Source organism: Hermetia illucens, chromosome 1, assembly GCF_905115235.1.
Source record: "Hermetia illucens chromosome 1, iHerIll2.2.curated.20191125, whole genome shotgun sequence".
Lineage (NCBI taxonomy): Eukaryota > Metazoa > Arthropoda > Insecta > Diptera > Stratiomyidae > Hermetia > Hermetia illucens.
In genome coordinates this window covers 174,089,788-174,233,966 of record NC_051849.1, presented here as the reverse complement: position 1 = coordinate 174,233,966, position 144,179 = coordinate 174,089,788, and the positions used below count along the sequence as shown (strand labels likewise).

Sequence of the window (144,179 nt, the reverse complement as noted above, 5' to 3'; positions counted from 1 at the left end):
AAAGCTTTGGTTTCTAGCCACGAACCTACGTGTTCTCTGGAAAACCGAGATCTTGGCTGCCTAAAAGAAAAGAATGAGGTAGAGGAGACCATCAAACGCGAATATCCGGGGGTAACCAATGTCCGGATTAGTATTACCTCTGCGAACTTTAGAGGCCAAAAACTCGCTCTGGCGCAAGTTGCGAAGCGAACATCTGGGACGAAAATGAAATTTGCGTTATTTGCAAGGACCGTGGTAAGTCTAATGAGAATGTCGCGCACACTGCAAGTTCGAGGCGGTGTCCAGTCATCAGAACAGAACTGGAAAGAGCTAGGATGTGATCAACATGATTCGCATCCTACAAATCAGTTTGCGCCGGAGTGGAACCGCTCTCGGGCTGTTAGCGCAGTCCTTGATGGTCCACGGACTCCTTTTATAAGTTTAACACCCAAGTTTCCAAAATTAAAAGAGGGACGAAGACGACTACAGTTTCTTACCAGGGCAGAGGCAACTCTTCAGGCGCTGCCTCACCTCTGCCTTGGGAGCAGCGTGAACTGTTTTGCTCTGCCCAAGCTTTTGGTCTGAACTTTAGGCGGATTTACGAAGAATATAATTCACAATTTGTCGTGTTTTGAGAATTATAAAAGGGAGCGCATAACATCTGCGAGCCACTTCGGTCATGTTGCTCCCAGGGCAGAGGTGAGGCATCGTCTGAATAGTTGCCTCTGCCCTGGTAAGAAACCGTAGTCGTCTTCGTTCCTCTTTTAATTTTCGCAACTTGGGTGTTAAAAATAAAAAGAGAAATCCGAGGACCATCACGAGTGGAAGCAAGTTACTCTCCATTTGGTCCGGTCCGGCATCAAGTTGATGCGGACTTAGGACTCCTCAATCCGTAAAACAAAGAAATCAGTTATGAACCTGATAACGATGGCCTGCGGAGCTTCCTTGCCCAGGAGGCATCGAGACTTGGTAAATTTTCTATGTATTTGGACGGTAGAAATGATCACAGTGTCACAGATCCCGCCACTTGACACAGCTTCTAAACGACCGAGAAGAAGCATGTACCATAATGACAGAGTACAGATCAGCCAAAAGGACACTCCGCTGTACAATAAACAGAAGCAAAGTTCACTGGTGACCGAATCTGATCGATGAGATGAATGCTTACAGACTGCTAACCCGAAAATCGGGCATCTTCGGAAACCCCGTTCACTTAAGGCCAAGCATGGGATGATGACGTCGGTGCGGAGAGCGCCGAGAACTATCCACTTTGTTCTATAAAAGAGTTGGAAGAGGCAGTCCCTTCCACGGAAAACAAGAAGGTGTCAGGACCCGATGGTATTCAAGCAGAGGTATACGAACTGGTGTTTCAAGATCGGTCAGATCTACTGCTCCTTGCATTCAACGCTTGCTTGAAAGAGGGCATTTTCCCTTCTCGTTGGGAAAGCTCACTTTGTATGCTTGACACTGCTGCGAAAGAGCTCGAAAAGCTCATCAGAAGTAGGCACGTTGAAGCGATACGCGCTGCCGGAGACTTATCCCCATCGCAGTTTGGTTTTAGAGCAGGGAATCAACAGTTGATGATCTCATGCAAGTTGTGAATGCCGTCCGTCAAGCGGAGGCAAATAGCCGCCGAGGTCGACTGTGGCGCTCCTTATAACGCTTGACGACAGAAACGCCTTTAATTCCGTAAGATGGAAAGACATTCTAGATACACTAGACAATACTTTTCACGTGCCGAACTATCTCTTACGGGTATTGAGGAACCGCTTCCTACTCTAGGAAACGCTAGAAGATCAAAGAAGGATGGAGGTCACATCGTCCATCCTGGGGTTGGACCTCTGGAAGGCTTCATATGATGGTCCACTTACACTCGACATGCCAGAATTGCACCTGATCGGTTAGGTAGATAATGTCGCGGCTCTTGTTACTGCACGTACTGTCGAACAGGCGCAAAGCAGACTTAGCTCATGGTTACAACCTTGCACTGGAAAAAAACAAACTAATCATCTTGACTGAAAAGGGAATTCCGACCCTGTGTCCCCTATCGTTCGATGAGTTGATAATCGGTATTTTACCGATTGGATTGATTCTTGACTAAAAGGGCTTTCTTGAGCAATTAAAGCAGTGGCGAATAGGCCTGAAACTGGAAGTTCAGCCTTAAGTCGACCAATGGCAAATATTGGGGATCCTACGCCTAGCAAGCGACGGCTTCTGATCAGTTCAACGCAGTTTGTCCTGCTCTCCAGTGCAGAGATATGGGCTAATGCTCTTGATAAGGAGGTATATCGTAAACGTTTCGCGCAAGTACAGAGACGGTCATGATGGTGATCGCAGGAGTGATCTCCGTTACTCTTCTTACTAAGGAGCGTAAAGCCATATACAAGCGCAAGGAAAAGGAGCCATGGGTTGCTCGTCAAGAACTGCAACTTGGTAAAATGAGACAAGAGGCAGATAGGCTGCGCGGCTCATTAGCAACTTAGGTGCGTGGCTGAATCAGAAGCATTGTCAGACTGACTATTTCCTTACCCAGCTCTTAAGTGGGCATTGAAGTTTTCAGTCTTATCTGTACAAGATTGGAAAGGCACGATCTATGGATTGTGCGTTTCGCAATGGAGTTGCCAATCATACCTTCTTTCCTTGTGGAAGGTGGGATGGGATTCGCCAGCTGCTCCATTTATAGTCAGGAGATCTTTCTCCACACAACATTGTCGAGGAGGTCCTGAGGAGCGCTGAAAGGTGGAGCCTTGTTGTGCGTTACATTCGGGTTCTTTTCGTTGCAAAGAAGATAGAGCTCGATCGATGGAGGGACCGGATGGCAGAGGGTTCCTTGAACTAAAAGTTCACTCCACCTCTCCCCCCCACCCCTTCCTGCAGGTGAAAGGAATTTCCTGATTTGAAAATTCCAAAAACCGGGAAACTTCGGGGACTAGCCGGAAATAATGTGACAAGTGGTTCCAGGCTAGCTCGCTGACGATGGCGAGGTGTCTAGTTGATATTCCGACGACGTACCTTTGGGGGTTTACAACACTCTGTGCGTAAATGCATTCATTTACCCTATCCACATTGAATCAAGGACGCGATATTTCTGCAATTTTCTCTGGCGACTCCTTTTGAGATCATTTTTGATTTCCGGTGAGTTCATGTAACCTACAATAAGCCCCTCGGAATACCTCTTATCTATGTACTGGCTCTTAATTATATGCAAAAGAAAATGTGGAGCACGTCGCATAGTTGATGTTACCATACCAAAAATATAAGATAAATAAAATAAAACCGCTCCCATTTCCTACCATCAAGCAACTGCGACTTCAGCATGACCATTCGAAATCTATGTTTGCCTTCTTATCATCGTACCTGCGACGAACGACTGTCTGTTTTCAGTTTCACTGCCCACATATCCAGGTTATTTACCTACCAGAAATGTGCGCACAAAATACAAGCGTGAAAAATTATATAATGATTTGATGAATCTAATGCGTGTAGTCAGATTGGCTCACACGACCTTGAGTACAGTCTACCGCGTAGCCCGGTTGTCCAATCTAGTAACGATCAAAATCAATGGCATGTATACAAAGTGATTCCACATGCACTCGGTCAATCAAATGGTTCATAATTATTTAAAAATTTGCCTTGGAAAACGCATTTAATTTTTTATGAACAGTAAATCTAAAAAGTTAGATAACATCTTGTGGGTTCTTTGAACTATAAAAAATCGGGAAATTCGTCGAAAACTTGGGCTTGGACAATTGTGAGGCACAAATGAATAAGGTGTGCATATATGAGTAAAGATACAACTTATATGACTGATGATATGTTGAATATGAATTTAAGTTCTTGATTAAATAAGACTGATATGATGAAGATAATTAATTACCACAAGCCACAAACATAAACAAGGTGAACTCTGTTAACCTAGGTCATATTAGAATGGTTTCAAATTTTTCTCTTATAAATATTTGGGCTGTAAATGAATCATGACATTGTACGAATTGACCAGATAACTACGTTACTATGTTATCTCTACCACATGTGCGACTAATTCATGTTGTGAAAAAAATACGGAGATTGCAGGAAAATTTTTAAAGGAGGTTGTCCGAATTAGACGCCGAATCATGTTAAATTATTTATAAAGGATGAGTTTAAATTACTAAAAAAAATATTCCAGGGTTACGCTCTGTTGTTTATTCAAAAATGATTACTTACCATACCATGGTATAGACTGATCTTAATATTCTATTTGTAGCTTCGATTACAATCTGCTTAAGGGGGAAACTGGAAGGCTTTTTTTGGATTTCTTTTTAGTTGGAAGAATTAAATGGATATATAGTTTTGTATGGAATCATACCTCCAAATTTCATAAGGATCGGTTTATTACTTTTTGGGTTAGAATTGCCGCAAATACAGTAAAAGTAATTTTGGGACAAACGGGTTGGAAAGAAATTTTTTTTTTAATAATGGCATATATTTTAGTTAGCAAACAAGTACTTTATTTTAAAAAGATGCTTACACTAAAAGCGCCAAAAGGTTGTTGTTTTACTCACTTGTAAACTACGATTTACATGTTTACTTTTATGTAAATAAAGATACTTAAAACTTTTCCGTAAGCGGTCGGACATTACAGTAACTTGTGCTTATCCTTTAGATACCACAACCACTTTAGGAATGAAAAAGAGGGAACGGATAGAAGAGTTTAGGTTGTTCTAATTGGCAGGGCCTGAGAAATATAGTTAAAGTGGATGTGCTGCCCTGTAGATAGAATTAGTGGATTTGGGTGGTTTTCCATTTTCTCGAAGAGCCTTTACATCAAATCGGGAATGTACTCTTGAAGTGGTTTCACTTCTGCTGGCTTATATATGTACATACTTTAGCATTTCTTCCGACTTTTCTAGTCGTCAAGTTCTTATGCAGACCTTATATATTAGTATTCGGCATTCAAATCATCATCATCATCAACGGCGCACCTACCGGTGTCCGGTCTAGGCCTGCCTTAATAAGGAACTCCAGACCGGTTTTGAGCCGAGGTCCATCAATTCGATATCCATAAAAGCTGTCTGGCGTCTTGACCTTCGCCATCGCTTCATCTTAGGCAGGGTCTGCCTCGTCTTCTTTTTCTACCATAGATATTACCCTTATAGATTTTCCGGGTGGGATCATCCTCATCCACACGGATTAAGAGACCCGCCCACCGTAACCTATTGAGCCGGATTTTAAACACAACCGGACGGTCATGGTATCGCTCATAGATTTCGCCATTGTGTAGTCTACGAAATCATCCAAGAGTTCGCAATTTTTCTTGCTAAGAACTCAAGTTTCCGAGGAATACATGAGGACTGGCAAGATCATTGTTTTGTACAGTAAGAGTTTTGATCCTGTGGTGAGACGTTTCGAGCGGAAAAGTTTTTGTAAGCTGAAATAAGCTCTGTTGACTGACAACATCATCGTAGCTGTAATCGGTTGTGATTTTCGACCCTAGATAGGAGAAATTGTCAACGGTCTCAAAGTTGAATTCTCCTATCCTTATTCTTCTTCGTGTTTGACCAGTGCGGTTTGATGTTGTTGGTTGATTCGTCTTCGGTGCTGACGTTGCCACCATATATTTTGTCTTGCCTTCATGTGCAGCCCAAGATCTCGCGTCGAACGCCACCTGCTCGATCTGGATGAAGGCAGTTTGTACATCTCGGATGGTTCTTCCCATGATGTCTATATCGTCAGCATAGGCCAGTATTTGGGTGGACTTAAAGAGGATTCTACCGCTTGCCTTTACATCAGCATCACGGATCACTGTCTCGAGGGCCAGGTTAAAGAGGACGCATAATAGGGCATCCCATTGTCGTAGACCGTTGTTGATATGCTTGATGGCGTATGGGGCTATCCGGCCTAGCAAGATAGCGGAGAACATCTTATAGATGGTACTCAGCAACGTGATACCTCTATAATTGCTGCACTGCATGATATCTCCCTTTTTATGTACGAGACAAATAATGCCTCTGCATTCAAATGCTTCGCATTTAGTCATGGCTGCGTTGGGGCAGGTGATCCATGATGATGGTTCATATCAGAGCCTTATAAAGAATCAGTTTGACTTCGGCCTTAAGATCTGTTTTCCTGCCTTGTCGATGGCGAGCTCCAGGTGCGAATTAACATTGAAGAGTCCATGAAATTTAAATCCCAAGTATTTGATTGTTTTTGAAGTGCTCGTTGCTCTGTTTCCAATCTTAATTTTCAAGCGTTTGACATTTTTATGTGTACTTCTACAAAATTACGTTTTCGCCCCATTCATCTTAATGCCCCAATAGCGCAAATACTCCCAGAAAAGTACCGGCTTGTTGGTGCGAAGATTAGAATATCGTCGGCATATTGGATAATGTCAGTGCCGGTGTAAGAAATGGGAACCTGCGGTGAAAGGAATGGGACATATACTTATTTTAAAATAGTAATTTGAAAATTATCAATTTTAAGGTTTGGTGTAAAACAAAGCATTATTAAAATTAATTCACTGTCTGTCTACAACACGCACCTCTCTCAAAAAATGCTAAACTGATCCGAAGGAAATTCACTGGACATATGAAATCCAAACCTCAAAATATGTTCGATTCCGATACCTGCTCAAACGAACTAATAGTATATTACCAAATTTTAGAAATCGAATGGAAAACCTTCCATAAGTTCGAGTTTCATGGAAATCCGCCAATCGTGCCAAAGTTATTCCAATTCAAATTTATAACTTTCGTGCGAATTTGCTGCATCTGAAGCCATGCAAATAAGATGGTGACATCATAATTAATTAGAATAATTGACATTCGGGGGAAATATTAAAGTCCCATATATGAAAAAATTGCGCCTCCGCAGTCATTTTACCCTTTGCTGCTATTTGATGAGCTACCTCTAAGGCTTGGTGTAAATGTGCGGAAATCTTCAAAAGACTCTGGCCTGGACACGCCAAAATGTAGGATTTTTCCCACTAGGTAAGATTATAATTAACCCCCCATGTTGTCTCCCGAACCACTCTTTGATGGCAGGGATCAGCCTATGCCTCCAACGGCCGTCTCCCAAATGGTCTCACCGTTCCTGCCATCTATTTACTGATTTCTCCCTTTCGGTGTCCTTCGTCTTTGAGACAATGGAGAGGTTGACCTCGTTTTGTATAGAGTCGTTATCTCTTCTGCCAAGATGTCAATTGGCATCATTTCGGAGATGACAAATGCAGCCTTATCTGAGACGAATCTCAAGGCAGAATACTCACTTAGGGCATCCAACTATAGACCGCACTGAGTTTGCGAGCATTCCATTATATGCGAAACGCCTTTTCCCAAATAGGGGTGGCATAAGGCGTTATTTCACTTCCGGCACCTGGTGATGAGGACCGATTACGTTTTCCCTCCTTAACAGCATTGATTGCTTCGTAACAGTGTAATTCAGCGTCTTCTAAGCACTTTGCGAGTACACCCAATGCTGTATCATCGGGGTGATCCACCACCGTGACCTCCTTCGGAACCGGAAGATTAAGTGTATAATTGTACATGATGTTCCACAGAAGGCAACGTAATGCTTGGGTCCATCATCGGTGTCATACCAGAGCGTCTTTTCTCAATCAACAATAGTTGCGAGATAAGTGGGAACACCAACCGTCGCCAGGTTCTTCCATATAAGGTATAAGGTAGCTGAATTAAATGCATTTCTTACTTCCAGGCTCACCACCACGCAATATTTGCTGATACAACTCCTACCATGAATTGCATTTTCGGCCAAGCTAGTACCCATTTTAATAATATCAATGGTTGATCTGGTTTTACGCAACCCAAACTGCCGATCTGAAAGATCTTCTTGACTCTCATCAATCGGGAGTAGCCTGTTGTAAATGACCCGCTCCAACATTTTCCCCATAGTATGGGTCTATAAGAGGATGGTTCAACGAAAGGTTTACTAACCTCAGTCAGCAGCATCAGTTTCTGCCGCTTCCATGACGTGGAAAATGTACCCTCCGACATGCACACTTCAAACAACTCCGTGAACATGTCGGGTCTGGAGTTCACATTCCGTATTCCGTCCAGGCCAGGAGTTTTGGTATTACCTATTCTGCTCCAGATCTCCAACAGCTCGTCTGTGGTTACTACAGGAATTGCCATTACATTAAGAAGTCTCTAAAATGTGTTAGTAATCCTCTCTTGCTGCCCTCTCTTGTTGAAAAACATCAACATGTTTTTCAACAAGAGAGTAGGACACTGCGGAGATGACCAGCCTCGTAATCGTACCATCACAATTCCATAGTCGTTCCCCACAGATTTACATTCACTTTCGAGCTGAACTGCTGAACTGCTCTATAGCAAACTTGTGGCTTTTGTGGGTTTCCTTGTAAATTCGCAGCTTTTCTACCTGGTTATTCCTATTAGCCGTTCGTTAGGCTCGGTGTCCGGATGGCTCAAGTGGTTAGAGCGCTGGGCTGTCGTAGCGGAAGGTCGCGGTTCAAATCTCGCTGGGGGCAGAGGAATTTGTTATCGTGATTGGATGTCGGACACCAGTCGACTCAGCTGTGAATGAGTACCTGAGTCAAATCAGGGTAATAATCTCGGGCGGGCGCAATGCTGACCACATTGCCTCCCACAGTGTACTGTGGTGTACCGTTACGGTCTTGAATGAAGTGCTCTAACACACTTCAAGGCCTTGATCCAATATGGATTGTTGTGCCAACGATTATTATTATATTAGGCTCGGTGGAAGGCTGATCGAAGGCTGGCCAATTCACTATTCTACTGGATTACTGAGTGACATGGAGAACTTGCTCCTGCTTAGTATTTAGGCCTAGCCACACTTCCAAGAAGCTTCCCTCGTCCAATGCTTTTCCACCGCTTTAGGCGCCCTTTTTCCGTGGCCTGTTGCTCCCTCTCCAGTTCAAGCGTGAATACCTGGTGTTCGCTGTTGGTATAGTCCTGGCTATCGTACCAAGATATACCACGTGCCAGTGCATGGAAATGTATACGTAGAGCGTCCAACTTTTGGATGAACCACAGCTGGAAACCGTTGGGTTTTTTCTCAAAACAGTTGAATTCCGCTCAACGGAATTATAGCGCATGTCTGAGTATCAAACATCTCCGATACTTCAACATTCCCCTTAACCTACATAAGCCAATTCACATCGAACATTCAACTGAGTCCGACAAAGACAAACTAATCGCTGACGCGTTGTTCTGGATCTCCCAGCCGCAGTCGATTTTTCGGCAATCGCCAGCCCAGCAGGATGATGTAGTTCTTCAGAGCCTACAATCGAACTTCAAATACAAGTTCAAGAAATTCCCTATCTTCGGTTCACATTCTGTTGTTTTCTGCAAGATTTCTGAAAAGGGACCTAGGCCATATATTCCGACCGCTTCTCGTAAGGGAGTGTTTCGCTCGGTACACGTTCTTGCGCATCCTGGCATTCGGACTACGAATCTGTTAATCCTCAGCAAGTATTTTCGGCCGTCCATGACCAAGAACGTGAATTCTTGGGCCTGGGAATGCATCGCATGCCAAATGTGTAAAGTAACTAGACATGCTAAGAAGAAAGTATTTATATTCCCTAGGTCGACAGGACGCTTCCACACTATATACCTCGGCGTTATAGGCCTTTTGCGAGACTCTCATGACTACAAATATCGCTCCACGATAATTGATCGGTTTACGCGGTGGCCTGAGACAACACCTCTGAAGGGCATACCAGCACAGTCATATGATAAGACCGTCTGTCGAAAGTGAATTTCGCGCTTTGGTGTTCCCGCCATCATCATCACAGATCAGGTAATGCAATTTGAATCTACTTTCTTCTTGGAACTCGGAAAGCTCTTGAGATTTAAACATCAGGAGACAACGCCAGTTCAATGGAATGCTAGAAGATTGGCATTGGACGCTGAAGGCAGCCATTATGGCGCGTGACGGGCCGTCCTAATCGCAGGTCTTGCCTTTTGTTCTGCTTGCCCTTTATACAGCCATACCTGAAGAGCTTGCTGCCAGCCCTGCTGTGCTGGTGTTTGGAAGAACTTTCGACTCCCTGACAAACCTGATCCCATACATGCAAAAGATTTCTGCAAGGCCCGAACCTCCAGATGTCTTAATTGTGCTGCCGAAAATTGCTCTATCTGGGGAGGGTTCCCACAGCGCTAGAGATAGGAGATGCCCTAAATGGGTAGAATATATCAAAAATGTAGAAATTGCTTCGATTAGAAATATAACTATTACAGAAGCTGCTCGGGAGTCAAAAAATTATTGTAGCCCACTGCAAGGTTCGGATAGCTATAGTAGGTTTTTCTCATCTCTTCCCATTAAATGGAGTTACAGTGCCAAAAGCACCACTCTGGACTCTAATAGGGTTGCTTGAGGCTCGAGGATTTGGAATAATTGCCCTTGGTAGAAATGATGATGCTTCAGTATAAATTAATTAAAAGCTAAGGAAAAAGTTCGAACATGGAATCTTGTGCTAATAGCAACAACTTCGATATTCTTACTCTGCAATGGATTTATATTATTAACCATTCTTCCTCTTATCATTTATTTTGGGTTTTACTCTAATTGCAAAAGTTTAAGGAAAATAGATATGGTGGCGTAATTTTGGCGTTCCGCGAATCCATCCCATTTCCGCCAAGTCAACTATGTTTCAGATTATGATATTGTCATAGCTGAAACCCTCAACCCTTCTTCTACTTTGCTGATCGTATCAGTCTATCTCCCTCCCAGTATCCCAAACAGGGAATTCAACACGCCTTTGGTAGGCTCCTCAGTTTTTGTTAGAAGTATAACAATGTACTCATCACTGCGGGTTTTAATATTCGATTCAAAAATTTGGGTGACTATCTCAGTAATGGCAGAGGAATAAAATTGGAGCTACTGCCCTCCACTCCTCATTTAAATTTCTTAATAATGGAATGCCTACTTTTTTCAACTCATCGTCTATGCCTCATCAATCGAACTCAGTTCTAAACATAGCTCTTGTTAAATCTGCTAGTCAATGTTGAGAATGGAATTCGGTTATGGATAAAATATATAATAGTTATCACACTCCCATTTACATCTCTACGTAGGTGATAAATGTTTCTCCTAAATCTAAGATTAATTCAAATAGGTTAGAGGCGCAGATCAGCAACTTACTACTCTTATTAACTCTTTGAGAATGAGAATTGTTGACGCAACAAGACTCTGCACTAATGAGCCAGCCAAAGGCGTGTTTGTCACCCGAGCTTCAATTGTACTTTAAAACGAAACAGGGCTAGATTCAGCAACGCAAATTTTCTTTTATTTGGAGAGGCCAAACGTGAGTGGAAGATGGTTGTTGCTGATGCAAAACGGAAGCGTTGGCATGAAATTTGGTCTGACTTATCTAGGTCAAGTCCTTCTGGAAATCCATGAAGGGTTTTTGTGGTTACGTTAACGACAAGTCCCCATGTTGGGATCCTAGGGAAAACCTTGAATATCTTCTGGCTGGTGAGTACCGTCCCCCTTCCCCCTCCCTTCCGGATATCTTTAGATATCTCACTGTTTCTCAGTCCTTCTCTCTGGAGAAGTTGACGCATATATTGCTAAGGCACAAGCGTGCCCCCGCTCCTGGTACGGATAATATCACTTATCAATATGTAAGCTTGTTGACGCCGAAAACATTCTCTGCACTACACTACTACCACCACATCTGGTGGAGGTTGAGTCCTGCGGGTCTATTATTTGGGTGGTACCCACCTCAAAAATACTTAAGGACCCAAAACTTTTGGCCAGTTACCGACCCATTGCTCTCATTAATGCGTCTGCCAAACTGCTTAACTCCATGATCAAGGTTCGTATAAATAATTTCATTGATGAATACGAAGTCCTGCCTGCTAACTGCTATGCCTATTCAATAGGCAAATTTACGTCAGCTTGCATCAACGATATCCTTTTACACATTTCTATAGCAAAAAGTAAAGGTCAGTAGGAGCTGGCTACCCTCAGGTAGATCTGACTACCCTGAGCAACAAATTGTCACATTTCCACTTTCTTGCTGAGATTGTTTTGGATAATGTCCAATCGACGCTTAAAACTAGGACTGGACAGCGTTCAAGTTGGAAATAGCATAGTTTAATGTCTATATAACACATAGCATTGAAATCTTTCAATATGCGACGATTTTCTTATTTTGGCCACTGCTGACAGTTGGTTGTCGAGTTCCAAATATTACCAAAGGCAAGTAAATGAGTTTGCTGATGAATCCCGAAGATTGGGCCTACCAATCAACATAACAGAATCAATAATCTTACCCTTGTCCATCACCCAAGCAGGGAGATAACGAGGCCGAGTTCGGCCAGAAACCACTTGAACGCCATTATTCCTAAAACCGTAAAGGTAGGCAGGTTGATTAATTTTCTTAATAGATCTGTGATAACACCTCTTATAGAGCATGCCACTACGTCCTTTATGAATCCCCCAAATTATTTAGAAAACAAGCTCAACTGAATCTCTGCTTGTATCCCGAGAAGGACCAACAACAACATCAAAGCGAACTGGTCAAACGGGAAGAGTAAAGATAGGAGAATACAACTTTGAGATCGTTGATAATTTCTCCTCCCAAGGGTCCAAAATCACAACCGATAACAGCTACGATTATGAGATCCGCGTACGGGTGTTGGCAGCCAACAAAGCCTATTTCAGCTTACAAAAACTGCACTGCTCGGAACGTTTCACCATAGGGTCAAATCTCTTACTGTACAAGACTATGATCTTGCCAGTCCTCATGTATTCCTCGGAGGCTTGGGTTCTTAACAAGAAGAATTGCGAACTCTTGGCCGCGTTCGAGAGAAGAATTCTCCGAAGAATTTTTGGCCCCTTACTTGTGGATGGACGATTCCATAGCCTACATAACGACGAAAACTATGAGCGATACCATGGCCGTCAGGTGGTGTATAAAATCCGGCTCAATAAGTTACGGTGGGCGGGTCACTTAATCCGTATGGATGAGGATGATGCAGCCTGGAGAGTCTATAAGGGCAATATCTATGGTAGAAAAGGAAGACGAGGCAGACCCTGCCTAAGATGGAGCGGTGGCGTAGGTCAGGACGCCACACAGCTTTTAGGGATATCGAATTGGATGACCTCGGCGCAAAACCAGGATGTCTTAAGTTCCTTATTAAGGCAGGCCTAGACCGGATACCGGTTATTGCGCCGTGTATGATGATGATCCTGTGAAGATGCTTGGGACTGACCAAAACCACCCCATTGCATCAGATTTTTGCTTTGGCCAACGAGCCATCTCCCCATATCAGAAGGCTCCTCATGGCATCAAAAAAATTAAAGGAAAGAAATCCCAAAACCATTTGGTTGTTCCGAACCCGAATGCTGGAAATGGGGTCTTCGCGATCATTAAGTTGTTCCGGAGTTTGTTTGTCACTGTAATTCCCAGTAGTGTTCCTGCAATCTCAAATAAGATTCACGTTATCCTGTCGTTTGATTTGGGGGCCACCTATATTAGAGCCCGGGTAGTTTTTTTTTCGAAGAAAATCATTTTTTATTTTTAAGAAATACGTAACAATAATATATAGATGAAAAATGAACAAAGAAAAACAATCTTTTAAAGTAACAAAAATAACTTAAATCTAATGGCCACTATGGGCTCTCAAAATAACGATTTTAGACAGAAAAGGGAAACAGTAAGAAATAAAAATCTAATTTTACAATAACTTATCGAGAAATGGTAAAAAACCCCGACAGAATTCACTTTGCCTTAGTGGCAAATAAAGAAATGTAATAAAAAATAAATAAAGAAATAATAATAAATGTTTAATCGCGTCAAATTATACTTCTACTGGTAGAATGACAAACTGAACGGCCTTTTACCAGCCTGCCGCTGAGCCAGAAGGGCGGCTCAGAGGCGCTAGGTAGAGTCGATCAGGGGCAAAAAGAGCGCGCTTATAAGGCAGCCCGCAAAACCCTTAACTCGCCATCCAGCGAAGCAAGAGGAAATTCTTTAAGCGGACGTTAACCCATGGGGGAGTGGTTATAGAATCGTGATGGGATGACTCAGAGGCCATTCATCTCCGCAGATCACGTGTCCCACCCTTTTGCTGAAAATCATCCAGGGCGTATTCCCCCAGAAAGAGGCGACCAGCGACACATCCCAACCACCTCTGAATGTAACGGAAATTCCGCCGATCACCAGAGACGAGTGCTGGAGATCTGCAGTAGAATGGCAGACAATAAAGCGCCGGGGCTGGACGGAGTACCGAATAATGCCCTTAAGCTTGTCGTGAAATCCAGGCAAATACAGACACAGAGTTGTCCGAAGCATGCATATACGAAGAATATTTCCAGCGGGATGGAAACGACAGAAGTTGGTACTTCTGCCTAAGCCTGGTAAATCTCCAGGTGAACCATCGTCATACCGACCCATATGTCTTTTGGACACTTTCGGGAAAATTTTAGCGTGGGTACCTTATAATAGATTTAGATTTAGGTTGTTGAGAGCCAAGGCAGCCTTTCAAATTGGCAGTATGGATTCCGTTAAGCCAGATAAACCACTGATGCCATCAAATTGGTTACTGGCTTGACCGAAGATGCAATCCACGAAAAGGGTAGTACCAGCAAATATTGCGTGGTAGTAACCCGGGATGTGAAAAATGCATTCAATTCGGCCAATTGGAATCTGATACGCAAATCCCAGGCGAAGGTTGGTATTCACGCCTATCGCGCTGCTATCGTCGATAGTTACTTAACCGCATGCATGGCAATCAGTACTATTAAAAGTTGGCTAGAGAGCTCTGGTCTGATACTTGCGGAGGAAAAACAGAAGCGGCCTTCATCACTAACCGCTGGAAGAGAAATAACGATTGTATTCGAATTGGGAACCATATCATCACTTCCAAGCCGACCAGCAAACACTGGGGTGTGGTGATAGACAGGAAGCTCAGCTATAAGCAACACGTGCAGCATGTTTGCGATAAATCATAATAGTATGGCTGTTTGATGTTGAGTTTGGAGAGAGGCGTTGCTGATGTCAGTTAATACTAACAGAGTACAGTCTACAGGAGGTCAGCCCTGAGTGTATGTTCTGCCTTCAGGGCTGTCTCAGATGATGCAGTATTCGTCATCTCTGGAATGATGCCCATTGACATTTTGGCAGATGAGATGGCGAATATATACAGTGCAAAGTCAATTTCTCCCTTATCACAGACAAAGAACGCTTATCCATAAAATCCATAAATAGATGGCAGGAGCGGTGGGAACCCTCGGTGGAGTAGTTGGAGAGACGACACGGTGAGATTAATTATAATGTCACCCAGTTTCTCACGAGGCACGGAGGATATCGCCAATAGCTGCACAGGTTTAAATTGGAGACCTCACCCGACTGTTCAAATTGCGATGGAGCCCCAGAGGACCCAGAGCATGTATTCTTCCACTGTCCGGCATTTGTGGAAGAAAGGAGGAGTCTAGAGGAGACTCTAGGAGAGATGCTGGTACCAGAAAATCCGGTGCTAGTACAACAAGAGAATTGAGATTCGTTCAACTCCATGATCGCATCTATCCAAAATAAACTGCGAAAGGCAGAGGAGAGGAGAAAAAACGCGGTCGCGAACGCCGCGTTTAGACGAAAGGTGATTAAGCTAGAACGAGCTGATTCCGCCCCATGATGTAATATCTTAGGGCGGTTCCGCGGGGCAGGGAAGGAGTCGAGAGTGGTTTAGTGGGTACACACACTGGTGTGCCCAGACTAGTGTCTTTTAAAGATTTCCGCCTCTTCAAAAAGAAGACGGACAGATATTGAATCGATTTTAATAAGGTTTTGTCTTACACAAAACCTTTTGTTTTACACAAACCCTTAGAAAGTGTAATAAAAAACTTACGATCCACCATGCCGACATTCGTGTTTATTTCTATAGGTTGGAATGAAAATTGGTTAAAGTAAAAATTAACAAATTAACTAAAAATTAAACCGAAAATTTGCAATATCCAGGATGGACGAGTCAAATTCAAGGGGACGGTAGTAAAATTCTCCGGTGAAGAATAGTAAATACTGCAGGGAAACACTACGGCTGTCCTGACGAACAGCTGACGTTCTCTGAACAATACAGTCACAGTGCTTCTCGAAATTGCGTTCATGCACGCGCAACTCACGGACAGCTCGATTTTCGAACCGAACAATAAGATTCTCGAGTTTTTGAGTGAGCACAGAGTCGCTTAAATATTAAATGCACTAACTACAATCGGCCAATGATACAGTCCAGCCAACATTCCTGCGCGAACGGAATTTCTTGAGAATCGTACAACAATTCACCAAAATCAAAAAGACTTGGAAAAACAATTGGAGCCGAAAACTAGCATAGTGTCTCCTCTACGCCGAACGCAAAATTCTTCCCAAATTATGAGTAATTTGCCAAGTGCACGAAACAATTCATCATCATTAATGGCGCAACAACCGGTACCCGGTCTAGGCCAGTTTTAATAAGGAACTCCAGACATCGCGTTTTGCGCCGAGGTCCACCAATTTGATAACCCTAAATGCTGTCTGGCGTCCTGGCCTACGCCATCGCTCCATCTTAGGGAAGGTCTGCCTCGTCCTCTTTTTCTACCATAGACATTGCCCTTATAGGCTTTCCGGGCTGGATCATCCTCACCCATACGGATTAAGTGACCCACCCACTGTAACCTATTGAGCCGGATTTTATCCATCACCTGACGGTCATGGTATCGCTCATAGATTTCGCCGCTATGTAGGCTACGGAATTGCCCATCCTCAAGTAAGGGGTCAAAAGTTCTCCGGAGAATTCTTCTCTCGAACGCGGCCAAGAGTTCGCAATTCTTTTCGCTAAGAACCCGTTTCGAGCGGAACAGTTTTCGTAAGCTGAAATAGGCTCTGTTGGTTGCCAACAGCCGTGCGCGGGTTTCATCATTGTAGCTGTTATCGGTTGTGATTTTCGACCCTAGATAGGAGAAATTATCAACGGTCTCAAAGTTGTATTCTCCTATCTTTATTCTTCCCGTTAGACCAGTGCGGTTTGATGTTGTTGGTTGGGTGGTTTTTGGTGCTGACGCTGTTCCATATATTTTGTCTTGTCTTCACTGATGTGCGTCCCGAGATTTCGCGCCAATTGCCGCCTGTTCGATCTGGATGAAAGCAGTTTGTACGCCTCGGGTCGTTCTTCCCATGATGTCGATATCGTCAGCATAGGTCATTAGTTGGGTGGACTTAAAGAGGATCGTACCCCTCGCATTTACTTCAGCATTACGGATCACTTTCTCGAGGGCCAGGTTAAAGAGGACGCATGATAGGGCATCTCCTGGTCGTAGACCCCTGTTGATGTCGAATGGTCTTGAGAGTGATCGTGCTGCTTTTATCTGGCCTCGCACATTGGTTAGGGTGAGCCTAGTCAGTCTTATCAACTTCGTCAGGATACCGGATTTGTTTTACGCAAAACCTTAAAAAGGTAAAAAACAACAACAAACCGAAGAGGAACTATAATAGTTCATCCCCTCGGCGAAATGCACATAGGATAGGAAATTGGAGAACCGCATGCTAGAGGAGCCAATAGTAAAGTTTGAACCTTTCCCCTTTCGAACGATAAAAAAGACAGATGAACCGACATACAGACGCTGAATTGAATTTAATGAGTCTTTGTTTAACGCAAAACCTAAGCACAGAACGTAGTGGTTTTATTTGCCTGACAAGGAGTGTATACGCAACTATTAAAGCAAATTGATATGAAATTGTCTTCTACCAGTCCATTTAGTGACAATAAAGTAAATTTTTATAAGAGAACGCAATCTTCACTTTGCTATGTACATACTTTAAAGGCTGATGAGACTAGATGAGTACCGCAAATGTGATATGCAAAGTCAGTTCGTTCTGTTCTTATGGTACTTATTAGTGTTCGTATACAGAGTCGAGAAAAGTAATATTAAGTGCTGCATAGATCGGGAAGGTTCGCGGATCCAACCTAGTTCATAATGGATAACCTAGTGATATTTTTGTCTTTCGTGGTCGGTTTGTTTTCTCTCGTATTGATTTCATTTAAGAGGCGATATGCTTATTGGAAGGATCGTGGGGCAGCATATCTAGAGCCCACCATACCATTTGGCAATTTACCCATGCGACAAGTACACTTCAAAGATACTACGGGCCCGATTTATGAGCAGAGGAAACCTGCAGCTCCCTTCATGGGAGCCTACTTCTTCAGAACTCCTGTCGCTATAGCAACGGATCTTGATTTTATACAAAATGTTCTTGTTAAAGATTTTAGTAATTTTCACGCACGCGGAATGTACGTGAATGAGAAAGATGATCCCCTTTCGGCGCACATGTTTTCCTTAGATGGTGAAAAGTGGAAGTCTTTACGAGCAAAACTGTCACCGACATTCACATCCGGAAAAATGAAATTCATGTTCCCAACTGTAGTGGATGTGGCAGATCGACTCAACTCCACATTATCGGAAATATTGAAAACAGAGCCAGAATTGGAGCTGCGAGATTTATTATCCAGATTTACGACAGATGTTATAGGAACTTGTGCTTTTGGAGTTGAGTGCAGTAGCTTGCAAAATCCAAATTCGGAATTCCGTAATTACGGTTCCAAAATATTTGACCAACCACTTTATGGAGCACTGATGCAATTGCTCATAATACAATATCCAAACCTCGCCAAGAAGCTACATGTTAGGGTTTTTCAGAAAGATGTTGCTGACTTTTTTATGGGATTGGTGCGTGAAACTATCGATTACCGGGAGAAAAATGAAGTGAGACGAAATGATTTTATGGACCTCCTTATTCAGTTAAAAAATGGCGAAGCTTTAGATGAACATTCTCAGAAATTAGGGCAAGTAACTTTTGAAGAGATTGTGGCACAAGCGTTTTTGTTTTTCATCGCCGGTTTCGAAACATCATCAACCACCATGTTATTCAGCTTGTACGAGCTTGCACTGCATCCAGATATTCAAGAAAAAGCACGTCAAGAAATCGAAACTGTTCTTAGTAAATATGAAGGGAAACTTACTTATGAGGCAGTGAAAGACATGGTGTATGTGGATCAAATTATCAGCGGTAAGTAGTCACTTCTTTTACTTTTAGATACCCACGTAGTATCTACGGAGAGACGTTTCAAAATACGAGAATACGATATCTCCATTGTTCTTCATTCATCTCAAATACAGTGCCGGAAACTAGTATTCGCTCTACATCCCATTGCAAAGATATTAGAATTGTTAACTACCTTTTTACTCAAAAACAATTCGCTACGTATATGCATACCAAAAATAATCTAATTTACAGAACAGGATAGTAACATGATAGGAAAACAAAGTAAATGTTTCATTTATTACATAAATTAACGGAGAAAAGGATTCGCTCTCGCCCAAACATAGGCAACAGATAGTCTTTTTCGATCTGTACAGATGTCTGATGGCCAGCAAACGAAAGATTCATTTTTCGAGGAGGTTATGTAGGTAACAAATTTTGACAAATTGTGAAACCAATTTTACATCGGTTAGCGTCAATTAAAAATTTGGAAAAAATAGGCCGTAAAATGGAAGAAACCAGTGCGGAAGAGCGACAGATAGTAATAAATCTTCGCAAAAGTAGAAAACCATTCAATGGAACCGCAAATATAGTTAATTATAGTAAAAGTACAGTGAGAAGTGTTTATAATAGGTTTTGTGATACCCAAAGCGGGGAACGTGGTTCGCGGAGTGGTTGTCCATTGTTTTTTTTAGCGATGAAGCCCATTTTCATTTGTGTGGGTCGGTTAACAAACAAAACATGCGCTACTGGGCACACCTCGAGAATTGCATCAAAAGCCTTTGCATTCACCCAAAGTCACAGTGTGGTGTGCAATTTCCTCAGCTGGAATTATTGGCCCCTGGTTTTTCGAGGAAAATGAGGTTACAGTGACAGTGAATTCGGACCGGTATGTAAACATGCTACAGAATTTTTTTTTTCCACGGCTTAAAAACTTTGGATTTGGGGGACACTTGGTTCCAACAAGACGGTGCAACACCACACACTTCAAGAGCATCGATGGCTGTTTTGAGGGTACACTTTCCAGAGAAGAAGAAGAAATTGCCAACATATCACCTGCTATGCTAACAAGAGTCATGACAAACGCCAGAAATCGGTTTATGCAATGTATGAAGAATGGGGGACGTCACCTAACAGATTTGATCTTCAAAACAATGCAAATAAAAACTTTAGACATGTACCCACATTATAAAAAATAAATAAATATATTCCGATGCATACAATAGTTTTTATTGAGTTTTGAAAAAAGGAAGTTATGCTGCTGCACCCTGCAAAATCAAAGTTAAAAGACTTAATACAAATTACTAAATTTACAATTTTAGTTGTAAATCTACTTTTCTGCGTCAATTTATGAAATAAATTAAAGGCAAGCAAAGTAAAGCTTTTCTGTTGCGTTATTTTATAAATAAAGTTATTTTTGGCAAACATGTTAATAGCGAATCTATCAGTGCACCTCGTAATCAGTTACTGGTTTAAGACGTAGGTCTCTGTTACCCTTTCCCAGTTTTCCCTGCTCTTCCAACATGTTTCAATTTACTCTTCTTCTGAAATCTCGTTGTCATTCTATGCCTTGATTTTAGTAGTTTGGCATACTTCCTAGAAGGGATATCAGTCTTCCTCGGATTTATATAACTCCCCCCTCGCTAATACTTCCGGGCATTCAGAGGATCACCCTTTTTGTCCACATCTGTATGTACAGATTAAGAGTAAATCCTGGAAAGATTTGCAGGACGCCTTTGAATAAGTCCTCATGTGTCTCCTAGAGTAATTTTAAGCCTAATTTAATTCCCAAATGTTTAACATCTGTTTCTAGTTTCGTCTCTATGCCATATAGTTTAACAGTTCGCAGGTGACCAAGCTTCCTTTTCCTAAAGAGTGGTACTATAGTGACCTCTTTGTACCAGGTACTAGTGATCCTTCGTTCAGTTTGGTTTCTAACACACGTATCCTCATATTTGCTTGTATTCCAGTTTTTTGTTAGTTCTCCTAGGAGTTCGTCTACTACCACACTCGGCATTAGCGATGATAGTACCCCGTCCTGTGAACAACTTTGAGTATTATTCATAGCAATAGAATTTATGCCTATCAGCACTTTTATGTGCTTACCATCATGTCCATTCAAAAGGCGAAAGTATTTCCGAGTCCTTTGCGGTCCTTAGATGTTCAAAAACGCAATTTCTTTAGTTTCTATGGTATACTAGTACACCCGTAAGCTGGGATAATTTAGGCTAAAAAGGATCCCCTTCTCCCGCTTTCAGAATAAAGACCACTTCTGTCCGCCTCCAAGCACTTGGTATATGTTACATCCCAAGGCTATGTGGTGCAGCATTACCCATGGGATTGACCCCAAGATAGCTTCTAAGCGTCTTTGAAATAGAACTGGGAAAATGCCAACTAATCAGGGTGATTTCAGTGGTTTTAAGGTTTTCATGCATTCTACTCTAGCTTCCCAACGTACCTTCTGTGCTAAATTCTGAGAAGCAAATGTATCTCCTTATTCTGGATGAATCTACCATCTTCCTTCTTCGGACAAACATAATCGCCCTGTCTTTCGCTTTAATTTTGTACAACCTGGATTTCTTCTCCTTTTCTGTGATTTCTTTTTTCACATAATTCTGTAAAGCTGAAACGTTCTGCTCCCCTGGTTACGTTGCTATACGTTGTCAGTGCATTTTTGTTAGTTTGTTTCAACCGGTTGAAGGATTTTCGGACCTTTGTTTTCATTTTGGCTTGATTTCTGCTCCACCAGGGTACAACCCTTAATAACGTAACTATTTTAGCCGGTGTTGGCCTCAAGTGCGTCATTGAAAGTTCTGTTGAGACCTTCCACTACTGGTCAAAATCTTATTTTGCTCCTGATGTCACCGCCTTGTCGCAGATGCGCCATCTTATAACATAGGTGACTTTCTCAGGGGTACTATTCTCCTTATTCTCGAGTTTGATTATTCTGTGATTCGACATAGCAGGCTTATCCAACACTAGAGTTTTGTCAAGTACCTCTTGCATGGTGCGGGCCACGAATGTTGGCGTGCTGCCTGCATTATATATTTCTATCTTATCGCTAAAGATTAATTCGATTGATGTCGCTGCTAACCCAGACCTGATAATGCCCTTTGGCATCGCAGCCAAGGAGAGGCGGTACCTTCTTTTTTCGCTGAACTTCGGCGGTCTTACGACTAATTCCGGTGAGTTCAGAATGTCGCCAGTCTTAAACCAGTATACCATTTCCTGCGTCTCGAAGTCTACCAAAATAAGTCCTGGTCGAAAGCGCATGCCATTGGATACTGAGTCTCCATTCGATCCCTAGCAAATTTGCATGACGATTTGATCTTCCATGATTTGCTGCTCTTCACAAGCCAGTGCTTGCAACGCAAATTCTTTCACCAGTATGGATACTCTAAATCCCTTCGTCACATTGGCATAACTCATCGTAGGCCTATCTCCTATCTCAGATTTGGTTTTCTTGCCGTTATTGAAGACTAAGGTGTGATAATTCGTAACAGCCTCTTTTGGGCTCAGGCGTTCCTTCAGATTGCACAGATAAAACGTCCTAGCGTCTGATAGCTAACCTCAGACGTACTTTTGCTTGTTTACTTTCTGAGCAAGGACCTTCATCGGTTGCATACCGGTTGAAATGTTTACTTAAATCGCCTTTAAGCAAACATTTCTTCTTGCTACTAAATGGGTAGGCAGATTTTGAGTTTCAAGTTTTTGTTCATGAAAATTCTAATGAACACAATTTTTTCTTGAGGTAAAAAAAAAATTAATTTTATATCACTTAGTCCTGAACTTAAAAGCCATGTTAATAAAGATTGGGCGACAAAATCTTCAGATGCTCGGAACACAGCCGACTGGGTCACAAACTCGTAACTCTCACTAGTCCCCTGCTCTGTTCTTTTATACACGGTACCAGTGTGCGAATCAGCCATAAACATCTTAGAGCATCATGGCATCAAGTTGCATATTAACTTAGCCCTCTTCTAACATGTTCTGCTTGCCCGGATAACATCGTATGTGGCGACATGCGCAATTGTGGGAATGATATCCGCGGATATTTTAGCCGAGGTGGTAAGCCACTTCTTTAAGAAACAGCGAGTTAGCCTCAGTAAACAAACTCAGGCAATGGACTGCGTGGCAAACACCACAGAACTAAGCAATATAAATTTGGAGATTAAACAAAACTAGGTTCTGATTTAACTCAGGACTTGAGCGGACACGATAAATGCAAGAAGTACCTCTATAGGTCTGGTATGGATGAGTCTCCTGATTGCTTTAGGTACGAAGACACAGTTGAAGATGTAAAACACGTTTTGTTCACCCACCCAAAATTTGAAAGCTTAAAAAGAGACCTCGAGACTGAGCCAAAGTCCGGCTGAACAGAGCAAAATCTGGTAAGCTACATTGCCGGATCGGATTCCCTCCAGCCAAAAATGGACAGACTGATTGACGGGCAGATAAGCAGTGAATGGATTTGAATAAGGTTTTTCTGGCAAACTTCATAAAGTAAATTGAATAATGGCGCCCAGTGCGGGGCTCAATAATCCAGTGTGGCACAAAATAATCAGCATTGAGTTGACCAGGAATAGTTTTTTGCTATTCTGCCAGCAAGGCTTTCTTGAGGTCTTCCTTATTCGAAATCTTATACTTCCTTATGTAGTTGTGCAAAATTGTCCAGAAATTCAGGAGACTGTCCCAGTAGTAGCGTTACGTGCAGGCAATTCCAAATCAGACACGTTATCACATTTCCGGACCTGTGTTTCGGATCAATATCTTGGTAGAATCTTCCCGTACGCCCAGTTTTCCGACACTTTGCAATAATTTTTCTTTTATTGTAGTACTTCAACATTCAGGCCCAAACCATACATGACCACTCCCATGTTTCACAGTTTTGAGTTTTTCTTTGTTCAGCTTGGCATTTGCTTTCCGCCAATCACGAGACATTCCATAGGAAATGAAAATGTTAAATTTTATCTTTCCGCAAAAATTACGGTATTTTAAGACCTAGAATCATTATTTATGTGCTGCCTAACAGAGGCAAATCCGCTTTCTTGTTTATGTTGAAATACAAGGCTTCTTTCGAGCTCCACGGCCATTTAAACCATAGCCGCGGAGCACAGATCAGACTGTTTCAGAACTGTACTACTTTTCCGGTTCATCGCGACCCTGGGGAGCTTGGGGTTTACTTTGAATTTTCAGATAATTCAACACCCTTCTGGCTCGCAAAAAATTTTATTTGTAAAACACAAAACCTTGTTAAAATCGGTTTACTGTCTGCCTGTCTGTCTATCCGTTACACGCAGTTTTCTCGGAGACGATTGTAGCGATTGACACGAAACTCGGTAGAAAGATGGGAACTATGAATGCTCATGCATATAATGAGTTTCATCCTTTTACATCGAATTTAAGGGGGGGTTCCCATACATGCAAAAGGGGGTGTACATTTTTTTTTCCACCAAGTATTGTCATGTGGGGTGTCAAATGAAAGGTCTTGGCTTTTCCCATTCTCAGAAACTACTTAACCGAAAAATATGAAAAAAATCAGGAGGCTGCCATTATATGGTGCCTATGCTTCAAAATACCCTCCATACCGATACCTGTTCAAATAATGTTAATAATAGTACACTATCATTTTTAGTAATTGGCAGTAAAACCCCCTTTAAGTTCCTCCTAGAATGATGTAAGATAAAGCATGATCCCACCAAATTCGGTGAAAACCGCACTATTACCAACAAATAATAGCTCAAAGTTGTCGCTTCTGTGCAAATTTAAGACTTTGAATGACAATATCACTTGAAAGTGGATATTTTTACATAACATACGCATATATTACGTGATACATACTAATGGGACAAATGCACACTCAACTCTCTTTATAAAAGAAATACAGAAAACCTTTCGTACCTGAAGCGTCTAGCTTTCAGTGTTTCCCTTATTTTCCAATAAATTTTTTAGCTATAAAAAACTCAACTATGTGCTGGACTGTAGAGGCACTTAAATTGACAATTTCAGGAATTTTGCGGACACTATCCTTTTTTAAAGCGGTAAATAACCAGTGCACGCTGATCCACTGTTGTAAGACGATCCTTTTGAGAAAAACTTAACAACAGCTGTAGGTTCGAAAATTACATAGAAAGTGCCCTGTTATAATGCCCAAATATGGTAAAAAGTGCGCGGTAAACGTAAGATTTTTGGCACTGAAGAAAACTGTATCAAATAAACTGTGGGCCGAAATTCGGCAATCTACGTATAAACATCTATCTTGTCTGTCATAAACAAACATTTTTGGGGTTCCCCTTATTCGAAACTCGTTTATTGAATATACGCATTCGCATTTAAAACTTACCGAAAAATCTCCTAATTTCGATATTACAATGATGTAAATTTAAAAACAGTGACAGTATCAAATAAGCTGGGAGCCACTGTAGCTTGATGGTGAACTGTATTTCTTGTCAATACTTCTATATTCTATGCTTTATTAATGCCTTCCCTATTAAAAAATAAGAAGTAGACTTATTTATTGAACTTCCACCATTTAGGAAGAATTTGGAATTATTAAAAAACCTAACATCCTTAAAAGTATACGTATCTAATTCACCTTTTAAAAAGTCATTATCTATAATCTAATAATCGCCTTCATGCAAGTTAATTTTTTTTGCAGAATCTCTACGAAAATATCCACCAGCTGTCAATCTGGCGCGTCAAGCAGTTCGAGATTATCTTGTACCTGGGACGAAAACAATTATTGAAAAGGGCACAGCAGTTTTCATTCCAGTCTTTAGTGTCCATCGTGACCCGGAGATCTTCTCTAATCCAGACGTCTTCGATCCGGATCGATTTACACCAGACCAGATAAAAGCCCGCCATCCAATGTCATTTTTGGCATTTGGTGAAGGCCCACGTAATTGTGTAGGACTTCGATTTGGACGAATGCAATCGAGAATCGGGTTAATAACACTTTTGAAAAATTATCGATTCAACCCATGCGCAAAAACCTCGATTCCTATGGTTTTTAAAGATGAAAATCCGTCTTTATCACCAAAGTTTGGAATGTATTTGAAAATTGAAAAATTATAAATCAGTTACTAGTCCCATGAGAATACAATGCGATCTTTTTAAATTGTTGTTGACGTTTTTCAATTATAGAATACAATTATTTGTGTGAATTGTTTTTCACAGAAATTTCCATGAAAACCTCAGAAAATTGTGTAAACCTGTAATAAATATATAATAACATTTTTCATTTACTTTTATTTCTGGAAAAAGTTGTTTTGCAACTATATGTATTAGGTTTTTGAAGCAGGCGAACGTAAACCAACTTTCACTTCTTACAGATATGAATATGCTTACCTTTTAGGCCTCGTTAATTTAATTGATGACACCTAACGAAAGCTAAGCAGGCGTGAAAATAATTTTATTCTTTCCAGCCCTACAGCCCATTTCAGGCCTCGACTTCCTTCAATTGTAGTGGTTTGGTGATTGCATCCTTCAATTACTTGTCCTAATAGTATTTAAGCGTCGGCGTCAAATGCATTTCTCAGCTTTCCGACCGGTCCCCTTCCATGAATACCCTTTCGGGTTGTCCGGAGTCATCGTGGTCGTATGCTGGTTAAGACCTTTATTTCCGCTAACCGTTCCCAATATTCTATGTAGGACTTTCCCTCCAAGCACATTCAGTTCGTTATCTGTCTCCCTTTTTCTGCTATATGTGATCTTCCAGCCACTTGTGCTCTTTTCCGTGAAAATTTACTGCAAAGCACTAACGCCTTTGGACCACAGAAAACAATCTGTCACAGCAATCAGAGATTGTCGTCACAATCGGCAATATGGCATTGTCACACACATTGCGATGTCTTGTGACCATTTTGGAGAAAAGTGCGTGTGACAAACAGACAGACAGACATACAGTGAATCGATTTTAATAAAGTCTTTTTTACATAAAATCTTGAAAAGCGGCTTCAGTTTGCAAAAAATGTGCAGGAATCATCCCCTGAGCTTTTGAGAAAATGTCCTCTTCACAGATGAAATCAAATTCAATATACTTAAATGGAATGGTGAAATAAAAACATGGCGGAAGCAAAACTATCAAATAGACAAGAATCTAATCCCTACAGTGAAACACGGAGGAGGGGTACGGGGTTATATGAGCCCTCATGGAGTGAGTGGCTTGCACAATCAATTTTTATGGGAGTAGGGGTCACAAAGCCTGTATTACTATTTCCAAATGACCCGAAACACATAGCGCTAAATACAAGGTATATAATAAGATCAGAAACTCCATCATTGCCTCTAAATTGGAAAAAAAATCAGGGACAGTCGGAACCAGGACGCTTCAGATATGAAAGATTTTGTGTATTTCGTTTATAAAGCCATTTCAGTGTGGATTTGTCCCATTAGTACTTCAAACGTAATATACGGCAATAGTATGTGAGAATATCAACTTTGTCTTGAATTTGCACAGAAACGACAAGTTTGACCTATTATAACTTTGTTAGTGATAGTGCGATTTCCAGCAAACTTGGTAGGATCATGCTCTATATTACAATCTACATTGTGGTTCTAGAATGTATTTAAGGAGGATTTTACGGCCAATTACTAAACCCCCTCGCACTCCCCAACTCTCAAACAAATGACAAAAACAAGACCGGCTTCGGAAAGTACTAACCGAGACCTTTGATTTGATATTCCACATGACTATATTTAATGAAGAAAAATGTACACACTTTCGACAAAGAAGGATGTAGCTCATTGCATGCGTGAGCGTTCACAGTTCCCGCCTTTCTACCACATTTGGTGTCAATTACTATAACCGTCTCTGAGAAAAATGCGTGTGACAGACAGGCAGAAAGGGGGTCTCTCAATCGTAGACTTAACTTTTGGCAGCCCTACTCTGGCGCGTGGTATGTCCTGGTGCATCAGCAAGGACTACGCCCACCGCAATCACCAAGCAATCTGCTTTGGGGTATGGGTGGAGTTACCGAGCAGAATACCATCATGCCGGAAATCGAGAAAGATGTCAGGCTGGTTAGCTAAACCTCTGGATGAGCAAACCTTCATAGTGGTGTGGCATGACCAACCTAATAAAGCAGGCACCTCCACGGAAAAAGCTTTTCATGTGGTCCAATGCATCGTCAAAGCGTGTGACCCGTGCGTGCCTAGGAGGGAAGTAGAAGAACAAACTACTGGTTGAATATTGAACTAGCTAGCCTTCGACCAGCCTGTCAGTGAGCCACCAGAATAACTGAGAGTGTGATTGGCAGAATCGACCAAGGGCAAAAAGAGCGCGCCTATAAGGAAGCCCGCAAAACCCTCAAGCGCGCCATCCAACGGAGTAAGAGAGATTTCTTTAAGGAGTTCTATTCGGAAGCGGACGTAAGCCCGTGGGGAAGACCCTATAGAATCCTGATGGGGCGATTCAGAGGCAGTTCATCTGCACCACAGCAAACCACGTGTCCTTCGCTCTTGTCAAAAATTATCCAGTGCTTATTTCCCTAGCAAGAGGAGGGTACTAACAACTTCCAGCGACTGCTGAATATGACGGCAATACCGCCAATCTTCAGTGACGAGGCGCTGGAAATCTGCGGTAGAATAGGAGATAACAAAGCTGCGAGTCTGGACGGCGTGTTGAATAGGGCCCTTATACTTGCCGTGAAATCCAGACCGGACATGCTCGCTGAGTTCTTCGAAACGTACAAGTCCGGGGGATATCTCCTGCACCATGAAAGTGACAGAAGTCAGTTCTACTGCCAAAGGCTGGTAAACCTTCAGGTGAGTCAACCTCATGTAGACCTATTTGCCATCTGGACACTGTGGGAGAAATGCTAGAGCGAGTAATCTACAATAGATTACCCCCGGTTGTGGAGAGCCAGGGAGGCCTCTCAGATCGAGAGTATGGGTTCCCTAGAGCCTGATCAACCAGTGATGGCGTTAAAATGGTTACCGGTTTGGCCGAAAATGCAATCCACGGGAAGGGTAGTATTAGCAAATATTGTGTGGTGGTAACCCCGGATATGAGAAATTCGTTCAATTCGGCCAATTGGAATCTAATACGGGAATCTCTGACGAAGATTGGTATTCTCGCCTATCTTGCAGCTATTGTCAACAGCTATTTAAAATAGGCTTTAGTATGACACTGATGACCCAGGAGTACGTTATCTCAGCGGGTGTCCCACAGGGCTCCGTACAGGGCCCGCTACTGTGGAACATCATGTACAACGGTGCACTTAATCTTCACTTCCGAATAAAGCCACGGTGGTGGGTTTCGCCGACGATATAGCGCTGGTGATAGTCGCAAAGGATCTCGAAGATGCTGAATGATACTCATGTGAAACGATCAGTGCTGTTAACGGTTGGCTAGAGAGTTCTGATCTGATGCTTGCTATGGAAAAAAAAGGAAGCGGTCCTCATCAAGAAGTGCGATAAAAGAAATTATGCCCGTATTCAAACTGGGAATCATATTATCACTTATAAGCCTGTCATCAAATACTTGAAAGTGATGATAGACGGGAAGCTTAGCGATGAGCCCGTTAGGGTGTGCGTGGCATTCAGCACTGTCTTAGATGATGTAGCATTCGTTATCTCGGGAATGATACCCATTAACATCTTGGCAGATGAGATGACGAACATATACAATGCGAAGTCTATCTCTCCTTTATCGCAGACGAAGAACGCCGAAAGAGAAAGATCTCTAAATATAAATGCAAGATCATTGGGGGTGGGGGAGGAAAAGGCTCGGTGGACACACAGGCTCATCCCTGCCATCGAGGAGTAGTTGGAGAGACGGCACGGTGAGATTAATTATAATCTTACCCAGTACCTGTTCAGGTTTACACTAGATACCTCAACTGCAATGGAATTCCAGAGGAATCAGTTTACGTATTTTTTCACTGTCCAAGATTTTTGGAAGAAAAGAAGAACCTAGATTAGACTCTTGGAGAGATGCTGGTATCAACCCCACGGTCGCATCTATCCAGAGCAAACTGAGAGAGGCAGAGGAGACTAGAAAAGCGACCACGTGCTAATTGAACACCACGAGCTTTCAGCATTGGTGAAAATCAGAACATATGGTGGGGGGGGGGGGGGGGCAATATAGACTCGGACGACTATCTCCTTGGCATGGTGCTTGTTACATAGATGCAATTTTCGTTCCCGCATTCGGAGTTTGAAAATTCAAATTAGGGTCATCGGACTCCGCCCACGGATAAATTTGGTATGGTACCACTGTACTGCTTTTCTGCGCAAAATGGAGGGCGATTTTTCTGGGAAAAAACGGACCGTTAAGATTTTGATTGAGTGATAAAGGCAGGGAAAAGAAGTCCTGAGTGCTTAAGAATTTGGCTTTAATTCGCTTAACAGAATCTTGGTAAACCGTTCCGGCCTAAAGTGTGGAAAAGTATCGGCTTGGAGTTTTGTGCCTTGTAGCTTGTATGTGTCGACTCGACATTCTCGGTTGCTTCCTGTCCGGTGCGAGTTCGGGAAAATTTGCAGATCGTGAGTCTGATCTCGTGGCGCATTGAACGGAAGGACATCCACGAACGCCTTTCTGCCTCGCAGAAAGACGAATGAAAACTTTATCTGGAAAAGGTTGACCCATGGAGACGGCTAAATGGCCGCCATCCCAAAGCGGGGGAAAATGTTTGTGGTGAAAGAAGAAGGTGTATGTTGAACGCGAAGGCACGCTACGAGGGATAGAAAGAAGAAAACAAATTGATACCAGTATCCTGCATTCGGCACTTCAAAGCTTGCAATCAATCACGTCCTGATGCAGATTCAGTCGTTGTGGAGGCAAAATAAGGTCACGTAGGTACAATTTTTCTAACATGTTTCACCGATGGGTGAAAAATTTGGTTACGGCGGGCCCTTCTGCGTTTGGCCACACGGCATGGGCGATATTTGTGTGGGCAGCTTGTGCACTAAATATTCATCTTTGGGCTGCTGATATTTCTTAACAAAAATCGCCATATGACGGAGGCAGATGCATCTGCTTTTGCAAACGAAGGATTGCCTGAAAGTCCAGAGAATTGCAGTCGACCAAGAACCTAATGATCCTCATAGCGCTAAGGAGCTGTTATTACTATCGGTTGCAAAAGATGATCAGACATTACGAGTAAACCGTTTATCACAGCGTATCCCAAAAATATGGATATAATTTGCTTTATCTTCAAATAATAACCACGGTGGAGACGATAGTAAAATTTCACCCGGTCAATCGACTTTTCCCAAATATAAGCCTTAGGCAGTTAATGTAGAAAGATGAACACTCTTCCTGCTAATTCATCATTAAAACGGTGATTATTATCGTCATTAGTTTACCAAATTATCTATAAGATTTGAACAAAAACATCATAGCTTTGTTCCTTGGACGATGATATTTTGTTTTAAATAGGCGTTTCAAAACCAATTCTTTTATTTTGTAATGCATATGGGCTGACCAAATTCTATTTTTGTATCATTATATAAAGCTTAAAAAAATACGTAATCTTGAACTGACTTGAAATTGGTTTCGTTCGACCCCCTTCCACAGGAAAGCGTGAAGCCTCCTGTGTTATTATTATTTTGTTAAGGGAAAGTCGCACCGCGTCCTTGAAGAACTATTGTGTCCCTTTTACTGGTTATAGTGTACCTGTTGATCATAGTATCTCAAGCAGGCCAGTAACCGTTAGGAACTTTAGTATGTTCCCCACTTCCAGAAGTTTCAGCTTCGCATCTGGTATTAAGTGTTCTCCCAGATGTATCGCCCTACTTTGCACAAGTGCTGGACACTGTCCCAGGACGTGCATAGAGGTTTCGTCCTCCTCCTCACAGAACCTGCAGGCAGCGTCCGTAGATATCCCTAGCTTCCCTAGGTGGTAGTTCAGCCGACAATGACCAGTGAGAATTCCCACTATGATTCGGAGGTTCTTTTTGGTGAGGTTTAAGCAATCCTTTGTGCGCATGGGTTCGTATCCCCCAATAAGCACCCTGGACTGCTCCATCCCTGGTAGGCCCGCCCAATATAGTTCCCTCAACCGTTTTTCTTCGTTTCTTAGATTCATAGCCATGAAACCGTTTCCGATTCCACAGAAGGGTTCTGGCCCGTATAAAGGCATCCCTGCTCCCTTCTTGGCTAGTTCATCCGCTGCCTCATTGCCTTCCAACCCAGCATGGCCTGGAACCCAAAGTATCCAGACCTTGTTGGACGAGCCGAGTGTATTCAGTCTCTCAAGGCATTCCCATACCAGTTTAGAGTTCACCTGGTTGGACCTAAGTGCCTTGATCGCTGCTTGGCTATCGGTGAGAATAGCTATGTTCTGCCCCCTGTAGTTCCTTTGCAGATTAAAGGAGGCACATTTGTCTATGGCGTAAATTTCCGCCTGGAATATGCTAGTGTACCTGCCCATTGGCTCAAAGTACATTTTCCTTGGACCAATGACACCGGCACCCGCTCCCTCTGCTGTGAGGGATCCGTCAGTGTACCAAGTAATCAGTTGCTGGTTTAAGCCGTATGTCACAGCCACGCTTTCCCAGTTTGTCTTGTTACTCCAACGTGTTTCAAACTTCTTATCGAAGTGAAACCTCGTTGTCATGTTGTCCCTCGGTATCAGTAATTCGGGATACCGCCTAGAAAGGATATCAATCTTCCTTCGATTTAGGCAGCTCCCCGCCTCACTCATGCTACCGGCCATCCTGAATATTGATCTCCTTGCCTGCATCTGTATGTGCAGATGGAGAGGGGTTAATCCCAGAAGGACCTCCAGGGATGCCGTTGGGCATGTCCTCATTGCCCCACTGATACACACGCAAGCCAGCCTTTGGAGCTTATGTAATTCCCTGGCTTGTGTGCTGAGTTGGGTTCTTTCTGCCCAGATTACCGCTCCATAGGTAATCATTGGTCTTACTATTGCAGTATATATCCAAAGTAGTATCTTCGGGCTACAACCCCATTTTTTTCCTGCTATGGATCTGCAAGTCATCAGAGCCCTCGTGGCTTTCCGACAAGTGTTTCCGACATGTGTCTTCCAGAGTAATTTTTGGTCTAGCGTGATTCCCAAGTATTTGACCTCTGTTTCTCGTTTCAGCTCCATATCATGTAATGTTATGGCTTTCAGGTGATCCAGCTTACGCCTCCTAGTGAATGGTACTATGGTGGTTTTGGTTGGGTTGATCCGCAGTCCCACCTTCCTGCACCAGGCACTAGTAACCCTTAATCCAGTTTGGATTCTATCACATAGGGTATCTTCATATTTGCCCCTACAGATTAGAACAATGTCGTCCGCGTAGCCCTGGACTTGTATTCCAGTATTAGTTAACACGTCCAGGAGTTCATCCACTACCATACTCCACATCAGCGGCGATAGTACTCCGCCCTGTGGACAGCCTTGAGTGGTGTTCATGATAATAGAATTTGTACCTGTTTGTACCTCTATTTGTCTGCTTTCTAGCATTTTGCTCATCCAGAGTGCCAGGGTGTTTCCCACTCCTTTGCGGCTCAGGGCATCTTGTATCTCTGTGTGCGATGTGTTGTCGAATGCTCCTTCGATATCCAAAAACGCGCACAGTGCAATTTCTTTTGTTTCAATGGCGTCCCGTAGTACCTCTGTCAGCTGATACAGAGCAGTTTCAGTTGACCTTCCTGCCCGGTAAGCGTGTTGACAGTGATGTAAGGGATTACGCTTTAGAACGTTAGTTCTAATATAGTTGTCTATGACCTTCTCCACCGTTTTGAGTACGAACGATGTTAGGCAGATTGGTCTGAAAGATTTAGGGTGAAAAGGATCCTTTTTACCCGCCTTCGGAATAAAGACCACTTTTGCCCGTCTCCATGCCCTTGGTATGTAACCCAGTGCTATGCTCCCCCTTACCACCCTCAGAAGAGACTCTAGGATAATTCCTAGGCCCCTCTGGATAAGTGCAGGGAAAATGCCATCTGCTCCGGGAGATTTCATTGGTTGAAAGGTTCCCACTGCCCATCTTAGCCTAGCTTCTGAGCATACCTCTTTTGCTAGTTTCCAGCTCTCTTTCCTTCCCCTTTTATTCGTTGTTGGGGTGTCAGGCAGATTATTGTCGCCTGCCGCCGAGGGGTAGGACCCCGGGAAATGAGTTCTGAGAAGCAGGTGTACCCTGTCCTCCTCATTCTCGGTGAATGTCCCATCTTCCTTTTTCAAGCAGACAGAGGATATTCTCCCGTCTTTGGCTACAGCCTTGTACAGCCTAGTTGCTTCTGTGATCTGTTCAATCCCTTCACAGAATTCCCTAAAGCTGTTCCGTTTCGCTTCCCTGATGGCGTTGCTATACGCAGTCAGTGCATTTTTATACCTCCGCCAGTCCCCGGTTCGTTTTGCCCGGTTAAAGAGTTTTCGTACCTCCGTTCTCATTCTGGCTAAGTTTCTGTTCCACCATGGTACATCCCTTGATGACTTGACTGTCTTGGCCGGACAGCTGGCCTCATATGCGTCAATGACGATTGTGTTGAGGTCTTCCACCACCGTTTCTAATTCTAATTCGCTCCTGATGTCACCGCTCCCTTGAAGGTGGGCAACGTTGTTGCTCAGGTGCATTGTGTAGGATTCCCAATCCGTTCTCTTGGGATTCCTTATTATTCTTTTTATTTCGGAGTTACCCTCAATGTCGAATCTGATTATCCTGTGATCAGACATTGAGGGTTCATCCGACACCCTCCAATTCCTGACCATCCCGTTCATTAGGGTATTTCCTAGAGTTATATCTAGTACCTCTTGTCTGGTGCTGGTCACAAATGTTGGAGTGTTCCCTACGTTGTATATTTCTAACTTATTACTAAGAATAAATTCGAGAAGGTACTCACCTCTACGATTAGTGTCACTGCTTCCCCACACTACGTGGTGGGCGTTGGCATCGCAGCCGAGAAGAAGTGGTAACGCCCTCTCCTCGCAATACTCCGTCAGCTTTGCGACTTGTTCCGGTGGAGCCCGGCTCTCGTCTCCTGGGAAGTATCCCGATGCTACCACTACCTTTCGAGTGCTCCTCCCGGCTTCCAATGAGACTTGGATAGCCACAAGGTCCCCGGTTAAGAACTCTGAAAGACATATGTATTTTAGATTACGTTTGAGAATTATGCAAGCTCTTGGTTTTTCACAAGACGAGTCCCAAATTACCTGCATGTCTCCTCCTTGCAGACCGCGAATCTGCCCCCGGTACACCCAGGGCTCCTGAGCCAGCACTATTCCAATGTTCTCCTTGGAATTTGCCCTTGCAATCACTGCAGATGCAGCTCTCGCATGGTGGAGGTTTATCTGGGCTATCCTAGTGCTGGCCATTGGCTCCGTTATTGTTTGGAGCTCTTCTCCACTGTCGGAGTGTCACCCTCCTCCTCCGACATGGCGCTTTCCTGCGCGTCGCTGTCCACCCCGAGCCCTAGCAGTCCTAGGTCTAGGTCGTCCAGCTTCTGCTCTTCACTGGGCAGCAGGTCTATTTCCCTGGTTGATCCCGTTCTTTCCGCCTCTATGGCTTCCGCGACTTCTTCAGGGACCTCGGTAAGTTTTCCACCCGATGCCTCCTCCGAGGTTTCTTTCCTTGGCTTTTCCTTGTGCACATGCACGGGTATGTTGCCAAATCGGTAGTTGATATGACAACTCCGACGTTTAATTGCCTCTAGGGATCGGTCATCTACCCCGATCGTGAGGAGTTTACCCTTTCCCTCCACCTTGCTTCTGAAGACTCTCCATAGTCGAGTATGGAGATCTTCGTTCTGAGCAATTAGGAGTCTCATGAGGTCTTCTGTTACTATTGCCGCGGCCTTTGGGAGAAAAACTGTCACCATGTGGGCTCCTGGTATATCATCTCCAGCACATGTTGACAGTTCCACCCCTTCCCAGCCTGGCAATCTAGGAATTATGGTTCTGACCCATTCTGCGGTACCTTCCGTCGCGCAGTCCACCAGTATAAGGCCTGGTCGAAAGCGTATCCCGGTGAACACCAGTTTCGACGTCCATCCCTTGATCATCTGCTTGACGACCAGTTCTTCAATGGTTTCTTGTTCCTCCCGAGTGAGTATTTGCTCGGGAAACCTTTTTGGCAGTATGGCCAGCCGAATGCCCTTGACCGCACTAGCATAGCTAATGCCGGGCTTCCTGGGTCCTGCCTTCACTCCTGACCTGCCCGGGTTTTCTCCTCCCGTGGGTTCAGGTCTGGGTTTTTTGGGGGCATTCCCTTCATGCGGGCTGATCTCTGCTGCTCCCCGCTTTCTCGGCTCCGGTAGAGATGGCTTAGGTCTGTCCTGAGCCTTCTTAAGGGCCTCTTCTGGTTTCAGGCCTTCCTTCAGATAGCGCAGGTACCATTTAACCCCGGCGCCACTGAGACCTGTCTCCTTCCTGACGTCTGTTATGTTTATCTCAGACGTGCTTTTGCTGGTGCCTGCTTTTTGAGCAGTGGTGTTCGTTGGCTGTAGTCCATGCAGTATACCAATGCTCACCTTGGATCCACTGCTTGACGTCCCAACTTCTCCCTTCTTGGGTGTAGTCACCTGGCTTTCAGTAATTCGGAGACGTGCCTCCACCTGATTAACCAGTTTTGGTGCGGTACGGGGCCCCGCTTTTTTGGTTTTTGTTTTTTTTTCCAATTTAGTACTCATTTGATTCCCACGAGTATGGGGGTTAAGAGGTCCGCCGTGCCATAGCCCCCCGTAGCACGGTAAGATCTAACTTACTCACTGAGGCGACCAGGTATCAGTGAGGCTCCGTTCGAATACAGTCAGTTACCCCCGACTGCAAACTATCCAATGGGCACGGTTCGCATGACACCCTGGATTGGGGGAGGTGTTTTTCGACTCCCCAGTCTAGATCCGTAGCGTTTTGTTAATAGTAGGGTCACCTCGTACAGGGTGTGGCTATCACCACTCACTAACGGTCTTGGTAGACGAGAGGCTTGGCCCCTGAAAAGGCACACACCGTCCCAGAGGAGAGACAACTCATCCTTAGACAAAGATAGGTTGGCCTCAGGGAGCTATGTTCCGCATCAGTCTATCCTGCAGTACACTGCTTGACCCCAAGCCTCCTGTGTATATAGAGTTCCCCTAATTATGTTTGAAGCGGCAGGGGGTGAACACATGTCATCTGGCCTCCCATGAAGAAGAAAGTAAGACGGGGTTCACTCGTAGCGTAGGTTCCAGAATCGGCTCAGGGCTAGTCCTTCCCCGTCAATTCCGCGCGCGTTTTTGTTTTTTTTGTGATTTTTGTCCCTTCCCTTATAAGGCTGTTTGGCAGCTTAACTCCTTTGGTGAAGAAATTTTCGGTGGTGTCAAACCACCTTGATACTTCATGTTTCAACTAGAGTAGTTTACCCCGGGTGGGTTTAGTTTTAATGACTGTTGAGTCTAGACACGTGAGTAAAATCTCTGCGCCCAGACAGGGAGATAATATTTGAGAACCAAGAACCCTGGCCCTCATCTCGTCGAACTGCTAGCATTCGGGTTACCTCCAGCACATGCCGCCGAATTTCACTATGAGAGATAATATGCACCTTTTAGGGGAGTTTGGTTGGTTGCCAGCCTTGGCGACCGTGTTGGTGCCTATGTAACCCCTGACTTCCATGATAATATGCTTCGAGCTCGAATAACAATACCACCTCGAATTCCATCTAACAATCAGGTGTGAGTGAATGCTGAAGCCACCTATAACAAGATCCTCCGTAACACCTATAAGGGAAAAGTGGATGCCGCAATAATAACAGTCAACATAGATCCTGGCGATGAATCACCAACAAATAATCTTTACAACCACCTGAAGAACGTTATCATTGATACGGCCACAAAGATACTTGGCTCTACGACTGGTTGGAAGTTGAATGTAAGCCAGCTACCGAACGAAAGAATGCTTCATACCAGGCAATGCTACACCCTCAAAGAACGCGGGCACGCGCAGAGGCCTATTATGAACTTCACCGCGTAGACAAGCGTCTTCACGGGTGCAAAAAGGAACCCTGGAAGAACCACAAGTCTGTGAACTCGAAAAGTACAGGGAGCAATCCCATCAGGCGCGGAAGTTTTACCAACAAGTCAGCAGAATGAAGTCTTATACACCTCGATGCTCATCTTGCGGAGACAAAGAGGAAAATCTGATTTCCGACAGAATGGACTGAACTGACTTCGTCCCGTGATGTAATACCTTATGGTGCTTCCACGGGGCGTGCGGGGAGTCGGGGCCGGTTTTAGTGGGTATGAATGCCACTCGCTGGCGTGTCCAAACCAGTGTCTTTTGAAGATTTCTATCTCCTCAAGAAAAAAGACAGACAGACGGACAGACAGTAAACTAATTTTAATAAGGTTTTGTTTATAAAATCGGTAAAGTGTGCTTAGATGAAATCTAGGGCTCAAAATATGTCCCATTCCGATGTCTGCTCAAATAAACGTACCAATAGCTATTACCAACTCTTAGAAATTGACTGAAAAACTCCCCAAAAATTCATCCTAAGAGTACTAAATTTTGCACCCACATAGAGAACAATATCGTGTATTATTGTCAAAGTTATAGCAGTTCAAACTGATCAATTTTGTGCGAATTTACTGCACCCTAAGTCATACAAATAAGATGCTGGCGTCATAATTAACGAGCATAATTGATATTCGAATCAAATATTAAAATTCTGTCCATGTAGAACCTACTCTCCCCAGCCCTTATTAAGGTTTTGTGTGAAACGAAACCTTATTAGAATCGAGTCGATGTCTGTCTGTCTGTGTATCCCACTCGATTTATTCGGAAACCGCTGGATCGATTGTCACGAAAATTAGTGAGAGCGTCTGGTCTGTTGTCCCCTTTACATAGAGTTCCGTAATTTTGTGTAAAGTTTAAGGGTGGTCTCCCCACACATGTGAATGGACTGAGGGCTCAAAATATGACCCACAAAAAGTGTAACAGGTCTCGTTCTCTGAGCCTATCCAACCTAAAAATCTGAAAAAAATCGCAATATTGTATCTAAACGAAATCTAGGCCTCAAAATACATCCCGTTTTGATATCTGCCCAAATTAAGTTGATAATAATATATTAGCATTTTTTGGAAATTTAGCTTAAGATCATGCTAGAACTACAAAATTTGGCACTTGCATAAGGAATACTATAAGGCATGATTTTGAAAAGCTTCAAGGAAATCCTACTATGATAAGCAAAAGTTATAGAAGGTGAAACAGTTACATTTTGTGTGAACTTTGTGCATTCTAGAACGTGTATGACGTCATCATAACATATCAATTCGTCAATACCGCAAAAATGGAGTTCACGTGAATAGGAGGTAGCAGGCAAACGTTTCGTTTTGTTTTTTAATCATTTATATATCAATATCTATTACTCGAGACAGACATATGTATGTGTTTATACGTATATGTAAGTGAAGCTTTGGGCTTTCTTAAAAATAGAGGAAAATGGAATTTTTCACTATGTACATACAGAATTGTCATGTACTCATCGCTCCTCACATAGGGAACACAAAACCTTTTATACCTGAAGCGCCGAGCTTCCGGTTTCGCGACTTGTTTATTTAGTTATAAAAATCCTAAGTTAATCACGGAGAAGGTAAGCAGGTTACTTTATTAACACACTGCAAGTGACTGCCGAAATGGGAATGAAGAAATTGGAAGAAGTGGTGATCTACGGTGAAATAAAAAGTACGAGAGAAAAGCTTCTCTTAGATAATCACGAATTGTTTAATTATGCTCTGGATACGCACCAACTGCTATTTACTACTTTTCACTTTAATCTATATACATTGCCGTATGTTTACATCCGCCCAATTTTTATTATATTATATATTGTATTTTCGTATAGAAGCTAATTCTCCTTATATACATGAATATGTGAATAATATCTGCTGAAGTGATTCGAACGATTGATTTAATCTATACCTACATATTTAGCAGATAAAATCTGAAACTCGGCCAGTGCCCTCTAGCACTACATATGTACATACATGTGTATTATACATGCATCCTCACAATCATGTACTTAATTCAATATTAATAAAGATGTCAAATCATTCGTATTATATGCTATATGTTGAGCATTTACGAATATGCAAACATATGTACGTAGATTCTACTTATTCAGTTGCCGCTTACAATAGTATAAATATTTGGTACAAAGCGCGTAGATTATAATTTTGTAGCTTTCAAGCTTTATCAAATATTATTTAACTTTTTATATCCACTGTTCCTAAAATTATTGTAAACGTTATCAATAATTAAATGTCTAAATGATTAGGTAAGAAATAATAAAATAATTGATTGTGTACATATGTGATTGCGCAGTACATATGGCATTGACAATGATCGCTACTGCCAAGAGATTGTTTTTGTCTGAGGTCTGAGCGAATCGCCTCATTTAGTATATGTGGGAGAACTAATCAAAACATTATATAATTTTCCATGCGTGTGTTACTGCGCATTTATGGTGGAGGTAAATATAAGCAAAAGTAAAAACAGATAACTTTTCGCTGATGAGCATGATGAGGCTTCAATTTTACGGTGATAAAAAGATCGAATGAAGCGAAGATACTTAGATTTTGAATTGTTATGCTGAGACTGCAATAAATTGATGATTGGAAATTCAAGATTGCTTCCTTTTATTTTTCATCAATTTTTGTTATAATGATTGCAAGTTGGGCTTTACTACACCACCAAGTGTGGCAACACCCAGAGAAATCAGACGCAAGGAAGCGGAGCTTTCGGTGGACGGTGGAGACTAGCTGGTAACTCCTGTGAAATCCGCACTGGCCGGTTTTTACATTAGACTGCACTCATATCTGTAAACATAAAAGCTAGTCAAATTAATTTGCAGCATGCCAAAGCCCCAACCTCTATTGTCTACCTGCAGCAAGGGTGGCAATTTTGCAGGACTGCCTTTATATTTTTTGGTATAAGAGTCTTAGGTTAGGTATAACGGGATCAGTTAAGCGGACTAGGATCTTCTTGGATGAGAGATCTTCAAGACGTCAAAATCCTCCAAGTCTACATGGTGATGTCAAAATAGAGGGAACCATACTCAGACAATTCTGTTCCTAGGATCAAGCTTCGGTCAACTTACAATACCGGATTAATGGCACGAGAAGAAATTTTACAGATGTCCCTACTAACTTACCCTATAATTTTTGCGTTCTTCGCAGCCGTAAGAATTTACTAATCTGCGAATGTATATAGAATCAAGTGCTTTTAAACTTTTCATTATCATCACCAACAGCGCAACACCCGGTATCCGGTCTAGGCCTGCCTTAATAAAGAACTCCAGACATTCCGGTTTTGTGCCGAGGTCCACCAATTCGATATACCTGGCGTCCTGGCCTACGCCATCGCTCCATCTCAGGCAGGGTCTGCCTCGTCTTCTTTTTCTACCATAGATATTGCCCTTATAGACTTTCCGGCCTGGATCATCCTTATCAATATGGATTAAGTGACCCGCCCACCGCAACATATTCAGCCGAATTTTATCCACAACCTAGCGGTCATGTCCTCGCTCATGGATTTCGTCGTTATGTAGCATAGGCTATGGAATCTTCCATCCTCATGTAGGCGATCAAAAATTCTTCGGAGGATTCTTCTCTCGAACGCGGCCAAGAGTTCGCAATTCTTCTTGCTAAGAACCCAAGTCTCCGAGGAATATATAAGGACTGGCAAGATCATTGTCTTGTACAGTAAGACCTTTGACCCGATAGTGGGACTTTCCGAGCGAAACAGTTTTTGTAAGCTGAAATCGGCTCTGTTGGCTAACAGCAACCATGCGCGGATTTCATCGTGGAAGCTATTATCGGTTATGATTTTCCACCCTAGATAGGAGAAATTATCAACGGTCTCAAAGTTGTAGTCTCCTATCTTTATTCTTCCCGTTTGGCCAGTGCGCTTTGATGTTGTTGATTGGTTGGTTTTCGATGCTGATGTTGCCACCATATATTTTGTCTTGCCTCCATATGAAGCCCAAAATCTCGCGCCGAATGCTGCCTGCTTGATCTAGATGGAGGTAGTTTGTACATCTCGCGTGGTTCTTCCCATGATATCGATATCGTCAGCATAGGCCAGTAGTTGGGTGGACTTAAAGAGGATCGTACCACTCCCATTTATCTCAGCATCACGGATCACTTTCTCCAGGACCATGCTAAGAGAATGCATGATAGGGCATTATCTTGTCGTAGACCGTTGTTAAGGTCCAATGGTCTTGAGAATGATCCTGCTGCTTTTATCTGGCCTCGCACATTGGTCAGGGCCAGTTTAGTCAGTTTTATCAATTTCGTCGGTGCTATCATAGGTGGCTTTGAAGTTGATGAATAGATGGTGCAACTGATCTCCATATTCCAATAGTTTTTTCATCGCTTGCCGCAGAGAGAAAATCTGATCTGTTACTGATTTGCCTGGAGTGAAGTCTTTGGTATGGGCCAATGATGTTCTGGGCATATAGGGCTATCCGGCCTAGCAAGATAGCGGAAAATATCTTACAGATGGTACTTCTATAATTGCTGCATTGTGTGATATCTCCCTTTATATGTATGAGACAGATAATGCCCCTTTTCCAGCCGTCAGGCATTGATTCGCTGTCCCATATCTTGAACACAAGTTGATGAACCACTTGGTGTAATTGGTTGCCTCCATATTTAACCAATTCGGCTGTAATTTCATCGGTCCCTGGCGACTTATGATTGTTGAGCCGTTGAATTGCACGGACTGTTTCTTCTATACTTGGTGGTGGCAGTATTTGCCCTTCGTCTTCAGTTGGCGGGACCTCCAACTCGCCGATGTTCTGGTTGTTCAGTTGCTCATCAAAATACTCAACCCATCGCTGTAATATGCCCTTTTTGTCGGAAATCAGATATCCCTCTTTATCTTGGCAGGATTAGCATAGAGGTGTATAAGGCTTCATCCTGTTGACTTGCTGGTAAAACTTCCGCGCCGGTTGCTCTCTGTACTTTTCTAGTTCACAGACTTTGTTGGTTTTCGCAGGCTTCCTTTTTCCGTCTGTGAAGTCGGTTCTCCGCTCGCCGCAGTTCTCGGTATGCAGCGTTCTTGCGTTTCGTAGCTAGCTTACATTCATCGTCAAACCAGCCGTTCCGACATTCCTTGCGGCTGGGGCCAAGTATCTTTGTGGCCGTATCAATGATAACGTTCTTCAGGTGGTTGTGAAGATCATTTGTTTATGCTTCATCTGCAGGATCTCTGTTGATTCCGGCTATTGCGGCGTCCATTTCCTTCTCATGGGTGTTGCGCAGGGCTGTGTTGTGGATGGATTCAGTATTCATTCTCACTTGATTGTCAGAGGGGAGTGAATGTGGTGTCGTAATTGGAGCTCGGGGCACTATAACAACGAAATAGTGGTCCGAGTCTATATTGGCCTGAGAGGTAGCGGCGTTCAATCAGTACGTGGTCAATTTGGTTGAAAGTCTTCCCGTCTGGAGAGGCCAACGGTATTTTGTGGGCCGCTTTCCGCGCAAACTAGGGACTTCCAACAACCATTTCGTGCGATATTGCTAACTGAATAATCCGAAGCCTGTTATCATTGGTATCCCCATGGAAGCAATAGGAGCCGATGTTTCGCCTGAATACGGGCTCCATCCCTACTTGACTGTTGAAACCTCCAAGTACGATTTTGATATCATACTTGGAACAGGCTTCGAGGGTCTGCTCAACTGCCTCGCAGAAGGTATCCTTCTCCGATTCTGCAGTCTCCTCTGTAGGGCCGTTAACTTTTATGAGGCTTATATTTCTAAACCTGCCTCGGAAGTGCAGAGTGAATAGCCGTTCGCTTATATTTTCAAAGCCGATAACCTACTCCGAGCACATCGTTTACTGGATGGCCATTATAATATATGGTGTTGCGGTTCTTCTCCAGGAAACCGGTCCCTGTCCATCGCATCTCTTGGAACTCTGTTACATCAGCCTTATATTAGGACAGGGTATCGGTTAGTTGCTCAGTAGCATTCGGTTTGTACAGGGAGCGCACGTTCGGGAGACTCGCCTTCAACTTTCTCCGTTTGGAGGTTTGGTAGTAAAGCTGTTGGTGTTGGTTCAGCAGGTTTTCCCAGGTTTTATGCTCCATCGTGGATACCAATCCGCGTTTCGCCCTGGGACCTGTACTACCCGTTGACCGCTTTTAATAGATTGTTATGCGTGTGCTCAACATACTTATTGGGGGAGTTGCAAATTCAATTCTATATTAGAGAAGCTCTTTGACTTCATAACTTTATCTGGTCTAATGACTGCAAACGTATGGGGAGCCAAGGAGAAGTGAAGTATTAGCCTAATAATCTATACTTCAAATTTGTTGCAGTTGATTAGAGATTGGCAGGTGCTAGATGAAGTCTTACAGTAGGATCACCGTTACTTAGAATTTGATGTGGCTATTGGAGGCGGACGGATAGTAATACAAAGACGAAACTTTAGGAAAATGGATTGGATAAAATTCACTCAACTTCTTTTGCAACAAATCTCAGCTCCCTAGGTGACTAGGACCTCCTTTCGCAGTAGAAACTTGAACTTTGAATCGCACACTTTTCGAGTGTTTTGAAGAGGCTTATTGGACTAAACCTCCACAGATGAGGGCAAAGCCTTTCAACTTTCCGAAAAAATAATTTATCCGGAAGTTATCCGAAACGAGAAGATATTTTGGAATAAGCATGTAGAGGTAAAGATGGAACCAATTTTCATAACCTATTGGCTGTGCAATAATATTGGGTTGGGGAAAAGGAAATGTCGTATTTGTGATCGAAATTTGACGCTTTCTTTAACATACTTAGAATTATCCGATTTAAGTCAAATATGCGCCGTTTTGTTTGCTAACCTGTTGCCATTTCGATCTTTTTCGGTTGAGGTTGTCGTCCGTGATCTACTTTTCATTACCAGTCACCATCCGCTTCAAAAATGGGTCGAATTAATTCCGTTTCAGCAGTGCATCGTAGGCGTTGATTCGGTCCAAGAGATTTTTTGTCGTCAAATCGTGTGGCACCCAAACAGCGAGCTTTTTTTGGAATCCAATCTTCTGCAAATGGTTCCAAACGGTTTTATGATCTATACCCAGTTCCTGGTCAATCGAGCGAATGTTCACATGCCGGTCTACTTGGATGATTTCCACGATTTTATCGGTTTCTACGACGATTGGCCTACCAGTACGGCGTGTATCTTCGACATCCACTACACCAAAACGAAAACGACCGAACCAACGCTGTGCAATGCGAATCGTTACAGTATCGGGCCCATAAACTTCACGAATTTTTTCGGCCGCCTTCGTTGCATTTTTACCTCTCAGTTAGTGAAAACGTAAAATATCACGAATTTCTTGCTTGGTGGACTCCATCTTTGACGCGCTGTTACTTGAGACTGAAACGTACGATCACAACTCTGCTAAAGAGGCATAGATTGTCGTCATCAAATCGCCGTGTAGTATGACCCGATGCGATAAGTACAACACAAGATATGTTTAAGTGTCGCCATCTATTGACAAAATACGACATTTCTTTTCCCCCAACCCAATATATATTATAATGTGGATGTATGAATGTTGCTTATATTAAACCGATTTTGGCTCATCCGTATGGGCTAAGAAAAAACAAATGTACACTACATGCATTTCTTCCTAGCCCTTATAATTATATTGACGTGGCACAGCGCGTCAACCATCGCTCCCGGGTCACTGAAATGCGCTTCAGTTTTCCCCAGAACTTTACATGATACCTGGACTTCTTCCCTACTGTTCAATGCTAAGTCTTGAGAAACTGTGGTGGCCGTGGCTTCGTGACGGTAGCGGGATTTTGTTCGCCTTCTTCGGGATTAATTTGTTCAAATAATACATTCTATAGTTTGCGATTACCTTAAATTTCGAAGCAGTTTGCACATTATTGAACGCATTTGGGCGAATTCATCGAGAGACGGCTGATTGGCAGAGGAAATCATTTTTAAGGTTTTGAGTAAAACAAGTCTTCATTAAAATCGGTTTACTGTCTATTTGCTTGCCTATCCGTCTGTCTGCCTGTCTGTCTGTTCGTCTGTCACACGCATTTTTCTGTGAAGTGGTTGATTGACACCAAATTTGGTAGTAAGATGGGAACTGTGAATGCTCACGCATACAGTGAACTACGTCATTCTAGGTCAAACTTAATGGGGATGCAAATTTTTTTTTTCTCCAAATATTCTCATGGGCATCAAATAAAAAGTCTCGATTAGTACTTTCTGATGCCGGTCTTAGTTTTAACATCTTTTGAAAAGGTGACGGGGGTGGAAGTGATAATTTCTTTAACAGACCCATTCTCAGAAACTGCTGAATCGAAAAATCTGAAAAAATCAGGAGGCTGCCTGCTATATGGTGCCTGGGCTCCAAAATACCTTCCATACCGATATCTGTTCAAATAAAGTTAATACTAGTATATTACTATATTTTTTAGTAATTGACTGCAAAACCCCCCTTATGTTCATCCTAGCACGAAATTGTGCAGTGATGTAGGCTATAATATAGAGCATAATCTTACCAAGTTTGGTGTAAATCGCACTATTACTAACAAAATTATAATACGCTAAAGTCGTTGCTTCTTTGCAAATTCGAGACTGTGGATGTCAATATCACCCAAAAGTGGATACCCTTACATAATATATACATATATTACGTGCTACGTACTAAGAAATACAAAAAAACCTTTCATAGCTGAAGCGTCCAGCTTCCGGTTTCCCGACTTGTTTTATTTTTCAAGTTTAACACGCGTTTCGATTTATTTCGTTAGGTCGTCGCAAATTTCCTTGTTCGTGGAGTTATTTTTATATCCGGTGCGGACCCACGCATTTGTATAGACACTTTCTAAAAATGACCCGTGAGGGATCGAAGCGCTCAAAGGAACCCCCAATCAATCAAGCACTTTAATGGAGCTTCAGTAGGCAGACCTTCACGGTCACTTAGTCAATTTCTTTTAGGTTTTGGGATAACTCTTCCCTCTAGCTCGTCTTTGGCCACTCAGGATGGTAATTTGACCACCCTTACCCAACAAGGTTCATTACAAAGCTATGTTTCATCGCATGGAGTCGCTGCCAATGGAATTTTCACCCCTCTTTAATGTGTGACCTATTTACTGCCAACTATATTTTTCGATCACTTCACCTACGAGTGAATGCCCTGGACGCCGATGATGCGACGCAGATAGAAACCGGCTTGAAGCTGACAGCAAGAATCACTTTCCATGTGTTACTCCCATATAGCACGGATTAGTCTCAACTTGGTTTTTGTGTTGTGATAACTGCATTGCCAAATTTCAGATAAGGCAGCGGACGTGGATCTGGCCTTAATATTTCGTCGAGTAGCATCGATTTCGATACCACCGTTAGCAGATACCACATTTGGTTGATATACAAATTGGCTGACGCTTTCTATACACTGCCATTAATGTATATATAATAGATTGAATGCGACGGCACGTCAGACTGGTGTTGGTGTTTATCTTCTGTCCAACTCTTCTTCCCTCTCTTTCCAAATTCGGAATCATTTGGCTAGGGTCCATGACTCGGCAGAGCAAACTGATGTTACCATCGTAATTGATGTATTGTCCATTGAACTCCTCACATCTTGCGAATAAGGTAGTATGAAGGACTCCATCGACATTTAGAAGAAATAATACCGGTGACTCACCGGTGGCAGTGGGATTTGTATCGTCATTTGACGTCGGATACCAATCGACTCAGCTGTGAATGAGTACCTGAGTCAAATCAGGGTAATAATCTCAGGCGATCTCAATGCTGATCACATTACCCCCTATAGGGTACTATAATCCTATAGTGTACCGTTTCGGTCTTGAATGAAATGCTCTAACATACTTCAAGGCCCTGATCCAATTGCATTGTTTCGCCAACCATTATTATTATATTATTATTAATATCGGTGACTAGATGCAAGCCTACAGGACTCCACTTTGCACCTCAGATTTCTCTGAGATTTTACCACGATGCCATATCCAACGTCGATCTCATTGCTCGATTACTATAAGGTTCCGAATACCTTTCGTGCATAAATCACTTCAAATGCACTCCGTGCTCACACTATTGAATGCTTTCTCGCAATAGATGAATGTTCCAAAATGATTGGTTACGCGTTGATGTGGTCAAAACGATAGGAAAACAGACTGCCTACTGTCGATCGAGTGTTCAGGATGTTCTTGATGTCTTCCAGGATTATTTTAGCTGTTTTGTGTGCGACAGCAGGGATCACGTGGATACCCAATTGTCACATTCAAAACGGGTGCCTTTCTTTGTAATCTTAATGGTCTTCATCTACTTTCAGTCCTTGGGAAAAGTCTCAGATTTCTAAGATTTTCGTATAGATGGAAGCATCAGATCAGTGCTAACTGCAGGTGTAAGGATAAATAACTTCACGGGGAGACCGTCCAGCACAGCGGCTTTACTCTGTTTGAGTGCGTTGGTGGCTGAAATAATTTCTCTTCTTGTCAGAGGAACGGTTCGTATCCGCATATTACAACGAATATCCATTTCATCCACAATAGGCGGAGGTTGACCTGATGTGACAGGGTTGAAAACCGGAGTGAAGTGCTCCTTTCACATTCCTTAATTGCCTCTCACCGTGAATGTGGAGTCAACTGTTAACGCTCCTTTCCGAACTATGAAAATATTTCCAACCAAATTCAAATTCTTTCGCGGTGCAGTATACAGCTCTGAAATCGTTGCGGTCTACGGCACCTTCTCCAAACCAAAATCGGATTCGCGTCTGCTACTATTCTGCTTTCCAGGGGACAAAGGCACATTGCCGGAAGGTGGAGAAGAGTACTTTATTTTAATTCCCTTAGACCAAAAATATCTACCTTATATCTTCGGAATTTCCGCTCGAGGAGACTGCTACTGTAGTCGAGGCATTGCAGAAACCAATCATACTGTGCTTTCGATAGCCGGAGGCCGAGGCGCTCAGTCTCTATCCGAGGCACTTTAGACCTTTTGGTAGCTCTAAAAGCAGGTTGTTAGCCCACAAATTTCTATACCTTTTACGACAAGCGAGAAAGGCATTAAGTGTATTTTTAAGTCCCAACTCAAAGGGCTTGTGAGGTGCGTAAGTAGAAGGAAATAAGTAGCGTCAATTTGTTTGTCTGTCATACCCAGAATCGGTTACTCCAATTAATATGAAATTTAATTCTGCGGAAAGGTGGGAACTGTGAGTCGCCACATATGCAGTGAGTAACATTGTTCTACATTGAGCTCAATGGGGTTCCCATATATGCAAAGGCGGGGTATGACACCGAATATAATCATGTGAGATATCAAAGGAAAGATCTGAACTAGTACTTCCTAAATTAGTTTTGGCATTAGCAGCTCAGGGAAAGAGTACGGGGAATGAAAAAGTTCATAAACCCATTCTAAGAGACTACAGGACCCGTAAATGTGACAAAATTATGGCTGCCCGTGCACATGGTATCTAGGCCTCGAAACCGACTTCGTTATAAAGTGACTGACGATGTCAGGGAGTATGCCTTCACTGCTGGAGGCGGCATGGGTTCCGTAAAGTCAGATTAACCGAAAGCTAGCAAACATTGCATGCTGCCTGGACTTGAGGAAAGCAATCACAATTAACCACGAAGGTCTCTGGTTGCGAAGAAGACTACTATAATAGACTACGCCGACGAAATAGCACTGGTTGTGGTCGGAAAGTATCCTGAAGATACTAAGTTGTACACATGCAAATAATCAGTGCTATTAAGGATTGGTTAGAAAGATAGAGGCAAAACTCAATTTTAAGCAGCACATAGAGTATACTTAGGAAAAAGCATACATTGAATGCAGGAGGCTCGCGGAAAACTGCCAAGGTTTTCGTAGCCAGGACGGTGAGTTCCATCTTGCTGTTTGCAGTCCTAGTTTGGGGAATAGCTCTGTATGTTTTACGTAACGCCTTAAAACTGAGTGAGGTCTATGGACGAACTAACTGTGTTTTCTGCCTTTTGTATCGTTTCAGATGATGCAGCATTTGTCATCTTAGGAATGGGGCCGATCGATATCTTGGCAGACGAAACTTCATCGTAGGTGAAAAAACCGATAAGGAAACATCGATAAGCGGAAGATCAACAGCGATGATATCACTCAGGAAATAGTCATTGGATTTACATATTACTTCCCACCATCTTGAAGTACCTCACGAGAAAACATGGGAAAGATCAATTACAAACTCACCCAGTTTCTTACAGGCCGTGGAAGATAACGTCAATTTCTCTACAAGTTTAAATTGGACACCTTACCTCAGTGTTCAAATCGCGATGGGATCCGAGAGGACCTAGCACGGGTCTCACCCGGAAATGTTGTTCCAAAAATGTTGGCATACCAGTAGGATTGGGATGCGATCAACTCCATTATCGCAGTACTCCAAGATAAACTGCGGTAAACGAAAGAAATCAGCAAGGCACGGGCATAACTAAAGTAAGGAAACTCGGCCCGGTGATATAATGATGATTTCACGTGGCGTCCAGGGTGGTTAAAGTGGTCAAAATCCTACACCCTGGCGTATCAAAGGCAGAGTTGTTTGGAGATTGTCATCTCCCTAAACAGAAAAAGACAGACAGGCAAACAGACAGATAGACATTAAATCGAATTTAATAAGGTTTTGTCGTGTCATGTGAGGTTGGGGGAGGCTCAGCCTATGAGCCTTCACACCGACCCATTTCTCCGTCTAACGAAATATTCTAGGTTCATTTATGTATCGCCGGTGCTACCAACTGCAGGTAAGGCACGCCAACACCATGGATCGGATGGAACACTCACATTGAAAATGCTTCATGCATCTTGCTCCCTCACTACAGGATGGACACCTATCATCTTGGATAATTCCTATTCTGAACATCTAACGTCCAACTAGTGACCTTCCTGATTTTCGACAGAATAGACTTTTCTGTGTGTTTGTTTGGTTCTGATAGCAAAAATTTGGTATCGCCTCCAGGCTCTGCCACCTGCCACTATAGGAACTGCTTTTGATAGCAGTATTAGCCAATATTACCGACACTCTATTTTGAATTTAACTTCAATTGCTGTTTTTCCATAAATTCTGAAGAGGGAGTTGCTTATCCGGTATCTACTTTAGTATTTTGCATCGTGTATTACAGATGCATCTAATTCTTTTGAATGAAGAAGTACCCCATTTTATGCTATTCTCTACGTTGTTTCCGAGTAGTATGGCTTACAGAAAAGGACAATTTCACAAATTTCAACAATTCTTCCTTTCGAATCTTAAAGTATTGCAAAGCAAGCATGACACTGCAACATTTCTATTTTTGATAAGATTGATGTCAAGTAATACACATAAAATTCTTATCATTTTCTTTGGTTGTAATAGACAAAATTCAGACATTTCGTCACAACTCCCTTTGAGATTTTAATATGCAGACATGCCACAATCTAATGAAACTAGCTTAGGTCAACAGATTTGAATTTATATATTCATTCCTAACAGATTTATAACAGTTATCAGGGTTCGTGCCCATTGCCGAAAAGCCTCATATATAAGTGTCTTACAAACTGGAAGTCAGTCAAAGAAAAGCCACGGAACCAGCTACAGAGAACCTAGTAATTTCACGTTAGTTTGAAATGGATAACCTATCGATATTTTTGTGTTTTGTGATCGGGTTAACTTCCTACGCGCTGATATTCTTCAAGAAACGCTACGCATATTGGAAAGATCGTGGAGCACCATACCTAGAACCAACCATTCCCTTCGGCAATTTACCTATGCGGCGAGTGCACTTCAGAGATATCATGGAACCAATTTATGAGCAAAAGAAACCTGGAGCTCCTTTCATGGGGGCTTACTTTTTCGGAACCCCTGTCGTAGTAGCAACAGATCTCAATTTTATACAAAATGTCCTGGTTAAAGACTTCAGCAATTTTCATGAGCGCGGGATGTATGTGAATGAAGAAGATGACCCACTTTCAGGACATATGTTTTCTTTGGATGGCGAGAAATGGAAATCTTTACGAGCAAAACTCTCACCCACGTTCACATCCGGAAGAATGAAATTCATGTTCCCGACTGTAGTGGATGTTGCAGGTAAATTCAACTCTGAATTATCGGAAATATTGAAGACGGAATCGGAATTGGAGGTGCGAGATTTACTGGCCAGATTCACGACTGATGTCATAGGAACATGTGCTTTCGGAGTAGAGTGCAACAGCCTGAAAAACCCAAATTCCGAATTTCGTAATTATGGTGTCAAAATATTAGAGGAACCTCTCCAGGGATCACTTATGCAGTTGTTTTTGATGCAATATCCAAAACTGGGAAAAAAGCTTCATATTAGGGTTGTGCAGAAAGAAGTTGAAGACTTTTTCATGGGACTAGTCCGCGGAACTATCGACTACCGGGAGAAAAATAATGTCAGACGGAACGATTTTATGGACCTTCTGATACAACTGAAAAATGGGGAAAATTTGGATGGGCAGTCGCAGAAATTAGGAAAAGTAACATTTGGAGAGATTGTGGCACAAGCATTTTTGTTTTTCATCGGTGGTTTCGAAACATCATCAACCACCATGTTATTCGCTTTGTATGAGCTTGCATTGAATCCAGACATTCAGGAGAAAGCACGTCAGGAAATCGAAACTGTTCTTACTAGATATGAAGGAAAACTTACTTACGAAGCTGTGAAGGAAATAGTATATGTCGATCAGATTATCAGCGGTAAGTGCACATTTGCATTAATTATTTTCATTGCATAAATTCCAAGCTTTCAAACTCGAGAATTGCAAGGTTGCAATGATCCATCCAGTCCGTCTGTGAGTTCTGGGATCAACTAAGTGTAGGTCATGCCTCTGGGAACTGGGGTAGGTACTTTGTCTCTGGGAGTACACCTTGCATAAAATGAACTAGTAATAATTTCATGTAGAATATAAATAAAAAATTCATAAAATCGACGACGGGAAGGTGGAAGAAATAACTACATTCGGGCGCAGTACGAAAATATGTCGCTCGTCCACCGCAGCGCCCAGCGAAGGGCAGCAAGCGCTGCAACACCCGATGCGACTTCGAGATGTCCAAATAAAGAGGAATCCTTGCAAAGTAATGGGGCTGCCAGTGCGGGGGGCGCACTCCAGTGCCCAGTAGTCTTTCTGTTCCGAAAAAAAGAAAGGAGAAGATCGTAGACCTGAGTAGGTGAACTCAGGCATAAGTGGAGTAGAAACGCAGCCAACAATCCTTGCTAGAGGAAAGGCTAATCAGGAAATACACGGCAGTGATAAGTGCATGCTTTCCGTCACGTTTCTCCAAAGGATGATCAACAAAGGCATAAAAAATGGACGAATGTAATCGGCAGAACTCTTGGACCACATTTTCTTCCCCAGGCGAACATAGGCAGCTGTAGGAAACGCGTGAAGACTAGAAACAGCGGTTGATAATATTGGGTTGGGGAAAAAGAAATGTCGTATTTTGTCAATAGATGGCGACACTTAAACATATCTTGTGTTGTACTTATCGCATCGGGTCATACTATACGGCAATTTGAAGACGACAATCTGCGCTACAAGCGTCTCTTTGGCAGAGTTGTGATCATACGTTTCAGTCTCAAGTTATAGCGCGTCAAAAATGGAGTCCACGAAGCAAGAAATTAGTTATATTTTACGTTTTTACTACCTGAGAGATAAAACTGCAACGAAGGCGGCCGAAAAAATTTGTGAAGTTTATAGGCCCAATACTGTAATGATTCGTACAGCACAGCGTTGGTTCGATCGATTTCGTTCTGGTGTAGTGGATGTCGAAGATACACCCCGTGTTACTAGGCCAATCGTCGTAGAAACCAATAAAATCATCGAAACCATCCAAGTATACTGGCATTGGAGCACTCGCTCGATTGGCCAGGAACTGGGTATAGACCATAAAACCATTTGGAACCATTTTCAGAAGATTGGATTCCAAAAAAAGCTAGATGTTTCTGTGCGACAAGAGTTGACGCAAAAAAATGCGATGCACTATTGAAACGGAACGAATTCGACCCACTTTTGAAGCGGATGGTGACTGCTGATGTAAAGTGGATCACGTACGTTCACATCAAGCGAAAAAGATCGTGGTTGAAGCGCGGTGAGCCGGCGAAACCATCGCCAAGCCCGGATTGACGGCCAGGAAGGTTTTGCTGAGTGTTTGGTGGGATTGGAAAAGAATCATCCCCTATGAGCTGCTCAACTATGGCCAGACCCTCAATTTGGTTCTCTACTGTGAGCAACTCGACCGTTTGAAGCAGGCAATTGACCAGAACCGGGCAGAATTAGTCAATAGGAATGGTGTTGTGTTCCACCAGGACAAAGCTTGGCCTCACACATCTTTGATGACCCCCAGAAGCTACGAGAGCTCGGATGGGCACCAAGTGATTACCATCTCTTCCGGTCCATGCAAAATGCTTCTCAAAAGTGGCTTGCGAAAATTGGCTGTCTGAGTTTTTTGCAAATAAAGAGGGGGGTTTAAGGGCGGATAATGAAGGTGCTGTGGCGCGGCAGGATTCGCAGCATTCGAAATTTATTTCGATTTCGAAATTTATTTCGAATGTTGCGAATGCGAGCAAATAGATGGCGCGCCGAACTCTCCACTCTTTAGAACTCGCCACGGGTGTGGAAGACTAGCGGTAAGAAGGTGCCGTTGGTTGGGACAGGAAAAGACCGCATGGAGATAAGCCGGTCTCTCCTGTCTTGACCACCGGCAAGTGCACACAGCACGTTTTCTTTGTTGAACAAAATTCATCGATTTTCCAAATTGAAGTATTCTTTTAATGTATAGTGGTTTTAAAAAATCAAGTTCAATTAAATTTAGTAACTACCTAAATTCGGTGTATCGTTTTATTTAAACCAAATTGTTTAACAATTGATCCCAACTATAACTAAGCAGACAACGTGAAACTTTGTTCTGCCTAGCATTAACCGTAAAGGTTAATGAAAGATATTTTGGAAACTACGACCAAAGTGGTGAAATTACCAGCAGCGCTTGATACGGAAGTGGAATGTATCCGGCTATCGGGTGATTTTGGGTGGAACAACGATTCACAACTCAGACAGTGTGTTAAACGAAGTGTCGCACCCAACAATCGGTGCAGCCGAAACGTAAAAGTCGCAGCAATTTTATTCGCCAGACTGAATGCGAATAGGAGTCAGTGCAATGCATCAAAACAAACTTTGACTGCGCGTTTTGTGCACACCAAGTCGAATAAAAGTTGAATAACTAAAGCGCCTTCTAAATGGCAATAAGTTTGCAAACAAAACGGCGCATATTCGACTTAAATCGGATAATTCTAAGTATGTTAAATAAAGCGTCAAATTTCCATCACAAATACGACATTCCTTTTTCCCCAACCCAATATTTGTCGACGTAAACCAACCAAACGCTTCCCTTATACGACGTCGTGAAAATGAACATCGGAAGGTACGCCGAAACTCTTGGAGCATGCACCGTTGCACTGGAGGGCATTTCAGAAGTGGTGGCGTTGCAGCTGATGTTATTGTGAACTCAGTGATTAACCTGTTAACGACGGCCAAAAAGGGATCTGTGCGGACTCGGTTGTAAACTTGTCGTCTGGAACATCGGGACTCTGCGGAAACCCTACATACTAAGTACGGACCAGTTGGCCGTATCCTACGGGCACTTTTCTCCCGCAGAAGGCGTCCTGGACTGCCCTTTTTCACCACGAAAGAGCCAAAAGAGGCAGCTTTTATTATGAAAAATAAGAAGACGGCTTCACTTGCTATTCGTATAAAACTGTCCTAAAAGATGGCATTTGCCCTTGTCGTTGGAAGGGGAGGAGACACTGAGCTGCCATTTGCACGCCGACCACCGTGTATACTTGAAACCATCGGAAAAGTACTCGAAAAGCTCATCAGGAGTAGACTCGTGGAAGCGATCCGTCCTACCGGAGACTTACCATGATGACTGTTCCTGTTCAGAGCAGGAAGCTACATGGTGGGTGTTTTTATGGAGGTCGTTCATCGAGCTGAGGCGTGCAGATGCCGATCTTGACGAATAGTGCTCCTGGTAACGCTTGATAACAGAAACACCCCCAATTCCGTAAGATGGGCAGATATGCTAGGCACATTCGGAAATTCATTCCACGTGACTAGCTATACCTTACGGTTCCCTATTATTTGAAACGCTAGGCGGCCAGTAGGGATAGCACACGAATCTATCCTAGAGCAGATCCTCTGAAACGCTCCCTGCAATCATCATTATCAGTAACGGCGCAACAACCGGTATCCGGTCTAGATCTGCCTTAATAAGGAACAAAAGACATCCCGGTTTTGCGCCGAGGTCCACCAATTCGATATCCCTAAAAAGCTGCCCCGCATTCTGGCCTAGGCCATCGTTCCATCTCGGGAGGGCCTGCTTCGTCTTTTTTCCCTACCATAGATATTACCCTTATAGGCTTTTCGGGCTGGATCATCCTCATCCAATCAAATTAAGTGACCCGTCCACCGCTGACAGTTGAGCCGGATTTTATCCACTACCTGACGGTCATGGTTTGGCTCATATATTTCTTTGTTATGTAGGCTACGGAATCGTCCGAAGGCACTGCTGAATAGGCGCAACCCTGACTTGGCATATTGATGCGATGGATACCGGGTGGATCACTACTCATGACTTTAGTCTCGCGGTGGAAAAATCGAGGTAGCCATCATCATCAAAAAGAAAATTCTAGCCCATACTAAGACCATGGGGTCAAAACTAACAGTTAGGTACTTAGGTTTAACGCTCAAATCGAAATGAGCTTCTTCCGGCAAATTAAAGCATCTGAAATCTCGACTCTAAATCGGTTAATGACTAATATTGGTGACTCAATATCTACCAGGAGACGGTTTCTTAAAGGAACAGCGTCATCTATTCTGCTTTACGACGCAGAAGTATGAACTGATACCCTTGCAAAGGAGGTATATCCTACGGTCTTTACCCAGGTGCAGAGATAGTGAGCTTTGCTAGTGGCGTTTGCCTGTCATACTGTTGCAGAACCGGCTGTGATATTAGTCGTGGGGGTGATTCTTGCTGCTCCCCTTACTAGGGAACGTAAAACGGTCTTCAGCTATAAGGAAGATGACTTAAGAGAACTGATTGCCCATGAAGAACGTCAATGCACACTAACTTAGTGCAACTTTCTTGGCAAAGTGGGTCAAGAGGCAGGTGGACTGCACGGCTCATCGGCAATTTAAATCCGCAGCTGAATCGAAAGCATTGTGGGGTTGATTATTTCCCTACCCAACTTCTAAGTGGGCATGGAGCTTTTCAAGATTGGGTAGGCACAATTTCCTGATTTTGTGTTCTTCAATAAAGTGTTGGATGCCGCTGTTCATTTCTTTTTCTTTTGCGTTTTATGGAGCAACTTTGTGCAGACACAAACGAGCTCTTTTCAGACAATGTTGTGGCAAAGATGGAGCCAGGTTGAGCATTACATTCTAGATCTTCTTGCTCCGAAGAAGATTGAGCTCGACCGGTGGAGGGATCGAATAGCAACAGGTTCCTAGAACTCATCCTATTCTATTTGAATACGTTGTTTATTCTGGGCGAAAAAATCAAGCCTAACCTTTTATTACTTTTGCAACGATATACTAGGAGACAATGTGGTCAGAATTCTGTTCGCCCGTTATTACTTGGATTTGATTTAGATATTCAGCTGAAACGACAAGTATTCGACTTCCAGTCGCGATACAAATCCTTTTGCTAGCAGGCCGATTTGATACGTGGCCTTCTAGACCGACAGCTTAATGTTCTAATCAATATGCTATTCAAACACTCAACAAGATAAAAAACCACATTGTCGGATCTAACCTATTAAGACCACGTTCAGCTGGGTTGAGGTAATCCTTCCCTTAGCATGAAACTTTGCTGTTGCAGTCCGAAATTATTAAGTGGGGAATACACGCAAACGTTCCTGAAAAGACATGTAGGACATTTTGATGACTAGAAGAAAATTGTTGTCTCTATTTCTAGTCGGGAAGGTTGTAATTACAAACTTATTTTTAAGGCCTTGTGTAAAAGCGTCACTGTCTACCTATCTGTCTATTTGTCCGTCTATCAGATTCACTTTTCTCTGAAACAGTTACACCTCTTGAAATGAAAGGCATTATTTTTGTGTGAAATTAAGGCAAGAGGTCACGAAATTTTGTTTTCACTGAATATGTATATCTTTGCGGATTATATTATAAAATGAAGGGTCTCGGGAGTCTAGCTGGGGGTATGCGAGTAAAAAGTAGGCAGGTAAAATGAAATACATTTTATTCTCAGGAACCAGACTTACCAATGAATAGTCAGATGCTAAACGATTCTGACGATTCTGACAGAACCCAGATCCTTAATAAGCCAGTCTATCAACCACCATATTATCGGAGATATTCGAGCGCCCCCCGCAGCAACTTGTTTGATATGTTGTTTCTGTTTGATTCTGACACCGCTATCCGCCTATCGAAGCAAATTGGAATGGTGCCTCCCCATCATTTTTGTTATAAACATTCTTCCACTACTAATAAACTAAAATCTCGTTAAATGGCCAAAGTCGACCTAGAAAAACTTCATCGCAGGGTCCCGTCCGCACGCGCTCTTTGCTAGCCAAGCTTAGAAATCTGGCGGCGGGATGATGAACACTTTAATTCCTTATATGACATTTAATGAAAACTTCACATGTCCGAATACCAATGGGTGAGTTAGCACGGGAACTGATAAATAAACAAACGCCACGATATCATGCATACATAGCGGAAATAAACCCACAAACTAAACAGGGAAATAAAAAAGTAGCTGCTCAAACCCATTGCCTGTCTATTTGTCTGTTACATGCACTTTTCTCAGAAGCGGTTGTATCCATTGACACGAAATTCAGTGAGAAGATGGGATCTGTGAACGGCCAGGCATGTTATGTCATTCGACATTGAGGTAAAGGTGGAAGCAAAATTTAATTCACAAAATACAGTCCTGTGAAGCATCAAGTGATATCTCGGTTAATAATTTCGGTCGACCGGTCCTAATTTTGATATTTGTTACAAAAGTGGAGAGTGGAAGGAGGGCTATAAAGAGCATCTTGAAAAAATCATCAAATTATCTCTATAGGGCGTCCAGGCCTCAAAATACCCTCCATATTGAGATCTGCACAAATAAAGTACAACCTTTGACGTGACGTTCCACAGATGGTGTTCTTTGTGATCAACGTATCAACGAACGTCTCAAATCTAAAATTTACCACAATATTATCCGTCTGCCGCTCTCTATAGTTCTGAGTGTTGGGTGGCTATAAAAGACAATGAACGGCGTCTTACAGTAATGGAGAAGAAAATGTTTCGTTGGACTAGTGGCGTAATACGTTTCGATCATATCCGAAATGAGGATATCCGCGATTGATAGGGGGTTGCACCGATCGTGGAAAAATTACGAGAGAGGCGTCTTCGATGGTCACGTAATTCGCGCTAACGAGAATTCACTTGACGAAATTGGTCTGAACATCGAAATCGATGGTAAGCGACCAAAAGGACGACCGAAACAAATGTGCCTGGATACGCTACATATTACATTCAGATCAGATTTTTGATAGAACCAAATGGGGAAACCGATCAAAATAAGCCGACCGCGCTTGCGATCGGGACAAAGGCTCACGAAAAAGAAGAAGAAAGTTAATAATGGTATATTACAATGTCTTCGGAAAACTCTTTATTTGATTTCCAGTGTTTCCACTGATAGATTTGCGCGTTTTCCCGATGTTTGTTAATTTTTCAGATTCCGGTTCGGATTCAAGCACTAGCCTAAGGATACTTGCAATTTTGTAAAATAAAACGTGAAGGACTGCAGTGTTTCCAAGCCTGGCTAGCAAACGAGTACCTTGCATGTGACTGTCTGTAAGGCGCATTGTGGACTGACTCCACTTAACTTGAAGGATGGATCTTTCAATCCTTTAAGTGGGGTGAAGTGGGACCAAGTGGGGATCGATGAATGGAGCTCGAAGGCAATTCACGGTAAATACGTGAATTGTCTTTGGTAGCCATTTGTTGATTTGCATTTGTCGAACAGATGGCTGTGTGCTGTGTAGCTTTTTACTGAGATGGAGGGATTAATGTGTCCCATTCAGGAGGGCATGGTCACCACCCGAGTTTATAAAGAGCACATCATGAAAGAACGGATGGAGAACGACCAGTGCAGATTATGGATTCGGTGCTAGAGAACGTTGTACCATTTCTGGCTGTACTGTTATGGTACCGGTGCAATACATTACCAGGCATAATGCCGTATATAAGGTTATCCATCAAAACCACGTATACAAGCATGGGCAGATCACGGGAACGTGCCCGGTTTACCGATATGAGCCGCAAGCAGTACTTAATAATTCTGCTTACAGCATGTATTGGGAACGGCAAGTTCTGACTGATCGGCACATTCCACACAACAAGCCTGACGTGTTGTTAGTTGACAAGATAGGTCACTTTCCGAATATTATCGATGCTGCTATCCCCAATAATAGCAATATTGAACGGAAATACGTGGAGAAGAAGGTAAACTAAGAGCAATTGGTTATTTCTCGAGCCAATTAGAAACTTTCAGTCTCGCCACCAAACAATGCGGTGGCTAACAATGGTATTTTACAATATTTTCGAATTTTACGTGAAAAGCTCCCCTTATTTTCATCCCTGGGTGATAATGCGGCATAATACAGGAAAGTTCGAAGGAAATCGTAATTCTAAAATTGGTCGAAATTACCAATGTAGCTGTACTGTTCTTTAACACAGCATACAATGCCAGCATCACATTAGGATGAATAGTCTGACATATTGGATTCATGTACACAATGACTTACTAATTACGCTTAAATATTCCCATTCCCATAGAGTATACAAAACCCTTTATACTTGAGACCCCGAGTTTACAATTCCCGACTTGTCAAGTATGCAATTGTTTCTTCATTTTCCGAAACAGTGGGGCCAGTTCTGCTATCTTTGCCATATTTTCCCACCTAATGATGTTTCCATTAGGGATAGCTAGTATGATGGATAAGAAGTCGGTTGAAAACACACTGCGCGAGAAATGTAATGAATCTCTCTCTCTTGAGTCAGACATTTAAATAATATTCACACTCACTTAAAGTCACCAAAAACTAGTTACAATGCAACTTCACCGTCGCATCCTGTTGCAGTTTTCATATTAACACGAAATGGTTCGAGATTTAGATACCTTCGATCTAGCAGCAACACTGCAGTAGAGATCACGAGCTTCACAACATCACTTAACATCACAGCATTGCTTAACATCTCCGCATCGTTGCCCCGTAGAGCAGGGATGATGATATTGTATTACTCTTGCCATAAGTAATGCCGTGTGACCTGATATCTCCTCCTACATCATCCAATAATATTAGAATATACGGTTCGTTGATACGATTAGAATAATGAAAGGTGATGTTGTGATACTACCCCATTTCTATTGTAATATTGCTTTCCTTAAAAAGTGATATCTCGTGCCTCTTTTCACTGCGGGGACTGAATGTTTTATATTGCATTTTTTTTGTTAAGTCTCGTCCATTTTCGTTCCATAAATAAAGCGGAATCACCGATCCCTGCTTCTGGAGGCTACGCGCCTTTCGAAAATAAACAATTATAGCTTTTAGTTGCCTTTAACTGATTGAACTTCATTGTTTCAGTTTAGGAATTTTTGCTAAATGATATTCCATAAAAGTGTCTAGTCATTTGCTGATTTTCCATGAGATTAAAATAACAATGAATATATTGTTAAGCTTTTGATTTATAAAAGACTCGAATGATTATTCTTATCATATTAACATGTGATTATACCAATCTACGATTTTCCCAACATTAGATTTAGCTAGTTTAGTATCTAAAGACAATTATTTTCTGCCTTTATGAATGTTCCTCATGTTTATTTTCAGAAACTCTTCGCAAATATCCACCTGTTGTCAATCTTATACGCCAAGCAGTTCGAGACTATCGTGTTCCTGGAACGAAAATAATTATTGAAAAGGGCACCCAAATTTTCATTCCTAACTTTAATATCCAACGTGATCCAGAAATCTTTCCTAATCCAGATGTTTTCGACCCGGATCGATTTACACCAGAACAGATAAAATCCCGCCATCCTATGTCGTTTTTGGGTTTCGGTGAAGGTCCTCGAAACTGCGTGGGATTGCGATTTGGACGAATGCAGACGAGAATCGGCCTAATTACACTTTTGAAGAATTATCGTTTTAGACCATGCCCGAAGACTCCAATTCCGATGGTTTTCGATATAATAAGACCAACTTTATCACCAAAGTTTGGAATGTATTTAAAAATTGAGAAGTTATAAATAGTTTACCTTTTAGTTTTAACCAAATAAATTGGATTGTTTTCACTTTGCTGTCAATCTTTTAATATTTTTAAGGTTTGAATTTTCATGGAAATGGGGAAAGGAAGCGGAATTGGTGAAAGGAAACGCGCGAGCAGCGCGAGCATAGGAAGATCAAAATAAAAAAAGATACAACTAAAACTTTAAAACCAGATAGCACTATGCTAAGCAGTGAGTAGGAAAAAGAAATCGAGAAAATTACGTTGCAACTAAAGATGCATGTGCAAGAATCATCATCATTAACGGCGCAGCAATCTGTATTCGGTCTATGGCTGCCTTAATAAGGAAGTCTAGACACCCCGGTTTTGCGCCGAGGTCCACCAATTCGATACCCCTAAAACATATCTGGCGTTCTGACCTACGCTCCATCTCAGCCAGGGTCTGCCTCGTCTTCTTTTTTGCTACTATAGATATTGCCTTTATTGACTTTCCGGATTGGATCATTCTCACCCATACGGATTAGGTGACCTGCTCACCGCAACCTGTTGAGCCGGACTTTATATACAGTCGTATATACAGTGGTATCGCTCATAGATTTCGTCGTTATGTAGGAGACAGAATCGTCCATCCTCATGTAGGGGGCCAACAATTATTCGGAGGAATCTTCTCTCGGTTGTTGTCAGCCAACAGAGCCTATTTCAGCTTACAAAGACTGTTCCGCTCGAAACGTCTCACCATAGGGTCAAAGCTCTTACTGTACAAGACTATGATCTTGCCAGTCCTCATGTATTCCTCAAAGACTTGGGTTCTTAGCAAGAGAAATTGCGAACTCTTGGCCGCGTTCGAGAGAAGAATCCTCCGACGAATTTTTGGCCCCCTACATGAGGATGGACGATTCCGTAGCCTACACAATGACGAAATCTATGAGGGATACCATGACCGTCCGGTTGTGGATAAAATTCGGCTCAATAGGTTACGGTGGGCGGGTCACTCAATCCGTACGGATGAGGATGATCCAGCCCGGAAAATCTATAAGGGCAATATCTATGGTAGAAAAAGAAGACGAGGCAGACCCTGCCTAAGATGGAGCGATGGCGTAGGTCAGGACGCCAGACAGCTTTTAGGGATATCGAATTGGTGGACCCCGGCGCAAAACCGGGATGTCTGGAGTTCCTTATTAAGGCAGGCCTAGACCGGATACCGGTTGTTGCGCCGTTGATGATGATGATGATGATTCTTCTTTCGAACGCGGCCAAGAATTTTTTCTTGCTAACAACCCAGGTCTTCGAGGAATACATAAGGCCTGGCAAGATCATTGTCTTGTACAGCAAGAGCTTTGATCCTATGGTGAGAGGTTTTGAGCGAAACAGCCCAAGGTCTGTACATCTTGGGTTGTCCTTCCCATAGTCTGAAGATTGTCAGCGTAGGCTAGTAGTTGGGTGAACTTGAGGCGGATGGTGCCTCTGGTATTAACATATGCAACGCGGATCTCCTTTTCGAGGGCTACGTTTATGAGTACCCATGAAAAGGCATCCCCTTGTCTAAGACCGTTGCTGGTATTGAATGGTTTCGAGAAGGATCCTGCTGCTTTTATCTGACCTCGCACATGTGCAAGAATGCAAAAGTGAAATCTAAACCTTGAACTTATGGAGCACTTTAGTACCGATTTGAAAGCAGGCTTATGACTTATGAAGATAGACTCCGAAAATCAAGTTTAAAAGGAAGGGAGGGGAGGATCATCTGGATCACGTTGTTCAGCACAAATCATGCATCTATGCAAGATGCACAAAAAACTCACAGATTCATAGTGCAATTTAGATTGACACCCCTATTATCATTCACCTCCACAATCAGCATATTTAAAGAAAGGAGTATCTGTTGGAGGACGGCGATTTTGACTCATTAATAGATAGAACCGGATAGCTGAGTGGTTACAGTACACGGCTGGCGTACGGAAGGTCGCGGTTCAAATCTCACTGGTGACAGTGGAATTTGTATCGTGATTTGACGTCGAATACCAGTCGACTCAGCTATGAATGAGTACCTGAGTCAAATCAGGGTAATAATCTCGGGCGAGTGGAATGCTGATCACATTGCCTCCTACAGTGTACTGTAGTGTACCGTTACGGTCTTGAATGAAGTGCTCTAACACACTTCAAGGCCCTCATTCAATGTGGATTGTTGCGCCAACGATTATCATTAATAGATAGAAATCTAAAGAAAGAGGAAGATTCAACTCAAACATACCTTCGAAATTTACCACCAAGTGCGCTTAAATATGATACGGGTACCAATGGCAAGTAGTATCTCTGCAATGATTAGTTAATCATTGAATTCATACATATACTCAAATGCGAAAGGAGGATGTCAATTTTTTCTACAGAATATGGTGAAGTATATGTATCTTTCCTTGAAGAGAAAATATTCAAATGTGTACGTTCATTTTGGACATAGATATGTCTGCATCCAGTGTTCGATAATGGACAATGTTCGCTTCTTTGGGTATTGAACTACCAGTTATATACGAATAGAAACACTTGCATAAAAAAGTCCCCAAGTGAAATTTAAATATGTGGGGGTTTGACGTGAGTACCTGCCATGTAGACATAATCCCACGCTCCTCTTCAGACATCACAATCATTGCGCCTTCATTACTGGCACACCGGTACGGGCTAATATTGAGTGTAGGCTCAGCATTCATAGCAGTGGATGCAAGATCTCTCTGACATCTCTACCGTAAATAAGGGATACGGCGCCCGAGTTGTTCAACACAACTACACACTTGAATCTATGAAAAACTCTGACCCCGACCGCAACCATCATGGAACTCTTATAAGGGCGCAAACAGCAAACAACCGTGCCGAGAGTACATTCCCTAGGAATTCTCTTGGAGCATACATATGCTTTCAGAAGCCCACCTCGGTTCCGATGGAACCAAATAACCTCGAGTGGGGCAGATGAAGTAGCGTCAAAGAACTGCCCCCCTCCTTGCAGCAAAGCATAACGCGCATATGCATCAACACATGGAATCACTCTTAGCAAAGCGCTGCTTAAAATCAAAGATACCGTCTAGATTACGAATGTCATAGTACGCTGGACAAACAGAGAGAACAGGATACCAGTCCTCAGAGTTTGTCCCACACAAAACACAACCCTGATGAGAGGCGTTCCGCGAGAAGCGAAACTCATTCACACTGCATGCCTCGTCAGGAGGAAGCCCCCTTTTTTCAAGCCTAAAGTGCAAGACGGAACTTCCTCTGGCAGACACACATTTAACGTACTCGTATGCGACTCGACCTTTGCCACATTCGTTCCATCTAGGCTACCACTTAGATGTTACGTTCTCGTCTAGCAATCTTTTAACCGCCAGAGGTCTTAACCCCTCCACTTGCTCGGTCCTGACTAAATCAGTTTGCTGTAAAGGTATGCCCCTCCTGAACTTGCAGGCCATGACACGCCGGACTACTCTAGATCAAGGGGAGGAAGCCCGACAATACATGCATGGTGTCGTTGGAAACCGTGCGACACACAAAAAGACACGCTAACAACGCTACTCGCTGGCAAGCATAGATCAGTTTCCTACACTGTCACCGCAAACTCATATAACAGAGTGGCCCTCTGCGTAGAACATGCACGGAAAAGTCCCACATATATATCTAGCAGTTCTTCTGCTAAGACCCCATTCACACCACATCGCGCTCCTCAACATACATTCTAATCTGCACATGCAGTCAGTACCCTGCTACTCAAACTCAAGTCGGCTGTTCCCTTCAACAGGCATGAAGAGACCACCGAATTAAGCTCAAGCACCTTGCTTTTGCTTGTGTGTGGCGCCCGCCGCTTCCTGCAGGGCTTGGAGAGCTGCTACCCCTACTTTCAACATCGACCGCTTATATGATCCAGCTGTCCCTGGATGGGTGGAGCTCTAGTTATTGGTGACGTTCTCTATGCTGTCTAGTGCCGAGACCATTGGGACGTGAGAGCTTCGATAGACCATAACATCTTTCTTCAAACACGCTGATGATATCTGTTTGCTCCCTCTCTCTTAACCATATGGCTCTGGATTTGAAAAGAGAGAGTCAGGCTGCAGCTAAATACGAACAAAGCAAGGTTCCCAGTCTGCGGGGTATCGTAATCCTCCCATCTGCGTTAATGGGCAAAACGTCAAAGGCCTTAATAGCTTAGTAGTTAGAGCAGTGTCTGCCACACGCAGTTCAGATCTCACTGCGGGTAGTGGGATTTGTATCGTGACTGGAAGTCGGATATCAGTTGACTCAGCTGTGAATGTGCATTTGAGTTAAACCAGGGTAATAAACACAGGCGACCGTACAGCTGACCACATACTGTAGTGTACCGTGTGAATTAGGTGCTCTAATACTCGCTCCGACCCTAATCCAATGGGACTGTCGAGCCAACGATTATTATTATCGAAGGGGTTGATCAATTGGTAAACCGAGGAAGCTTCATTTATGCCAACGCGTTACATCCGCCTCCGCTATTTCGCCTAAAATGTGGAAATAGGGGAGGTTTATACTGTTTTCATCTTGCTATATGGGGGTAGCACATGGAAAGTGACCACTACTGTCACTTAACAGCTCCAAGTGTTTGTGAACACCTGTATGCGACGTATCATCGAATTACGCTCGTTTAATACAATTTCTAACGAAGAATCTCGTCAGTACGCTGGTAACTTAACCCTGGATGTGTTGATGAGGGTCGGAAGTGGCAGTGGTCAAACATTGAGCAGGGAAAGTTCCGTTGATGGCTACCCATCCAGTTGAGCTCACTCTCTCAAGAGAGCCAGCACAATTACACAGTAGAGGAGAAATATAATGTTCTAAGGCATAAATGATTCTTTTCGCTATTACTTGGTATTCGCTGACAACGACCTGGTTGGCAGCACGATAAGCAATTGCCATTTTTGTGGGTACTTTATTCTTCTACTATTTATGTACGTGGGATTAAGAAGAATTAAAATAGTTGAACTTGCAATTAAAAGTTGTTGATTAGAGACTAGCGTGTGCAAGACGAAGCTTCCCTGGTCGAACTGAGAACTGCAAAAACAAAATTTTTGCACCGTACATGTACAAGCAATAGAAATGAAGACATCCTCAACCATCCAGTGAGCAACTGGTCTATGAAAATGAGATTTCAAAGTCCTTAAGAGGGATGGATCGTCCAAGTTAGACCCTCTTAGAAGAAGATAAAACTTGAGAGTTAGTAAGGGAGGGAGTTAGCAGTTTCTGTAATTCTTTTTAACACGAAAATGTTGGAAGGAAATTGGAATACTGCAAGAGAGTTCCTGTAATGTCCTTTCAGCATTTCAAAGCACCTAGCGTGGATAGCATCTATTCAGTAATGCGAAATATTTATTTAGCATCTCCCTGCTCTGGGCCTTTTGTTGGAGTCTGAGTTAAGTAGCCTTCACACCGAAGCCCCAAGAAAACAGCTTTTAAATCCAAAGAACTTTAGGCAGATCAACTCACAACGATTTGCGCTTTAATGTTTGGAGAGACTGGCTGAGTGCCATATTCGTGAGAAAGGACTAAGGTCGTACTCATTAAATCTCACTGGTGGCAGTGGAATTTGCATCGTGATTTGACATCGGATACCAGTCGACTCAGCTGTGAATGAGTACCTGAGTCAAATCAGGGCAATAATCTCGGACGAGTGCAATGCTGACCATATTGCCTCCTACAGTGTACTACTGTGGTGTACTGGTACGGTCTTGAATGAAGTGCTCTAACACACTTGAAGGCCCTGATCCAATATGGATTGTTGCGCCAACGATTATTATTATTATTAATAGGATCAGCTTATAGATCTATGGGGAAACAGCGAATGTGAGGGGCACAGAAGATTGAATCAGTTCCATTACATTTGCTTAGTAGAAGATATGAAGGATATGAAATTACCTTGAAACAAAGGGAAAACTGGAATGGCCAAAAGAATGCATGGAGGGATTTACTGAAATCTTCTAGACCGATGGCTTAAAAACAGGACAGGTTTGGAACAGTACTCTCCCTTTCGAATAGTAACGAGAAGTGGTCTTTCCCCTTGAGGCAATGTGTAACGATCCTTCAGGCTAAAATATATATGGGTGAGCGTGATTGACAAACGGTTGAAGAACATGCGCATCGCGATCTGCAGCAATTGCTAGGGCGCATTGACGGGACCGGGACAGGAACCAGCAACCAAAGTGTCAGAAGTGTTGATTGAGGCTGCTTTGAAAACTGAGAGCAAGCTTCCCTTATTCACAAATGGCAAAGCTTAATGTTCCTAGGCACACCAAACTTTTCCAGCCAGAACCAAAAAAACCTGCGGCAAACTTTATTCTGTCGAAAAGCAGCAAAACTTGCAGAAATATTGTGAGCATTCTGGCTGACAATACTGCTATACGTTAACGTCTTTGCGATATTCCGTTGGACGATGAAGTGGAATACTAATGGCCACTATGCTTTGAGTGCTCTGAGACTATGCCTCTTTCCCAACTCCACACTTGCATCCACATCCTCTTTGCGTGAGCCTAGAGAATGGATAGTGTGTGGTAATAAATGTAGAGGTATATACCAACCTTTGCGAGAAAGTTGAAGAATTGCAGTATTGGGCTGGAATTGGTTGCGACGTTTTTCCATTCTACTTTTTTTAAGAGTGAAGCAAAAAATAGAAAATTTCACTCAAATATACCTAGTTAACGCCAGATAATTTAAACTTTTAACAATATATAGTTTTTTATAAAGACAATTTGTTGTGTGTTCACTGTGTTTTCCCCCTTAAAAGTGCTTATACCGATTGACACGGATTTTGGTGAGAAAGTTGAAACTATGATTCCTCACAGAGGCTCGAAATGGCATCGCCCTACGCTGAGATTGAGCAGGGTTGATAAACATGTAAAATCAATTAATGCTCTGACGCAAGTCAAAGTTTTCGAATTGGTTGCAAAGGAATGGGAATGAAAATGGGGTACTCCATATGGACCCTCATATTGTGGTTTCAGGAGCCTCCGTGAAGCATCCACTCGAACCAAAAAGTGTGTTCAGACATCCAGGTCCTTGGAGGTGTTAGCCTTCGTCGAAGAATGACAGAATGACGGGGGTCATCTTAGAATGGCCAAGGTGTCCCGGAGCAAGCGCAAAAGCCCAGTGGTGGAAAGACTGACCTGGCATCGAATACAGGATCGCTAGGGAGTCTCAAATTCTTCCTAAATACCAGCTCGTCGAAGCTGGCGGCAAACTCCTCTCGATGGGCTGAGCGTAGGCCAAGTAAAACTAAAGACAGGGCTTGCGACAACGAAAAGTCATCGTATGCCATTAAAGCGGCCTTCAATGTTCTTTATGTACGTCCTTGGTGACTTTAGACTTCTGACATGCGATGAACTTTCTGGCCCAGAAATATTTGCTAGTGACCAGCCGATTCATTGTCCGAATGCCTGGATTCGAAAGATAGTGTACTGCAAAAAATACTTCCTTGCGAAAAGTGGGCGGAATATATGGCCTAGGTCCCTCTTCAGAGGTCTTGCAAAGTATTTCGGAGGTTGAACCGAAATGGGGAAACTCTCGAAATTTGTATTTGGGATTGCCCTGAAGCTCTGAACCACTGCGTAATCCTCGTGTGCCTCGACGACTGTCGAAAAATCGACCATGGCAAGGGTGCTCTAGTTACGTTCAGCTGTATTCAATTGTTTGGAAAAGAAGTAGTCGTTGAAGATCGCATTCCTGATTTTCCAAATGAGGCAACCTAAACATCATCCAAGTACACAAAATAAAAGTTAAGGATTCGCAGGACAGAGTGGATGAAAAATGTGCGCTGCATTGCACACACCAAAAGGCATCTGTGCGAATTCGAAGAGTCTGAAGGGTGTACATATGTCTTTTGATGCTACAAGGATTTAATTAAACGAGGTTGTGCGCGAAGTCGTGGATGAGTGGTATGGGACACCGGTCTGAGCATTCAGATGTCTGTAATCGTCACATGGTCTCCATTCGCCGTTGGACTTTGAACCCATGTGTAGTGAAGAAAACCAGAAGCTATTTGATGATCTGCAAGTACACTGCCCTGAAAGTATATCAAATTCTTTCTTAGCAACAACCATCTTCTGGGGTGGTAATGGGCGCACCTTCGAGAAGATATCGGATGTGGTGCGAGAGACTACTTTCTGTACTTACGTTGTATTATTTTCAAAAGGGCGCGAAGGAGGCCAGGGTTGTTCAAAAATGATAACTGACAGTTGGGTAGGTGGCCTGTCCTGCAGATCCACTAGCAATCCATAGTGGAAGTTTTCACCTCATATGGAACTGCTGATGCCCGCTATAACAAAACGCCATGAAAACGTTCGTTGAAGTTGAAATTGAAGTCCACTTACTCGTAGCCGTAAGTGTGTATGGTTAAAGACTTTTGCCGCCCCTAGTTTGAGTTGTTGGGAGATCAATTTGTGATTTCCGGAGGCACGAGACGTCAGCGATTGCGTCGATTAGGCAATGGCGCTTGCTCAAAGGATTATAGAAGGTAAGGCGGCGTGAAGCTGCGTTCTGGGTAGCTGCCGTAGAAGATCCCAACAAGTTTAGTTTCTTTATTGCTGTGAATGTGCGCGAGTTGGTGCACTTCCTTGCCTTATCGGGAAAGATCTGGTGATACCAGCCGGACGCGTAACTGCTCGATCGCCCGTTTCGGTTGGCGAACAGCAATGCAAAGCTCCCACTGTTGCGGCTAGCTTGGAAATGGTAGCCGTAAGGGAGGCTACCGTCTGCTGAAGCTTGGTAATTTCGCCCGCGGTTTCTCGCGACACTTCACTGACCACGGGGCGCACATCACCTCGTGAATCTTGTCAGCGGTGTTTGCTAACACTTTCAAAAACTCGGAGTCTACACAGGCCAGGATGACCTTGGTGCTTTCCGGGAGTTGCTGCGACTTTAGAAGCTTGATACGGACCTTGTTAACGCCCAACTCCTTTATCACAGGCAACATTTGGCTCGAGGAGCGGTCGGTAAGCTCCGCAACAAGTGATTCAGCTTTTCTGACTGCAGCCACGGGATATGCGGAGGTGCCGAAGGTGTTGTTGTCGTTTGACATTACGAACTTAAGCTGATGTCACTAGGAGAAAGCGAACGAATAACGAATGGAAAACGTGACCTGAGCGGGAAATTTAACAGCACCACGACCGAAGCGGAATTCACCCCCGAAGCGGAACCACGCGAACCTCACTGCTAGTAACAGGATGAGGAACCAGAAGAACCAGCGGAGCGCCAGAGGTCACAGTCTGCCCCACTTCGTCTTTAAAAAACGTTGCCCCGTCTCCTGCGGCCTAATGCGTTTTACTTTTAACACCCCTTTAACTCTTTTAAATTTAAATTCAAAAATATTTAGAATTTAAAAAAATATGGAGTTGCGGAAACTTCTTTGAGGTGTACTTGTTTTTTTTTCTTCGATGTTCCAGCTTTTCCAGGTTACTTATTCAGCTGTTCGCATGCACGGCACGGGCAAACTACCGGACTCTTTGGAGTAGTAGTAGTAGACTTGCAAGGTTTCCTTGCGAGGACTTCTATTTTTGCTTATAAAACGTTGAGAAAAATCTTCAGACAAAATAAACGATCGCTAACGTTGTTGTTCTCTCTTCTTGTGAATATAGGCGCTACCGAAAGTTAGGTTCCGATATAAGAATGTTCCTCCTCGATTCAAGTCTGCTATTCCGGAGCCTTATTAACCCGAATTGGACACTAGCGAAGGTGGCTGGTCCAGTGAGAGCATTTTCAGTTTGTAGTCCTGCAGATTCGTCGTTGCTTAGTGGAATACCACGTTTCCTACTTTCAGCGTGCAAAAACCAGAGACACAGTTAATCTTCTATTGAATGTAGTTGTTAATTAAGCGATTTAAGTAATTTCGTTTTTAAACGGAAAAGAATTAACACAACGAACGAAAGAAAAAGATAATTGGAAAACTTTTTTCCTTTTATTTTTGTCAGATGCGGGGTCACCAGTTTATTATATAATTATTTAATTACAATAAATATTTTTAATTATTTAAATTATCTTATTAGCCTCATTTACTTGGTGGCTGATTGCGGAATGGACAGCCCGGTTCCTACAGCGGCCCCGTGGTTGTCATCTTGCTATCAACAGATAGGCAATCTACTCAGCCGGGTGAGTTTTGCTGCGCGTGGAGCTCGGGTGAATCACCGTTCAGTCGCTGTACACTACAGAGCTTCCGCAAAGCTAATAATATAATTTTATCTGGTTTTAGTAAAGCGACAGAAAACCACATTTAAACCCATCCTAGAATGCAGTAACATAGACAATAATATGGAGCACGTTTGGTGGAAAGTTTGGTGGAAATCTCATTATTATTATCAAAAAAAAATACGCCGAGTTGTGTAAATTTACATTTACATAAGGTACTTACCCAAGATGTGAAATGCCAATATCATAATAAAGTAAATAGTGTCACATGCTAAATGCGCATGCAATACGAATTAACTTCGAATGGAACTTTCTTGCATCCAAACATAAGGGTATAGGGAATACACAATATTTTTACCTAAAGCACAGAGCTTCTGGTTTTCGAATTGTTCAGAATGACGTTCACCATAATGCGACTTAGTAATTTTAGTGTCGACCGGGACCCAAGTTTTACGAAGGAGACTGATAATAGGAAATGAAATAAAAACTCAAAAAGACATCAAAAATGATTGGAAAGGTACTAATCGAGGAATTGTCTCTACAACTCATTGTAATTGGCAATTTTTAAAGTATGCATAAAGTAAGGGAGAAAATAACTAACTTTAATTTTTGTAGGGTTTATCAAATGATGTTATTTGTGCATTGCAAATAAAATGCACACTTCGCTATACCTAGAAAATGCGTTGGATATTTTCGTTCCGTACCTCTTGTCAATTAAATGTATCTCGGCGGCTTGATCAATTTACCACATTTATTCTATGTTATGTTTTTCCGATCACTTACCCGCTGTATCATGATTTACAAAAATATATTATTACAAACTCCGCAGAATCTTTTTTTTTAACTTTTCATCACTACAAAAAAAGCATGTTATAGCAATATTTCCACGTTAGATAAGATTAATGTCAAGTTTGATTACTTACTAGCTTCTTTCGCGATAATGGAGTAAATTGTGATATTAAGAAATACCCCCCTTTGATAGTTATATTATATACCCACACGCTCATAGCCAAGATGTATCATTTATGAGTGTTTTCCAAGCCTAAAGTCAGTTCCAGGAGAACCGCGAAACTAGTAACACTACAATTTAATAATTTCGTTTTTCTTCAAAATGGATAATCTATCGATATTTTTGTGTTTTGTGATCGGGTTAATTTCGTTTGTTCTGATTTCATTTAAGAAACGGTACACATATTGGAAAGATCGGGGAGTACCATACCTTGAACCCACGATTCCATTTGGCAATTTACCTCCACGACAAGCGCACTTCAAAGATATTATGGAACCATTTTATAAACAGAAGAAACCAGGAGCCCCTTTCATGGGGGCTTACTTCTTCAGAACTCCTGTCGTTATTGCAACAGATCTTGACTTCGTACAAAATGTCCTTGTCAAGGACTTCAGTAATTTTCATGAGCGCGGGATGTATGTGAACGAGGAAGATGATCCTCTTTCGGGACATATGTTTTCTTTGGATGGCGAGAAATGGAAATCTTTACGAGCAAAACTCTCACCCACATTCACATCCGGAAAGATGAAATTCATGTTCCCAACTGTAGTGGATGTTGCCAATCGATTCAATTCCACATTATCAGAAATTTTGGAGACGGAATCGGAATTGGAGGTGCGAAACGTATTGGCCAGATTCACCACTGATGTTATCGGGACATGTGCTTTTGGAATTGAGTGCAATAGCTTAAAAACTCCCAATTCCGATTTTCGCAAATATGGTTCCAAAATATTTGATGAACCCCTTCATGGATCCCTCGTGCAACTGTTCTTGATGCAATATCCCAAAATCGCAAAGAAGCTTCACTTAAGGGTTTTCCACAAAGAAGTTGAAGAATTTTTCATGGGATTGGTGCGTGAAACTATCGATTATCGGGAGAAAAATAATGTCAGACGAAATGATTTTATGGACCTCCTTATTCAGCTTAAAAATGGCGAAGCTTTGGATGAACATTCTCAGAAATTAGGACGTGTAACTTTTGGGGAGATTGTCGCACAAGCATTTTTGTTTTTCATCGCGGGTTTTGAAACATCATCAACCACCATGCTATTTGCTTTGTATGAACTTGCATTAAATCAAGACGTCCAGGAGAAGGCACGTCAGGAAATTGAAACTGTTCTTAGCAAACATGAAGAAAAACTTACTTATGAAGCTGTGAAAGACATGGTGTATGTGGATCGCATTATAAGCGGCAAGTAGTATATTCACTTTCTTGTATTTATGTAAAGGTTTGACTCCTACTTTACCTACCTAGAAGGTTGCCTTATCTTCCTTAGTTATTTAAGGGGTCATCCGGTGTGAAGGTAATTTCTTTTCACTTCTTTTTAGAAATTTTTTGTGAAGAACTGGATAAAGGTAGAAATACCATTTTTTCAGTATTTATTTACTAATATCTTGAGCATGCGTAGTAATTTTTCCACCCTGGTAGAATCATTCGTTATTGAAATGGAGAGCAACTTATATACCGATCTCCAAAAAAGGTGTTTTTCTGCTGCCACGCTAGGAGCTATGATCATCTTAAAGGAAAAATGTAAAAGGCATTTTAACGCCCGGACTAAACCACTGCCCACAAACTAGGATTATTAAAAAATATTAAAAGCGCAATTTTTGTTGCCCTGTTAAACTTTTTTTGGAAATTTTGGTAGTTTTTCCAGGAATAAAAATAAACTACCGAATGAATCGCAATTATCCTAGTTTGCGGATCATGTAAATATGCTCTGAATAACTTGCGAAATTTGAAAGAATTTCGTTGGATAGATTTTGGACTATGGTGGCATCAGATTTTCAACACGCAGTTTTGAGAAAAACGCATTTAAAAAGTAGAAGCAGATTTTCAACCATAAAATCTTACCTGACCATTAATCTCCCTAAAAAGAAACTGCTATACCTAATCCATAAACCTTGGGTTCTTATGATTTTAGCGAAGTCATTCAAATGTTATTTAGACCTATAAATACGCGCTTTATAACGGCGATCGGCGTAAGTCTGGCATGCGACATTTTACCTATTGAACGCTCTAATTTCCGAACGACTCCGAATATCAACAAATCACTTTGCCATATATTTTACACTATCGTCATCAACGGCTCAACTACCCGTATCCGGTCTAGGCCTGCCTTAATAAGGAACTCCAGACATCCCGGTTTTTCACCGAGGTGCACCAATTCGATATCCCTCAAAGCTGTCTGGCGTCCTGACCTACGCCATCCCTCCATCTTAGGCAGGGTCTGCCTCGTTTTCTTTTCCTGCCATAGATATTGCTCTTATAGACTTTCCAGGCTGGATCATCCTCATCAATACGGATTAAGTGACCCGCCCATCGTAACCTTTTGAGCCGGATTTTATACACAACCTGACGGTCATGGTATCCCTCACAGATCTCGTTGTTATGTAGGCTACGAAATCGTCCATCCTCATGTAGGGGCTAAACATTCTTCGGAGAATTCTTCTCTCGAACGCAGCCAAGAGTTCGCAATTTTTCTTGTTAAGAACCCAAGTCTCCGAGGAATACTTGAGGACTGGCAAAATCATTGTCCTGTACAGTAAGAGCTTTGACCCTATGGTGAGACGTTTCGAGCGGGACAGTTTTTGTGGTTGTCAACAACCGTGTGCAGATTTCATCATCGTAGCTGTTACGGGTTGTGATTTTCGATCCTAGATAGGAGAAATTACCAACGGTCTCAATGTTGTAGTCAGCTATCTTTATTCCTCCCGTTTGACCAGTGCGGTTTGATGTTGCTGATTGGTTGGTTTTCGGAGCTGACCTTGCCACCATATACTTTATCTTGTCTTCATTGATGTGCAGCCTAAGATCTCGCAGTGATTGCCACCTGCTCGATCTGGATGAAGCCAGTTTGTACATCTCGGGTCGTCGTTCCCATGATGTCGATATCATCAGCATAGGCGAGTAGTTGGGTGGACTTAAAGAGGATCGTACCTCTTGCATTTACCTCCGCATCACTGATCACTTTCTCGAGGGCCAGGTTAAAGAGGACGCATGATAGGGTATCCCTTTGTCATAGAACGTTGTTAATGTCGAATGGTCTTGAGAGTGATCCTGATGCTTTTGTCTGGCCTTGCACATTGGTCAGGTACAGCCTAGTCAGTCTTATCAACTTCGTCGGGATACCGAATTCACGGACTGTTTCTTCTATACTTGGTGGTGGCAGTATTTGTCCGTCGTGTTCAGTTGGCGGGACCTCCAACTCACCGATGTTCTGGTTGCTCAGTAGCTCATCAAAGTACTCAATCCATCGCTCCAATATGCCCATTCTGTCGGAAATCTGATTTCTCTTTTGTCTCGGCAGGATGAGCATCGAGGTGGTTTCGTTCTGCTGACTTGTTGGTAAAACTTTCGCGCCTGGTGCGGTTCTTCCCTGTACTTTTCTAGGACACAGACCTGTTCGTTCTCCTAGGATTCCTTTTTCCGTTTGTGAAGTCGTTCAACGGAGTTCATGATAAGTCTCTGCGCGTGCCCGCGTTCTTTGAGATTGTAACATTACTCGGTATGCGGCATTCTTGCGTTCCGCTGCTAGCTTACATTCATCGTCAAACCAGCCGTTCCGACTTTTTTTGCGGCTGGGGCTAAGTATCTTTGTGGCCGTATCAATGGAGATCATTTGTTGATGGTTCATTTCCAGGTCCTATGTTGGCTGCGGTTATTGCGGCATCCACTTCCCTGTTATAGGTGTCGCGAAGGTTTATGGGCCTATGAATTTTCCAGAACTTGTTCGATGTTTTCTCAAAATTAGATCCGCTGGATCAGTGCGCTGAAGTAGTTCAGTTTCCGACAAAGGCAAAAGCAGCGGCAACGCTGCCATTTTTGTGTTATCGAATATCTTTGCCGAATCAATTCACGCGTTTTATTATCCAAGGTTAGGAATGAATTGTTTGATTATCTGAGGATGACAGGCGCTTTCCAAATTCAAGAAATTGAGTTCAGTTATTTGTTAGATATTTCCTGAATGCACTCTGGTTGGTATTTTTAAAGCAGAAAGCTTCAGAGGGGGTAATGGGATTAGTTGCACTTGTTCCTATTGAAGTAAACAGAGGAGATGAGGTGAATTAGGGGGACATAAAACTGAAATGTTTCCTACATTTGCTTTGCCATCACTGAGGTCGCATTAATCAATCGTGGAACTATAGCCATTTCCTGCGAAGGAAGTAGGTTCGGAAAGTGCATGTATCAATACACTGCCTTTCTAGACTACGTTGTAAAGAATTTTACCAGTCTTATTTGCTCTCGTTCAATTTCATAAACTATGCTTGGCGTTTAAGTTTCCACCGAGTAAAATCAGAGGTCAGCTGTTCTATATCCATGCCGAAGGCATCTAATTTATAACGCGACAGATTATCAGAAGTCCTTATCGTTTTCTTCCCCTCGGTTCCTTTCATCTCTGTGGCCACTTTATTCTCTTTATGTCCTCCTGGCCTAATACTCTCGCGTCCCCCCCCCCGCCCCCCCCTCCCTAATAACTCTTACGTTGGCCCTGACGCCCACCATTTTGCACTCGACTTTAATGCTCAGATATCCTGACTCCACTCTCCTGTCGCGGGCAAGTGTACAAAGTATAACTTTCGTAAGGCAAACTTCGAAGGTCTGAGCTCAGCCCTGACTACAATCAGCTGGGTTCCCCTTCCCTCTTCATTAACATGCGACCAAGCACACCGCTACGAAAAAGTTATGCTTACTTAGTTTCTTTCAAAACTCTGCGTTTCTCGGTCAAATCCTTAATAGGGAAGTCCAGAAAGGAATATCTGACCAGTGTTGGAGCTATTTGCAACTCCGCTGGCTTGTCCAGCTATCCTCCCCCCGTCCATTAAATTCTCTGGCTCCTCAACTAACTCCCAACAACTATCTTCTGATTTACTCTGACACCACTTTTCCTCAGTCTATGCTCTCTCTCCCCCCAACTTTTCCCTCCCACTAGTCGAGGTGGCCTGCCCAGCATCGTCTGCCATTCCCCTGCTTACTCCTCTCCTTGTCGAATATCTCATTGGCAAACTTGATGCTAATGTCGGCCCTGGCTACAACGGTCTTACAAACCTCTTTTTGCTTAAAACTGGTCCGTCAATCTCCCTGCCCCTATCCATTATTGTCAAGAAAGCTTCGAAGAGCATCATTTTCCTGGCCAATGTCCTTCAACCTTTTTATTTTTGTTGTTCGTAAAATTGTAAAGTCTGTTGTCTTCAAGATTAAAACAAGGATGAAGAAATTATTAAGCTCTTTGATTTAGGAGAAAGTTGCTTAAAATAGACACATTGCAAATTATAATACATATATAACATTTGCCTTCATTAATTTTTCTAAATTTTATTTTCAGAAACTCTTCGCAAATATCCACCAGTGGTTAACCTTATACGCCAAGCAGTTCGTGACTATCGTGTCCCTGGGACGAAAATCATTATTGAAAAAGGCACTGCGGTTTTCATTCCAGATTTTAACATTCAACGTGACCCAAAAATTTTCCCTAATCCTGACGTTTTCGATCCAGATCGATTTACTCCAGAGCAGATAAAAGCCCGTCATCCAATGGCATTTTTGGGTTTTGGTGAGGGCCCACGAAACTGCGTAGGATTGCGATTTGGACGAATGCAATCGAGAATCGGTCTAATTACACTTTTGAAAAATTATCGTTTTAAACCATGCTCGAAAACGCCAATTCCAATGGTTTTCGATGAAAAAAAAACCAATTTTATCACCAAAGTTTGGAATGCATTTGAAAATAGAGAAATTGTAAATCGATTACTTTTTGGCTTTGAATAAAACTGAATTATTTGGATATTCAGATTAAAGTTATATTTTTAAAATATGAAATAATTTTTGAAGAATCTTTGGTAGTATAAGGGAATCAATTGGGGAAAAGCGAAAGACGCAGATGGAACTCTCCGCAGCTATGGAAGTAGCTAAGTCTAGAGAAGTATCTTCACTTCAATACCACAATTGGTTCTGAGACGCCCAATAAAAGCAGAATGGCCGCTTGCCCTTAGACCTTATGTCACTAACCGCCAGAGGGGGAATTTCTAGGTATCGTATAATTTGCATATGGGGCCTAAGTAAACTTATCGTAGGTACCTACTACAACGTCACAAATTTGGGGATAAAGACATCGACCCCAAGTCATGTTCATCACCCTTTTCCCAAAGTTGTGCCAGAACGAGCCACTGCCAACTATTGATAATGGAAAATATGTAAATATGTAATATGTATGAAAATATATGTAAATTCATTCATTCAACCAACGCAAGTCTCTATGTACAACTGAAAGTATCTCCTCTATGCAGGATAATAGCATTAGGAAGGGTTGGATCATCCCATCTCCGAACTTTAGTGAGATTTAAAATGACGTGGAGGTAGAGGCTTTTGACATCGACATTCTCCAAGATGTACATCAAGGACTCTCATTGGGGGATGTGCAGACCAATCACTGCATGACTATCTTTCAACATTGACTGTATATAAGATCCCCGATAAGGCAATGAGGTATTATTGAGGCACATACATGACAAAATTGTAGCGCAATTCCAAATGCTTGGTAATCGCTAAGCTCAGAATTTTCTAGAGTTCACGAGACACTCTTGAAAATTCTTTCGAGAATCTCGGCAATCGTTAGGCTGCCGAATCTTCTAAGAAATGCTGTAAGATTCAAATTTGACTCCTAGAAAGAGCCACGACCACGCTGCTAAAAACTACGATGTTACGTTACCGTCCATCAACAAATATATAGAGCTATGTAGACCCCAACGCATGGCAAGTAGAAATTACATCGCAGAAGAGGGACTCTGTCAGCGGAATATTTCATTCAATGTACTGTGCAGTTGGAGGGCATTATTCGACGGAAAGTTAACGAACTACGATCTAGAAATCTTAGTAAAAAATAAAAAATCCACCGGAAACTTCGTATTTATCTGCTCGGAATTCCTTTTCAAATACTTGCAGATTGCATTAACGAAAACTACAAAGAACATTTATATTTTACTTAAGCGGTGGGGATTAAGATATATCGACCGACGATAGCGAAATCTCAAGAAGGTGGGCGTAGTATGCGCGACGACCAAAGTTAATATGTTATTGCAGTGGTCAGGGAAAGGGAAGCTGCCGTAGATTGCAGCAAATTCAGAAACCTATACCGCATCACGAAAGAACTTGTATGCAGTCGCAAATCTTTCGATAGTTCTGCGAGCAGCATTAATGAACGACCCCCCCATCCACGATAGTGAACAGATGAAGGGATGAAAGGAACACACTACCACATTCGGTGAAGCTCTACCTCTTGTGGATAAAACGAATTGTCACCATAGCTTGAGGGTGGACTCTTTGTCCAAACACTCCAAACAGAAGAGAAATCATCTCAGAAGTAAAGCAGCTGGACAGTTGCTGCAGATCAGCTATTACCGCTTCCCAGAGAACGTTGATAAGTTCAATGGACCATGAAATTTTTTCTAAAACACCTTGACAACACTAATTACATCTACTTGATCTCTCATCAAGTCATGGACCTTGGCAAAATGGCTCCGCATTTGAAAAACAAGTCGGGAAACTGGAAGCTTGACGCTTCTGGTATAAAAAGTTTTGTATATCCCTATGCGAGGAGCATAATGCAATTCTCCATTGGCTGATAGCGTTGACTCGACGCTCAGTTCTCTCAGGGGCAGTGACCTGTCCAGAACTGAGCGATTTAAATATCTCGGGTCAATGCTAATGCAGCCATTGGAGAACTGCGTAATGAAATTGCTTTACGCATTAATGCGATCGAGATGAAATGGCACTCCACAACTGATGTTCTTTGTGATCGACATATCAGCGAACGCTTCCAATCTAGAATTTACCACAATGTCGTCCATCTGTCGCTCTGTATAGTTCTGAGTGCAGGTCGACTATAAAAGACAATGAACGGCGTCTTGCGGTAATGGGAGCGAAGATGTTGCATTGGACTCGTGGCGTGACACTTTTTGATCACATCCGAAATGAGGATATCCGTTTTTATGGCTTAGGATGCAAAACCTCAAAAAGGGCTGGGGAAAAGCAGATTCTTCATAATGTCAATTATTCTCGCTAATTATGACGCCAGCATCTTATTTGCATGGCTGTGGAAGCAGTAAATTCGCGCGAAATTGCTAAGTTTGAACTGCTATAACTTTGGCGTCAATGGCCAGATTTCCATGAAATTTAGCAGGGGTATACAAAATATTGTCCTCTATGCTGGTGTCCTAGGATGAATTTAGGGGTTTTTAGTCAATTTCTAAAATTGACAATATACTATTAGTAAGTTTATTTGAGCAGATATCGAAATTCTGATTTTTTTCGGATTTTTGGGCTGGGTAGTTTCCGAAAATGAGTCCTGCCTCATTTTAAGTGTGCACATTATTCGCGCACTTTACAATTTACGTCAAAACTAATATCAGATTCAAAAAGTATTAATTGAGGCCATTTAATACCCCAAACGACTATATTCGAAGAAAAAAATGTTTACATCCCCCCTTTATATGTATGGGGAGGTCCTTTAAACTGCACGTAAATTTATGTCACTCACTATATGCGTGGGATTTCATAGTTTCCACATGTTCACCAAATTTCGTTCGTATTGGTTTAGCCGTTTTGGAGAAAAGTGCGTGTGATAGACAGACAGACATACGGACGATGAGGGGATTTTAATAAGGTTTTGTTTTACACAGAACCTTAAAAATAACCCCTCGATCGCACGCGCGCAGCCATAAAACTTTGGATCCAGTACCTTGAACTAGAGAGAAGATGGATCGGATCGAATTGTTAATGGGTCCTCTTGAGTCATAACTATCGAAAGACTACGTAGCAACGTTAGTTCCGCCTCCGGTAGCAGCCCCGAACAAAATCCCTGCCTCAGCTGACTTTGCCAGTTGCCTTTTCCATTTAAGTCCTTTCGTTCTGTATTTTTCAAAAATGAAATAGCCAATTTGCTTTCCAAGACTTTATAATTATAGAATATCACTCGGAACATTACTCCTAGTAAATATTATGATGTAGCCCACGTACTTCTTGGCATAACCCCTCGAGTATCCCAAATTTCTGTAGCCACTTATCTCAAAACAAATTAACAGCAATTAACTTCAGAGATAAAATATTCAATCTGCTCAACGAATTTACAGTTCATCAGATCAACGAATTCGGTTCTGTTTTCCGTATTTGCTCTTGACCGGGCTCCAATTTCTTTCGCCGTTCGCGCTTCTCCCACCGCTCCTTTCTATTGTCCACATTAGCCCAACACCAACGCACAAAATTTCAGAAATAATAACTTCAGGAGAAGAATGACCATGAAGGCCCGAACGATAAACATCACCGTACAAAGAAAATCAATCTCATTCGCACGTCCCCACACGTACACCCTCAAAAGGGGTTTACGCAGTCGGCGGTCCAGCTGAATTGTGCTAAAAGATATACAATATCTCTCCTTTCTCAGCCAGGTCAGGTTCCGATAATTCACCACGACTTCCAAATTCAAAGTCAGCGGTCCGTCATCAGTATCATACTAGAGTCTCTTTTCAGCTAAATAACTATCGATGATAGCAGCCAAATAGGCGTGAATTCAAAAAATCGCCTGGGATTTCTGTATTAGATTCCGATTGGCCGAATTGGATGCATTTTTCACATCCAGGGTAAGTACCACACAATATTTGCTGGTATCTTTGGCCAAACCAGTAACCAATTTGATGGCATCAGTAGTTGATCTGAGAGACATCCTTGGCCCTCAACAACCGGAAGTAATCTATTACAGATCACGATCTAACATTTTCCCCACAGTGCCCTGGAGACATGAACGTCTGTATGAGGATAATTCATCTGGCGGTTTACCAGACTTAGACAGAAGTACCAACTTCTGCCGCTTCCATGCTGTTGGGAATATGTCCTCAGGCATGCACGGTTCAAACGACTCAGCGAAAAACTCCGGCCTCAAAATATGTCCCATTCCAATACCTGTTCAAAAAAGCTGCAATGTGATGACCACCTCTTACTGGGCAATGATTTTCAGCATGAGGGGTAAGGAGATGAAAGACCTCTAAATCGTCCCACCAGGATTCTATTGGCGCTTCCCTATGGGGGGCATTTCCTCTTGCTTTGCTGGAAGGCGAGCTTGAGAGTTTTGTGGGCGTCCTTACTGGCGCACCCTTTCTGCCCTAATTGATTCTATCTACTGCCCTCTGGGCCCCTCTTCTCGCTTGGTGGCAGGATCACAGCGAACTCCAACCTGTCCAATGTCCCAGACGATAGCAAGGTCATGTAAACGGGGCTTTTAGGTTACTTCAAATCCCAGATCAAAATTATCTGCAGTTATTTAGACCTAGTTCGAACTCTGATTCCAAGCAAAATCCTGGGAAGTTCAGCGTAGTGTACAAATTGACGAGAGAGAATTTGCTATTGCGCTGGTCAGGGAAGCGGAAGATGCCGCAGGACGCGAACATTTCACAAGTGTATACCGCTTCACAAAAGAGCTTACATATGGTCGTAAATCTTTCGATGGTCCTGTGAAGGACGTCAATGGTCGGTTTCTCATTAACGATGACGCGCAATGGAAGAGGTGAAAGAACAATTCACCAGGGATCTTAACCGTATTATATCCGGTGAGGTTCCTCCTCTTATGGAAAAAATGATTAGTCACCGTATCAGACGGATACGGACTGTTCCTTTAAGCAGAATGGAAAACATTTAGGTCATCAAAGTAATCAAAGGGAGTAAAAGCAATGAGCAATGTGTCTTCCCGCAGAATTATCACTGCAACTGCACCTTCCACTCGTACGCAAATCTTGGAAATCAGAGACCTTTCCAAAGTGTAGAAGAAAGGGATGATCGTTATGTTTCCAAAGAAGGGGAACAGTTTTGAGTGTGACAATTTGAGGGGTATCTGTGCGTTACCCGCCATTACAAAGATAATTGCTAAAATAATCCTGGAACATATCGATGAACTTCATAGAAACTTGATTGACAGAAAGCAGGCTGCACAACGCAGGTCTGCGCTCCCGCGCCTCCTGCATTGGCCACATCAACACCCTACGGAGAACTTTGGAATAGTGCGCGGAGTTTAGATCTTGGCTTCACCCGCTTTTCATCGATTTCGAAAAAGCTTTCGATAGTGTGAACAAGGAGTGTATCTTGATTGATATACACAAGAGTCGCTTTCCGAAGCTTATATGTGTAGTTATTATCAGGGCGACATATGATGCTGCAAAACGTCAGGTGCTACACTGAGGTAATATAGTATCTCGAAGGATTTCAAGGTCGGTTTAAAGCGGAATTCGCCAGAGTTGCATCCTGCACTTTCTGCCGCCGTTGGCATCCAACTGCATGTTTTCCGACGCATTAACAGCGCTAGATACGCTTTCGCTACCCTGTCTAAAATCTGAAATTTGGAATCTGCAGTTATTTCAACACCACGATCAAGTTGATACTGTTTTGTATTAGTGTTCCTTCTGTGTTTCCAGGGGGAAATAGCACAAAGAAAGTGAACTCCAAGCCTTCGTCAAAATTTGTCTGCGTCCTATTTTTGAAGCACGTGGGAATGATACTCTCTCAATCGAAGAATTCGTTGGGCACACACTCGAACGCAACATGATCGGAAGACGGAAGAGGATAGGTAATACATTGAGGAGGGTTGACAATTGCATTCCGAGCTACGTCATGCAGTAGAATCCACTCTTCCAAGATGGATGACGAATGGGCACTTAGTGCTGAACGGTAGAGGAGAAATGTGGGCCTCTTGGGAAATCGTGGGGCGGCTGAAGGGCATATCAGGTGACCGCGAATGATGGCGCGTAGACGCGATACCCCACCAAACCCCACCAAAATGTAAACAGCAATCATATAAGTATGCATGTATTCGGTATCCCCACGAAATTGATAAGATTGACTAGGTTAGCCCTGGCGAGGCCAGATAAAAAAAAACCATTCGACATCAACAACGGTCTACGACAAGGGGATGCGCTATCATGCGTCCTCTTTAACCTGGCCCTCGAGAAAGTGATCCGTGATTCTGAGGTAAATGCGAGGTTACGATTTTCTTTAAGTCGACCGAACTACTGGCCTATGCTGACGATATCAACATCATGGGAAGGGCGACCCGAGACGCACAAACTGCTTTCATTCAGATCGAGCAGGCGGCAATTGGCGCGATATCTTGGGCTGCACATCAATGAAGGCAAGACCAAATATATGGTGGCAACGTCAGCACCGAAAGCCAACCAACCAACAGCGTCAAACCGCACTGGTCACACGGGAAGAATAAAGATAGGAGACTACAACTATGAGACCGTTGATAATTTCTCCTATCTAGGGTTAAAAATCACAACCGACAACGGCTACGCTTATGAAATCCGCGCACGCCAACCGAGGCTATTTCAGCTTACAAAAACTGATCCGGTCGAAACGTCTCACCATAGGGTCAAAGCTGGTACCGTACAAGACTACGATTTTGCCAGTCCTCATGTATTCCTCAAAGACTTGGGTTCTTAGCAAGAAAAATTGTGAACTCTTGGCCGTGTTCGAGAGAAGAATCCTCTGAAGAATTTTTGGCCCCCTACATAAGGATGGACGATTCCGTAACCTAAGGACGAAATCTATGAGCGATACCAAGAACGTCTGGCTGTGGATCAAATCTGGCCTTACAGGTTGCGGTTAGCTGGTCACCTAATCTGTATGAAAGAGAATAATTCAGCCCGGAAAGTGAATAAGGCAATATCTATAGTTGAAAAAAAGAAAAGAACACTTTGCAGAGTCTGCCTCAGATGGAACGATGTCGATACGTTGGGACGCTAGACAGCTCTTAGGGATCCGTGCACTCGGCTCAAAACCTGAGTATGTGGAGCGGCCTAATCCGGCAAGCCGGTCGATGCATCATGATGGTGATGATGATGTCGGCAGAAACAAATCGATTGAGGACTTCAATGCTCTGCTTGTCAGACTGAGAAATTTGATTTTTTTGCTATTTGCTTATTGTGGGAAGAGAGCAGGAAGATGTTATCACCATCATTGAGTGGCTTGAATAAGATGACATTGTTAGTTGAAACTCTTCGCTTCCTCCATGAAAGGCAAAATAAAGAACAATCCGCGCCGTCATATGATACTGTCTCTGGTAATAACCGCTAATTTCTTGTGGATCTGCCTCGGGATACAGGCAGTCTATCCGAGTGCTCGACGGGTTAAAGGAATTACCCGTATGCCGAGGCAGATCCAGACTGTCGCAGTTAAACCTGATTTTGCATCCTGTGTACAATTTTATGATTCAGAGCTTTCCTCCGGAGGTTTATTGCCTCCAGTAGTTCAGCTTTTGACTTAAGATACGCGTCGAGGGCATAAATTTATCCGTGATCCTTTCATTTGGGTTCGTAGATTGGAGCCAGGTAGAGGGTGTTATTGCAGCTTCCAATGGCTAGGTCGAATTTTCACTTCTGCAGAAGTATTCCGGTGGATCTCACTTTTTCTACAAAGCTGCTGAGGCAGTTTCATGATGACAGAAGAGTGATCGTATGAGAGCTGGTAACACAGTGCAGCTCATGAAGAATTTTTCGGCGGTCGATCGACCAATAAGTTAGGTGCCCAGATGAAGTGAAATCATAATCCTTTGCCCCTTCGGAGCATTTCAAAGCTCCTTACTATTCGGATTGACTGTTCGGAAGTACCAGGGGGATGTTTCGCGTTGTAAACTCCCGCAACATTAAACCTATTGCCCAGAGTCGAAAAAAGCATTAGAATTATTTGGCGCTCATTTGGAGGTTTACTTCGAACCATATCACTTTACTTAATGGGCAGCAAGAAAGTAGGAAAATATAAGGATCATACAGTAATGGTCCATCTGCCAATTTAATGAAGAAAAATCGTGTCTTCATGAATAATAACCAGGACTACCAAACCGTGTAAAAACAAATCAGGAAGTGACCCTGAAAACGACATCAGAGACCAGAATAGCTGGAGCTCGGAAAGTCCGGATAAAAATTCATCCATTCATGTCTTGTTGCATAAGTTCATTTGAGATATCCTGCGATCACAATGATGATCTGCGTGCCAAACATATCTGAAAATTTAAACAAGTCGGAATACCAGAAGCTCGTGCTTCGGGTATAAAGGTTTTGTGTTCATCTTATCAACGCTCATTTTTGTACCCGTATACAGTTACAAAACTACGAGACATACGTACATATTACAGCCGTAGATGTTACACTCACCCTAAACAAACAAACTGCCTATTTTCGAATACTGTACACATATAGGCACGTATATAAATTGATCGTACCCATATTTCCGATTTACTTCTTATATCTATCTGAATTAGGTACTACCCACAAAGTCCATTAGCACGCATATACTATATACCTACATACACACATGTATCGTTGGAATAATTGATATTCATATACAAATGACTAAAAAACTAAAACAAAATAATCCTTTTCCACCCAATTCATACGAACTTACTTCGTTGTGGTATTGACAAATTAATATGTGATGATGACGTCATGCAGGTTGAAGAGGGCACGAAATTCACGAAAAATTGTAAAGTTTTACCCCCTATAACTTTGTTAATAATAGTTTGATTTTCTTCAAACTTGACCAAATTGTGCACCATATTCTTCATTATACTTATGCTAAATTTTGTACTTCTGCGATGAACATAAGGGGGGTGCCGGATAAATTTCTAAAATGTGGAAATATACTATTATTGACTTTATTTCTGCAGATATCGGAACCGGATATATTTTGAGGCCTAGATTTCGTAGAGATGCACTATTGCGATTTTTTTCAGATTTTTCGGTTGGATAGGTTCTGAGAACGAGACCTGTTACACTTTTTGATGGTCATATTTTGAGCCCTCACTCCACTATGTTTCACCCAATATCAAATATTGAACCAGTTTCAAAAAGTACTAATTGAGACCTTTCATTTGATACCCCACATGGCCGCATTCTATGAAAAAAAATTTTGCACCCTCTTTTCACATGTATGGGGAGCCCCCCTTAAACTTAACACAAAATGGCGTCAGTTGCTGCATGTAAAGGGAACGGTAGATCACATACTCCTACGAATTTTCGTGACAATCAGTTCAGCCGTTTCCGAATAAATCGGCTGTGACAGACAGACAGACAGACAGACAGACAGACAGACGGACAGACAGACAGACAGATCTCCTGTGAGGAGTGTCCAGATCTCCCATCAGGCGCGACCCCAGCTGGCGGATAGGGGCATACCTATTGATGTGTAAATATGTGTTCATGCACTTTTCTTTTTTGATTGTGCATGGGCTAGTGTTTGCTCATCTCTGGTGCGCGGACCAAAATGGCTATGGGAAGGATACCCAGAACATAAAACCACCATGGAAGACGAGAGAAGGAGGAAACTTACGGTGCAGGGGCTCGGAACCCCAGTACCGGCGGCTTTTGGGAGTGAGCAAGCGGGCTCCCGGTCGTCGATATCCCTCGTCCGCAGTGCCTCGGTGGTGGACAACTTGGCCACCTTGGCATATAATGCTACAAGTGATTTGGATCTGGAGAAGGAAGTATTCAAGCGAAGTACGACTTTACCGAGAACACCAATAACAAGACCAAACAAAGATGAACTAAAAGCAGCTTTTTGGACAACAAAAACCGTGACAACACCCACCGCACATGTTCAAGATGCTCGACAGCAGGAGGTGCTCCAGGAACAAGGAAGAGATCCATTCAAAAGAAGCTCATCAACTTTGAGATCTCCAGCAATGCCAAAGACGATGAAGGATAAAGTACAGGCCAAAAGTGAAGGACCATGTAAAAGGAGTAACCCTGCCGGGACTTATAGGGAGCAGAGTCCCGATCCGGAGGAATTACCCTTCACCCAGCTTGGGGCAAAAATAGTTGAGCTGTCCGAGTTTATCAAGGACAAGCACAACGTGCACCAAGCCATAAAGAATATGGTGAGGGCTATTAGAGTTCTCTATAATAGATCACAGATGGAGGAAAAGAATAATAAGAACACGCCGAACCCCGCTGTGCCAACAGTATCACAATCGACCCAAGTGACGCCTAACCGTACTACCATCGAATCCCAGCGAAATAAGCGAGTACGTGAAAAAGAGGGGGATCCTTTAAGTAATCAGCAGGCGCCTAAGAGAAAAAAAGGAGGACAGGACATCCGGAAAACCAACACCAACAGGTCAGAAGGAGGAAACCGTACAGCGAATCTAGGAAACTCGACCAGCGTTGCGAAGCCTAAGACCAGCGAAAACGATGGATGGACTAAAGTTACCAACAAAAAAGCGGAACGAAAGGCAAAAGTGCGAACTCGTCCAGATGTAATTGTTATCTCCAGTAAGGGCAATCTGTCCTACGCGGAGATACTCAAAAAGGTCAAAGCGGATCCCGACCTAAAAGATCTGAGCGGAAATGTAAACCGAATCCGAAGAACCCAGAAAGGGGATCTCATGTTCGAGCTGAAAAGATCCAGCGTGGGCAAAACTGATGACTTTCGCACTCAAGTGAAAAACTCACTTGGGGAGAATGCCGCAGTGCGTGCCCAAAAACATGAGATCTACCTTCAATGTAAGGATCTCGATGAAGTAACATCGAAAGAAGAAATTTGTATTGCTCTGAAGGAGCAATTCAAATTGAAAGAACTCACCGAAGATTCAGTTGTGGGCTTGCGAAAAGCCTATGGTGGTACTCAAACAGCCACAATACGAGTACCAGCGGAGGCAGCACAGATGTTATTGGCTGCCGGCAGGGTTCGGATTGGATGAGTTGTCTGCCGTTTAGGGGAACAAATTTCACTGAAGAGGTGCTTTAAATGCCTCATGTTTGGACACTTCGCGAAGGCTTGCACCAGCAGCATTGATCGGTCCGATCGATGCAGAAGGTGTGGGGAGAAAGGTCATATTGCCAGAGAGTGCAATAGCGACCCCAAGTGCCTATTATGCGAAGTAAAAGAGGGACAGGATAACCGGCATATTGCCGGGAGTGGTAAATGTCCAGAATTTAGGAAGGCGCTCACTGCAATGAGAAAATGAGGTTTATTCAAATAAACCTGAATCATTGCAGGGTCGCTCAGGATTTACTTGAGCAGGCCACGTTCGAATCTGAGATGGAAATCGCCATCAAAAGCGAACCGTATAGACACCGTCACGGTGGCATATGGGTCAAAGATTCGACTGGTGGAGCGGCGATTTGGGCTTGCGGTCGACAGGCCATACAATGTACTGCAAGTCAGGCAGGCAGTGGCTTCGTGTGGGCGAAAATAAGTGGTGTATATGTATACAGCTGCTACGCCCCACCAAGTTTGACACTGTCTGAATTGGAGCAAATGCTTGATAATCTTGTTCTCGACGCGAAGGGACGAAGTCCAAAGGTGATTACTGGTGATTTCAATGCTTGGGCCCTAGAGTGGGGTAGTAGGGAATCAAATGCTAGGGGCGCAGTTTATTAGAAGCTTTTGCGCAGATGGACATAGTTTTGGCTAACGAAGGTGCTGTAAACACCTTCCAGAAAGGGGGATCAGGCTCGGTTGTAGACTTGACCTTTGTCAGCCCTTCGCTGGCGCGTGGTATGTCCTGGTGCGTCAGCGAACGCTACACCCACAGCGATCACCAGGCAGTTTTCTTTGAGACATGTGTCGAACCTCAGGGCAAAGAGCTATCATGCCCGAAACCGAAAAAGATTTCAGGCTGGTCTGCAAAATTTTTGGATGAGCAGAGCTTCTTAGAGGTGTGGTTGGATCAACCTGATATAGCAGGCGCCTCTACGGAAAGAGCTGTCCATCTGGCTCAATGCATCGCCAAAGCATGTGACGCGTCCATGCCTAGGAGGTGCGCATTCCCCCGTAGAAGACCAAACTACTGGTGGAATGATGAACTGACCGGCCTTCGATCGGCCTGCCACCGAGCGAGAAGAGCGGCTCAGAGGCCGGTAGGTAGAGTCGATCAAGGGCAGAAAGAGTGCGCCTACAAGGCAGCCCGCAAAACCCTCAAGCTCGCCATCCAGCGAAGCAAGAGGAAATGCTCAGAAGCGGACGTAAATCCGTGGGGGAGAGCTTATGGAATCGTGATGGGACGATTTAGAGGCCGTTCGTCTCCGCAGATTACGTGCCCCGCCCTCTTGTTGAAAATCATCCAGGGGTTATTCCCCCAGCAAGAGGAGAACACCGACACATTCCAACCACCTCTAAATGTGACGGCAATCCCGCCAGTCACCAGAGACGAGCTCCTGGAGATCTGCGGCAGAATAGGAGACAACAAAGCACCGGGTCTGGACGGAGTACCGAATAAGGCCCTTAAGCTTGCCGTGAAATCCAGGCCGGACATGTTTGCTGAGTTGTTCGAAGCGTGCATGTCCGAGGGAATATTTCCAGTGGTATGGAAGTGGCAGAAGTTGGTGCTTCTGCCTAAGCCTGGTAAACCACCAGGTGAACCATCCTCATACCGACCTATATGTCTTTTGGACACGGTCGGGAAAATGCTAGAGCGGGTAATCTATAATAGATTACTCCCAGTAGTTGAGAGCCAAGGCAGCCTTTCAGATCGGCAGTATGGATTCCGTAAAGCCAGATCAACCATTGATGCCATCAAATTGGTTACTGGCTTGGCCGAAGATGCAATCCACGGAAAGGGTAGTACCAGCAAATATTGCGTGGTAGTAACCCTGGACGTGAAAAATGCATTCAATTCGGCCAATTGGAATCTAATCCGGAAATCCCTGGCGAAGGTTGGTATTCCCGCCTACCTCGCTGCAATTGTCGATAGTTACTTAACTGAAAGGAGGCTCTGGTACGACACTGATGACGGACCGCAGGAGTACGTCGTTTCCGCGGGTGTCCCGCAGGGCTCCGTATTGGGTCCACTACTGTGGAACATCATGTACAACGATATACTTAATCTTCCCCTTCCGGAGGAAGCCACAGTGGTGGGTTACGCTGACGACATTGCACTGGTTGTTGTCGCAAAGCATCTCGAAGATGCTGAGTTATACTCAAGCGAGGCAATCAGTGCTGTCAAATGCTGGTTGGAGAGCTCTGGTCTGGTGCTTGCGGAGGAAAAAACAGAAGCGGTCCTCATCACGAAGCGCCGGAAGAGAAATTACGCCTGTGTTAGAGTCGGGAATCATATCATCACTTCCAAGCCGGCCATCAAATACTTGGGGGTGGTGATAGACAGGAAGCTCAGCTATAAGCAACACGGACAGTATGTTTGTGATAAATCATCCACTGCCAGTATGGCCCTGGCCAGGATGATGCCGAACGTGGGAGGGCCACGGCATACCTCTAGGTTGCTTATAGCCAGGGTGGTGACCTCAATCATGCTCTATGCGACCCCAGTTTGGAGCGAGGCGTTGCGGATGTCAGTTAACACTAGCAAACTGAATGCAGTCTACAGGAGGACAGCTCTGAGGGTATACTCTGCCTTCAGGACTGTCTCAGATGATGCAGCATTCGTCATCTCTGGAATGATGCCCATTGACATCTTGGCAGATGAGATGGCGAATATATACCATGCGAAGCCAATCTCTCCCTTATTGCAGACGAAGAAGGCTGAGAGGGAGAGATCCATAAATAGATGGCAAGAGCGGTGGGAACGCTCGGGAAAGGGTCGGTGGACTCACAGGCTCATTCCTGCCATCAAGGAGTGGTTGGAGAGACGACACAGTGAGGTTAATTATAATCTCACCCAGTTTCTCACGGGACATGGAGGATATCTCCAATACCTTCACAGGTTTAAATTGGAGACCTCACCCGACTGTCCAAATTGCGATGGAGTCCCAGAGGACCCAGAGCATGTATTCTTCCACTGTCCGAGATTTGTGGAAGAAAGGAGGAACCTAGAGGAGACTCTAGGAGAGGTGCTGGTACCAGAAAATCTGGTGCCGAAAATGCTAGCACATCAAGAGAATTGGGATGCGGTCAACTCCGCATCAATTCAAGATAAATTGCGAAAGGCAGAGGAAAGGAGAAAAACGCGGTCACGTGTGCCGCGTATAGAAGAAATGGGATTAAGCTAGAGTGAGCTGACTCCGCCCCGTGATGTAATACCTTATGGTGGTTCCGCGGGGCAGGGAGGGAGTTTTAGTGGGTAAAAATCCCACACGCTGGTGTGTCCTTACCAGTGTCTTTTGAAGATTTCCACCTCCTCAAAAAAAAAAAAAAAAGACAGACAGACAGACAGACAGATAGACAGACGGACAGACAGACATCGAATCGATTCTAATAAGGTTTTGTGTTTACACAAAACCTTACAAAATGGGGTGAATAGTTTTTTCTGAATAGTTACCAAATTGTATATTTAATACACGTTGACACGCGCTATTTTACCTTTCTACGCATATTACAGTCTGTTATCTCTGGACTGTTATCAGCCGTATTTGCTATAATAATTAGCCGTATATATGAATGAATGAATGTGCATATACATATATACAAATATTACACTTAGGACATTCATACTATCACCCTTCATTCATCGTACGTATATGTTTTTTAGATAAAATTTAAAACTCGGTCAGTGTTCCCCCGCCATACTATATGTGGACGATATATATGTTTGTGTATATAGATGGGCAGATATGTGTGTTGATTCAATACTTAATAAAGATGCCAAATTATTTAATTTATATATTAGCATATACGAGCACACATATGTATGTTGCGAATGTTTTTCTTTTGCATTCTACACAACGGATTGCAGGCGTTCTCTGCAGGGCTACAATAATTGCTCAGAGGCTGCATAAAATGGTATGTATTAAACTTTTTCGATTTGTTAGTGATAAGGAACTGTAAATATTATCAATGATAAAGTGTCTAAATGATTATGAAGTATTTGATAGTGCACATGTGGGATTATGTTGTCCACATGTCATCGGCATTGATCGCCACTGGGGAAGACATGCGACAAGGTCGTTGGTAGTCAAGGTCGGAGCTTATCTGTCTATTTTTGTTGAAAAAGCAAAACATATAATGGTTATGTAGTTCTTCGCACACTCCTGGCGAGTGTAGGTACATAGTTTTATACCTAATATACATATCATATGAAAAGCAAGAATGAAAACAGACAGTTTTCGCTGTGAACGATGAAAAGACTTAAATTTCGTTGTGATAAGAAGTCAGCAATAATCAATTGAAAAAATGTAGCATGATAATACGTAGTAGCTGCGAGTCAGGTTTGCTTATCATTATTTTCAGCTAAGAAAGTGAAGAAAATCCGATTTCAAGTGATTGGCCCGCTTCGCTCGATTACGCCATCTTACTCGGTCATTATCCTGATTTGATGGAGTTAAGTGATTTTCAAATCACCAGCTTGGGTATCAAGCTATCAATGTTTCCCTCGGCCCTTAGGACAACGCCGGCAATTTTCTCACGATCACTGCAACCCCGTGTATTTCGTGAATGTTTCACGCCACTGGGCCAATGTAACATTATGCCTCCGATACCGCGAAGCGTCATTCATTGTTTTGAATAGCCAGGTATGGAACGCCATTGCATCCAAGTTGCGTTGATACGTGAAGCAATTCTAAACCATAGTTCACTATTGGCTGACAGCAACGATCCAAGACATTTAACTAGCTTGAATCTTGACACGTCATTGCCACTGATGGAGTTAGTGCCTGTCTCATTGAGGCCCGTCATCAAAAATTTTGTTTTGTTCAGATTCAGTCTCAGCCCGTCTTGAATGAAATGGTACTGGTCACTTTTGGATAAGTTGCTTGAGATCAGCTTTATTATTACGATAAGAAATATATTATGACTTACGCCAGCGCTCCATCTCAGGCAGAACATGCCTCGTCTTCTGTTTCTACCATAGATGCTGCCTTTATAGACTTTCGGGGTTGGATCATCCTCACCCATACGGATTAAGTGACCCGCTCACCGCAACCTGTCGAGCCGGACTTTATACACAAGCAGATGATCTTGGTATAGCTCATAAATTTTGTCGTTATGTAGGCTACGGAATCGTCCATCTAATACTAATAACACTTCGAGGGATTCTTCTCTGGAACGCGGCCAAGAGTTTGCAAATTTTCTTGTTAAGAACCCAGGTTTCCGAGAAATACATAAGGACAGGCAAGATCATAGTCTTCTACGATAAGGACTTTGGCCCTATGGTGAGACGTTTCGAGTGGAACAGTTTTTCTAAGCTGAAAAAGGCATTATTGGCAGCCAACAACAGTGCATGGATTTCATCGTCAAAGCTGTTATCGGTCCTGATTTTCAACGCTAGATAGGAGAAATTTTAAAGGGTATCATAGTTGTAGTCTCCTGTCTTGACATGTTTGTTATCGGAAGGTTTTGCACACAACAAAATCTTGTTTGATTTTGAAGGTTTTCAAGGTTTTATGCAAAACAAAAGCTTATTAAAATTGATTTACTATCCTATCTGTCTGTTTGTCACTCGCACGTTCAACTGGACCGGTCCAAACAGCCAATATTATGGTTATTGGGTAGTTCATCAAAATACTCAAATCATCTCTCCAATATATATCAAAAATAACGTTCTTCAGGTGATTGTCAAGATCATTTGTTGGTCATTCATCCGCAGCACATCTGTTGACTGCGGTTATTGTGTCATCCATTTTTCCTTATAGGTGTTACGGAGTGCTTTGTTGTGGATGGCTTCAGTATTCACTCCCACCTGATAGTCAGAGGAGATTTTTGGCGGTGTTTTAATTTGAGCCAGGAGCACTACACAACCGAGATAGTGATCCGAGTTTATATTGCTTCCCCCCATACGTTCCCACATTCATCAACGCTGAGAGGTGGCAGCGTTCAATTTGGTTGAAAGGGACCCCCCCCCCCATGTGTGTTTGTGGACCGCTCTCCGCGCGAATCAGCTTTTTCGTATTTTTGGAATCCCCGAATTGGTATCGTTTGCGACTTTGAACAATCATTTGGACGAATATGGCGTCTAACATATCTACACCGCATTGAATTACCTACAGGCAAAAGCCTCGGGAAAAGTAAATCTCTCACTGTTGGCTGCTATACGCACTTCTATCGTTCCTAATAAAAAAAATTGTGATATCATTATCGGAAATCACATCACTTCTTGGATGGCTTGACTTCCGCACACTCATATTACCTTGACAATTACATCCTGGCCCTGTGACCACTCTTGGTGTTGCGTTAAGACTCGGTGTCTGATGGGCTCAGTGCTTTAACACACTTCAAGGCCCTGATTCAATTGGGTCGCCCCAATATTATTATTATTAAGGCTCGCTGGTTAAGCCACTTGGATTCCCTTCAAATAGATGGTGTTGCAATAGTTGAGATGAATTTGAATGAACCTTATTTCTTCATTGCATCCAACGCTCTCCTGAATGCTGCTGCTGCCTACGATGTGCCGCCAGCTCTTGCTCTCTGCAAAATTATCTCTTTCACCTCTAAAAGTCACCGATAAATTTCACCACTGTGCACTTGCATATTTATTAGCTTTCTAGGAGATTTTATGATTTTAATTTTTCAACGACGTTGACTTGGGGGAGATCAGAGGATCTTCTAAATGGATCTAACACTAGTTTCCGCAACAGTAATCATTCCGCGTCTCTACAGTCGAGGGATATCGACAACCCAACTCCAAAAATCCGCAAACACTGCGGTTCCAAATACCTGCACAGTAAGTTTTGTTCTACTTTCTCTCTCCACATTGGTTTCTTGTTCTGTCCTCGACACAGGTCTATCTGCCTGTCACATGCGCTTTTTAGTTTTTTTTATTTAATTTAAAGATTTAGCTTGCATGTGGATTTTTCGCTAGGCGCACACGAGCTCCCATGTTTTTTGTGAATTTCTGGTTCCGGTCCGGACCCACGCATCATTTAAGGACAAGCTTTGTATGATGACACGTAAAGTTTGAAAGTGTTTAAAGCCGTTCTTGTCCGCGTTTTGGGATAGCTTTTCGTCTTGCCCGCTTCCAGCCACACAAGATAATCTAAGACCGTCGCCGATTCATATTTTCGTTACAGATATTCTTCACTTTACTCTTCCATTGACAATAACGCAATTTTAGTCAATGCGCGAATTTTTCTGGCACTAAGTGTTACCGCAAGGCATACCAGTTGAGATCGTGTGCTACACGGGGAAATGCCGTCTGTAGATCCAGGAATGCATGTTTAGATGGCGGTGTTTCTCACGGTGTGTATTGCGGCAATAGTTCCGGACATGATCATTTGAACGATTTCGCGAATGTGGTTGTCAAAAGTGCGTTCAAAAATCTTCATGATACAGCAACTGGTACGGACGGTAATTTGAATATTCTTCTTCAATATTGGAATAGTATTGCTTTCTTGCCAGTCAAATGCTGTTCTACGCTCCTCAAGAATCCGATGGAAGAACGCACTAAGTCACAGTGTTGAGTCACAGTTTTTCACTTACCAGATCTCAGCGGCAATGTCGACAGGTCCTATTGCTTTCCCCGATCTCATTCTTTGGATTGCTTTGATTTTCGTGTTACTTTGAAGTAGAATTGCTGCAAATGTCAGTAGTGTTGTAGAGGCAGGAAGATGAGCAAATTCTCCCGTTGAATTCTCTCGGAATATTCCCGGCAAATATCCATCGGGCTCATCGACCGTTATGCGAAGTACAGTTACTGTTTACAACACAATCGGAGTGTTTGATTAATTGTTCTCGACAAGCCAGTGCATATCTGCCTCGCCATCCCGAGTGTTCATTATTATGAAGATCCATGTAACGGACCGCTAGGGTATCACCGATCACTTTCTTGTAAACTTGCCAATTCACCAGTGTATTATCGACCATTAAATTTGCGGCGGCCAGTGCTTTCCCACTGTGAAGCCTTGATTCATAGGACATCAATCAACGGCGCTATTGAGGTACGATGGACTCATAGGGAAAGGTTTTACATTCCCTGACGGTGAGAAAATAGCCTTATGAGCCTTATGAAAATATAACCGATTTGGGTTTGGGAAAAAGCCCCACTATAAACTCATTTTTGCAAAGGATCAGAATCTATCCTGCTGCGTCGACTACGACGAATGCACTACTTTTCGGCAGCGTTATTTGTGTTGAGATTAAATGTGCTTTCTTGATCGGACTACCATGATCCCTGATCTCAACATTTTATTTTTATTTTACTATTATACTATGCAAAGAGTGTTACCCCAAACCAACCTCCTTTATCTGGACTGGGTACCAGCATATGTACTTACTACATGTATCAGTGACTGATATGACCAACCGTTTTACTAAACAAGCCGGGAAATCGGAAGCTCGGCGCTTCAGATATGAAAGGTTTTGTTTGCTTCTTCTGTGAGTATATTTGGGTGCAGAACTATTCCATTTGCACGCAGCTCGTTATGTATATGCATTTAGCATGTTAGACTACTCACTTTAGTGTGATATTGATATTTAGTTCCCGTAAATTTGCAGGGTAAAGTCAACTTTGAGCTGCTGTAACTTTGTTACTAATAGTATGATTTTGATCAAACTTTGGGATAACATATTTCATACTAGAAACTATATAAGTACAACTCTTGGATAAATGTAACGGGGGTTTTTACTTAATTTCCCCAAAAATATGGTAATGTACTATTATTAACTTAATTTGAACAGATATCGATATGAAGAGTATTTTGCGGCCTCGATATCATATAGAGGCAGATTCATGATTTTCTTCAGATTTTTTGGCTGGGTAGTTTCTGAGAATGAGTCCGTTAAAAAAATCATCACTTTCCACCCCTCCCACCCCCCGCTTTTCTAACAAATGTCAAAACTAAGACTGGCTTCGAAAAGTACTAATCGAGACCTTTCATTTGACACCCAACGTGACTATATTTGGTAAAAAAAATTACACCCTCCTTTTGCATGTATGAGGACCCCTCTTAATTTCAACGTAGAAGGATATCACTCACTGCATGTCTGGACTTTCACACCTCTCACCTTCTCACCAAATTTTGTATCAATCGGTATAGCTATTTCTGAGAAAAGTGCGTTTGACAGACAGACAGGGCAGTTACAGATGTCCGGCGTTTAAAAAGGCGATTTCAGCTTTTCGTAAACGCAATTTCTACTGCTGAATTTAAACCATTGCCAGGCAGCTCAGGAACTGCTCTCTCAAAGCGTGCTTGAAAATGAAATTGAAGTTGCCATTATTTGCGAATATAACAAAGCCTTCCACAGTGGTGTCTTTGTATCAGACAGAAGCGGCAAAGCGGGAATCTGGACTTACGGAAACCGAGCGATCGAAGATAGAAGACGGATTCACATGAGCAAAGGTAGGCGGCACCCGCATATTCAGCTGCTAGGCTAAGCCGGGCCTCACGCTAGATGATTAAAAATTAGCTTCCGATGCAAGCCGCCACAACTCAATAATAATAGCTGGCGAGTTCAACACTTGGGCCGAAGATTGGGGTAGTCGCGAAATAAATGCTAGAGGCCGCATATTGCTCGAAGTATTTTCCCGTCTGAACGTCGTTCTGGCAAATACTGGAAGCGCCAGGCAGTATCGGGTTGGACATCCAAAAAAAGGAGAAAAGCGCAGGTCCTTGAAAAGCTATAAAAAGCGTGTGAAGCTTACATGCCGCGCCGCCCGGTTCTCAGAAACGAATGCCCAACTTCTGGTGGAATGTCGAAATCGAAGAACTTTTTGAAGTTTACCTTAAAGGAGGTGCATACAAGGCAGTTATGGCAACAATCAAGGAAAAGCGCTCACCGCCGATCACCAATCATGATTTGCTGCGGGATGTCATTAGCACACCCTTCCCACAAGTTTCAAGTGAATCGAACCTATCCACTGTCCAGATAGATCCCGGTGAAATTCCCGAGGTAATCACGAAAAAAGGCCTGAAAGTCACGAAGAAGATTGCCGAAAATAAAGCCCCAGGTGTAGACGGTATTCGGAATAAAGCACTGATAGTGCCCGTCGAAACAGGTCCAAGGTGATTCGTTGAAACATTTATGACGTGCCTCATAGATGGGATTTTCCCGGAAGAGTGGAGGAAACAGAAGCTTGTGCTAATCCCGAAGCCAAATAAGCATTTGGGTGATCTTTCGTTTTATAGACCTATATGCCTGCTAAACGGCATCGGCAAACTTTTCGAATTGGTCATCTTCAATACGCTTGTACCAATCACACAGGAGGGTGGTTTCTCAGACAGGAATTTCGGATTCCGAAAGGCAAGATCTACTGTCAATACTATCAGCACGGTGACGGAAATTGCGGAATAGCAATGGAGGCCAATAAATCTTGCGCGGTAGTTACTCTCGACGTGAAGAATACCTTTAATACGGCAAAATAGAGCAAAATGATTGCCGCTTTAGCCAAATTGGGTGCTCCTAAATACCTGGTACACATAGTCATGGAATTTCGCCGGGAGAGGATATTCTGTTATGATTCGGTCGATGGACCTAAGACGTATACAACAACTTGCAGGGTTCCACAAGGATCAGTCCCCGGTCCTCTCCTGTGCATAATAATGTATAACGGAATTTTAAAGTTGCAAGGTGTTGCAAGGAGTAACATTCATTGGCTTCGCAGACGATATCGGAGTAACTATCGTGGCACAAGATATTGATGAGATCGAAGTCTTGGCTAGAAGAAGCTGGTCTGACATTCGCGGAGCATAAAACCGAGGTAGTCTTGATTACAAAGCGAAGGAAGCAAACGTCGATAAAGATCAGGATTGGTGAACACATCATCCAGTCGCAGCAAACGCTTAAATGCCTCATGGTTAACCAAAGACAGAAATTGAAGTTCCATCTTGAAAATTTAGCAACCAAGGCTTCCGGAATGGCTACATTGTTGGCAAGAATGTTACCAAATATAGGTAGTCTTAGGCAAAGCCATCGGCTCCTGATCTCAAGAATTGTTAGTTCCATTTTGCTTTATGCAGCTCCAGTCTACGCGCCGTCTTTAAAGGTGGAAGCAAACTGAAGAAAAATCGCAGCCCCATACCGATTGAGTGAATTGCAAACGTCATGCCCTTACCGAACAACTTCAAATGGAGCAGCTTGTGTGATAACAGGCATGATCCCCATCGACCTCTTGGCGAACGAGGGTCGACGCCTCTATGACCCATCATATGCAACCGGCGTGTCCTATACCTATCGTCGGCAATTGACATGAAGTTAATCTACTTTGGAATGGTAAAAAAGATGGGATGATTAATCTAAAGGACGCTGGACACACAAGAATATTCCAGATATCTCTAAATGGATCAAACGAAGGCACGGTGAGGTTAGTTATCGTATCGGGCGTGACGACTCTCTGTATTGCCCGACATGCGTGATGATTCCGGAAGATGCAGAGCATGTTGTTGTTAACTGCCCGCGGTTCGCCGCACACAGAGCGGTGGCGGAAATTGACGCCGAGGGACGGTTGACACCCGAGAAAATCGTGGACCACATGCTAGGCTCTGAAAGGTCTTGAGGGCTGTGGAAAAATTAATGAAGGCGATCCAAAATCTGCGTAGCAAAGAGGAGCCACGGAGAAAAGTTACAAATAACGACAGAAGCCGCAGTTCATAACTAACCCTGCCCCGCGATGTAATACCGAAGTGGCTGTCCCGCGGGGTAAGCAAAGGAGAAGTAGGTGGTTTTAGTGAGTGAAAGTCTCACATAACCGTATGGCAGGATCCAGCGGTTGGTTTTGAACCTTTCCACTTTCCAACTTATAAGAAGCGTTTTGCAAACAAAACCTTAAAAAGGAAGCAACAGCTTTTACAGGTTTGAATTTGGCTTTTGTTGGTTTGATTCACTTATGCGGTAATTTAAATGAACGTTGCCCCATTAAATTTATTTTCTCACGGACGAATCGCCAATTTATTTCCTTATTCTATATCAGTTTAACATTTTACAACTCGCATTTCTAATGCATGAAGTTCCTCGATCCAAGAATTCAATTGCAGCCTTCGTTCTCCAGATCTATGTATTCCATTTTACGTTCGTCGGGGTTTTGCTGTAGCATGACTTAGAAAAGTGCGTAATTACCAATCCGGTAGAATATTTCTTTTTAATCTTTGAATTATTGCAAAGCAAGCGTGAGATAGCAATATTTCTATGTTAGATAAGACTAATTTCAAGTCATATCTCATGCTAGCTTCTTTGATGCTAATAGAGCAAATTGTGACACCCCCCATTTGGTAGTTTTATTATGAACATATACGTTCAGAGCTAAGAAATATCATATATGAGTGCTTTCCAGACTGAAAGCCAGTTCAGGAAGAGCTGCGGAGCTAGTTACACGGAAACTTAAATTGCATTTCTGTTCAAAATGGATAATCTGTCGATATTTCTGTGTTTTGTGATCGGGTTAATTTCATTGGTTCTGATTTCATTTAAAAAGCGGTACACATATTGGAAGGATCGTGGAATACCATACATAGAACCTACCATTCCTTTTGGCAATTTACCTCAACGACAAGTGCACATCAAAGATATTTTGGAACCATTTTATAACCAGAGGAAACCAGGAGTATCTTTCATGGGGGCTTACTTCTTCAGAACTCCTGTTGTTATAGCAACAGATCTTGACTTCGTACAAAATGTCCTTGTCAAAGACTTCAGTAATTTTCATGAGCGCGGAATGTATGTGAACGAGGAAGATGATCCTCTTTCGGGACATATGTTTTCTTTGGATGGCGAGAAATGGAAATCTTTACGAGCAAAACTCTCACCCACATTCACATCCGGAAAGATGAAATTCATGTTCCCAACTGTAGTGGATGTTGCCGATCGATTCAATTTCACATTATCGGAAATTTTGGAGACGGAATCAGAACTGGAGGTGCGAGATTTATTGGCCAGATTTACGACTGATGTTATAGGAACATGTGCCTTTGGGATTGAATGCAACAGCCTGAAAACTCCTAATTCCGAATTTCGTAATTATGGTGCTAAAATATTTGATGAGCCCCTCCATGGATCCCTGGTCCAATTGTTCTTGATGCTATATCCAAACGTCGCAAGAAAGCTTCACTTTAGATTTTTCCGGAAAGAAGTTGGAGACTTTTTCATGGGATTGGTACGTGAAACTATCGATTGCCGGGAGAAGAATAATGTCAGACGAAATGATTTTATGGATCTTCTGATTAAGTTGAAAAATGGCGAATCTTTGGATGAACATTCTCAGAAATTAGGACGGCTAACCTTTCAAGAGATTGTCGCACAAGCATTTGTGTTTTTCATTGCTGGTTTCGAAACATCATCAACCACCATGTTATTCGCTTTGTATGAGCTTGCATTGAATCCAGATATCCAGGAGAAGGCACGTCAAGAAATTCAAACTATTTTTGGTAAATATGAAGGGAAACTTACTTACGAAGCTGTGAAAGACATGGTGTATGTGGACCAGATTATTACCGGTAAGTGTAGTGTATTTATTTATACCAATTTCGTCTATTTATGTAAAGGTTTACCTCCTACTCTGTTTATCTTGAAGGTTGCTGTTCTGCCTTAGGTTTTCTGTACAGTTTCGGTCCCTTCTATACCTACATGCTATATGGTTTGACCTTTGTGGTTTTTACCTTTACTTTAGAAACTTAATCATAGAGAGACAACCGATCAAATTGTCGGATATAATTTGTTATGGTAAGTAATTGGATTCAAACAATTCTACCAACAGCATAGGTCTCTGTTGTTTGAGCCACCAAACATTTCCGAAAATATGAGAGACATATGCAGAATGAGACATAACTTTCTGCATGAAGAATTTATCAACTACGGAAAGATGTCAAGACATAAAAGTGGCTAGAAGCAGATTATAGTCGAGCGTCTCCACTAGTCTAGGCCACGACGTTATGGGGCGCTACGCCCGTTCATCATCCTGAGGTAGTGGGCTCCATTTGCCGTCCTTTCTTAATGACCTATCCAATGCCATTCTCGTATTCTTATCAACCGTTCTACGAGTATCTTTCCCAAACGGCAAGGAAGTTCTCCATTCGTTATTATTTTAGCTAGCTAGTAACAGTGTTAATTCAAATAGGATAGCCTCATCTAGATGCGAGTGTTGTCATGGTTACATTTCCAGATTTTGTAAAAACAGTGAAGATAGACTGCGCGTTGGTAATGCATAGAATGACACCAGTTTTGGTCCGCCGCCGGCGTAATCAACACTATTTTTGTATGAATATTTGTCGACACCTTGGATGTTTGGCCCATAATTGCGATGACTAAGTCAAACTGACTCTGTGAGAGAACGAATTGATTTCAATAGTCTAGTCGGCTTCCAATTACTCTCAAATTTTCTCTCGAGCAGCGTTTTGCGTCACGACATGTTGCTCTAATAAAATCTATCATTTTCTGCGGACTACCACTTCTGCGTAGACCAGTCCAGACACACTCCTTGTCCACGACATCAAAAGGTGTCTTGAAAACGATGAAAGATAAGTGGAGTGATGATCTAAACTCCACTCCCTAGAATCCTCGTAAAGCGCTCTTTCGCCTCTTCAGTTGCTCATCACCATGTGTACTGTTAACCCTCCCACGGAACCAACGAAAAGACAACTATCGCCCACAAGGTTTTTGATTTCGTATATAATAGCAAAATCATTGTTAGCTGTGGAACTTCCGCTTCAATCATATACAGAATGGTTGAATTTCTTTTACCACCCAAATTCTTCAGACTTTTCTAGGATAACAAAGTTTGAACGTATTGCACTCACCCCCCTTCACAATCATTAACAGAGTGCTTAGCTGTTAACATTCATGAGATCCCTCTTCACGTTTTTGCAAATCATCAGGTCTTTCGATATCATTTTGGGACTTCGCTGACAACTGCATTCCCCCTAGAGACAAAGGCATTTCTGATGACATCCCGATGTTGATCAATATTGTCGGAGGGGTTATTTATAGTTTGTACTGAGAGAAACTCTTTCCATTGCTAGGGAGGGTTGCACCTTCCACCGTTGCTTTTATGGGCACCAAAACCATGTCTAGCTGCGAGCGAGCGAGGTATTGCCAAAGTTTACCTTGACTTTGAGGTCACAAATAACAGTCACAATCTTGCCTTTATGATACCTCTCCTGAAGTTTGCATAAATGGTATCGATACCCCTATTGAGATATAAGCCATTTCTATAAGCAGCAAAATGTGTTAATATCAGCAATTTAGATCTCTTAAATCAAATGTATTTAATTCACCACCTACAAATTATAACTTGTAGCATTCATTCATGCTTCTCATTTTTATTTTCAGAAACTCTTCGCAAATATCCACCAGTTGTCAATCTACAACGCCAAGCAGTTCGTGACTATCGGGTTCCTGGAACGAAAACAATTATTGAGAAAGGCACAGCGGTCTTCATTCCAGGTTTTAGTATCCACCGTGATCCAAAAATCTTCCCTAACCCAGACGTTTTCGATCCGGATCGATTTACACCGGAACAAATAAAAGCCCGCCATCCAATGGCATTTTTGGGTTTTGGTGAAGGCCCACGAAACTGCGTAGGATTGCGATTTGGACGAATGCAATCAAGAATCGGCCTAATTACGCTTTTGAACAACTATCGCTTTAAACCATGCTCAAAAACGTCAATTCCAATGGTTTTTGATGAAAAGAAACCAATTTTATCACCAAAGTTTGGAATGTATTTAAAAATAGAGAAATTGTAAATGGATTACTTTTTGATTGCGAATAAAATTCTTTTCAAATCTAGATTTCCAATATGAACTCTAAGATGGATAAAATTATCTGAACTTTTGACTGTATTGAAACACCACCTGGTGGCCAAAGGTCCAGAGCGAAAAATGGATTGGTACCCACGATGGAGCATAAAACTCCAACAATTCTATTGCCAAACCTTATCTCCATCTCCACGTGATGACCGCTGGGAGTTCTTTCCCAACGATAATCTGCAGATGGAGAAGGATCGAAGGAGGCGAATCTTCCGCACCTAAAAACGAGAGAAATTGTACCAACTGGTCCTCCAGGTTGGAGGTTGGGTAGGGTTGATAACCTTACATGTAAAACAACTTGTTACGAAGCCACAACAGGATACTCGGACTGGATTGACTATTCAACGACGAAGCCGGGAACGAAAACGGGATTACGATTTCCGCATTTTCTCATGTAACGTGTGCTCCCTGTACAGAGATGGAGCTGTCAAGAAGTTGGTCAATACCCTGTCCCAATTGAGGGTTGATGTAACAGCGTTGCAGGAGATGCGTTTGACAGGGACCGGTTTCCTAGAGAAGAGTCGCTACACCATATATTATAGCGACCATCCAGCAAACCATGTGCTCGGAGTAGGTTTCTTAGTCAGCCAAAAAATGAAACCTGCTTTTATCGGCTTTGAAAACATAAGCGAACGGCTATGCATTCTGCGCTTGCAAGCCAAATTCAGAAATATAAGCGTCGTTAACGCTTACGCCCCTACAGACGAGACTGCAGAGTCGAAGAAGGGTACCTTGTACGAGGCAGTAGATCAAACCCTCGAAGCCTGTCCCAAGTATGATATCAAAATCATACTTAAGGATTTTAACAGCCAAGTGGGGGCGGAGCTGATACCCAAGCGATACGTTGACTACCATAGAAGAAAAAGTCCGTGCACTCCACCGGTTTAAGAACCATAAGTCACTAGAAGCCGATGGAATTACAGCCGAATCGCTTAAATATAGATTCGACTAAGTACACCAAGCGGCTTGCCATCTGATGCTGAAGGTGCGGGATAGCGAATCAATGCCTGACGCCTGGCAACGGAGCATTATCTGTCCCACACATAAAAAGTTTGATATCACGCAGTGCAGCAGAGAGATGCTGAGCACCATCTATAATATATTCCCCGCTATCTTGCTAGATCGGATAGCTGGCCCATACCAAAGAGGCTTCATTCCAGGCAAATCAGCAAAAGATAAAATTTTCTCTCTGCAGCAATCAATGGAGAAACTGTTGCACCATTTTTTCATCGATTTTAAAGCCGCCTATGATAGCATAGCCAGGGTAAAACTATACACGGCCATGAGAGAATTCGGTATCCCAACAAAATTGATACGACCGACTAGGCTAACCCTGGCCAATTGGCGAAGCCAGATAAAAACAGCAGGATCACTGTCGACACCATTCAACATTAAGAACGATCTAAGACAAGGGGATGCGTTCTCTTTAACCTGGCCTTAGGTACGATCCCCTTTAAGTCCACCCAACTACTGGTCTATCCTGACGATATTGACATTATGGGAAGAACAACCCGAGATGTACAGTCTACTTTGATTGAGCAGAGGAAACAGACGAGCAGAAATCACAACCAATAACAACTAAGACGATGAAACCCATGCATAAGTGTTGGCTCCCAATATTTTAGCTTACAAAAACTGTTTCGGTCGAAACGTCTAACCATAGGGTCAAAGCTCTTACTGTACAAAACTATGATCTGTGATCTCAGTCCTTATGTATTCCCTGGAGGCCTGGGTTCTAAGTAAGGAAAACTGTGATCTCCTGGTCATGTTCGAGAGGAGAATCTTTCGAAGAATTTTTGGCTACCTACATGAGAATAGACTATTCCGTAGCCTACATAACGATGACATTTATGAACGATACCATGATCATCAGGTTGTGGATAAAATCCGGCTCAATAGGGTCACTCTATCTGTATGGATGAAGAAGATCCCACCCAGAAAGTCTATAAAGGCAATATTTATGGTAGCAAAGGGAGACACGGCGGACCCTGCCTGAGACAGAGCGATCACGTAGCTCAGGATGCCAGACAGCTTCTAGGGATATCGAATTGGTGGACCTCGGCGCAAAACCAGGATGCCTGGAGTTCCTGTTTAAAGCAGGCCTAGATCGGATATCGGCTGTTGCACCGTTGATGATGATTTGTAGAGGCGCTACAGTGTGGAATTCATTAACGAGGATTCGCTCCACACCAGGGTAGCGTAATACACCACGAAGGGAAACCCACCCTCCTGAGTGTTCGCTTGCTCGTTCGTTGCGGATTGACAGGCACGAGGTCGGCAGAACAACCGTGGGTGAATTAGTCTGCGATGATAAGTAAAGAAAAGTTGAATTACGTTCTGAATAATTTTTAAGGTTTTGTGTGAAACAAAACCTTATTAAAATCGATTCACTGTTTGTCTGTCTGTCTGCTACACGCACTTTTCTCCAAAACGGCTAAACCGATCCAAACGAAATTTGGTGGACATATAGGAACAATGAAATCCCATGCATACAGCGAGTGACATACATTTACGTGCAATTTAAAGGGGGCTCCCCATAGGGGGGACATACACATTTTTTCATCGAATATAGTCATGTGGGGTATCGAATGAAAGCGCTCAGTTCGTACTTTCCGAATCTGATATTAGTTTTGACGAGAGCTCCAAAGTGCGCGAGTAAGGAGTCAAAATGTATCTTTAAAGTGAGACAGGACTTATTTCCGGAAACTACCCAAACCAAAAATCCGAAAAAATCAGGAAGGTGCGCCTCAAAATATGTCCCATATCTGCTCAAATAAACTTGTTAATAGTATATTACCAATTTTTAGAAATTGACTGAAAATCTCCCCTTAAGTTCATCCCAAGAGTATTAAATTTTGCACCGGCATAGAGGACAGTATCATCCATACGCAAGTTTCATGAAAATCCAACTATTAGTCTTAAAATTATAGCAGTTGAAACATATCAATTTCGTGCGAATTAACAACATCCTAAGCCATACAAATAACATGCTGATGTCATAATTAACGAGTGTTCGAGAGTTCTCACAATCATATTTTTAAGGAAATCCAATTCCAAGCTAGTCCAACGCTGGTATAACGTTTGGAACTGTTAGACGAACGATGTAGCTGGGTTGAAGCTCATTGTTGATATGACAAATCAGCTCATGACCAGTCTTCAGATTCTGAAGGTAAACAGCTTCGATCTTCTGTTTTTGAGTTTTTATGCTTAATACGAAACTGGATCGAAAGACAAAAAAGGAATGGCTGAAACACATTAGCAATTTTCTAGAATTTCTGGATTTTCTCAAACAACGATTCTTGATGTCAGAATCTTTAACATTAATATTAGTTGACAAAAAAAAAGTGAACGCTCACACAACGCAATCACCAGGATGTCCTATGTGCGCGGTTTCCTATCGGTTATTCGAGTACGATAAATATAAAAAGAGCAGCGTTAGGGCTCGAACAAAATTGGTGCGACTTAACTGTGTTTCAATTGCTTCAGTAGTGAGCATGCAGTGAACCAATGTCCTGCATTTTGCATTCTGATCCCCTAGCAGAGAAAATAATAACCACAAATCATTGTGCAGCAACACCAAAAGATCAAGTGCTATTAAGCACAGCATTATTAACGCCCAAGACTAAGTTTGAAGGACATGTCACTTTCCGAGCACTTTTAGATTCTGGATCCCAGAAGTCCTTCATGAGGGAATCGGCAGTACAACGTTTAGGAACATACCGCAGGTGTTCAAAAGTTGTGGTCGGCGGCATCGAAGCCAGCGAATCTGCAACAATCAAGGGCATCGTGATGGAGATATTGAAACACTGTCATTCCTAGCGTTAATTTTGCAATATATAACGACACCATTACCAGCAATAGGATTCGACAAAAGCTCGATTAAACGTCTGTCTGACATTTGTTTGGCAGACCCATGTTTTAAGGTTCCCTCTCGCTTTGACGTTCTATTAGGAGCAGATGTTTATGGAAATCTACTGGAAAATGGATTAATTCACGGGCAAGCATGCCCTCAGAAAATGAAGCTTGGATGGGTGTTGTTCAAGCCCATGAACCTCGCTCCATCCCCGGCTTCCCAGAGTCTATCTCTCATTGCTTTACCGAGAACCGAAAGTAAGGAGACGGACGAAGTTGAAAACCATTATCTGAAAAACACCAAACGTACCTAAAGGAAGATACTCTATTAAGTTACCTTTCAGACCAGAGTGCGATCATGGATTTAAGGGACTCGGTACGAACAGCATACGTCCGTTTCCGACAGCTCGAGCGATGATTAAAGGATAATCCCACCGTGAATAAGCAGTACCATGATTGCATGGAGAAGTATTTGGCGCTCTGCCACATGGAGGGAATACCCGAACAGTTAAAAGAAACTACAAATTGCTATTACTTACCTCATCATGAAGTTCAACTACCAAACTTGGCATGGTTTTTAAGGCACCTCAGAGGTCACCTTGAATGATGTGCTGTATGCTGGACGTCAAACCTAAAACAACTTTGTACAGCTTATCATGCGTTGGTGCAAACACAGACACGTAATCTCTGCAGACATCGCTAAAATGTACCGACAAATCAGGGTATATAAACCTGACAGAGACTTCCAACGCATTTTGTGGAGGCCACCGTGACATATGGAATGACGGGCTCTCCATTCTTAGCCATCCGAGTTCTGCAAATCGCTGCAGATGATGAACAGGTCATTCATCCAGAAGCTGCAGAAATTATAAAACAAGATTTCTACGTTGACTGGAGCAGATGATCTTGAAAAGTTGATGCATCTGCAAGCAGAGTTAAACATTGTTCTGAATTGAGCAGGTTCGATCATTCACTTGCGACAGCAAATAGCTAATCACTAAGGGCTACTTGATTCGATACCACCTGAAGATCGTGATGTACAACAACCGCTGAATCTGGCCTTGCCTAAGGAAGTCCGGACACTGGGAATTCAGTGGCATCCAACACAGGTTGAATTCTCATTTAACGTGCAGCCTACTAAGAAACAAATCATTATAAAACGTTCAGTTTTGTCAGACGTAGCCAAGTTATACGATCCATTAGATTGGCTGCAGCCTTGTATCATTACGGGAAAGATAACTATACAACAATTTTGGCTGAAATGAGATGATGAAGTGTCTCTGAGTGCGATTCGGGAGTAGATTCTGACTCGAAACCCACCACCCTTAATGAAGAGAATCCGCATTCCTTGCTGGACAGGCTGTGATGATCAAAAACGCATCGAGTTGCATGGATTCTGCGATGCACCAAGCCAAGTATATGTCGCTGCCATTTACCTTCGGATGCAACGGAAGAATAAATCCCTCTATTCAGTCCTCCTTACCTCTAAAACATGAGTTGCGCCACTGAAAACAGTGTCCATTCTACGACTGGAGTTATGCAGCGCAGTGTTACTAGTAGAAATTATGAAACAACAAAAGAAGGCTCTCGGATAGAACGAAATACCAACAACCTACTGGACCGACTATAATAATAATAATATTCCTGCCACGTGTAAAGCTGGTGCAGAAAACGCATCTCTCGGGGAAGAATAAAATGAGCGCGTTGAATGTATTCGCTATCCCTTCACTGGCTTATGCATTCGGAATATTGCCATGGACGAAAACCGATCTGGAAAACGTCCAGCGGCGGATACAGACAACTATGTCCAAATTCCGAATGCATCATCCAAACTCTGCCCTGAAGCGGATGAATCTGCCCTGTGACATCGGAGCTAGGGGCGTGGTTGACGTGGCGGCACAACATCATCGCCAAGTCAACTCGCTGCGCGCTTATTTTTACAGCAAAGAGCAGGTGAGTCCTTTGCATGCGGCTGCCTGTAAGGCAGACTGTGGGCTGACTCCACTTAACTTGAAGGATGGATCTTTCAACCCTCTGAGTGGGATGAAGTAGAACCAAGAGCGGATCGATGGATGGAAGTCGAAGGCAATCTACGGTGAACACGTGAACTGTCTTGTCGATTTGCATTTATCGAACAGATGGCTATGTTCTGGGGAGCTCTTTGCTGAGACGGAGGTGTTAATGTGTGCCATTCAGGACGGCGTGGTCACCACGCGAGCTTATAAAAAGCTCATCATGAAAAAATGGGTGGAGAACGATCAGTGCAGAATGTGTGGTTCGGCGTTAGAGACTTTGGTCAATCTCATTTCTGGCTGTACTGTTATGGCACCGGTGTAATACATCATCAGGCATAATGCTGTATTTAAGGTTCTCCATCAAAACCTTGCATACAAGTATGGGCTGATCACGGGAACATGTCCGGTTTACCGATTTGAGCCGCTAGCAGTGCTTGATAGTTCTACTTACAGCATGTATTGGGACCGGCAAGTTCTGACTGATGGCCATACTCTACATAACAAGCCTGACGTACTGTTCGTTGTCAAGACGGGTCGATCTGCGAATATAATTAATGTTGTTATCCCTCATAATAGCAACATCGAACGGAAATATGTGGAGAAGAAGATGAACTAAGAGCCATTGGCTCGGGAAATGAAAGAAATTTGGCGTCTCGAGTGGACGGTTGTAGTTCCCATAATATTGTCAGCTATAGGTATTGTACCTAAATTCCTCACGTCTTCCCTTGAAATCCTGAGACTTTCGCCCAGTGTGGTTCAAGCCATGCAGAAGTACACCATTCTAAATATGTGCCCGATGTTGCGAGGAGTACTCGACGGATTCTCCCATTGACCTACCGTTGGCTACTACGACCAGCGTCCCTTTAGTTTTTAAGTAGGTAAGATCATCCGAGCCTAAATGCTTGACACTTAGTGCTAGTATTAGGTGAAATTCGGCATCTACCGAGATTGTGATAATCGTTGGCGCAACAATCCATATTGGATCAGGGCCTTGAAATGTGTAGCACTTTATTCAAGACCATTACGGTACGCTACAGCACACTGTATGAGGCAATGTGGTCAGCATTGCGCTTGCCTGAGATTATTACCCTGATTTGACCCAGGTACACATTTACAGCTGAGTCGACTGGTATCCGACGTGAAATTGCGATGCAAATCATACTGCCACTAGTGAGATGTGAACCGCGACCTTCCGTACAGTCTTGCTTACCACTCAGCTATCCGGACACGGATGAATATAACCAGAGAGATGCTGATGATTACGCAGTGAGGGCCTGACTATTATTGACAAAGTGTCTCCGTGCAGAAATACACGCGAGCACGATTTGAGCTCTATGAAAATGAAAGGTATCCGTTTGTTTCGATACAGGATCTGACTCGGTCGCAGCTCGCGCAATTGTTCGCGTATCACATTAGCAAATGGTTGTGGGTCGCCATGCGTTTCGTCGTCGACAAAAATTTTACCTGGCAAGGTTAACGTCGTTCGATGTAGCAATTCTGCACAATTTACTTCCAGGTCTTCTAATAAAACGGTCAGCAGCAGATGAACCCAATTCGGGTTATTTTTGTGGCACATGATGGAATCCTTCAACGCACGGTGTCAACGCTCGACCAACCCGTTTGCTGCCGGATGATAAGGAGTAGTGCTTGATCGTTTATAGCCGAGGAGTTTCGTAAACTTGCTAGAAAGTACCGATTCAAATTGAGTACCTTGATTGGTCGTTATTATCTTCGGAGTACTGAAACGTGAGACCCAGTTTTTGTAAAAGGCATGAGCTACAGTAGCCGCTAGCTGAGTGGTTAGAGCGCAAGGCTGTCGTACGGAAGGTCGCGGTTCAAATCTCACTGGTGACAGTATCGTGATTTGAAGTCGGATACCAGTCGACTCAGCTGTGAATGAGTACCTGAGTTAAATCAGGGTAATAATCTCGGGCGAGCGCAATGCTGACCACATTGCCTCCTTGTGTACCGTTACGGTCTTGAATGAAGTGCTCTAACACACTTCAAGGCCCTGATCCAACATGGATTGTTGCGCCAACGATTATTATTATTACAGTAGCCGCTAATCGGCAATTAGGACGGCCTCTGACCATCGAGAGAAACGATCGATCATGGTTAAAATGTAACGGCAACCATGGAATGGCATCAGAGGACCGACTAAATCCAGATGGACTTGTTAAAATCGCTGGTCAAGCACCACAAATGGCTGGAACGAGTTTTTAGTATGCCTTTCCTGGCTAAACGAAGTTGCATGACATGGCTCGTACGTTCTGCCGTATTCCTGGATTTTGGATGTGACATGCTCAGTTTCCGAACGATGACACTTTCCTAACTATGACGGGAAACGTCTCGTAAAACAATTCGCCTTGGTTTCCAATCTCCGTCGGTGTAAGTTGAAGTGACGATGTGCTATCTTGGAACAATTTCCGCAGTTTGCCCTCTTTTTTCTGCTCCTCGATGACGTGAACAATATCCGCAGAGAGCTCGACACTCGGAAATGAACAAGAATTGTCCAATTTGACGCGCGGTAGCCTTCTCATCCTGTTTAGGAGAGCGTACACGGTTTCAAGGCGCAACAATCGCCAACAACTTCCAATCAAATAAAATATTTCTATTGAGATACTGGAAAATATATATACACAAAAATGACTGCATTTGAATAAAGCCTATGCTGAGTAGATACGGTGGCGACGCTACTGTGGTTGACATCAAAAGCAGAGCATTGCCATGTTTACGCAGTTGCCATGTTGAGTCGGTGGAAAGTGTGTAACTGGAAATTCTCCGCGACTCTATTCACCACTCCATTTACCACACGCACACACACCACACATCACATTAATGCCAAGAACCAAATACGGTGGTGGTAGGAAATGCCTGGAAACAAGCTTCCCATAATGACAGGTGACAGAGCCTAAATTCTGCTCGACACACCAAACTTTTCCTGCCAGAACCGAACATGCGTACCGCAAACTTTATCCTGTCGAAAAGCAGGAGGACCTGCAGTTGTATTGTGGGCATTCTGACAGGCCATAATTCACTAGCTGGGCATATATTCAGAATAGGAATTACCCAACATGATACGTGTCCTTCTTGTAATGAGGAAGCGGAATCCACGGAGCATTTCCTATGTGAATGCCCCGCCTATGGACACATCAGGCATCAGATCTTCGGTGCCCATGTTCTCCAATTGCGACGGGTAGCATCACATCCACTAACGGAAATCCTGCGATGCGTTAACGAATCTGGAATATTCCATTAGACGGGGCTGACGAGTTCAATGGGCCAACACGGCCTGAGTGCTCAGAAGTTGTAGCTTCTCCGCCACCACACACATACACACACTTCTTTAGCCTTTGCTCCATTGGGGCAGCAGGGTCCGCTCATCTTGATCGGTTGCACCTGATCTGGATAGAGTCGAGAGGCTCTCAAATCATCATCCAGCGTATAACGCTATCGCTGTTTCGGCCGGCCTTTTGGTTGCTTCCCGTCTACTCCCATGTTAAGATCAATTTTGACAAGCGAATTTTCCATCAGGGCACGTTACATGTCCATATCATCTAAGACGCCTCACTTGCAATTTTTCAACACTCGGTGCAATCGACGGCGGAAGTCCTCTTGTAATCATGGTGTGTTACCCCACTGAAAAATTTCGTCTCTATTACCGCCAAGCCCCATTAATTGTTTTTTCTAGTCGGCCAGCACTCAAAACCACAGAGCGATCTGTAGTTGGCTCAGGGCGAACGACACGGCAATAAATTTTGGATTTGCGACGTTTGTTGACGTGTTGATCACAAAGAACGCTTGTTGTGGGGTATCGTCAACTCCGCTGATGCGTGAAGCATTTCATAATGCAGTTCACCATTGATTGATAATATTAGTCCGATATATGTAAATCGCCCAGTTCTGGGAAAATCGATGCCCTTGACAGTGATAGTGTCTGCTTCATTGAGGTTGGTTGTCAAAAATTATGTTTTATTCAGATTTAGTCTGAGACCGTGTTGAATCAGGCGATCGTTCCATTTTCAGACAAAAAGTAGTTGCGGAGATATCAGTATCTGCAGTTCAAAGCAAAAAAGTGTGGAGCTTGCAAATGATGAGGTTGCAAACATTGCAAACAATGAGAATGTATAATTAGATTGAAAATATGGAAACAATAAAAATTGGTTAATGCCTTTTACCTTCTATTTGCTGGCAAAGAATGATAATGATGCGAATTTTCGCACTCTTGCGTCATTTGTAATAAAAATATATGTACATTCAGCACTTTTTTGAAGATTGATGGGTATTTACGATCATCACATTATCTTATCGTTCCTCATTTGTTTTAATAGCAGCAACCAGTAATGTCTCAATGATCATGCACAAATTCTGGTATATATTGTTGATAATGTGAACTCCAAACACATCCACCCAAGATAGAATCATTCACAAGAAATGAAAAAATGCCTGAAAATCGACGGTCATGGTGAACTGTGTGAAATTGGACTGATTTTAACTGATGACTATATTTTACATTTCTTTTTTAAACACAACACAAGTTATTATCAGCATTTCCTACAAATAAGATGCTTTATTGAGGTAGCAAAAGACTGTCAAATATAAAAGGGAAGTTTTCAAATCAGCCTTCAAAAAGAGTTTGGGGGTTGGAAGAGTATCTAGGGGAAGTGCTCATCGCGGTCATAAAAATGGACTGGTTGTCAATAGTTTTGTGGTCTGTGATCGTCAGCATATCGACAATCTTCTTGTTTTTTAAGAAAAGATTTACATACTGGAAAGATCGCGGTGACCAAAGCCTGGCTGATTTGATAAAACGTAGCGTGAAATTTATTAGCACGATTCAAAACTGACGTGATTGGAACTTGTAGATTTGGTATCGAATGTAATAGTATGAAAACACCTGATTCAGCATTTCGTCGATACGGTGCAAGAGTGTTCGATGATCCTGCACAACCTACGGTACTTCGACTATTTAGTGCTCAATATCCAAATATAGCAAGGAAGTATTTCCATTTGAGACTATTTAAAAAAGATGTGAATGAGTTCTTCATGGATACGGTATGGAAAATTTCCGCTTTCGGTGAAAAGAATAATGTGCGACGTAACGATTTCAAGGATTAAAGAATGGTGGCTTACTAGAAGATGAGCATTCAAAAAAGCTGGGAAGGATGACTATCGAGGAAATCGTTGCGCAAGCTTTTCTATTTTTCGTAGCGGGTTTTGAAACGTCGTCTACTACGATGATGTTCGCATTATGTGAGTTAGCTTTGAATCCTGATATTCAGGAGAAGGCTCGTCAGGAGATAGAAGAAGTACTGAGCAAGCACGAAGGGAAGATATCTTATGAAAGTATAAAGGAAATGGTTTATTCCGACAAAATTATAAGCGGTAAGACTTTTCGCGAACTTTTCATTAATTGATTCTTAAATAACAATTTTCCTGTATTTTATTTCTATTTCAGAAAGTTCACGAAACTACCCGGCAGTAGTGAACTTAGTTCGCAAATGCGGCCACGACTTTAGGGTTCCTAATTCGAATGTAATCCTTGAGCAAATCAGAAGGGTATTCATTTCCGCATACTCCATCCAACACGACCCAGAAATTTATGAGAATCCTGAGGTATTTGATCCTGAACGGTTTTCCCCAGAGCAGGTTAACCAAGTCGGGAAACCAAAAGCTGGGCGCTTTAGGTATGAAAGGTTTTGTTTGCTTCTTCTGTCAGTATATTTGAGTGTAGAACTATCCCATTTGCACGTAGCCTGTTATGAATATGCATTTAGCATGTCTGACTACCCACTTTAGTGTGATATTGACACTCAATTGCAGTAAATTTACACGGTAAGGTTAACTTTGAGCTTCTGTAACTTTGTTAGCAATAGTATGATTTTGATCAAACTTGGGGATAATATGCTTCATATTATATTTCATATTACTACCCACTTTTGTAACTCTGGGATAAACTTAAGGGGGGTTTTACTAAATTTCCCCAAAAATATAGTACTATACTATTACTAACTTAATTTGAGATATCGATATGGAGAGTATTTTGAGGCCTGGGCACCATATAAAGGCAGCATCATGATTTTTTTAAAATTTTTCAGTTGGGTAGTTTCTGAGAATGGGTCCGTTAAAGAAATCATCCCTTTTCACCCCTCTCACTCCCCGTCTTTCTAACAAATCTCAAAACTAAGACCGGCTTCGAAAAGTACTAATTGAGACCTTTCATTTGATACGCCACATGACTATATTCGGTGACAAGAATGTTTACACCCCCCTTTTACATGTATGGCGACCCCGCCTAAATCTCAACGTAGAAAGATATCACTCACTGCATGTCTGAGTGTTCACAGTTCCCACCCTCTGAGCAAATTTCGTGTTAATCGGTGTAGTCGTTTTTGATAGAAGTGCGCGTGGCAGACACACAGACAGACCTGTGTGGAGTTGCCAAATCTCCCGTCAGGCGCGTCCCTTTGTGCGCTTAAGAAAATGCTCGGTGGATGCGTAAGAATATTCACATATACGCATTTGGAGGTGTGCGTGTATGGGCATGCTTATGCACAGGCCGGGTAGGTGGGAAGTAAACGCCCACCCGTGGATAAAAATTGGCTATGGGAAGGATACGCAGAAATGAAACCAAACATGGAGGAACAGAAGGAGAATGAAGTTACGGTGCAGAACCTCGGAAGCTCAGTACCGGCGGCTTTTGGGAGTGGGTAAGCAGGCTTCCGGCCGTCGATATCCCTCGAACGCAGTGCCTCGGTGGTGCATTACTTGGCCACCGTTGCATCGAATATCACTCCCGAGAACACCTGTTCAAACTGCACGAAAGGATGCCCCACAAACTAGTCATTCATTAGCCCATAGTGGGTTGACTACATCTAGTCGGAACATGTCGCAGGACTTAGCGTTTGATCCATTTAAGGGAAGCTCGACGATCGTGCGATCTCCTACGAAATCAACGTTGATGAAGCAAGGAAATCAGGGAAGCTCCCGAAAGGCCAATAAATACGAAAGCGCCAATGGAAAAACCAAGCGGAGGAGCTGTGTCAGAGTCCGGACGACTCATCTTTTGCCTTACTCCGAGGCAAAATAGTAGAGTTGTCTGAATTTATAAAGGACAAACACAATGTGCACCAGGCCATTAAAAACATGGTCCGTACCATTCGTGTACTATACAATGGTGGCAAGGACGAAAAAAATGTCTCGAAGAAATCAAGGCAACACAAGTGACACCCCCTCAAAACCCGAAGGGCGGTAACATTGAAAAGAGGAGTAGAGAGGGCGCGAAAGATTCTTTCGGATCCTCACAGGACGCGAAAAGGCAAAAAGGCCCCTCACTGGCAAAAGGAAAGACCAACAAAGTTGTCAAAATCGTGGAAATTGCGGCACCGGCTACAATCGAGCCAAGGGAGGCAAAACCCCAAAAAATAACCAAGGAAGCGTGGTTGGTGGAAGGAAGAATACACACGACACAGAAAAGAGGATTACGGCCGAACTAATTATCATCTCCAAAAAAGGGGCTCGTAGCTTTTCTGCGATTCGGTGATGGACCACGAAATTATGTTGGATTGAGATTCGGAAGAATGCTGTCACGATTTGGGCTGGTTACCCTCTTGAAAAATTATCGTTTTAAACCATATGAGAAAAGTCCAAATTCTTTGGAATATGCAGAAGATAATCCGATACTTTCACCTAAATATGGAATTCATCTGCTGGTTGAGAACATGTAGACTTCAGTATATTAAATTGATACATGTACATGCGTACATTATATTGAATCAATTAAAGTTTTATATAATAGGCATAGTAAAAGAACGTTGATCAACATTTATTTCCCATAATGTATTCAATTAGCTTATAAAATAAGATAAAACAAAAAAAATCAAAATATGCCTCCACGTAAGTCCACTGTCGGTGGGATCCTTATTGCAAACATCCATTCCGCGTGGAATCCGTGTTCCCCTTCTCTGGCTCACCCTATGTTTGTGCTGCCTTACGTCCTCGGCCCACCCCCTTCAGATCATTATATTTTGTATACCATACATTTTCTTATGTTTGCGCTTCTTAACTGTAGCAAGAATTGCTTGAAAGCTTTTCTGACGTCCTTGTGTGTGTGTGGTGAGGGAGAAGCTACAGCCGTGTTGGCCCATTGTACTCGCCACCCCCGTCTAACGGATTATGCTGGATTCGTTAACGTGTCGCAGGATTTCCGGTAGTGGATGCGATGCTACCCGTCGCAACTGAAGAACATCGGCACCAGAGACCTGATGCCTGATGCGCCCAGAGACCCCCCGTCACATAGGAAATGCTCCGTGGATTCCGCTTCGTCATTACAAGAAGGACACGTATTATCTTGAGTAATTCCTATTCTGAACATATGCCCAGCTAGTGAATTATGGCCTGTCAGAATGCCCACAATACACCGTGCAAATCCTCCTGCTTTTCGACAGGATAAAGTTTGCGGTACGTATGTTCAGTTCTGGCAGGAGAAGTTTGGTCCTCGGCAGGGATTTCAACCTCTTCATGCTCAACTAGCCTAATCATCCTAGTTTTCCAATTCCTTCCATCGATCCCTCCCACTCTTCCCTTTTACTGTTTTCTTATGTGACAACTTGTTGTGTATTTCAACACCACGAAGAACTCTTTGGGCCGCGCTCTCGACCTCTACCTTTCAAAACTCTCGGATCACAAACTTGCCACATTTTCTTGCACATCCCGTATATGAAAATTGACGCGCGCCATCCCACACTTATATTGGAAGTGGAGCTCTGTTAGTTCAGGTTCAAGTGCCGAAAGTTTTAACGCTCTCAAATCTGTCTACGAAACTTCCCCTCCTCAATCATCTCACGCTTCTTCTCTGTTAATGTGGAGTTTTCTTTCATTGTTACTCATCTTTCTTTGGATAAGGACTAGATCCCTCATAATTCTTCTTTTATTATCTTTCCTCTATCCCCATCTGCCCATGTCCGCTTACCCAAATGACCTTATAGTGTTTGTCTCAGTTGCATTTCCGTTGGACTGTTTTCTCTTACAATCCAATCTTAATACCCTGGTGTGTTGGTGTTCAATAAACAAGCCACAGATCGCAACCACTTTAAAACTGTATATCGTAGCGCGAAAGAATATGTTGTATGTTTTTCGATGGTTATGTGATGGAGGCTCTCGGTCTACCCTTCATCCACAAGGATGAGCAGCTTAACAGGTAGAAGTCCTCTACCATCGTTCTTAATCCTACGGCATCCGGCAAAGTTCCTCCTCTTGTCGATCAAATGGCTAACCATCGTATCATGCAGGTACGAACTCTTCCTCCTAATAGAAAAGAATTAAAGCCGCTGGGCTTGACGGTCTCCCGACAGAGTTATTCATCGCCGCACCTGCAGTTTCTGTAGATCAGCTACTTTCCCTCGTTCGGAAACGAGGGAAAAATGGGATGATCCTTAAGATTCCGAAAGAGGAAACCCATCTTCAATGCGACTGTTGAAAGGGTATCTGCATCATTCCTGCCTATATAAGGATATTAACTAAAGTAATCCTGAAAAGCATCAAAGAACATCTCGAGGGCTTGGTCGACGGAGAACAGGCTGGTTTCCATTCAGGATCCTCCTACTAATCATTTTGGAACTCCCGCGGAGTTTAGATTTTAGCTTCACCTGCTTTTGGTTGATTTCGAGACGACTTTTGAAAGGCCCCGCCTAGTAAATTCGGGCCTAAACTGAGCGAAGCAGATTCAAATTTATTAACATATAACGTGCAAACGTGCCTTATTTTCCATTTTTGAACTCTTTCCAGACATGAAAAGATTCCATTGTGACCGCCACCATTTTTATATGCTTTTCACAGTATGCTGGTCCAAAGCTCAGGTAAAGGAGGAGGGTTTGAAGCAACGTACTTTGGACTATCCTCAGTAAAACAAAAATAAAATGTTCACACCAGGGAAAGAGATATATGAAGTATAGTTGGAGTTATTCCACTATGCAAAATCCTACCTGACCTCTCTTGATGATAGGTCCCGTGACAGACCGACCAAGAAAATGCATCCAATGTTGTTAGAAACAAGATGATCGGATCGAGTAACGAACCTCGGAAAAATGCTAGGGCGTTCATCTCAGTCGACCCAGCAGAACGGGCCCCGGTCCTGACGAGAAATGGGCAATGGTTCTTGACGCATGGACAGCGTCAGGACGTAAGTAAGTTAGTCCAAGCAAACGCAACACAAATACGTGTCTGCACGCTAAATGTTGGCACCCTAACTGGAAAGACAGAGGCACTCGCAAGAGCCTTTCGGAAAAGGCGCATTGGTATCTGCGTTCTGCAAGAAATCCGATGGTCTAGTGCCAAAAGCTGCGACATGAAACGCGATGCTGTGAAGGATGCCTTCTGGCAACTTCGCGATGAAAAAACTTGTAATGTCAGGCACATTACATATGACTATATCATCATCGCCGGCGACCTTAATGGTCATGTGGTTGAAAAGCAGATGCTAACAGGTGCCATTGGCGGAAGGGGTTTGGAGCGCGCAATGAGGGTGCGACCGTTTAATCGGATCTGCGAACACCCATGGCCTTGTACTTATGAATACATGGTTCATCAAGAGATTGCCTCATCTTCCTACATTTTATAATGGGAACAGTAAAACGCAAATCGACTATATTCTCATAAGACGACAACATTTTACCACCGTCACTGATTACAAAGCCCAGACCATCGCACCTCAACATCGGCCATTAATTGCCGTCCTGCGAATTAAGCAACCTACAAGACAGCGTGAGGAATGCATTGGCCCGCCGCGCATTAAATGGTGGCGCTTTCATGAGAAGAAAGTAGAAATGATCTCATTTACGCGATTACCAACCATTACGAATATGGAAGAATAATAATAATTCTGGTATAAGATATTTACCAGTATACACAGTCGGTTGGCACGCAGTATCAATGAGGGCATGAGTCGGCCGGAGGAATTTCCACCTCTCCTCACTGCGGGGATTACCTACCTTATCCCTAAGAAGGACACGGTGCAGGCCCCCCAGACACAACACCGATTACTTGCTTTCCAACACTCTACAAATTCATCACGTCCATTATTAGTGGAAGGATCAATGCGCACCTCGAGACCAACAACATTCTGTCCGAGGAGCAGAAGGGCTGCCGAGTTGGGTCAAGGGGTTGCAAAGAGCAACTCATTATCGACTCGGTAGTTGTAGGACAAGCAACTAGAGGCAAAAGAAACCTCTTTAGTTGCTATATCGATCAAGCCAAAGCTTTTGATAACGTTCCGCATACCTGGCTAATGGATATCCTACATCTGTATCGCATTGATCCGAAACTAATAAAGTTTTTGGCGACAGTCATGGAAGGGTAGCATACCACCTTATCAGTGCGTACATCTGAGGGTGCTAATACCTCAGAGTCCATCCATATACGGAATGGCATCTTCCAGGGGGACTCATTGAGTCCCCTTTGGTTTTGTGTGGCCCTGAACCCCCTTTCATGGCTAGAGGGCACGTGCTAAGTGCGAACTGACACACTTGATGGACTTAGATGATACCACGCTGTATGCTGGTACTGACGCGAATAATAGACATGTTCAGTCGTGATATTCGGATGGAGTTTGGATTAGGCAAGTGTCGAATCTAAGCCATCCGCAAAGGTCATCACGAGCCGCATGCCGGACATAGCATTGGTGACCTACACATCGAAGCTATGACCGAGACAGACTTCTGCAAGTACTTAGGAATTCTGCAAGGAACCCATGCTCGAGTTGGTGATCTGAAGGATGCCCTGCTGTCTGAATTCCTGCGACGTGTAAAGCTGGCGCTGAAATCGCATCTCTCGGGGAAGAATAAAATGAGCGCGTTGAATGTATTCGCTATCCCTTGACTGTCTTATACATTCGGAATATTGCTGTGGCGCGGCAGGATCCGCAGCATTCGAAATTTATTTTGAATGTTGCAAATGCGGACAAGTAGATGGCACGGAACTCTCCACTCATTTTAGAACTCGCCACGGGAGTGGAGGATTAGCGGTGAGAAAGTGCCGTTGGTTGGGAAATAAGCCGGTCTCTTTTGTCTCCAACCGTAGCACGTAACACTCACAAGTTTCTAGCCACACAGTTAGACATGGTTTTATCGTTTTCGAATTTTGTTACAGTGAGACTATCAGTGGTGTTCACTTTTTATCGAAATTTCATCAATATATTTTACAAAAACATTTTTCAAAATATTGTGTTCTCGCATTATGTGCTGAATTTGTTATTCTTCATCCTTATAATTGTGGTGCTATAATTACTCGACCCAGAGTATCTATCTCACACCATCGTTACGTTCCCTTCTATTACACCGGTTGCACACCTGCAAGCTGAAAGGAACTTGCCTCTGCTGCAAAGTCGAGACCACTCTTCACACTTCATCTTTGTCGGCGACAACGTATATCTGCATTCAGCCAGCCATAATAAAATCGATGTCGACGACATTTCTCCACTAGACTTTTCTCTTCATTTATTTACCGTATTTTGTACGTGCGATTTCTTGCAGCGATTGCTAAATTGCCATGACCGAAGACCGTTCTCGAAAACGTCCAACGGCGGATACGGACAACTATGTCCAAACTCCGAATGCATCATCCAAAGTCTGCCGTGGAGCGGATGAACCTGCCTCATGACATCGAACGTAGGGGCGTGGTTGACGTGGCGGCACAATATCATCGCCAAGTCAACTCGCTGCGCGCTTAGTTATACAGAAAAGAGCAGGTGGGTCCCTTGCATGCGGCTGTCTGTAAGGAAGACTGTGGACTGACTCCACTTAACTTGAAGGATCGATCATTCAATCCTCTGAGTGGGGTGAAGTCGGACCAAGAGCGGATCGATGAATGGAAGTCGAAGGCAATGCACAGTAAACACGTAAATTGTCTTTGGCAGCCATTTGTCGATTTGCTGGGGAGCTCTTTGCTGAGACGGAGGTGTTGATGTGTGCCATTCGGCGTTGTCGCCCCCCGAGCTTATAAAAAGCTCACCATGAAAGAATGGGTGGAGAACGACCAGTGCAGAATGGTGGTTCGGAGTTAGAGGCGTTGGACCATCTCATTTCTGGATGTTATGGCACCGGCGCAATACATCATCAAGTATAATGCCGTATGTAAGGTTATCCATCAAAACCTTGCATACAAGCATGGTCTGATTAAGGGAACATGTCCGGTTTACCGATATGAGCCGCAAGCAGTACTTGATAGTTCTGCTCACAGCATGTATTGGGACCGGCAAGTTCTGACTGATGGCCATACTCCACACAACAAGCCTGACGTACTGTTAGTTGACAAGACAGGTCGCTCCGCGTATATTATTGATGTTGCTGTTCCCCATAATAGCCACATTGAACGGAAATATGTGGAGAAGAAGGTGAACTAAGAGCCATTGGCTCGGGAAATCAAAGAAATTTGGCGTCTCGAGCGGGTGGTTGTAGTTCCCATAATATTGTCAGCTACAGGTATTGTACCTAAATCCCTCACGGCTTCCCTTGATTTCCTGGGACTTTCGCACAGTCTAGTTCAAACCATGCAGAAGTATACCATTCTGTATACGTGCTCGATGTTGCGGGGAGTACTCAACAGATTCTCACACTGACCTACCACCGGCCACCACCACGGTTTTTAAGTAGGTAGAATTGTCCTAGCCTAAATGATTGGCACTTAGTGCTAATATTAGGTAAAATTCGGCATCTGCCGAGATTGTGAAAACTCGGAAATAATAATAATGGCACAACAGTCCATATTGGATCAGGGCCTTGAAGTGTGTTAAAGCACTTCATTCAAGACCGTAACGGTACACTACAGCACACTGTAGGAGGCAATGTGGTCAGCATTACGCTCGACCGAGATTATTACTCTGATTTGACTCAGGTACTCATTCACAGCTGAGTCGAATGGTGTCCGACGGTAAATCACGATACCAACCCCACTGCTACCAGTGAGATTTGAACCGCGACCTTCCGTACGACAGCCTTGTGCTCTAACCACTGAGCTATCCCGACACAAAATATCCAAACCTTCAATAATTCGAATTGTGGGGCACCACAAAGTGGCATAGTCCTCTACAGGTCAGTGTCCCATGCAAGCCAAAGTATCCTTACATTCCTATTGAAGTTCGGCTAGCGTGCGTCGTAGTTCATTGAGAATCTCCAGAGTTACCGTACTAGTTCCAATAAACTAGCTACAACGACGTCCAATCTATTTCTTTGTAGACGAATAACACTTTACTCAGCGACTCTTTCAACGTCTCCTAAGCAATGATTAGAAAAGCTTTCTCTCTTATGTACCTAAGAATCTCTCGGTATCCGAGTAAACCCAATTTATGTAATAAACCCAGAGAGTGTCTGTTATTCTATGAGACAGCAGAAAACAAACTTCTGTGGGGGTGATTAATTTGTTGAAAAAAACGTCACAGCATTTAACAACATGATAAAATTATTACGTTTTAGTAAATACATATGACCGGCCATTTGTAGGCATTTGCGAAATTGATACCATTCGCATTCAGGTCATCTTGCAATAACACGATAGGGTTATGAAAAGCAATTAAATGACTAATGATATCTGCTGACTAGAAATTCTTAAAATTCAGTCTCCCATAAAAGTTTCCTTTCTGCAAAGTGGAAAAGCTGCGTGACAGGGGACAATTTCAAAGGAGATGATTTATTTACAAAAGCGGAAATAGAATAGTTAATGCATTAGACAATGACTTTCATACGGGTTGTGATGTTATTGAGTTTCTAATTGAATGTCTGCTCTAAGATTGACGAATTCAGTTGCAGTTGCAGAAGCGGCTCGCATATGTTGAATGCTCTTTTATATAATTAGCAGAATACGAAATGACTGCGATTTGTATTTAGTATAGATCCGCCCATATTTTGGGCCAAAGTTTATCCACAGCTGACAATATTTTCGTTTAATGATTGAGGGGTATTAAGTCCGCATCCACTTGATGTCGAACCGGACCAAATAGGAAGCATCTTATCTACTGTAATTTTCGACCCTAGATCATCAACGTGGCACCAACCGGTATCTGGTCTATGCCTGACTTAGTAAGGAACTCCGCGCTTTTACGCCAAGGTTCACTGATTTAATATTCTTAAAAGCCGTCTGGTGTCCTGACCTACGCCATCGCTCCATCTCAGGCAGAATCTGCCTCGTCTTCTTTTCTACCGTAAATATTGCCTTTATAAACTTTCCGGGTTGGATCATGCTCACCTATACGGATTAAGTGCCTCACCCACAGCAATCAATTGAGCCCGATTGTATCCACAACCAGACAAAATTGTCCATCCTCATGTAGAGGGACAAACATGCCTCGGAAAATCCTCCTCTGGAACGCGGTGAAGAGTTCGCAGTTTCTCTTGCTTATCACCTAGGTCCCTAAGGAATACATGGAGATTGACAAGATCATTAGCTTGTGCATTGCTTGGACCTTATGAGCTTTTGTAAGCTGAAATAGGGTCTGCTCGCAACTAATAACCTGCGCGGATTTCATTTTCGACCTTAGATAGAAGAAAATATCAATGGTCTCAAAGTTATAGTCTCCTGTCTTTACTGTTGATTCGTTTTTTGGTTTTTGGCACTGACGTTGCTTCCATGTACTTCGTCTTGCCTTTATCAATGTGCAGCCCGAGATCTCGCCCTGCCTGCTCGATCAGGATGAAGATAGACTCTAAATTTCGGGTTGCTCTGCTCATAATGTCAATATCGTCAGTGTAAGACAATAGTTAAGCGGACTTTAAGAGGATTGTGCCTCTTGCATTAACATCTGCATCGCGAATCACTTTCTCCAGGGCCAGGTTAAAGAGGATGCATGATAGAGCATCCCCTTGTCTTAGACCATTGTTGATGTTGGTGGGCCTCGAGAGTAATCCCGCTGTTTTTATCTGGTCTCGTACATTGGTCATGGTCAGCCTAGTCACTCTTATCCATTTCGCCGGGATACCGGATCCTCACATGGATGTGCACAGTTCGTTTATACCAATATTAAAAGGTCGACAATATTCGCTGCCTAGTATTCCAAGAATTATCCATCAATATTAACTAAAGCACTGCAGATGAGGCACTCTAGGGCGCCCTTGTATTTACAATCTTGCTCAAGCAGCTACTTCCCAGATCGATTGGATTACACTGGTTGGCATGGATACTATTCACTAAGTAAGGTAGATAGCTTTAGCACTCACGTTGTTGAATGTTTGTATTGTAGGGTGATGACGGAACAAACCTGTAAATTACCTCGTGAGCAGCGGTGTTTGTGGGCTTCTTTAGAGGTAAGGATTCGATTCCATGGAATACCGCCCTCTTCATGATCACCCGTAAATGAACGTCACGAATGAATTAAAACATGAAAGAGCTGAGGCTGAATTAATGGAAAGTCCTCCCCGGCCTCATGGCCGCTCGTCGCCACTGTCAGTAAGAAAATACATGCGCACGTTGCCAGGAGTGCGGTATGTTTCTGGAAGAAAGGCAATTTTGATAAATCTCTACAGGGGGCGGCACAAAGCTTTCTTGCTGCCTTTGTGGCCGCCACTCTTTTTATAGTTCAAATTTTATCCAATGCGTTATTCTCAAAAAACTGGTCCAGCATACACTCTTATTGCTAATTAGCGTAGCCTTTATCTTATAGTCCGGCAGCTCCAACCAAACATTGAAAGATATCTTTCTTCTTCTTTTCATTTAGCCTTTGTCCCGTTCACAGGCGGGGTCGGCTCGTCTTAATCAGTTTCGCCATTTTGTTTTATCAAGAGTCTGATTTAGATGCAATTGCGAGACTTTCAAATCCCCATCTAGCGTATGAATTCACCATTGTTTCGGATGGGGAAGACGCCTCTCTCACATTTTTTTCACGGTCGATGCAAACCTATATCGAACACGGATATTAAATTCGAAATTGATCAAAGGTCCAACGCAGCATCTTCGTCTCCATTACCACAAGACACCCTTCATTATCTTCTATTGTCGGCCAACATTGAGAACCATAGAGGGCCACAGGACAGACGAGACAATCGTTGTTTTGTTGATCACAAAGAACACCAGTTGTGGAACGCGACTTCATCGAGACCTTGATTATACGCTGTATACACCTCTTTTTAGGTGCCATTTGATGTTGCCCCACTGAGTTGAATGCGCTTTTTACCCCTTTCTGCAAAAAGTCTTGCTTCTTACTCTATAAATAGAAGGAGCTTTTAACATATAATATAAGTTACTATATAAGTTTCCTCAAGCTGTCTAATAAGCAAACGTTGCGGTACGAAGAAGGCTTTTCAAGTGGTTTACCTTCCATTAGAACCAGCATTGAACGCTGTTCTTTGCAACATTCCGGGAAAGTCCCTGGTTCGAAGCAATTGTTAAAAGATTGAATTATCTAATTCGGCCCTGCCCTTACTTTAGAGTCATATCGAATCTTCCAGTTAGGCCGGGAGTTCTTTTTCTATTATTTTCTATTCTATTTTCTGCCGGTGAGGATAATATTACTTTCTATCAGAACTGAAATATTCGCTGCAGAGTATGGTCTTATAATTGATCCTTGTGTTTGCTATGTAAGCAAGGTCGTTACTGCATAACAATACTGAAATGCCTCACTTCTATTTAGATTGCACATCATCGCTCTGTTCGCTCCTTCCGTATTACTCGGAATGGTCCCTTGCTGGCATGTATTTTTAGACACTATTTTACACTCGCAGATGGGTTCTTGAAACATTCTGCGTTAGATTTTCTTTATCATCAAAAGGTTACGCCTTTGTATTGGCGCATAATTTATAAAATATAAAATCCGCCCAAGATAACTGGCGGGGGCGGATCACTTAATACGTATGGGTGAGGATGATCCAGCTAGAAAAGTCTGCAAGTGTGGTATGTATGGTAGAAAAAAGATGAACCTTGCCTCAGATGGAGCGATGGTGTGGACCTGGACATCAGACAGCGTTTAGGTATACCATTGGACAAAATTGGTATGTCTGGAGTTCCAAACTAAGGCAGCCCTTTCTGTACATGTGAAAAGCGGGATTGCATTTTGATTCTCTGGACAAAGGGATATCACATGAACGGTTTTGATTAGTTCTTTCTGAAACAGATATTCGTTTCGCAATTAGTCGCATAGCATTTCAAAAGAAAATGATATTGAATAACACAAAACTTAAGAACCACTGTACTACTTCGCATGCACTACAGACAGTCAGAACGGTCGGATAACGCACACTTTTCGCAACAATTCCGTGACCCAGAGAGCCTTTTAGGAGTCGACAATGTTTTTACAATTTGATGAACTTAAAATGAATGAACTTTCCTGCGAAGAACTAAGAAATCTACACAGAACCTCGTTTATGTTGCTTGCCACCTTCTTTACTCACCGTCAAAACTGCACTTCTCGACACTGTGAACCGAACTCTTAAACACCGGTTCAGTCGTACTTCATCGCGCCTGCCATCCACCCAATAGTAGTCCTGCTATATTCCAGCATTCACATTCACAAAATTTCGCCTCAGCCAGAAACAAGCGTTAATAATGCATTCAATATTCGTTCGTTCATTTGATAAAGCGAACGAAATAATGCGAAGCCGTGGACGCTACAACATTGAATAACAGTACTATATTTGGAAAATGATTGGAGACCCTCTCGCCTCAGGTACTTCACCTGGAATCAAATATATTCGAAAGAATGGGGAAGAATCTTGGACCTATTAAGTGCAAAGAAAATGGTTCCGAATAGCTGAGTGGTTAGAGCATAAGGCTGTCATACGGAAGGTCGTAGTTCAATTCTCACTGGTGGCAGTGGGATTTGTATCGTGATTTGACGTCGGATACCAGTCGACTTAGCTGTGAATGAGTACCTGAGTCAAATCAGGGTAATAATCTCGGGCGAGCGTAATGCTGATCACATTGCCTCCTACAGTATACTGTAGTGTACCGTTACGGTCTTGAATGAAGTGCTCTAATACACTTCAAGGCTCTGATCCAATATGGATTGTTGCGCCAACGATTATTATTATAAAATGGTTCCACCAATTTGGGTCAAAGAAAAATGGTAAGCAAGTTTGACACCTAATTGAGGAAAGACACGACTACATAAAGAAAAACAGGCCAAGTTTTATTATAAAAATCTTCATTTTTTCTGATTTATTTTCCTGCACCAATGCGAATATATAACAAATAATAATATATGGAAATATTGTCTTCCAGCCCCCAACTTCCTTCGCTCTATATTTTCTCTACAGTAAGGTACATTCCATCTTTAGGTGCAAGCAGCGGAATTCCATCCACGAATTCCATTGGAATAGTAGTTTTTTCGCATGGTTTAAAGCGATAATTCTTCAAAAGGGTGACCAACCCAAGACGTGACTGCATTCTTCCGAATCTCAACCCAACACAGTTTCTTGGTCCATCACCAAAGCCCAGAAACGCTACTGAATGGCGATTTTGAACTTGCTCTGGAGAAAAACGCAACGGGTCAAAAACTTCCGGATTCTCATAAATTTCTGGGTCATGATGAATTGAAAAAGCAGGGATGAACACCGTTGTTCCCTTTTCAATTATGAAATTTGAATTTGGGACGGCGTAGTCTTTACCAGCTTTCCTCAATAGATTCACCACCGGCGGATATTTCCGCAAAGTTTCTAGAAGAAATACGATTAAAAGTTTATTTGATTACAAAATATATATCTCAACAATGTATTACCACTGATAATTTGATCGATATATACCATTTCCTTGATACTTTCGTAACTAATCTCTCCATTGTTCTTCGACAACACTTCCTCAATCTCTTTACGTGCCTTTTCTTGTATTTCGGGGTTTAGTGCCAATTCATATAAAGCGAAAATCATTGTAGTGGAAGAGGTTTCAAATCCAGCAAAGAAAAATAGGAAAGCCTGAGCAGCAATCTCATTGAATGTCAAAGACCCCAATTTTCTTGAGTTTTCATCCTCCAGCTTGTTGTTTTTCAGCTGGATTAATAGGTCCATGAAATCGTTTCGCCTAACATTGCTCTTTTCACGATATTTAATAGTTTCACGCACTGTATTCATGAAGAAATCGCTAACATCTTTCGAAAAAATTTTTAAATGAAACTTCCGTGCCAAATCTGGATAAGCGTTGGCCAAAAAAACAAGAGGTGGAAACGGAAAATCACTGACAAATTTCGTACCGTAATGTCGAAATTCTGAATCTGGAGTTCCCAGACTGTTGCATTCAATCCCAAATGCGCAAGACCCGATTACATCAGTTGTGAACCTTGCAGATAGATCCTTCATCTCTAATACAGCACTGGATTTGACAAGATTAGCCAAGGTGGCATTAAAACGGTCAGCGACTTCCGCAACCGTAGAAAACATGAACTTCATTTTACCAGAAGTGAAGGTTGGTGATAGCTTTGCTCGCAATGATTTCCACTTTTCCCCGTCCAATGTAAACATATGAGCCGATAAAGGGTCATCTACTTCGTTGTTGTAGACTCCTCTAGCATGAAATGTGCTAAAATCTTTTATAAGCACATTTTGCGCGAAATCCAAATCCGTTGCTACAGCAATAGGTGATGCGAAGAAATATCCTCCCACGAATGGACTTCCAGTTTTTTGGTTGTAAATTTTGCCGGTTATGTCTTTGAAATGTGTAGCTTTCATGGGTGTGAGATTCCCGAAAGGAAAGGTCGGTTGTACGAACGGCACCCCTCGATCTTTCCAATAAGAATATCTTTTTTTAAAAAATAGAAAAACACTTGATATGATGCCTATTATAAGCAACAGAGCAACCGATAACCAATCCATTTGAAAGAATATAAATATCTTTTATTTGAACACGAGGCAAAGCTGACTGTTTGGCGGACTCCAAGCCACTATTTCAAAAAGTATCTCTTGCTATTCTATATAGCATTTTATTTGTATTTTTTTGTATCAACTTCCGATACGAAACGAAGCGTAGATGCTTGAAATTTTATTTTGACAAAGAGTTTGTAGTTGAAAGCTTTTCTAGAAATAGAAAGTATATAATTCAAGCAGTTATCTGAGAGCCTCAAGCAAAAGTTCAAGCTAACAACTTGCGATTGGTATCAACGTATATATATGTGAATGTTTGCTATGTACAAAGCAACAGGTAACCCTCATGGCTACCCAATATCGAATATTTTTGACGATTTTGATGATCTATAATGATTTCGATGATCGGGCTGAAAACGAAAGTTATCACCGAGTGGTCGTGGGGGACTTCGACCGATTAGAATATGAGCTGTCAGAAGCCAACAGAGGTACGGAAATTCAACCAAGTCGTGGCCTTGCATATTCCATATTCTAAACAAGGTTGCAAAGAATATTGAGGCCGGTACTCTTGATGAGCTCAAGAAAAGGAGGTTGTTATTAATGAATATAGCAGCAAATGCTTTGAAAAACAGCAAAAGGCAAAATGCAGCGTTTTCAAATGCAAGGGATCGGACGCCAAGCAACGTCTGCATACAGCGAAGCAATAACGGCCGGCCGATGATCTACGCCCTTCGAAGCCTTCACCGAACTTGTACTGGATATGTGCACTAGCATTGAGGCCACGCTTTCAGAGCTTGTTATCGAGCATCACCAAGACAGCACCTGGAACGTGAGGATGTATTGTCTGCTGCAACTCCTCGCAAGTGGTCCATCACAGAATGCGGAGATGAATTCTCCAGAGATTTTCCCAGTTTGCGCAGTTCGCTCCGGAGGGCGCGAAGCTCAAAATACAACGAGATTTGTTGCTTCATCTACTTGCCGAAAATCTGCATGGCCTAGGAAACGAGGAACCCCAGCTAGCCTGCTCATCATAAATGAAATGCTTGTAACACCAGAAAAGACTACAGGGTGTAGTTCAGAATCAGAAACTCGAAGTATTCCGCTACATGGAAATTTGTATATGACATCTTGCATCCAGTTCACAGGGATCCACGGTACTCTACCCGTCGGATACCATATTGCCATGGTCGAGGTGACTATAGTAGTTTACTTCAACACTAATGGTGGCCACAGAATTAATGTGGAAGCTTTTGATTTGAACTCTCCAAGAAGTCACAGACTTCGAATCCATTATAGCCAGTCAGGTTGGAGAAAGCTCACATTCAATACCTAGCCAGTCCAGCCAGAAAAAATAGTACGGCAACTCTTACCTTGTGGAAACGGGAAATCCGACTATGGCCGGCACCTCCACAGTACTATTGCCCAAATCCACCCGCAATTGCAAGAAAAAAACTCGGGAAAAGAAAACGTCAGTCCCTAAGGAGTGGAGATTACAAACTAAATCCTGCTTGTCAAAACCTTCTCCCTTATTAGGACTTGTGGAAGAAAGGGAAACTAGTACCGTGGACGCCACTGGTCAAATACCAGTATGTGCAAATGGAGGCAACCTAGGAAGGCTCCCAGCGGACAGCAAAGAAGGCACTGCGGAAGAGGGTGAAGCTCCTTAGGAATGAGGACATGAACGCGACCGCACCACCAGGTGCGGTGATATCTAAAAAAACCAGACGCCAGGAAGCGGAGACTTGCGCGGAAGGTGGGGATAAACTGGTGACCCCGGTAAGACTGCATGCGGGACGCAGCATACTAATCTCTCAGCGGTAATGCGCACAAGAAGGATAAAACCAACGTTTATCTGGTGGGCAACGCTTAACTGTGTTTTGCATTAGGCTCTACACCCACGCTTCCCGCGGGGACTACAACCGGCGTGATACGAGGTGATCAAATCAGCAAGAAGAATTTAAATGAAGCTGGTCTCTCCCATAGAAATACGAACAGGGTGACAAGAAAGGTAAAGACATATGCGCAATCTACAACCTCATTTCTCTGCGCTATCGTAGGAGTTTCCTACACCGATGGCAAAATATCGGAGGGACACTTTGCCTGCCTCTAAGAGTGCCTGTGGAGAAAAACGCAGGAGCCTGAAGTTATGATTTAACAATCAAGGATTGTGCCATGGGTTTTTCAATTTAGAGCGCACTGATGAGCTCGCCTTAAACTTGTTGAAGCCAACCACAATTTTGAGTTCTGGCTGTCGGCCAATGTTCACTATACTGAATACCGAACTGATCAAGACAGAACATTTCAGATGTTGGATACCTGTCCCTCAAAGGGGGATATCATCCGCTTGGTGGGTGAACAGAGCTTGGGCATTGACTTTGAACACTGGAGGGTAAGCCAAGCTGGACAAATATACAAATGAAGCTTGGCGTTCGAACTGGACCAAAATATTTTAAAGGTGCTCGGGTTTACTTTTTCCTGAATAGCTTGAAATTCAATCATAATGGCAAATCTTAGAGCATCATCTTCATTTGGAGAGCAAAGAACAAGGATGGTCTTCAATTCATACAAAAAAAGATCAAAATTCGGTGCGCTTCTACGCAATGGAATTGTGAGCGGCGGATAGTTCATATAGTGGCGGATAGTTCATACAGTGGCGGAGCCCCGTATGGGGGCTCGCGCTAGCGGAGGCACTACAGAGTAGTCGTAAAACCTATCTGTTAATGATTTCTTCTAAAACCTTACGGAACAAACGGAAGAAATAGAACTAGCTTATTACCAGGTTGTGAGAATGAATTGATGCAAACTGGACACCGCAAACTAGGCAATGACTTCAGTGGAAAACAAAAGAATGCTCTGCGTAAGGGGATGGGATTTCTTATGGATAAGGAGACGGGCACATCTGCACCTCCAAATGTATCAATTCTCAGAGAAATCAAACCTGGTGCTGGTGTGAAAGCCGTGGCGTACATAAAGTGTTTTCTATTACTTACTTTTGTCGTAAAACATAAAGTTTGGTCAAATTAACTTGTAGCTTGCCAAAGCTTCTTCTTATTGGCTGGCAGTGAGATTGACAAAACTGCCTGACAACCCCTATGTTTATCTAGTGCAGCAGCCATGGATTCTATCTAATAGAATTTGTGGATCAGTTAAGGGGGATAAGATCTTCTACGGTAAAAGATTGATAGGACGGAGAGCTTGCGTCCTGATGGCAAAACAGTTAGAGGCAATAGTTATGTTCCCAAGACTTAGTTACAAACAACTTACAATCCTAAATTAATGTCGAGTTGTCCTCCACCTACGCAAGAACAAAGTAGTGGTGTATGCAGGATCAAGTGGCCTCGAACTCATAATACATTGCGAATGAAGACTAGTTAAGCTATCGAAACTCAGTTTTCGGAATGTGAGATAAAGAATTCAAGCCTATGTAGAGATGAGTTGGCTAAGTTGGACTTTGTTTCAAAACCGGATGGTATTTTTACGAACTCCAGGCTGGAATCATACAGACTCTTTTCGAAGTACACTATCCAGGAAAACAGGTGAAAGAAGTGGATGGGCAGGGCAATTCCTGAAAGCTCTTTAACACGAAAATGTTGTAAGGGGAATCAGATTAGTGAGAGCAGTTGGTACGAATGAAAAAGTGGGGGCTGCCATATTGTCTTTTGGGCACTTGAAAATAGCTAGCCAGCGCCTTTGGTGTAGGAAGGTATAGGGTACTTCGAGCAACTTTCAAGAAATATTTTTCGAGAATGTCTCGGGGCTACGTGCTTACCTCTTGGTAGAAAGTTGAGTCCGTCTTCATTCCTAGTCCTGGGAAAGCTAACTATTCAAATTTAAAACACTTCAGACAGAGCAGTTTGCTATCATTCTTACTGAAATATTTGGAAAAATTGGTTAAGCTTTACATTTGCGAGAAGGTGCAATGATTTCAGACTCACTGATAACGAGCATGCTTAGCGGCGTAGAAAGTTCTGTGAGCCTGATCCTTATTCTTTGGTTTGAAGAGAGAGAGGCACTCTGGGAAGTGAGTATGCGATGGGAATATTCGTGAACATGGAAAGGACTTTTGACTGTTTCTGGGTATTACCGGTGCCATGAGCACAACATTCGGCACAGCTCCAAATATATTAGACATTTCGATGTCTATCGATATACGTATATATTCAAAGCACTGTTGTGAGAGCAGCTCATAGGCTAAGACGACAATGGAAGTGAGGTGAACAGAGCAGTGGAAAAGTTTTTGGGAGAACTGAATCCACTTCTTACGATGCCTTCCGATTTTTGGGTCCCATACATCTGTTTGGTGGAAGATATGAAGATATGAAGCTTCAATACCTGCACCTTTGGGTCAGTGGAGCTTCAATTTTTTTTTAAATTTAATCCACAGTGGGTCTGAGTTCTAGTGACTTAAACGTGCCCCAACTTGAAGAGAAACCAGCTATAAAACATGCAGCTTAGAGAACTGGAAAACGTCTGACCAGACGTGCTTAGTGGATCACTTTTCAGTTCAGGAGGGTAGAAAAAAAATTATGTCAGGTTATCAAAGTCAAATTTACCGGCGCTTCCAATGCTGCAAGCAAAACGCGATTTAAATCATCTCTAGAGTCTCCTACCTTGCAAAATATAAAGCACCAAGGTGGAACGAGAACTTTTCCAATCTCAAGAAGTACGAACGTCTCCAACATCTGTTACAATATAGAATCTTCTGACTGCTAGTCCAGACGTAATTCCAGGTTGGCCAGGGGGATGCGGAGTGAGAACCCCACTTGGAAGTTAGGTAGCCCTAGTAATTGCAGAATATCGAATCGGTCATTCTCAAGGATAAAATCAGATCGGCTATAAACAGCTTCTCCGCATATAAATCAACGGACCCAGTTGGCTTAATAGCAGTCATGATACAAAAACAACAGGAAAGATGTATTCTGTGACCTATGCAGATATATCGAAACTGTATTGTGGTCATATATGTACCGCATTATTGGAGAAGATTGGTTTTCATGCGAAAAATCGAACTGTCAGACTCCGTGGGTGCGGATGCTGGGCAGCGAAACAGACACAAATACAGACAAGAGGGGAAGACTGGCGAAATGCTGCGGGATGACGACATGCTATTCTTTATGGAGGGATCAAGGATAGTCCAGAGAGTTGAAGGGAGAATATTCTCAGATACGTACAGTTTGGCCGAGTTGTACAGTCTGCCTGGATAAGCCAATGTTCAACATTCCAAGTGGAAATCCTGGCGATAATATAGACCTATCGATGGCAAGGACCCCCCTTCTCCTTCCCTTCTTATCACTCCCTATATCTCTTCTTCTTCCGCGAGATAGCTCAGATCCCGTAGAATGCTCTGGGCAACAAGTATACTGTCAGTTCAACTCTGCTGGAGAGATTTGACATCCACCTTAGCGTATTCTGTCTTAGTATTATTGCGGATTACTCGAAGAAATCCCGCGAAAGATCTGCTTGCAGTCAACTTAATTAGGGTTCTGTTTGCTCCTCCTCTTTTTCTCTAGCACTGATGTTGTCATCTCAGCTGAAATCGAATTTGCTATAGTGGAATCACTGCGTCGTCGCTATACAGTTTTGGCTATATTTTCACCTTCCTTGAAAGCTACTTGGTCTGTTTAGTTACCACCTAGAAAAATTCATCTTGCTACGTCCTTGGTGGCAGATATAGATGTCTTTTCCCTGTCTCCTCTTATCAATTGTCTGTACCCCCTCTGTCGAGCTGCGCTGCTGATTTGCTTTCTCCTCAGCTCTTCTTGAATGGTCTTTCAAGAGTTGTGCTGTTGTGTAATAACATCCACTAGTTCCTCCCTGTTATGCAGTTTTTGACATTCATAGTGATAATTCGCTGAACAATGGAAGTAGACTTTACTTTTCGTAATACCTTGTCTTTCGAATGAAGTCCATCGCCCCTGGTACCATGACTTCCGTTTCTCCTTGATTAGCGAGTCTGTCAATCCTTTTTTCCGAGGCAGTGCCAAGTAGCTCGAAGCTTGCCACTTTTCCGCGTGATCCTTTTCCTAAGCCTGAACTCAATTGACCACCAGAACTATCACCTTCTTTCTAGCTGCCAGAACTATTACTTTCCACGGTACTACTCCCTCTCTTGCTACTAGTCGTCTTCTCCACCATGACGGTGGATCTTTTCACCTAGGCGACGCCGTAGCTTGCGGTCGTTGAAAAAGAATTTATAGTATAGTCCCTCATTTTAGTTGCAAGAAGTGGTAAACGTGACGTAGTGCCGCTCCATGAAAAAAATTGGCGATTTACGATTGTTTGACGCCAATACTTATAAGAATTTGTGTTTTGAGCTGGGGTCAGGAACTAGCCGGGAGTCCACTTCAACTGAGTGTATACCTCCAACTTAGTGATGTCTTATTTTTGAACGTACCTCCAGCCCTGCCAAGATCATTATCGAGACAGACGCAGTTTTAATATTAACCCGAAAGTTGCTTTTATGAGATGTCACTCTGGTATAGTAAAATAGTAGAATATGCCACAGCTGTCACCTCATATGCAATCTATTTCGAATCATTTGCCAAATTAAATGCCCGTGTCATTCCAGATTGTCATTGTCATCGCGGCTCATGTCAGTTCACAACAGACTGGCTGGTGGTTATCTGGAACTACCAACTGGGTTAAGTTGACTTTGTTTGGAAATAAACAACAACCACTCACAGCGAGCGGCTTTGCATGGTCTGCCCGAGACTCTTTGGCCCAAACCATAGAAGGCGTAGATTAGTTTTTATATCCGCTTTCCTTACTTTATAGAAAATCTGGAAATGCAATTAACTGAGTATCAACATCAAGCTAAGATTGTTCTGTGCTAATGCTTTTTCTGCATTGTTAAGTAGGAGTACCACATGGAAAGTGACAACCACTGTTATTCGAGGGATCCAAGCTTTCGTCAACACTTGTTTCGGCTGTGTTACCGGTATACGTTCCCCTGATAAAATTTAAAACGAAGTAGCTAGTCGGCACACAGGCTAGTTAAACATAGATCTGGGAATAGGCCACGCATTCGGATTGCATCCTATGTCATGCAATGGAGCCGACTATCCTAAGATGGCCGACGAGTGGGTCATCATCGAAACAAATGGCGTTGAGCAGTGAAGGAGGAGCACAAACTTTTCGGGTCCTGAAAATAGCCGAAATACCTTTCAGCGTATCGTCAACGATGGCGCCTAGGCTATGCCCATTCACGGGCAACCATATATGTTGTTTGAAAACTTGTTTGCTTTTCACATTGCTGGACTAGGTGCGTGAACCTAATGCAGCTGAAGATACCGGTGAGTATTCATTTAGTTTAGCTTTAGATACTATTACGTGCTTGCTTTACGCAGGCGTCTACTTGCATACGGAGACTTCCATGCTCGGATTAGTTTACGTAAGTAGTTAGCGATCCACTTTGTCATAAGATGCTGTGTGTTACAGCGAGATAGCAGGAAAACTTAAAGTTTTGAATTTGAGTTTTGGGGTTACGCCTTGGGTGCAATCTTTGAACTTTAGGCGTTAGAGTTATGCCAAGATCTTCGGTGTGAGTCTTCGGTGACGACTTTGGTGTGCGTCTTCGATGAAAGCTTGAGTGGTGAATTGTGCTCTGGGACTCAGGAGCGGGGTTTTAAGTGAGAAACGTTGGCTGCAATCTTTGGTGGTGAGGTTTGATGGTGGGCTTTGTTGGTGAGGCTTTAGAGGAAACCTTCAGTGATGAGATTTAATGAAGTGGTTGATGGTATCCTTAGTGGCTAGATTTGTGGCTTTGGGGGTGCGGCTTAAGAGAGAAATTTTGACGTTGGACGTGACTACGTGTTCGAAAGCACTGTCTCCATGGATACCGAAGTCGCGGTTATCATTGCTAGCTTAGGTGAAATAGGATTGGGTTGAAATAAAAAGTTTGTCGGTTATGTTTAATTATTTTACTTATTTATACAGATATAGTTTTATGATATTCAACATTCTTTTGAATTCACCATGTGTGTAAGATCATTTATATATCTTTATCGGCAGAAGTGTTGAGTTGGTACTGCACTTCTACTGCACATCTGAAATGTGTGCATTTCTCAATGCTTCATGAAGCCAACACAATTTTAATGGATATAATAGGCAAATTCCAGGACGATAGTTAATGCCGCTAAAGATTTCATTAAGTTGAAAATTTACTTGATATTCTTTAAAGGTCCGCAAACATATTTTCCGCATATAGGAGATAGATGCAGATGCTCAACTTCAACATCGGAGGAGTGTTGAGTGCATTGATTTCTAACGCACAGAAATAGCGCATAACATAGCCTTTAAATTAGTATAGAAAAATCCACAAACTATTGCGTCTTTCCATCGTGAACGCTTAGATTGCTGAAAGCCTCCAGACGATTGTATTCGCGTTTTGAGTTTAACATTTCTCCGGGGATTCCACTTTAAACGACATTTTTGATAGTAATCCAGAAATTGTGGTCGAATGTAAAACCAAGCCATTTGACAAGAACCCCCTTCACTTTTGAGATCTTTTCTACAAGATATACATCTTCCTGTTTAGTTGGTAGTAATTCCGTTCGTAAAACCATCTTTTATTAAATTTTCTAGATAATCGTCAACGGTATAAGTACACGGTAAAATCGATTAACTGTGTCTGTCTGTTTGTCTTCGCACGCACTCTTCTTCAAAACGGCTAAACCGATCCGAATAAAATTTACTAGACAGATGGGAACTATGAAGTCCCATACAGTCTTACACAAATTTACGTGCAATTTAAAGGGCGGCTCCCTATACCTGTATTGTTTTGATCGAATATAATCATATTAAGGTTAAATTAAGGGTCTCAATTAGTACTTTCGAAAAATGATATTAGATTTGACGTGAATTGCAACGTGTGCGAGTAAGGAGTCAAAATGTACAAACTTAAAGTCAGACAGGACTCATTTTCGGAAACTACCTACCCCAAAAATCCGCAAAAAAATCAGGAAGGTGCGCTTAGATTAAATCTAGGGCTCAAAACATGCCCCATTCTGATGTCTGCTCAAATGAACTTACTAATAGTATATAACCGACTTTTACAAATTGATTGAAAAACCCCCATCGGCTTAGAGGCCAGTATCGTGCATAAGTAAACCAAGTTTCATGAAAATCCAAGTATTAGGGTCAAAATTATAGCAGTTAAAACTTTCGTGTGAATTTACCGCATCCTAAGCTATACAAATAAGCCGCTGACTTCCTAATTAACGAGAATAATTGACATTCGAGTGAAATATTAAAATTCCATTCATGAAGAATCTAGTTATCCTCAGTCCTTCTTAAAGTTTTGTACGAAAAAAAACCTTATTAGAATCCAGTCGATGTATGTCCGTCTATCTATCTGTCACACCCGACTTATTCGGAAATGGCTAGTCCGATTATTACGAAAATTGGTGAAAGCATGTGGTCTGTTATTCCCTTTACAGACAGCAAGTGACGCCATTCTGTGTTAAGTTTAAAGGAGGCTTCCCATACATATGCATGAGGGTACAATCTTTTCTTCACAGAATGTGACCCTGTGAGGTACCAGATGAAGTGACTTTTCTCAGAACTTATTCAACCGAAAAACGGAAATCATAGCGGGTGGATTTAAATGAAATGTAGGCTTCAAAACACATCTGGTTCCGATATCAGTACAAATAGAGTTAATAATATCATAATATATTAACATATGGGTGCCGTTTTTTCGCGATTTTTTCCTTCAAACGCTATAATAATGCTATGTAATAATCTTCTACCTCCTTCTACCTTCTCAAGGTAATCGATGAATATTAACAGCCGACTGTTGCGTCTTTCCACGTTCTAGAGTCGCTTCACCATGTGTAGTCCACTCAGATGACAATCGTTTTGATTCTGGTAAGAAATAATGGAGCCATATTTAGTCTATTTTTACATTTCGATGGCATAAAATCGGGTTATTTATGGAGGAAGAACTTCAAACACTGTTCAGAATCATCAACTCGTTGTTTTCGGTCGATTGTGACCTCACCTACTTTCAACAGAGCTTTCCCATATCCAAACATTCTTGCACGAAATGTCCAACACGTTCCTTTTATATATATAGAGCCTCAGCTATCTCGATTATTTGTATATCCAAAATTATTTTTTGGACTTCTTAAAGTTTTGTGTAAAACAAAACCTTATTAGAATCGAGTCGATGTCTGCCTGTCCGTCTGTTCGTCTGTCCGTCTGTCTGTCTTTTTTTTTCATCGTTGGAAGATGGAAAGATTCAAAACCTACTGCTGGCTCCTGCCATACAGTTATGTGAGACTTCTACTCACTAAAACCACCTCCTTCTTCGTCCACTCTCCCCACGGGACTGCTATAAGCATTGCATCGTGGGGCTGGATCAGTTCTTAACTGCGGCGCATTATTGTTCGCTCCCTTTCTTGCTTTCTTCGCAGTTCTTCATGCCTTAGCTGTTGATGAATCATTTTCAGCTCAATTACCACTTGATTCCAAGCCTCCGTTGATTCCAACATAAACTCCGCTTTTCAGGTGTTAAGCGCCTTTCTGCGATCGCGTCGAGCCTAGTTCGGTGTGCTGTAAGCCTTGGGCACTCAAATACAACATGCTCCGCATTCTCAGCAACGTTACCACATCTTGGGCACCATGGTGTCTCGTCGTGTCCAAATCGATAAAGATAAGCCCGATAACCTCCATGTCCACTTAAAAACTGTGTTAGCTCGCAGCTTAGTTCCCCGTGATTCCTTTCCATCCATCTTCGAATGTGTGGAATGATACGGTAGGTCCAACGGCCAGTTTGTGCCTCGTTCCATCTCTTTTGCTATTTTGCGATGGAATCCCGCCGTGCTAATTGCCGTCGAAGTACAATAGACTCACCGATTGCATACATATTGCCGTAGAGACGCCGACCTTCATCCGCCAAGATGTCTATGGTGATTGTCCCTGCCAGTACATATGCTGCTTCTCCTGATGTCGTTCAATAAGCACTGCATGCCCGGAGTGCACTTAGTCGATACGCCATTCCTAATTTTCTGCAGTTTGATTTGTTTTCCAGAACGGTTGCCCAAACTGGAGCTGCGTAGAGTAGCACGGAACTTACTACCCTTGAAATAAGAGGACGTCGACTTTGTCTTGGTCCACCAATGTTCGGTAGTATCCTCGAGATCGCTACAGCGATGGAAGATGCTTTAGTTGCAGAACACTCAATGTGTTTTTTAAAATTGAGTCTTTTGTCAATCATTACTCCCAAATATTTAAGCGACTCTTGGGAGTAAATTGTTTTTTCACCAACTTTAATTTTCACGGTCGTGTTTTTCCTTCTTTTGCTGATTAGCACTAGTTCCGTTTTACGTTCAGCAAGTGATAGACCGGACTTTTATAACCAGGAATTAATCTCCCATATCGTTTCATTTGCATAGATTTCGATCTCGTCTAAGCGTTTTGCCACTATTGTTACCCCGATATCGTCCGCAAAGCCAATAGTTGTCATGCCGTTAGGAAGGCGTAGCGTCAGCACTCCATTGTACATAATTAACCACAGCAAGGGACCTAAGACAGACCCCTGTGGTACGCCGCACGTCATTTGGAATAATTTCTCTCCAT

General features: G+C 42.8%; 4 protein-coding genes across 4 annotated transcripts; 3 read left to right on the top strand and 1 right to left on the bottom strand.

Moving 5' to 3' along the window:
- Positions 1–17,781: 17,781 nt before the first annotated feature.
- On the top strand, positions 17,782–26,095 carry LOC119646628 (cytochrome P450 6A1-like). The gene is made up of 2 exons (XM_038047136.1): positions 17,782–19,003; positions 25,635–26,095. The coding sequence occupies exons 1-2, from the start codon at positions 17,914–17,916 to the stop codon at positions 26,048–26,050; spliced, it is 1,506 nt and encodes a 501-aa protein (XP_037903064.1). The 5' UTR covers positions 17,782–17,913; the 3' UTR covers positions 26,051–26,095.
- Positions 26,096–51,422: 25,327 nt separating this feature from the next.
- Positions 51,423–62,258, top strand: LOC119646850 (cytochrome P450 6A1-like). Its single transcript, XM_038047471.1, has 2 exons — positions 51,423–52,591; positions 61,794–62,258. The coding sequence occupies exons 1-2, from the start codon at positions 51,502–51,504 to the stop codon at positions 62,207–62,209; spliced, it is 1,506 nt and encodes a 501-aa protein (XP_037903399.1). The 5' UTR covers positions 51,423–51,501; the 3' UTR covers positions 62,210–62,258.
- An 11,135-nt stretch (positions 62,259–73,393) lies between these two features.
- Positions 73,394–105,901, top strand: LOC119646744. The gene is made up of 4 exons (XM_038047325.1): positions 73,394–74,561; positions 78,694–79,134; positions 102,551–103,654; positions 105,486–105,901. Exons 1-4 carry the CDS (start codon positions 73,472–73,474, stop codon positions 105,899–105,901), a joined length of 3,051 nt encoding a protein of 1,016 aa, XP_037903253.1. The 5' UTR covers positions 73,394–73,471.
- A 25,033-nt stretch (positions 105,902–130,934) lies between these two features.
- LOC119661403 (probable cytochrome P450 6a21) lies at positions 130,935–132,695 on the bottom strand. The gene is made up of 2 exons (XM_038070732.1): positions 131,525–132,695; positions 130,935–131,462 (listed from the first exon to the last, which is right to left on the bottom strand). The coding sequence occupies exons 1-2, from the start codon at positions 132,609–132,611 to the stop codon at positions 131,047–131,049; spliced, it is 1,503 nt and encodes a 500-aa protein (XP_037926660.1). The 5' UTR covers positions 132,612–132,695; the 3' UTR covers positions 130,935–131,046.
- Between the last annotated feature and the right edge of the window lie 11,484 nt (positions 132,696–144,179).

What these genes read in the sequence shown, in the direction of transcription:
- LOC119646628 (XM_038047136.1), top strand. Translation starts at nt 17,914, where the DNA reads ATGGATAACCTAGTGATATTTTTGTCTTTCGTGGTCGGTTTGTTTTCT. An exon ending in TGTGGATCAAATTATCAGCG is followed by an intron (nt 19,004 to 25,634) that starts GTAAGTAGTCAC and finishes TTTTTTTTGCAG; the next exon opens with AATCTCTACGAAAATATCCA.
- LOC119646850 (XM_038047471.1), top strand. Translation starts at nt 51,502, where the DNA reads ATGGATAACCTATCGATATTTTTGTGTTTTGTGATCGGGTTAACTTCC. An exon ending in TGTCGATCAGATTATCAGCG is followed by an intron (nt 52,592 to 61,793) that starts GTAAGTGCACAT and finishes GTTTATTTTCAG; the next exon opens with AAACTCTTCGCAAATATCCA.
- LOC119646744 (XM_038047325.1), top strand. Translation starts at nt 73,472, where the DNA reads ATGGATAATCTATCGATATTTTTGTGTTTTGTGATCGGGTTAATTTCG. An exon ending in TGTGGATCGCATTATAAGCG is followed by an intron (nt 74,562 to 78,693) that starts GCAAGTAGTATA and finishes TTTTATTTTCAG; the next exon opens with AAACTCTTCGCAAATATCCA. An exon ending in ATTACTTTTTGGCTTTGAAT is followed by an intron (nt 79,135 to 102,550) that starts AAAACTGAATTA and finishes AAACTTAAATTG; the next exon opens with CATTTCTGTTCAAAATGGAT.
- LOC119661403 (XM_038070732.1), bottom strand. Translation starts at nt 132,611, where the DNA reads ATGGATTGGTTATCGGTTGCTCTGTTGCTTATAATAGGCATCATATCA. An exon ending in TATCGATCAAATTATCAGTG is followed by an intron (nt 131,463 to 131,524) that starts GTAATACATTGT and finishes TATTTCTTCTAG; the next exon opens with AAACTTTGCGGAAATATCCG.